General features: G+C 53.6%; 5 protein-coding genes across 6 annotated transcripts; 3 read left to right on the top strand and 2 right to left on the bottom strand.

Moving 5' to 3' along the window:
* Positions 1-1,399: 1,399 nt before the first annotated feature.
* Positions 1,400-13,922, bottom strand: VSTM2L (V-set and transmembrane domain containing 2 like). 2 transcript variants are annotated; one of them, XM_036395687.2, is made up of 4 exons: positions 13,711-13,922; positions 6,323-6,495; positions 5,172-5,222; positions 1,400-2,712 (listed from the first exon to the last, which is right to left on the bottom strand). In XM_036395687.2, the coding sequence occupies exons 1-4, from the start codon at positions 13,817-13,819 to the stop codon at positions 2,401-2,403; spliced, it is 645 nt and encodes a 214-aa protein (XP_036251580.1). In that variant the 5' UTR covers positions 13,820-13,922; the 3' UTR covers positions 1,400-2,400. The 2 variants fall into 2 exon arrangements, with proteins under 2 accessions (XP_036251580.1, XP_036251581.1); XM_036395688.2 differs by having other exon boundaries at positions 6,323-6,492; positions 13,711-13,921.
* An 8,492-nt stretch (positions 13,923-22,414) lies between these two features.
* CTNNBL1 (catenin beta like 1) lies at positions 22,415-69,767 on the bottom strand. Its single transcript, XM_036395808.2, has 16 exons — positions 69,654-69,767; positions 62,101-62,289; positions 59,835-59,941; positions 58,828-58,967; positions 55,063-55,160; positions 52,786-52,879; positions 51,968-52,059; positions 49,299-49,371; positions 48,968-49,026; positions 48,166-48,314; positions 43,456-43,637; positions 35,170-35,267; positions 34,045-34,125; positions 28,397-28,534; positions 27,732-27,804; positions 22,415-22,666 (listed from the first exon to the last, which is right to left on the bottom strand). The coding sequence occupies exons 1-16, from the start codon at positions 69,681-69,683 to the stop codon at positions 22,578-22,580; spliced, it is 1,692 nt and encodes a 563-aa protein (XP_036251701.1). The 5' UTR covers positions 69,684-69,767; the 3' UTR covers positions 22,415-22,577.
* Positions 69,768-83,651: 13,884 nt separating this feature from the next.
* LOC118694651 (WAP four-disulfide core domain protein 2-like) lies at positions 83,652-85,577 on the top strand. Its single transcript, XM_036395827.1, has 4 exons — positions 83,652-83,788; positions 84,050-84,184; positions 85,208-85,360; positions 85,444-85,577. The coding sequence occupies exons 1-3, from the start codon at positions 83,701-83,703 to the stop codon at positions 85,357-85,359; spliced, it is 375 nt and encodes a 124-aa protein (XP_036251720.1). The 5' UTR covers positions 83,652-83,700; the 3' UTR covers position 85,360; positions 85,444-85,577.
* A 1,445-nt stretch (positions 85,578-87,022) lies between these two features.
* Positions 87,023-88,937, top strand: WFDC3 (WAP four-disulfide core domain 3). Its single transcript, XM_036395878.1, is given in 7 exon segments — positions 87,023-87,063; positions 87,270-87,379; positions 87,526-87,669; positions 88,269-88,481; positions 88,643-88,726; positions 88,729-88,782; positions 88,927-88,937. Coding segments are annotated over 7 exon segments (657 nt in total).
* Positions 88,938-90,176: 1,239 nt separating this feature from the next.
* LOC118694693 (keratin-associated protein 10-4-like) lies at positions 90,177-95,050 on the top strand. The gene is made up of 13 exons (XM_036395877.1): positions 90,177-90,252; positions 91,247-91,396; positions 91,609-91,752; positions 92,005-92,145; positions 92,450-92,584; positions 92,683-92,826; positions 92,936-93,079; positions 93,275-93,424; positions 93,516-93,662; positions 93,745-93,864; positions 94,393-94,527; positions 94,613-94,747; positions 95,040-95,050. Exons 1-13 carry the CDS (start codon positions 90,177-90,179, stop codon positions 95,048-95,050), a joined length of 1,632 nt encoding a protein of 543 aa, XP_036251770.1.
* Positions 95,051-101,810: the final 6,760 nt, after the last annotated feature.

Genomic DNA, 101,810 nt, shown 5'->3' with positions numbered 1-101,810 from the left:
GTGTGGAAATGGCATTTTCATGAGGCTGGTTCCTCCCCAGCAGTGATTTGCATTTTAAGCTCAGCCCCTTCACAAGCCCCGGGCTTTCCCCTCCACCAAACAGCCCCCAACACTCTGGGGTGGGGAGCCCCAGCTCCCCCCACTCCAGCCACCCTCTCTGGGATCAGAGAGCAAAGAAAGGAGTGTCCAGCCTCCTCCTCCATGCACAAACCCAGCCAGGACCCTGGGGGACTGCCACACTGTGCTGGGGGCACAGTCCCACACACAGCCCCTGGCACCAGGCCCTGCAGAGCCACACGCACAGATCCAGCAGGGTCCACTCCTCAACTCCTGCTCCCAAGATTTCCTATAAACTCAGCAAAATTAATCTCTTCTAATAAAACCTGTTATTGTTAAAGCTCACCTCCAGGTTTTACAAATCACTGTGCTGCCCAGCAATTTGTTTATTCCCTGTTTGAGGTGATTTGCAGCCTCCTGCCCAACCTAGCGTGTCCCTGGGTCTTCCTTTTCCTCTGCTGTGTCCTGTGTTTTGCTGCACTGGTGACCAATGCATCCCAATCTCTCTTCTTCCCCCAGCAATCCCATTCCCTAACAGAGAATTTGAGCATAGCCCCAGCCCCACAGCTGTACCAGGGATTGCTAGGGCACAGCCACACTATTGGAAAAAACTTGCTGCAATGATTTACAGCTGCTGCCCTGCAGCTCCTGAATGTTTTTCTCCTGTACCCTTTGCTCCCCAGGACCACACAGTTCTCCAGGTGGCAGAGGTGACCAGAGACACCAGCCACCCCTGCCTGCTCCTGCCCCCAGCACAGGCTGACACCTCTGCTGGCAGAAGGAGCCACCAACTCTTTCTCCTCTCATCAGCACAGTGAGGGGTGAGCATGATGGAGGTCCAGGAAGTAACAAGCCTCAAAGGAGCTGCAGCACTCCAGGCAGCTGTGCCAGGCTGGGCATTGCTCTCCCACTGCAGAGGCAGAGCCAGGCCCAGGGGCAGCCAGCACCCTGCTCTGGGGACCCCACCTCCCACCGGGCTGGAAATCTGGGCTGGGGGCCGAGGTAGGTGTCAGAATTTCACCTGGCAGCCCACCCAGCCACCCCACAGCACCCAGCACTCCATGGCCACAGCATGGAGCATCCCCAGCTCACCTGGGACCTCGCTGTATCCTGCACCCCTCGGGGCAGCAGCTCCCAGGTGCACCTTTTAAAGCTCTGAGCCCTCAGCTGCAGGGGATGAAGTTGATGCCCACCCTCATCCTCATGCCCATCCCCAGCAGCCCCAGCAGCCCCAGCAGCCCCAGCAGCCCCAGCAGCCCCAGCTCTGCCCCTCTTTACCCGAGGCAGTTCCAAAGCCCCGTCCCTTGCCGTGCCACAGACAGAGAGCACTGACAGCAGAGGCTTCCTTTAAAGAGCTTTATTAGCTGCAGCAGGTCTGATGGTGGCAGGCTGGGGGGCAGCAGGGGAGCAGCACCCGGGGGGGAGGCTCGGGCCCCCCTCTCCCTCCCCACAGCCCCGGTCCCAGCGGCCTCGGTCACCCCTGGGGGCAGCAGGGACGGGCTCTGCTGTTTGCACTGCGGCACAAGAGCCCCTGGGCCAGACCCTGCCCGGGGCAGCGTGGTGCTGTGGCCTGGTGGGGAGGGATGCTTGGCCGGGAGGGGGCTGAGAGCCACGGCAGCACGGGCAGCGGGGTGGGGCCGGGCTGGACAGGTGAGCGCCCCATCCTGTGTGAGATGCGAGGGGAGGAGGAGCGATGGGTGCAAGGGGCCAGCGCCCATGGCACAGGAGGTGTCTGCCTTCCCGGGCACACACGGAGCACGGGCAGCTGCCTGGCTGAGCGATGCCCGAGGTGCCAGGAGGGTGCCAGCAATGTGCCGTGCCGTCCTTCCTCTGCTGAGCTCAGGCCTTGACGTGCTGGGGGCTGCGGGGCAGGGTGGGGGGATACACACGGGCTGTAGGATGGAGGCTGGAACTTAGACACGCACTGTGGGGCTGGAACCGAGCAACTAAACGGGGCAACCTACAGGAACAGGCGGCTGGGTCTGCGAAGCACGGGGGAGGGCAGGGAGGGTCCCGTGGGCAGCAGGGTCCCACTGGGCACAGAGCTGGGGCACAGCACAGCCCGCGGCACCGCCCGCACAGGCCGGGGGATGGGGACCCCACGCGTGGGCACATGCCCTGGCCCCGGGCACAGCCCCGGGATGCAGCCGTGGCACCGGCAGGTCCGGCTCCGCCCCGCGCCGAGCCCTGGCACCGCCGGGCCCCGGGGGACAGGGAGGGGGCGAGGGGGGCTGGACAAGACGGGGTGCGGGGCCAGTCTCTGGCAGGGGGTGCGGGACCCTCGATGGCCCCGCTGAGTCCGGGGCGGAGGGGGCGGCTCCGGCGTCCCCCCGCAGCGCCCACCTACAGCACGCAGGAGGTGTCTGCCGAGCGCTTCTTGAGCTCCCTCCCGGCTTTGTGCTGGTGCTGGTGGTGGTGTGCGTGCGCTGAGCCCGGCGCGGCGAGCTCTGCCAGCGGCGCCTCCCGCAGCTCGGTGTCCTGGGGGTGCCCCGGGCCCCCCGCCGCCTCCACCCGCAGGTACGCCTTCACCTTGTGGTGCCGTGCCTTGCCGTCGCTGGAGTCGATCACCCGGCACTCGTAGGTCCCCTCGTCCTCCAGCTTCACCCGCGACAGCCGCAGCTTGTGGGAGATGTTGCTGCCGACCACCTTCACCACCTGCCTTGGGGCAGACGGGCGGTCAGGGACCCCCGGACACCGTGCCAGCCCACCCCCGACCGTGTGCCACCACACCACGCCACCAGCGCCAGCAGGCCGGGCCATGGTAAAGGCTGCTGAGGTTGGTGTGGAGGGACCCAGCCCCAGCCTGGGCCCGCGGGATGATGGAAGCCCTGGCTCGCACCCGGCCACGCAGGGCTCGGAGATCGATGCGGAACCACGCTGGCTAATTAGCTTTTCTACCAAATTGATTCGCTCTCAGTATTTATCACCCAATGAAATTTAAGACTTACTCACTAGCCAGAGCCGCGGCTGCTCTGGGCTGGGTCAATAAATCAGATTTATAACCCACCCCGAGGCCCCTGGCTCTGTTCCCTATAATCACACTGGATGGCAAAGGCCGTTTTTCTACTCGCCACTGCATTTGTTAGCTGAGGATTTTATGGTGTTTGGAAACGGGGCTGGAGAGGGGCAAAACCCACCCCAAACAGCACAGAGGCAGCGTGGGGACCAGGACCCCTCAGTGTCCCCTCAGCCCCTCACTGTGGGGCATCCACTGCTGGAACATGAAGACGCCTGCCCACATCTGCACATACAAGCATGTACAAACAGACATGAGCACACACAGGCTGCTGCATCCAGCTGCCCTGCACACCACGGGCTGCTGAGAGGGAGCTGCTGCCACAGGTCACAGCCAGGGCCACCCCAAACAGCATCTCAGGGCTGCCCAGTGGCCATGTGCAGGGCCAGGAGGTGCCAGGCCCTGGCGCAAGTGTGCCCAGATGCTGAGACTGTCATGGGAAAGGAGCTTCAAAAAAACTCGTTGGGAGAGCCAGGAGTCACTGAAATTAATGGCTGGGAAATTTAGAACTAATAAAATAAAACCCCAATTTGCTGGTGCCACCAGTGGCCATGGAGCCGCTGCCCAGCAGGTCACTGAGCCTCAGGAGGGAAGATTTTATGATGGCACATAACTCCTGTGGCTCTGCCAGGACAGGCAGGGCAGGGACAGCCCTCAGTGCCCATGGGAATGGGGCAGAGCCCCTGGCACAGCCAGGATGGGCAGATTTGCTGTGTCCAGCCCTAACTCAGCCCTGTGCTGTGCCATTGGATTCAAAGGGGGAAAAAATAAATCCAAACCCATCATGTTTCACTGCTCTTCATCCCTGCAAAGCCTTTCCAGCACCAGGTGTGTTTGGTGGATAACACACAGCCAAGGGGTGCCTGGCACGGTGGCTCCTCTTTGGGATTTACATCCCCCCCTCACTGTTTGACCCTGCTGTTTGTTCCCAGTCCCTGCTGTTGTGGCTGTTCCTCACATTCCATCAGAACCACCCATGCTCATTTACCTCCTCCGTTCCATAAACACTTAATGATCAAGGACATTTGAAATAACAACAAACAAAAGAGGTTTGAAGCTCCAGCCTCTCCCTGCTGGCTGGATCTGGAGGAGGCAGCAGAGACCTCGAATGATTCAAAATAAATCCTGGTTACACTCGCACACCCATCAATTCCATCCCAGCGTGCAATTAACTGCCTAATTATGCTGAAACATGCACGGGTTGAGCTGAGAGGGAATGCTGGCCCCAGGATGGCTCCGTGCACCCTCTGTAGCCCCTCCTGCCCCTGGAGCAGGGCCTGGCTGGGATGCAGGGAGCAGCAGCCCCTGAGCTCAGCTGACAGGGTCTGGCAGAGCCCAGGCTCTGGCTGCTCCAGCTGCTTTGCTGCTTGTGGGGCAGGGAGCCACAGCACCCTGGGGAGGAACAGATCCTGGAGGAACCTGCTTAATTTTGGATATGGATTGTGGATGTCAATTAATCAAAGGGGACATGACCTCTGGAGGGGGGTTTATTACCATCAAGAGAACCATGCACTGTTCCTGCAGATGGGTGCTGAAAGGTGATGCTCTCCCTTGAGAAGGGTTCCCCAGGGATGAGAGACTGATCCTGGGTGTGGGGGGCACCCATCTGAGAAGCCATGGATGCCTGACCAACCCTATCCCCCCTTGCTCATTCAGTGAAGGAAAATGGGAGTGCCAGGAGAGGCTGCCAGGTGACAGTGGGAAGGTTTCCAGCACTGCTCTGTGTCTGTGGCACCTCCAAATGCAGAGCTCCCCAAGGCAGGGACAGCCAGGGGGGCACTCACCTGGCAGCAGAAGGCCAAGAGGGTTTTACTTTACTGATTAGTGGCTCCTCATTCTGCTCACATGAGCCTAAATGGCTTTGGGATGCTAATCCACTGAGTCAATTGGATTATTTTATCCCTGGCATTAATGTGTCACTCAGATGCTGGACGAGGCTCAGGGTCCAGGCTGTGCCTCTCGGTGCCAGGGAGAGCAGGGCAGCCACCCCTCACCCCAATCACCTCCAGGCAGACCCAGGTCTCCCAGCCTGGATTTTCCACTGGGACCAGCAGGATGTCCTGCTGAGCCCTCAACAAGAACCATCACCCAAACTCACGCTGATTTTTGTCGCCTCTTTCCCGGGCTCCTCTGGTGGTGATGATTTCAGCTGTGGAAAAAGCAGGGGAGGGGGAGACCAGAGAGGGAAGAGAAATGGTCAGCTCAGCCCACCAGACCCCTTCCCACTCCCAGGATGGCTGCCCGAAGGAGGAAGGAAGAGGGAGAAGGGGGAAGAGAGAAGAGACTGCCCAGTCTCAGCAAACTCAGGTACCCAGGCAGATGAAGCCACACTGGGCACCCAGGATGGGAGGCACCAGCAGCAGCAGCACAGCAGCCAGAGGGCATGGGGTGCTCACCCACAGGTCCCACTGCACCTCAGCTCCAGGTGCTCCCCACGATCCAGGAGTGGAGATGGAGCCCTGATCACTGTGGCATCACTGCTGTGGAACTCTGTCTGTCCCCATCACTGCCAGCCCCTGCCCCATTGCCACCACCCCTCCAGCAGCCCCTGGCTGTGCATTCCCAGTGCCTCCAACACCCTTGACCCTGCCCACCCTCGACCCCTGGCAGCTGTCCTCATCCTGGCAGCACTGCCCTGAGGCTTCTCAATTTATGGCAGCACCAGCAGCAGCCCTGCCAAAGACACTACAATAAAGGCTCATTAAAATCCCCAAAGCTGTTTCCCATTCTTTGGCCCTTATCTCTGTGTGAACAGAGAGGGAAATAAAGAGAGGCTGTTTGCTGGACCAGTACACAGGGAAACAGGGGACAAGGGTGGGATGGAGGGTGCAGGGCCAGGAGGGATGAGCTGGTGATGAGATAGGCAAAGGTACAAACACAAGCACAAAAACAAAGCCTCAGCCTGGGATGGGTCCTGGCAATGGGAAAGCCTGGGAAGGACGGCCAGGACAGCCCAGCCCCACTGTTCCTGGAGCATCCTCAGTGCAGCTGGACGCTGAGCAGCCCAAGCAGCCCATTAACTGCACCACAAGGCTGTTCTCTGTCAGAGCAGAGGGTGAAACCCTGCTCTGCAGCTCTGGTCAGCACCGAGGGTGCTGCCGTGGGCTGGGGTCCCACCAAAACCCAACAGGGGCTGCAAACAAAGCCCTTCCCCACGGGAAATGCAGGCAAGGGCTCTGCCTGAAGGGCTTTGCCTGAGGGGCTCTGCCTTTCCGTGCTGCCGTGGAGGAGGAGGACGAGGGGCATTACCTGACTGGAAGCCCACGTCTGTTTGTCCGTCCAGTCCTTGTGGTTGCGGACGTACCACCACTGGATCTCCAGGGAGTAGGAGGGGGAGCCGCTGCCGCGGAAGGAGCACGCCATCTCCACATCCTCCCCCGCCTGCGCCGTCATGTCGTGCGGGGTCTCGGTGAAGAGAGCTGCTGGAGACAGAGCCAGGGCTGTGGGGCCCGGGGGGCAGAGCACTGTCCTGGGGAAGGACAACGCCTCCAGCCACACGGGCAGAGCCGCCAGGAGCGCCTGGATCCTTCCCTGGCCCAACAGACCCAGCCCTGCAGCAGAGCAGACAGGTCCCAGCCATCCCCGGCTTCTTTCCCACCCCAGTGTCCCCTCACCACCCCCGGCAGAGGTGCCTGGCCCCCACCCCAGGCACTTTGCAAAGAGCAGTGGGGGGAAAGGGAGGGAGCAGGAGCCTGTGGCCCCCTGCTCCCACAGCATCCCTCGGACCCCTGCCCCAGAACGAGTGCAGGACCTGCCACACCTCTGAGGTGAAGGAAATAAATAGAGCATGATCGCATCTCACTCAGATCAGGACATAACTGCAAAACAAATCCTCACTCAATGCGGCCCCAAACAGGCTCCCACACGCCATATGGTTTGCTTTCCTCGCTCAAAACAAATATTGTTCAGAGATGTAATTAGAATTCTTTTCATCTCCTCTGGAGAGATTGTTGTTCCTCCGTACAGGCGGCCCCGGTGCGCAGGGCACCGGCAAGCGCTGCTGCCACCATCGGTGCAGTGGCTTCTCCGTGTCACGGCACGGGGACAGCCCTGCCAGCCCCCTGCACACCCCGGGCACTGCCGAGGCTGCCCTGTGCCTCCTGTCCTCACTCACCACCTCGGCTCACAGCCACAGTGCAGGTCCCACCGGAGCCAGGGGAGCCCTCTGGGACACACAGCCTGTCGGGAGCAACACTCCCTGCAGCCGTGATCCCTCTGAAAACCAATTATTACCAGCCCAGACAAAAAGTTAATACCTCTAATATCTCCCTGTCCCTCTGGACGCATGGAAATCCCATCCACTTATCGCTTTCCTTTAATCCATCTCAGCAGGGAACAGAGGAAAATACCCAGCGCTGGGGTTTACCAAGGCAGGGTGTCCTGGTGGGGTTCCAGTGCTGTTCCCACATCTGTTCATCCAGAACCTGGCACAACAGAACGTGGATTCTGTGCTGGGGAGTGGAGGGAGCCCCAAGGGAACAGCTCAGGTGACCGAGGGTTGTGGGAGGAGCAGGGGGGTCAAAAGGTCCCTCTGTGCTCCAAGTGGTGCTGAGGCTGTTGTGTCCAGTTATTTCCCAGCATTCACCCACCCATTCCCTGGCTGCAGCCAGGATCAGCTCTTGCCCCACAGAATTCCTGCGGGCAAGAGCAATGGCCAAAGCCAGTGGGTCCCAGCAGAGCCTGCACCACAGCTCCAGCAGTGCAGTGCAGGGATGGGGTGATGGCCTGAGGGCTCCAGCCAGGTCCAAATTGCTGTGAACACAATTAAAATCTGCTCCCACAGATGGGAATTTGGCAGATAAGCTGAGGAAAGGCTGGATTGAATCAAGCACCTTCTTTCTTTCTGACTTTAATTGGGAAACGTATGTACTAATTAACCCCAGAGCTCAGCCACCTCCAAGCACATCCAAAGGAGCATAAATCCTGCAGATGGATACCCAGGGTCATCACCTTTGCTGGGAACACATCTTTCAGATACGTCCTCCAGCAGCACCGTGTGCCCTCCCTGATGGATGCCGTGGATGTGGATCCCACCTGGACAGAGGTGACTCACTGCCCCCCAGCCCTGCCCCTCACAGGGACACCAGTGGGACCAGGGTCCCCTCAGGCAGCCCCCAGGATGGGCATGGACCCTGCACTGGGTCAGCCAGGCTGCCTGGCCACTGCTCCTGTGAACACTGCACAAGTCACCAACTCTGGCCACTGCCCTGTCCCCACAGTGTCCCAGTCCCTGCCCACCCCAGCCCCGTCCCTCTCCCCCCACTGACACTGGAGCCACGTCCCCACAGCGGGAGGGAGGGAGGGAGGGAGGGGGCCACTGCTCCGTGTGCTTTATGGGCTGCTACCTGTCATAAACTGAGAACACCAGGATCAATAAATCTTCCAGGAAATAAAAATCAGGGGAAATAAAATGAACTCAATGGGGAAACACAGATAAACAGAATTGAAAATGCCTGCTGGGACAGCTTGGTGCTCTCATAAACCAGAGACAGACCTCTGTGGGCACCATCCCTCACCTTGGTCACGCTCTGCACAGGGAGGGGGCTCCAGCAGCAGGGGATGGGGCTGTGCTGGAGCAAGAGCAGGTCGTGCATTGCCCCAAGGACCTGGAAATGACCTCAGGGCCCTGCTCCATCCCCCTGCCTCGTCCGTAGGCCCCACGCAGCACAGAAAACCGTGGCAGGACCGTGCCTGCTGCCTGCCATTCCTCAGCTGTGCCAGCTTCCACGGCCCCCACAAGGCACCAAGGACGACACCGGAGCAGCGTCACGGGCACCAACTCAGGCTAATTGTTGTGTAAAGATGTACCAAAGGACAATGAAATATGCATTGGACACTTCAAACGCCTGTTAATCACCCGGTCAGCGCGGGTTCCTGCTCCGGGAGGGATTTTTCCCCTGAGCCGGGAGTCAGAAGCCTCTTTCTCTACCCCAGCTCACTGAGCTGCAGCCGGGCTGGTGGGGTGACAAGTGCCAAGCAGGCGTCGGGGCTGGGGCTGGCTCCGTCCCACGCTGGGCAGGGGCAGGGGCTGGGGGAGCTGAAACCTCCCGCTGCTCACTGGAGTGACCATGCAGACCCTGCCCTGTGTCCCTGGTGCGGGGCCGGCTCTGACCCGCTGGGTTTGGGCTGCACCGCGGCAGCAAAAGCAAATGAGTCCAACAGAATCCACCACCATGGCACTGTCCCCAGGCACCCACAGCCCCTCCGACACTGTCCCCTCCCCAGACATCCATGACCTGCCCAGCGCCCTCCCCTTCCCAGGAGCCCGAGGCTCCTGTGGCCGCTGGACAGCGCCGGCCCCGGCTTCAGGGGCACCGTGTCCTGCCGGCAGCAAAGGCACCCGAGCACATCCCGGCACACGGACAGGGACACCCAGACACAGATGGACCCTTCTGGCCGCCACAGGACCCCCCAGCCCTTGGCACAGCCTGCCTGGGAAAGAGCCATCCCGGGGGATCGGGGTGGATCCAGAAGAGAGCTGGGCACTGCCCCAGTGCCCGGTGACCCACACTGTCCCCAGCGCGGGGACACTGGCTCTGCCAGAGGCTGCTGCACAGGCCGGGCTGCAGCCTCGCTGCCCTCCCCTTCCCACCGCCAGGAGCAGCTGTGCATCCTCTCCTCCTGACAAGGCTGCGAGCAGGGATGCTGACCCCGGGGCGCTGCGAACACATCGCGGTGCGAAGCGCTGCACAAACACGGCGTGACGGCCGCGTCACTGCTGGCAGAGGGCAGGCGGCTCCGGCCCCGGCATGAGCGGGCAGAGCACTTTGGCGCTGAGCATTGCTCTCCTCCTGCCACCTCCCTTCCCTCGGGACGCTCAGGCTGGAGCATCGCGGCCGTGGCTGGGGCCGGGAGGCTCCCACCACACGCTGGGGATGGCAGCGCCATTGCTCTGCCCCTCTTTGCTGTCATATGAGCAGCAGAAGGAGCTCAAATTTGCAGCATGTGAATTAAAAACAAAAAAAACCGCACCTAACTCGGTGAATGTGATCAGAGAAGCACTCACCTGACCAGAAAGCTGGAATTAACCTTGAAAACTGCAGATATTTCTAACAGCACTGGGCTGCCCCAGCTCCTGCCCCCAGCGCTTCCCACTCCCCTAATGTTTAACTCCCTCAGCAAGAGCGAGGTCAGTGGTGAATGTCTCCAGTCTGGCCCCAGGCACACAGAGCTTTGCTCATGCAAGGAGACTTGCTGCTCCCATCTGGTTCCTGGGGACTCACAGTTCTCAGAAAATTCCCTCCCAAGGGGCTCAAGGAAGAGCTGTTATTTGATAGTGTAAATAGCAAAGCCCTAAAACGGCCTTTTTCTGACAGCTCCCCGTGGGGCTCCAGGAGTGTGTGCAGCCAGCCTGCAGCCACCCCTCGCTCTGGTGCTGCTCTCTGCCGGGGGATGGTTCCCAGCAGAATCATTAGGAATCAGCTGGAATCACTAGGAATGGGATGGGGCAGACAGGATCAGCCCCCCTGGTCTCACACCCAGCACCCAAAACACGAACCACCAGAGTGGCAGCTGCTGCTGAGAGCTGCCCAAAGCACACACAGGGGCTGGTACCATCCCCAGAGCTGGCAGTGCCCAGTGCTCATGGACACAGCACCCTCCTGCCCTGCTCTGCCCACCCCATCACTGCTGAGCTCATCCCAACCCAGCTTCACACGGAGCACAAGTCAGGAATGCACCCGTCACAGCCGAGCCCAGCCAACATCCCCGGTGCTCAGTCGGGCACCCAGAGCTGCAGGGAGGGGACAGCCAGGCAGGAAAGGGCCCTGCAGGAGGGGAAACAGCCATGGAACAGAGCAGCTCAGAGAGAGCCTGAGCTGTCGAGGACAGGGCCAGGAAGGGCTGTCTGTCCCGAGGTGCACAATTCCCACTCAAACCATGAACCAAAATCCCAGAGGAGCCGCGAAGGGGAGAGGGCCCTGCAGGTGCCCTCCTGGGCGTCCATCTGGCCCCTGGAGCAGCCCCTGATGAAGGAGGCAGCAGTGCAGAGCCTCCAGCTCTCTGGGCCACTCCAAGACCTCACTCCAGCCCTGCCCACAGTCCCCAGACCTTGTGCAGCCGTGCTGGCTCTCGGTTGATTCCTGCCTCGCTCACAGGGAACGTTATGATTAAAATTAGCTGTCACTGTCCTAACGTAATAATTCCCAGTGTCTGGCCCGTCGTCTGTCAGCCGCTTCAAGGGAAGAGAAAGCCCAGGCGTTTGATGAGGAGAGGTGTCAGATGTAATTGCGTTGAATGACTGCACGAACAGCAGCAGGAAAAACACATCGCGTGGAGAATTCCCACCAGGAAGTGTGCAAAAATCCGGCAGAATGCAAAGTGTTTATGAAAGTAATTGATAGAATAATCACTGGGGTGTGCGGAACAGAGCAGGGCAGCGCCCTGGGGAGCCGGGGCACCGCTCCCTCCAGCCTCCAGCCGCGGCTCTGCTGAGGCGAGGCGATGTCGCCTGCACACGATGCCGGGAAGGAGCCGGGCTGCTCCTCCTCACGGCGCCGCTCCCCTGCCCCGCTCCAGAGCCAGCAGGCTGGGAAAGCGGCTGGAGCTTCCCAGCCAGCGCATGAGAAAGCCGATGGCAGCAACACAGCGTGCACAGGCTGCAATGGGGGGCATGAATAATTGAAGGCGCCAGCCTGAGGAGAGGAGAGAAGGGGGAGAGGCAACACTGTGGGTAGGGAAGGGATGGTGGGAAGAATCCTGCGGCTCAGATGCTCTCATGGGGCAGTTGGAGCCCATCCTGGCTCCATCCTGGCCAAAGGCAGAGCCTTTGCTGTGGCGGCAGGTAAAGGACTTTCTTTGATTGTGACTTTTCCCTCCCCAGAGCGTGGCTGCCCTGCGAGCAGAACCCCGCTGCCCACTGTGGGGTGGCAGGATGGGGGAGCCGCCCGCGCTCCAGGGATGCTCATGGCCGCTCGCCGATGCCTGCAGGGCACTCGCTGCTCCCGGTCAATTCCCTCGCTGCATCCGGCGTGGACAAGTTAAAAGGAAGAGCGAACACCTCCCGGGGCTGTGGCAGAGCCGTGGAGGCTCCTCCAGGCCTCCAGCACCGGGCAGAGATGGCGGCGAGCTCCGGGCGCTGCCTGCTGTGGGCAGAGCCCGGCAGGACCTGCCCGTGCCCGGCAGCCACGGCCGAACCCATCCCGCCGGCCACAGCCCCTCTCCCGCTCCACGTCTCCAACCTGCTGGACTCTCGTGGTGTGGAGGGAAAGCTGCACCAGCCAGTAATGAAATGATCAGTCTCCGATCTGCTAAACAGCGATTTATACAGGTTTTCAGCACACACAGCTTTTATCAAATTGGTATTCACCTACTGAACACAAATGGCTTATTATACATGACCCACTTATTCACTGCTTTTCAGTATCGTTAATAAAGGTTTCTGTTGTGATTAAGTGAGTTGCTGCAGAACTGCTCGAGTAGCAAGCTGTAATGTGGCTCCAAAGTGCACTCGCCCTCCCAGAATATTTCATCTCCTTGGCTCCCTGCTCCCTCGCAGCGACCATTTCACTATTTATTTGCCTATTGCTGAATTTCTGTGGGGAGCAGCGGTGGCTAATGGAGGCTCTTCACCCACCTTTCCATCTGGCATGCCAGCCTGGCAGGTCTGGAAACTCTCCTGCTGTGAGTCCCCAATGCAGAGGCTGATCATCCCTTCCCTGGTCAGGCAGGTGCGGGACACCACAAACTGCGGGACACCTCACACCTGCCACCCTGGCATGGCCCGAGGCATCGTGTGCCCGGAGGCTCCTCGGGGCAGAGAATCGGTCCCTCCACACACGGGAGGGCCCGGAGCCAGGCGGGGAAAAGAGCTGGGACCCGGGCACCCAGCGTGTCCCCGTGGTCACTGCTCGGGCTAAGATTGAGCGTGCCCGTGTCACTCCACAGAGAGCGAGGAGGGTCTCAGCAGCCTCCTCCGAGGAGGCTTGGTCCTCTGTCACCTTCTCGGTACCCGCGAGGGAGCTGCCCCTACGCCAGGTTCCTCACCAGAGGGTGCAGGATGCAGGAAGAGGTTCCCCTTCCCAACCCCGGCGGATCCCAGCGGGCTCGGCAGCATCGACCCGCCGAGCCACCGGCGCACCGGAGGGAGAGGAGGAGCGGGAGGCGGCGGGGAGCCCCGCTGCCGGGGCGTGGGGCACGGCACGGCGGGGCGGGCGGCGGCACCGGGAGGCGCACCGGGATGTTCACGGACGCGGGGTGCGGGTGGTGGCGGCGACACCGTGAGACACACGGAGACGGGGTGCGGACGGCGGCGGGCACCGGGAGGCGCACCGGGAGGTTCACGGACACGGGGTGCGGGTGGCTGCAGGCGCCGGGACGCACCGTGCAGAGCCCCCGATCCGGCAGCCCAGCGGCGAAGGCAGAGGCCGCTCCCCGGGCTCCGGAGACGGGAGCGGCGGAACCCAACCCCAGCTCGCCCCGGCTGCGCCCCGCTCCTCGAGCCGCCGGCGCGACGGACCGCGACACGGAGCTGCCCTCGGCGGCGGAGCCCGACCGGGATCCCCGATCCCCCGCACCCGTCCCGCTGCCCGGGCAGGAGCCGCCCCGACCCGCCGCCAGCCCCGCGGGGCACCGAGCCCCGGGAGCTCCCGCCGCTCAGCCGCCCCCTTCCCGAGCCCCGGCCGCCGCCGCCGCCTCACCGCTGCCCGCCGCCGGGGCGTCCCACGGGGGGTGCCGGGAGGCGGCGCCGAGCTGCAGGTAGAGCCCCAGGTAGTGGAAAATCCCCAGGGCCAGCGCCAGGGCGCCCATCTTGCCGCGGGCGCGTCCGTCCCGGGGGCGGCGGCGCCGCCGGGCCGAGCCCTGTCCCCGGGGCTGCGCCGCGGTCCCGGCGCCGCCGCGCTGCGGAGCTCTTCCCTCGCGCGGAGGGCGCCGCGCGCCGAGGCGGTGCCGCGGCTCGCCCGGAGCCTCCCCCGCCCGGCGGAGGGATCCCGGCCCGCGCGCACCCCCCAAGTTTTTTTCCCACGGTTCATCCCCAAACTGCGCGGGGCGGGGCCGCACCCGCCGCGCCCACCCGGGACCCCCGGACCCGCCGGGACCCCCCCGTGCTACCCCGCCGGGACCACCCGATACCGCCCCACCGGGACCCCCCCGTGCTGTCCCGCACCGCCGGGAGCCCCTCGTACCGCCGGGACCCCCCGATACCGCCCCGCCGGGACCCCCCCGTGCTGTCCCGCACCGCCGGGAACCCCGGACCCGCCGGGACCCCCCGATACCGCCCCGCCGGGACCCCCCCGTGCTGTCCCGCACCGCCGGGAACCCCGGACCCGCCGGGACCCCCCGATACCGCCCCGCCGGGACCCCCCCGTGCTGTCCCGCACCGCCGGGAGCCCCTCGTACCGCCGGGATTCCTCGCACCGCCCCACCCGGACCCCTCCGCGCCCACTCGGGACCCCTCGGCACCCCTGACGCCCCCCGTCCCGCCAGGACTCCCCCGCCTCGCTGGACCCTCCGCCCCGCACTGCCGGGACTGCCCGCACGGCCAGAGCCCCGCGGCACGCACGGGTCCCGCACAGGGAACGGTTTCTCCTTGGCATCCCCGGCGGCCCCCGCGCCCCGCGGGGAGAGACCCCGGGCACCGCCGGTCCGGCCGGGGAGGCTTCAGCACCCGGGACAGCGCCCGGCGCGGCTCCGCCCGACCAGCCCGGCACGGCTCGGTACGGCCCGGTACCGCCCAGCCCAGTGCCATCCAGTTGATCTCAGCGCGGCCCCAGCGGCTGCAGATGCAGTGACGGAGGGGCAGAGCCCGGCGGGTGAGGTGCCCGGTGCTCCGGCCTCACTTCAGTGCCAGGGCCCAGCTGGGGGCACTTGGAGGGGTTTTTGAAATGTTACAGGAAGAACAAGGACACGTGTCCCCCGTGTATCGCTGTCCCAGACTGTGCAAGACTTGTCTCAAAAGGAAAAACCTGCAGCTGGGGTGGGTTGTAAGCTCACATGCACCCTCAGAGCCCAGCTGGAGCGTGGCTGGCGGCACCAGAGAGAGCAGGAACAGCCACCCTGCTCCTGACACGAGCAGGATTTCATGGAATCGCTAGGATCCCCACGTTCCTTTGGGTGCATCAATCCTGAGGCCAAACCCACCTACACTTCCAGAGCTGCGCCTCACAGCAGGTCACAACCACAGCACCAGCACCTCTGCAATTCCTACACCTCTTCTGAAAAGATTAAAATTCACCAAGGGGCCCAGTGGTGCCATTTCACTGTCCTAAACCCTGGCCTCAGCACCAGGGGAGGCACAGAGCAGGTGTCACTCACATGAGAGTATCTGCATGCAACAGAGCAATCAAAAGGATATTATTTGCTCTCTAGATAAACAGAAAAAAATCAGATTATTTCAGGTGTTTTCTGCCATGAGATGACAGATGTTGGCTGCAAAAAGATTCTTTAAATTGGATTTGAAAATACTGACTGTATTTCCTCAGCCTTCCCTTGGCAGGGCTCCAGAAAGAGTGGGGGTATTCTTCCCATTCCCCTCCAGCAAGGCAGGTCCCTGGCCAGGAGCTGTGCTGCCTCCTACCTGCTTTACTAATCAATAATTAAAAAAAAAAAAAAAGTTGTACCTGCTGCAGCATTTGCTGCATGTCAGAATAAAGCCTGGCTCAGAGCAGAGCATTGATCTCTGCCCAAGTTCATTACTCCCTCTGGAGTTAAAAGCTGAGGGAAGGAGGGAGCAGCAGTGACAGACAAATGGGCGTCACGGCCGTGCATTCAGAAGTTTCCATGGCTGGTTGGGATCAGAGGGTCTCACTCTGGGATGGCAACAGCACCAGTGGCAAAGGACATCAGGTGTCCTGAGGTGAAGCTGCCTGGAGCTGCTGAGCAAACACAGCTCGGTCAGGGAGCAGCTCTGGGCTGGATCCTGACAAAGCAAAAGCATCAGATCTCCCAGAGGCATGTGTGGAGGCAAAACCCATGCACTGAAACAGGGATTCATGTGCCAAAGGATGGGGTTTGTGAAGCCCTGAAATAGGGGGTTCTTGCACTGAAAGAGAGAGTTCATGTACTGAAAGATGGACTTTGTGCACAGGGTCAAGTGCAACAGGAGAAGCAGCAAAGGCCAAGCACTCCTGTGCTCCACATTTTGGGTGATTTGCTGGCCCAGGGTCCATCCTCTGCCACTGGCCAGCAAGGGAATAAAACCAGGCCCAGACTGAGGTAGCAGCTACAAACTGTGCTCCCCCAGACCTGGCACCCTGCTTTGTGAAGCACCCACCCACAGGCAGCCAGAGCAGGAGCTGCAGATGGCACCCAGTGGTGACTGCACATTCCAGGCATGGGCAGGGGTTCCCAGCTCCTGCACCCCAACATGAGGGCAGCACAACCCCCACTGGAGGCCGAGGCCATGCAGCTGCACCTCAAGGGCTGAAACCTGCCTGTGCGCCATCTGAGATATTTAAATCATGTCAGGAGGAAGCAAAGAGCATAAATTCCTCCTGGAGCCAGGAACACCTCCAGAGGCAGTGCCTGAATTAAGTCCCATTTCCAGCAGATTTTCTACCATCACAGTAGATGAAAAACAGGTACTGGGGCTCTGCAGGACCCAGCAGACAGGGAAGTGGTAGTGCCTGAGTCTTAAGCACGCTGGGAATGTTTGGTTCTCCTCCTCAATTTTAATCCATTGGTAACGAGACCTCGGGCAGGTGCTGCTACTGCGGGTGCAGCCAGGGAGCCCCTGTGGTGTGACGGATGCGGGGGGAGGCCACTCGCACACAGAGGCGGGAGCAGAGCCTGCGGCTCCCGGAGCCGAGGCGGCACCGCTGCGGAGCGGGTCCCTTATCAGCTCTCTCGTTATTGCTCTGAACAGCCGGCACCTCCCTCACAGGGCTTCTCTTTCAGCAGAACGGGCCCAGGGACTCGCTCTCGAGGATGAAACACTCCTTATCTCTGCCAGTGCCAGGTTCCTGCCCACTGCTCAGCTCTGCTCGGGGGGGCCACTCGCCAGATGGAGGAAGCAGCGGGCACTTCCATGCAGTGAAACCACAGTGATCCCAGAGGCACCACATCCACCACGGTCACAGCTTGTGTGCCCGTGAGGTTTGCATGTGAATTCCCTGGGACACCTGTCCATCAGGAAAAGGCAGCCTACAAAGCTGGAGGGTGCAGTGGAGTTCAGAAGAGCTGGATGGGGTTGGAAGGGGATGGGGGCAGCCAGATCGGCAGCACCTCACGGGGCATCAGCCTCAGGGGGACACACAGACCCTGAGGGGCACAAAGAACATCCCTGGGGACACAGCTCTAATCTGGAGTTGCCCAAGGACACCCAGAATGAAAGCAAGAGCATTGGTCCTTCCTGCTGGCTCCCAAGTGCTGCTCGTGCTCATTCCAATGCCAGCTCCTCATGTTCCCTTTTGACAGCAAAAGCTGCGCAACAAATGGAAGAAAAAAACCTCAAACCCCAAACCCCAGAACTGCTGAGGCACTGGGGTCTGCCTCATGCATTATTTTGAAATTCACCTCTTTAAGGGTTCGTGCAGGGGCACCCCGAGGCTCAGCACTGAGCTCTCCTGAGGTCCAGGAGCCAACGCTGGAATTTGCGTCTGCCTGGGAGAGTGAATTGGGTTGTTCATCTCTCTGACGGGCAGAATAAACACCCTCCACATTGATACTGAGCTCATTTCTGATACTTGTTTAGGGACTTGACAATTCCTGTATAAAAGGATTTCCTTCCACAGCTGAAGTTTGACATTCCTGCATTATTAGATTATTTGCAAAGGTCTGCGTGCGCTGCAGGAAAACAATGCTCCCGCCAGGCAGCATTAGAGCCTGCTCCTGCACAAATCACCCTGGGCACAGCCAGCCATGGAGGCAGAGCCTGGCAGGATCCCCTCGTGCAGGGAGGGAGCAGCCAGGGAGGCAGTGAGTGGGAGCTCAGGTGAGCAAACACAACCCACCCACCCACACCACGACAGCCACAACAGCATCAAAAATAACAGACCCAGCAGGAGAGGGTTTTTGGGTAGAGGGAACCTTGCTCAAGACACCAGCACCACCATGGGCTCCTGGTGTCACTGCCAGCAGAGCCCTGCCCAGTGGCACGACCTGGCTGGGAGAGCAGTGGGAACATTTCTGGGCAGGGACATGAGGTGTTTTTGTTCCCCTGCCTGTTTTGGGATGGTCACAGCCCTGTGTCCCTGGCCCCCCACCCTGGGGAGCCCTGGGAGTCCCAGCACCATTTGGGAAAGGCAGCAGGAACCCCCTGCCCCAGCACATGGGGGCTTTGGGACTCAAAGACCTCTGCCCAGAGCAGCCCCTGCACAGGGAAGTCTCCAAAGCATAAAATTCAGAAGAAAATGACTTGAAAAGAATTATTTCTTCAGAGAACCCAAGCCCCTTTCCAGGCCATTAACTCCTTCCTCTGCAGAACCCACTGCCAGGTTCGTGATGGAGAGGAGCAATATCACAGGTGTCCATCACTGTGGAACAGTTCCCTCTTTCCAAACAATTAAGCACCAAAAAAATTAAATGTAAAAAAAAAAAAAAAACAAAGAAAAAATACCACAAAGCAACCAGCCTTTCCACCTCCAAATAATTTCCTGCCCCAAGAGAAAAGCTTTCCCTGAGAGCAAGGCCTTAAAAGAAAAAAAAATATTTTACAAAATCAATAGTGTAAGTGACTTATTTCGCAGCTGATGGTTTGTTCCCAGTGCTGCTAGCCTCTCGCTGTATTTAGCACAGCCTCAGTCCCTCCACTGGGATATCAGGAGATGTTCCTCAGCCATGATTTACACTCATTTCTCCCCGTTTAGGGAGGCTCAGCCGGGAGCGCAGCTGAAGATGGATTTGGACACACAGTGAGGATGGTTGGTGCCTGTCTCCTGTGGCCAGGGGGAAATGCCATCAGCTCCTGTCGCTCCCAGCAGGAGGAAACCAGTGCTCCCACCCTCCCTGATACTGCCAGCACTGGGGCTCCCACTGCATGGATGGTGTCACCATCCCTCTCCCTCCTCCTTCCCCAGGACTTGCCCCAGGATTTCCCCAGCCCCAGCCAAGCCCAACCTGGCCTCAGCCCAACCAAATCCCACCAGGGCAAGCACCTCCATGGAGCAGAGGAATCCACAGACTGAGGACAGCATCTCCCTCATCCTTTGCTGCTTCCCTGCCTTTAAATCCTGCACTGGTGCTCAGCAGCCTCATGTACCTGGTACCGAAGGCTGCTCAGCCCTGATCAGTGCCCTGGAAAAAGGGCATAAAGTCCAGATGTCGGGGTGACAGACTCATCCCTGCCTGCAGCAGCCATTGCCCACTGCTGGTCTCAGCCTGGGGCATCCCCAGGGGTCAGAGCTCCCACCACTGCATCCCAGGATCCTGCTGCACAGGGAAGCGTGAAGCACCACGGGTGCTCTGCTGAAGAACATTCTGCCAGCTCCTTTCTCCTGGAGGGCAAGATTCCTCCTTCCCATCACCAGAGCCCCATCCATCATGTTCCCTCTAATTACCTTCTCATTTACCTCTTTAGTCAAATCTGTTTACAATCAGAGATGATAAAGCACAGCCCAGGGAGGGGTACAATGGGGAGGGGTCTCTGTCCCTGCATGTTTTGCTGCCCTGTGCTGAGGCTGGCCCGGTACCCTGAGAGCAGAGTGGGCAGGGCAGTGTGGCTCAGCACAATGAGGGCTCACAGAGGAGCCAAGGCCACCAGGCTCCTGTCACCAGTCCCTGCCATCACTCCCAGCAGCCCAGAGTCCCACGGGTGCTGCCTGTGGGTTGTGCCAATCCCACACCCTCTCCCAAAACCCACACTTAGATCAAAAGCCAACAGTGATGCTGCTGTTCCAGGGCTACAGAACCAGCAGGGTTAAAGCAGGGCACAAATCCCCCTGTCTGCAGCCTATGGATGCTTCCTCAAGGAAATCTGTTATTAGCTCCACCTTTTAATCCTCCCTGAATTACAATAACGTCATTCTCCACAACTGCCAGGACTCGGGGTGCCCATCCTCACACCTCCAAGGCTTTTCTGTGCTGCTCAATATGACAGCACAAATGAGCTGGCTAGGAGCAGCACATTAAGCTGAATAATTACCTTAATTAATAACAGTGTGCCCAGGTGGGCCCCCAGCCTATCCCAAGGACCAAGGCAGAGGATCCAGTCTTTCCCAGCAGTGGAATGTGGGGCCAGAGTGTGGGTGCATGGCAGGGCCTGCTGTGATTACCAGGATCAAAATCGACTGGGCTCCTTTGGAGCAGTGGGGTTCCTCCCTCTGAAAGAGCTTGGAAATTAGAAGAGAATAATTTGTCATCCACCTTGTAAAAGCCTGATTTGCAGGAACCATCTCTGCACAAATTCCTCAGCAACATCTGGAGCATCCTCATCCATCACAGGGACAGTGGCTGGGCTGGGTGGGATGAGCACACTGCCATTCCCTAATCCCACAAATTCTTTCAGCTGGGGAAGACAATACTCATGGCAAGGCACTCCTGCTCCCCAGGGGCAGCACCACGGCCCTGAGAACAGTGAGGGACAGTGCAGGGGTGGCACCACGTCCCCAGCCCGGCAGAGGGAACACCACCTCACCTCACAGGATGCTGCTGAGCCCAGGCCCCACCACAGGCTGTGCCCATTCCTTCTCCTGATCCAGGACAGCACTGACTGCTGGCACTGGAGCAGTGCCAGGACCCTTTCCTGCTCCCCAGGGAACCCCCATACCACACCACCATGATTTTGGTTCCTCCAGCCCCTGTTCCTTGCTGCAAGAGCTTCCAATGTGAGTTCACTGGCACAACCCCCTGTGGCAGTGACTGACATTTCACTCCCAGCAGATGCTGCAGGAGGTTTTCCCCATCTGAGAGGAGCCAACTCAGAGCAGGGATCATGCACTGCACACCCACAGCAGCTCACCAGCTGTGCATGGAAATGATCACATGTATACACACACGTGCAGCAAACAGCAAAATCAGGTTTAAAATGGGCACTCAGACTTATAAACTTACCTTGCCCTTAGGTAAAGAGCACTGAAGTTTTCTCAAGACCTTCCCTGCCCTTTTCTCCCCCGATACATGGCCCCACTTCTCACCTGAAGCTGTTCCACATTCACTAAGTCCCCTTTCTGCCGTGCCTCAAACTCTCTGTCTAAGACCCCTCCCTTCCTCCTCAGCTCCTCCAACACAAGCACAGTGTGAGGGCACAGCCAGTTATCTTCCAGGGGAAACCAGAGACCAGCTCTGACCACAACTCTACTGGTGTGGAAAGGGAATAATACCCAGAATCAAGTAAAAACCTAAACACACCTGAAAACTAAAGGAAAAAACACCTCTAAGGAAGCAGATTGAAAACAGAAGAAAGAAATGAGGAATTTGACAAGTTCTGCACAAAAGAAATATATTTTTGCAGCTTTTTGTGGCTGCTGAAGCCACGACTTCCATGCTGATGCCCTGAACACCAGTGTTCAATAGCACCAGGCCAGCAGTGCCTGTGCAGTCAGGATTGAAGGAAGCCTTTAAGCTTGCCTGACAATGCATTTTTCTTGGAGATAAAAAATGAATGCTGCCAGCATGCAAATCTCTCTAAATTAGGCACGGCCCAGCTTGCAGGAGCCACGATGGCTTGTGATGACAGTCATTAACTTCAGCAGCAGAAAAGAGGATGCAGGAAAATATCCTCTGCTACTTCCCATCCCAGCTGGGAGTCCCGGCTCAGGGAAGCACTGGAGTCTGGCACAATGACACCCAAAACCACACTGTGGCTGATGAGAATGAGCTGTGGCCCCTTCCCCTGGGGCAGGCAGGGCTATCTCTCTGCTCTTGGGGACTTGCTGCTGCTCTAAGAGCCAAGCTCCCTGTCCAGGAACCCCAACACTGGTTTTCTACTGAACAAGCACAGCCAAGCCCCAAAGCTGACTGCAAAAGCAAGGCAATGGAATTCGGGCATGTCACTGCTTACCTCCCCTCACTCTTAGTTCTGGGTAAAACCCCAATGGACTCATTCCCTTTTTTCCCTCTTCAGGAGGGAACAGTGACCAGCCTGTGCCAGAACCTACTTTCAATTCCTACTCACCTTTGGGAAGATGTAACAGGAATAGATAATGTGGCCATTCCTGGATCTCGTGTGCTACTGAAGAAGGGACTGGACACACACCACCACCTCAGCCTCCCTGGTTCCCATCAGAGCAAGGGTTGTACATTTTCATTAATGGATCAGGCTGGAATAACCTGCCAACAGTCTCCCGAGCCAGACAGGATTCCTCTCTGCCCTCCCTGCCACACATACATTTGTATTGTTTCACACTGATCCTTGGCAGCTTGATTTAGGGGGAAAAAGATAAAAAAGATGAGAACCTCATGCTGGCTTTGTGCTGGGTATGCAGCTGCAGCCCCACTCACAGAACACTGCTCAAATAACAAACCAGCAACTAAAAAAAAAAGCAAACTATCTTTAATATCTCCCAAATCCCATTTAGAAGCAGTTTCATAGAAACATCACTTTGATCGTGCAATAGAGGCTGGAGGAGGGGCAGGAGGAGGGAGGACTGGCGCCAGGTCCTTGTGGGCAGACACAGAAGTGTCTCCCAGGGCCTCAGAAATTCTCCAGCAGGTCCAGGATCCGTTTCTGCTCGCTCTCCCGGAACTCCTGGTTCTTCCCGTCCCCGATGTTCTCTGCGTACTCTGCAGGGAGAGAGAGCACAGGGACACAGGCTTTGAGTGCCACAGCAACAAACAAAGGGCCACAACTCCTGCAGACACCACAGAGGAATCTACACCCACACTACTGCAAACAGCCACATGGGAATTAATGCAAGGAGCATTGATGGTTTTCCTGCCCATCCCCAGGGTTAAAGCTTTGCATAACAAACACCTGCTGACACTCAGTAAAGCTTTTGAGGCAGACAGACACAGAGAACTCCCTGCTCTGGCACAAGCAGACAGCAGCACCCAGGAGCACCCATTCCCTGGCATGGGAGTCATGGCGTTATGCCCAAGAAATGTCAACAGTACCATGAATCACTGCAAATCACTGGCTTCCCAGGTCCCTTTGGACACTGAGTGTCATCAGGGAAGGTCAGGCGTGGTCTGTGACAACTGTCAATCATTCTCAGTCCTGGGTTTAACCTGCCTGCTGTGCAAGCATCCTGAACGAGGATTTTTGCCTAGGAGACCCCAATTCCTCCATCTACCCAGTGCTTTTAACCACAAAGAAGAAAAGCCACCCGTTCAAATTTAACTACAAACCAAACCACTTGTCATCAGGCAGAGGACACCAGACCCTGACCATGATTTTGCCCATCCATGCACACCAAACACCACAGAACTAAACATTCCTTCTGTAGCTCTCCTCCCTGATATTCATTTGGAGCTGGCAGCTCTCATCCCCTACCAGCTCCCTCCTTCCTGCAACCAGAACCTGCATTTTCAAAGATGGTTTAAAAAGAAAATATGAAAAGCAGGTTCTGAGCTGCAGAAGCAAGGAGCTGAACAAATCTGAGGAATCAGGAGCAGGCTGATGGTTAAGACAGCACTTCCCTGCCTCCGCCTGCTTGCATTCTTTCCCTTCTTCCAAACAAACAGAACAGCTTGTATTCAGCACTGAATGGTAAGTTGCTGCAGAAAGTTTGCTTTAATATTTATACATTTAGCACAGCTACACGCTCTGAGCTCCATCAAAGCCTTTGTTACAGGAGCACTGAAAGCAGTGAGGACAGGCAGAAGTTAGCTGATGTGGGAGTCTTCCCTCCTGTGTGTACACACTCTCTCTCTCTCTTCCATGTAAAAAGCAGTAGAGTTCTTTACCAAGCCTCTGGGAAAAATATTTTTAATATTTATAAACCACTTTGGTACCTGTAACATGAGCAGGTGGTAACACTGAGTTTTGCTCCAGGTGAACCTGAGCTGCCCACTGTCCCAGCAAAGGGGCCAGATCAGGGCACCTTCTCTCAGTGTATGAGCTGCTCTCCACAGCTCTTAAAAGCAGCAGAAAGCTCCTGCAAGGAGGGATTCCTTGTAGCTCCCTGTGCATGGACTATTGCTGAGAGGCAGCTCAGCCCTGCCGTGCTGTGCGGGCCCTGGGCTGGGCTGGGCATCCAAACCTCAGGCACGAGATGATCCCAGTGCACAGGGATGGGGTCCCCTTCTTAGCTCAGGCTCCCCTGTCCCCTGAGGCAGTACCAGAGCCTGAGTACTGGGGCTGGTGGAGGAGCCAGCTCTGTCCCCAGCAGCCCCATCAGGGTAAGTGCCTCTGGACCATGGCAGTGGATGTGAGTGCTGGAGTTTATTGCAGTCCAAGGGCAACACTTCCCACCTGCAGTAGCCCCTCCAAGCCCAGGTGAGGGACAGCCATGGTTTCCAAGCCTGGCACAGCCAGCAGCTCTGCCCCCAGCTGTAAGGATGGCCAGACTGCTTGGACTGGAGCAGGGAGCCAGTGAGTGCCACTAATGACACTGCCCTTCCTTTGTACCAGGAGATCACCCAAACAAAAACAAGACACAAATTCTTCTTATCTTGTCCAAAAGCTCAGCATTTCTCCTTCTAAACATCTAGGCTTTGTAAGACTAAAACCGCTGTTAATCTAAGGCAGAATGTTTACTGGGTTATGACAGCTGCTAATGCTCATTTGAAGCATTAGCAGCTTGAAGACACCAGATAAAACCCCCAGAACCAGGCTTAAAAAAGTAAATCTCCAACTGAGATTTTATGTATTTACTTTTTTATTTAAAATTCCACCACTTCACTGAGACTGCTAAAAAAAAATCAAATGTAAGCTGCTCCTGCCAACAGTTAACCAGAGCTTACACACTGCTGTAGCTACACAAAGGGAAAGGGCCCAAGATTGGTTTCTGCTTCATTAGACAAAATACAATGGTTACAGAACAGTAAAAATCAATTGGGAAATACTGAGGCCTGTAATGGATATTGGAAGCTCTGGAGCCTGCACAGATGGATGCACCGTGAGCCAGACTGAGCTCCATCCTCAGAGCACACTGACCCTTCCTTTGTGTTTACCTGTGCTAACAGGTTTGGGCTGGAATGTGCAGCAGACATTCCACATGCCCAGCTCCCAGTGTGCCTGCTCACCTGACACCAGTGTGAGGGGGGGCCCCAGCAGGAGCAGCTCTGACAGAGCTCCTGAGGTAGCCAGGATCAATGGCTAGTCCCTCTGGATCAGTGAGGAACAGGGAGATTTGCCATTCCAGAGCCAAGTATCACTTCAGAGAAGCCTGTGCCTCACTCCATTCCCAATGACAGATGGAGACCAGGCACCTCCCCAAGATACAGACACTGCTGCCATCCCCAATCCAGCCGCCATCCCCGAAACATCTCCCTAGCCAAGGTACACACCACTCAGTTGTTTTCTTCCAAAGCATAAACTAACTGTCCTGTTGCAAGAAATGCTTGATCTTCTGGAAAAAGGAAGTGTGGGAGGACTGGTCAGCCTGCAGAAATGCATTAATGAGCCTCCCGTTATTCCCTGCCCACTCCTCCCCCTTGAAAGCTCTACCATAAGAAAACAGTCTCGCTTCCTTGCTTGCATCGTAAGTAATTCTGAGCCACCCCAAGGGATCCATCAGCTGTCAGGTTGCCAGAGAAACATGGAGAATATGTAGGCCATAAAAATCAAACTAAAAACTGAGCACCTAATTAGTATGCAAAAATAGAAAATAAAAACTGAACAAGAGCAAAACACTGAACGAAAAGTAAAAATAAACCAGTCCTCATCTGTCCTGAGAGCAAGTTGGGAAGTAGCCTGGAACATTCCAGCCAAGGCTCAAGCTCCTGAACTCTCAGTCACTTGCAACAGAGTCTTGTGCAGTTGACTCCAGTAAAGTTTTGGAAGCCCCTTGCTGCCCCCTGCATCCCAGCAGCACACTGCAGAGTACCACACCTAAATCCCTGTTCCAACCCCTTGGCTTCCCTGGGAAGCTGTGTCCAGGGAAGTGACTCCTTCAGAGAAGCAGGTGCATGTCCCTGGTGCTGCTGCTATTACAGGCTGGTGAATCTGTGCTGACTGTGCCTGTGGACACAGGTGTGTAACTACTGAAATGCTCAAATTTCAGAGCCCAGACTGCAGCTGAGCCCAGTGCTGCCTCCCAGGTCCCACTGCAGGACTTCACAAGCATCCACTAAGAAATTTATCACTGAGGTTTTGATTATTGTCTCTAGAAGTCTCTAAGACTGGCAAGTTTAAGAGTTGAGGAGAGCTGCAGTCAGAGCCCAAACTCTGTACCCATCCCTGCATTATAAAGAAGCCAACGTGCTCCTTCGGGCAGGGAACGTGCTGCTGCTGGGAGCACCCAAGCCAGCACGACCCTGAGCTTGCAACACCCGATACAAGCACGGAGAAAGTTTCACAATGCAAGTCACTGTCTGGGAAAGAAAGAATCAGATGAAATTTTAATGCAGCTGCCCTCCAATTCAGCTTGGTATGTAAGTCAACACCCCAGAGCCGTGACCATGAGATGTGCAAATCCAGCAAGGTGTGCAGACAACTCCCCCAGGGACACACGGCCCAGGGCAAGTGTGGGAATCTGAACAGGGACATGGCCATAGTCCACGTTGGAAAGGGGCAGTTTAGAGGCAGGAATTTTCAATTATCAGAATTAAAATCAGAAAAGACATCGTATGCAGCCCCCCTGCTCACCAGCAGGCATTAACTTGCACTTCATTGCTAAAGACAAGGGCCAAAGAGATTGCCTATAGCTGCAGGTAATTTCACACTGTCAGAAAATCACTCTTGATTTTGTCATACCAGCCAGTCCTCTGATTCCTTTTCTCCTGCATATGAGAAGGGAGAAAAACGACAGGTTTTGCAGGAAATAAGCTGCGTGTACCTGCCATTGTTGAAGTGGGGGCATGAAAAGCCCAGGAGAACATTGTTGCTCCCCAAGAAAGCAGAAACACTGAAATACAGCCCACTATCCCAGAAATGCTGTCAAGCTTCCCTTCCCTCCAGAAGAAAAATAGACTCTTCTCCTCACACTGAAAACAACACAGCCCCTTTGGAGCAGATACATTCCATAAGGAAGCATCTTCTCCAGGCAGCTCTGGTTCCCTGCTGCTCCCACTAAGCCTCTTAGCTCCAAGGGGCCATGGGAAGAGGCTGAGTCCTGCCCTTCTCTCCCCCAGTTCCACTGGCTGCTGCTGCTGAAGGAGAGCAGGCTGCAAAGGAGGGCTACAGCTCAAATAGGTATTGCTCTAATTCACCATGAGCATTAAAAATAACAAGCAGTACTTTAAAACTGGGATTGCAAATCACAACAGCTACATTTAAAAGCTATGGAGGATACTTTAATGCTATAATCCCTATTAATTTGACACTAAGAACAAGACAAATACACCACGGGTACTAATATGGTGCAGATGGTAAAAGTGCAAGGCCATGTTAATGAAAGATGAGACTCCACTATTCTTCCCTCTAGCAGGCATGTACACTTCCCTTAAATATTTACTCTCACGTTAATGTCAGCAGTGAATTCCAGCCAGGCTGGAGCTGATGGAAGCGTGCAGTGATGTGCTGCTCTCTGACAGCAGCTACAGCAAGTGTCCTAACTCGGAGGCAAAGCAAAGCACGCCACTAATCAGGGTGATTCCAGCCCTGCCAGGATCTCAGAACACTGCTCAGCTGCTGCCTGGAGATGCTCAAGAAGCCAGGGAGAATTGCATGTGAAGGCTCATCCTGCAAAGCCATGACCAAGCTGTCCCTGGTAGCGAGGAGACGCACAAAAATATCTCTACTCACCCTTCAGGATGTGTCGAACAATTTTAATGGAGCTGCCTCTCATGTTCAGGATCTGGTGGACTCTCTGACGAATCTGATGGGGAGTAGGACAGAGAAGAAAGAGATCTTCAAGACAAGTCCATACACAGCCCCACTTTTTCCCACCTTGAGGGATAAACAGAGACCTGAACACCACAAAAACCAACTCAGTCTTGGCAGCCCTCAGCATATGCTCAGGAACACCCAGGGAGGTACATAGCACAGAAATAAGAAGCCACAGAATGCATTCACAAACCCCAATGTATTCACAGAGGAGGCAGAGATGCAGTATTTTGCACACATCAAGAAAAGCTGTAGCTGTGCTTTTATGAGACCTCCAGAGAGCAGGTCCCTTCCCCCTGCTCCCCCAGCAATGGCATCAACATGGCCTTTCCATTTCAAACCCTGACCTTGCTCACACAGATTTTATGAATTTAGTGACAGCAATCAACTTCTGTCCCCACTAATGCCCTATCTGCTGCAACTTGATGGAGCTGTATGGAGACAAGTGCAATAAACAGGAGGTTTCCTCCCGAAAAGGAAATTAGAGAAACAATTACTCAACGCAGCATTTGCAAAGATTTAGAGCCTAGTCTGCACCATGAATGGAAACACAGATGATCTGCCAACCTTGTAGGCAGCTTTACCTGGGGAACGTTGGCATTACAGATCTCTGCCATGATGTAACAGATGAGCTGCAGCACAAAGAGCCCAGCATCCAGACGACGGAGATAGAATTCATCTTCCATGTCATCATCTATGATCTCTCCTCGACGCACCATGTCCTGTAAAGCCACACAAAGGAAAGGTGTGAGGATTCTCTCAGAGCACTTCCCATTAGGAGTGGCAAAATGTTGGTGGAATTTGTGGTTTCTTAAGAATTGTTTTGTTCCCCCAAACATTATCAGCCATATATTTCTCGACGATGTATTTTTAACAATTCGTTTAAATTCACAAAACATTTCATTCCCTTTTGAAGAAGTTTTGCCTTTGCTGGTCATGAAGTGTGTCGATCTGCAAGTCAAAATTTTAATTTAAACATACAAATCACATTTCTACATTGAGGGGTGAGAGTGTGTGACTATGGAACAGACCCATGTATCCGTGATTTACAAGTTCTTTCTCAGAATGGAACAAAACCTGCTCTTTTACTGGCCATCTGAGGGTGCTGTTCAGCAGTGCAGAACATGACTCCAGCACACTCTAAGAGCTATCAGGCTTCTAGCTTCATGATTGACTGATACATGAGAAAACATATCTGAAAATCCTGCACAAGGACAGATTTTCTATGCCCAGCCAGGCTCTTCCCACTGTTTCTAAGGGATGCTGCCAGGGCAGACCCAGGACAGGGTTTTTTAGCCAAAGACTCCCATGGGAATGATGACCATCCATCCTTCTTCTGTATACATGAGTTTCACCAGAGAGACCTGCCCAGAGGAAGGCCAGAGGAAGAATGAAAGAGGCCATTCCATTCCATTCTATCCCTCCATTCCATTCCATCCCTCATGCCCAGAGAGCTCATCTTCAAAACACTGCCAAGAGCCACCCAGCAGCAAGCTCAGAGCAGCCTCCTCTGAGCTGGCCCCAGGACGTGCCTGTGCTCCATCCTCATGGGGGCTGACAGGCCCAAACAACTGTGTCACATGTCACCTTCTGCATTTTGGGGTTTCTCTTCAGGATTTGTTCTTAAACAAAGGAAGCAGCTCTGTGATTTATTCTGCAGCCGTTGGCAGGTGGGCGCACACCACCAGAGCAATATTTCCTCATTAGAGCCATCACCTGCGAGCGCTGCGCACCCGCAATGCTCCGCAGGACGCGCCTCCTCGGGTGCATGCGCTCCAGGAACCCAGTCACCAGCACCAAAGCTGACTGAGGATGCCAAATTTTGCTGTTCTGTCAAGCCAAGCCCTTGCACCTAGTGGTGAGTTGAGGGGTTTAGGTGTAAGAAGGAAAATGAGCCCTGTGCAACTGTCCCCAGAGGGGGGGCAATGGATGCTCCCTGGATAGAAATATGATGGAGCGACTTAGACAGCTGTTTCTCACTTCTTCTTGAGAGGAAGAGGAAAGCTTAGGTAGTGAAATACTTCTCCTTTCCTCCTAGAAATCCAGTCTGCTAGTAAAAGAATAAGTTTAGAAGGCAGTGTCTTCTTAATCGTGTTGTGACATCAACTGCTTTGGCTACACTCAGATGTGACACTTTAGCATCAGATCCTGAAGACTCCAACACATGCATGACTGTCATTTACTCCAGGTTCTCAAAATCATAGGCACAGGCATGACTGGGCAAAGCCTGCATGTGAGCTCTTGCCAGTAAATAGAAAAATCTAATTTTGTGCAGAGAGTGACTTCCCTCACCCTAAATCCATGCCAAATGGCTCAAATCTGGTCTCTAAAGCTGAACAATGATGAGTCTGGCTAGTGAGAGAGCTGAACACTGACTGAATTATCTAAAAAAATACTCAAGAAAGACAACATACTCACTCCTGTACCACTGCTCATACTCCACACTGCACACAGGCTCATTGGCTGCTATGCTCAACAGTGCTAAATTCCTGAGCAGAAAAACATCCACAGGCCAGGACTCTGAATCTCCAGAGCAAGAAACAAAAGCCAGGTCTGCTCTGTATTCTGATCCGAGCACGGCGATCACAGGAGCTGGATCCAGGCAGCCGCAGTCTTGATTACACAGCAGAGGCGGCTCCAACAGCCCCTCTCAGCAGAGAAGATTATTTTGTGCCAGTAAATTAAGCAGATATGAATTAGAAAACAAGTACAGTTTTAAGGTGCCTTTTCACAGTCTTTTTTTTTTTTTAAAAGAAACCACAGCCACCTTTTCAGTGCTAGTCTGCCTCCAGTACAGTACCAAGCAGCCCCTTTCCCACTTGGACTCTCTTTCAAAGCTGTCAGTTGCTAACCTCCAAATGAGCGCTCAGGTGCCATTTCTAATCTGCCAGCAATATGTGCTGAGATGCCCCTTGCTGATGGGAGAAGACAGCAATAAGATGGGCTTCTGTGAAGCTAAAATGAGCTTCTCTCACACTAATGAGGCAGGACTGACAGGCCTCGAGGTGTCAAGTAGAGACTCCAAGCCGAAAGATGCGATGGATGTCCCAGTGCTGTACCAAAAATCACACTGCTCCACACAGGCACTGGAGGAGATTTCTGCATCCTCCTCCCTCCTCATCTATCACTCACCTTCCAGCACACACTGCACAGCTGGGCAGAGCAAAAGGATACTGATAAACAACAAAGAACACCTCCAGGATCCTGGTTTTACACCCTCACCACGTGGAACAGCAAGGCCAATCCAGGTGGACAGAAACGAGCATGTTCCTAATAGCCGTGCACCAGAACAACCACCACAACGTGACTTTCACTTTAAAGATGGATTTCTCCCCTTACTACTTTCAGTCTGTATTACTGGGGAGAGCTGAGGGATGCAAGACATGCTCAGGAAGGGCCTTCAGACTACAGGCTAAGAGCCACACTCACAGCCATCATGTCCTGCCCTCAGCACAGCTCCAAACAATTCAGTCTTTCTACACCAAACTGAAAGGATGGGTTGACACAAATCCCCACCTGTTATCCCCACCTGTGGATACCACACTCATCCTAGGAGTTCCACCTCTTCCTTTCAAGGATGGAGTGGCTGAGCTGTACCACAATTAGCATGTAATTTGTAAGTCATTATAGCACAAAGTGTCTGGTGAGAATATTTTATTGAATAAACCTGATGAGCATAATTTTCCGTGGAACTATAAAAATATTAAACTATCTCTTGTCATTTCCTACCATCTTTAGAGATCATCAAGGCTATTGCTGCCACCCATAATTATACCTCATTTTAGAGAGAGGTAAAGGCCACAGGATGTTGCACCATTTCCTACAGAAATAATTAAAGAAATTGAGAGGAGAACAAGATATTTTCATTAACTAAAAACTCTGGGAAAAGTGCTAAGATAGGCATCAGGTGTTGGAGACAATGCTCTCATGGACTTTGCTCCTGGGTTTCCCATGGCAATTAGGATAATCACCAGGTTATCACCTCTGAGCCTTTCTGAACAGATTCCACTGAAGCAAACAAGGGGGTAACACTAAGAAGAGGTTCAATGACCTTATCCTGTTTCACAGTCCAAATCAGGGTGCAGATTATTACAACTGTTCCTCCTCAAAACAGCTGGATTCAGAAACTCCTCCCCTCCCTCCCACCCTCAACTATTCCCCTACCATCACTGCCATGGGCTGAAAAGCAGGGCTATAAACCAAATCACTAAAATAAGCCAAGCTAAAAGAAATAAAAAGGAGAAGTACAAGAGCAGAAACTTCTTATGCCAGCTGCACTACTAAAGATAAAGCACTCAGTCATTCCTTGTGTAAGCAGCTTTTCGCTCCTTGTAATGCAAGACTTACACCAGGATACTCTGTCCATCAGACTCAGATCTCACTCTTGTCAGTGTAGGCTGAACCTGTAAAATCTCACCAAGTATCATTTTTCCATAGGGCAGGGAGAAAGGTGAGGATCTGTACCAGATTTTTGGGGTACTATGTCCTCTACTGCAAGGGAAAGGTCAAAAGCCCCCCTAGTGACAGAACACCATTTCTAAAGTGTTCATACAATCCACCTCAGTGATTCATGTGCCACAACAAGGAACACTAAAGTGTCCCATAAATCCTGTCACAGCCAGACAGTGCCATGATGTGACAGACAGAATGATGGCTTTTGCCTGTTTCTGTGAGGGGAAAACACTTGAGCAACTTCAGATCCCAGGAGACCATGTCCCACTGACCATCTGATGATGCTACAAAGTAAAACAAACGATAATTCTCCAAAAGTGTTCCAAGCTAGGAATGAACTTGAATATCACATTTTATACATGTTGTGGTCAATATGTTGCACCCATGAGATGCTTCTGCCAAATCCTATTATTAGTTCTAATAGAAGGTAAAGGATTGAGGTCCATTTATTTTGGATACAGGAGGAGAATTTGACATTCCTTAGTTTTACTTCTCTTATGTATTTAGTAGACATGAATGGGTTATTATTAATTGAAAAGCTTCCACAAAACCGTCTTCACACTCAAATTCCGTCACTCCTGCTTTGTGGTGGCTGTTTGATACAGATGTTAACGTTTGCAGGCTGCTCCAGGGTGTTCCTGGATAAAGGGCACATACCCTTACTCTGCATGTGGTATTTTAGGGCTCTGTACAAGCAGCTCCAACATATTACAAGCTTCAACTGAAAAAAATCCTATCTGGTTTTTGAGTTCTAAAACTCCCACCCCAACACCAAAACATAAAGAATAAATAATTTCTTGCCCTGTCCTGAGGAGGAAGCACAGAGTACGGAAGGAAAGCAGGAAAGGGTAAACGCTGTTTTCCTCCAGGCCACCGCTCAGTGGTGCCGCTGCTGCTGCCCATATGGAGCCTGAGTGCTGGCAGCAAAAGCAGCTCCATTCATCACTCACTCCCGTGCCTCTTTGAGCAGCAGCAGTGCCCCGATGCCCTCGGAATGTTTGGCAGTGCCTGGAGAAGCAGCCTTGGCAGTGGGCAGGCAGCTGTTTGTCGGGGCCTGGCGGGGAGCTGCTGCCCATGGCACGCAGAGCGCGGCGTGCGTGACGGCAGCTGCAGCCATTGCTCTCCGTCAGTGCTAATCAATCTCACACCCTCCCCAGCACTGATACAGATAATCTTGTGGGAAGCTGGCCAAGCTGGCTAACAGCTCTGCAAGCTGCTTCCTGACTCCAGCCGCTCGTTCCCTTTCAAAAGGTCTGTTCCAGCCTCAGTTCCAAGAAAGTGCTGTGCGGTACCAAGGCTCGTGTCACTCAAACGTTCACTGCTGGTGTGCAGAGAGCACACAGCCCTTTGGCTGCTCCTCAGCCAACTCATCAACACAGGCACTTTCTCATTGCTGATCACAACTCTGCAGACCAGGGTAGGAGGCCTCACACATTATCATGTAATTGTCTCTCTGCATTTCACCTGCTCTCCATCTGCCAAACCAAGTGGACTGCAGCCAGGTAAAAGTGAAGGCAAATTGAAGCACAGACAGACTTAGGTACTTCTAGTAAAATTCACTCTAAGAGACAGCCAGAAGCACTTGTAGAGAAATTCTTGGCCCACTTTATCTGAGGTTACCTGGAACTTGGAAAGTGAGGCAACAGGAATTAAGAGGAACAGCACAGGTATGAGGGCACACCTGAGAACAGTGACTGGCTGGGCCAGAAGTCCTGTACAGATGACATGGCTGTGCAGAGGTGTTACAGACATGACCTGGCAAAACTTAAGCAATACATACGTGTTTCTCCCCATCAATTTTCTTATCAGCTGCCTGCATTGCATCCAGGTATTTAAAATACAGTTCCATCAGCCGATCAACCTGCAAGGGCAGAAGAGAGAGACATAAGCAAGAAAAAAGAGCAATGCAATCATCTTTAATCCTTCCTGCAATTTTGTTTTCCTCTCAGCTTCAGCCTTCACAAAGCAACAGGCAGCTCTGTCCCTCCTGGGAAGGAACATGTTACAGAAGGAAGGTACAAGTGCTGGTTGGATGAGCACGCTGGGGCTGCAGGCTTTTGGATGTCATCCTATATGGGAACATGGTCCCATCAGTGCCAGATAAATGGCAGCAAACAGGCACGTGTCCCCAGCTCACTCTCTGTGCTGTGGTCCTCCAGGCTCCTGGTTTCCCCAGTGGACTTGTCTATCTGTGCTGGATGTTCCAGCTCTCCCACTCCCCTCTGAATTGTGTTAGGGCAGCTGAAATCCTGTCTAGTAATTATCTACAATTGGTAGAACAGGTTATGAAAAACACCTTTAAAACACACTAATGAGGAATGCTAAGGAACCAGTATTTTCCCAGTGGCAGAATTTACAAATCCCTTGGGATCCCTCATTTGCAAAAGCTATTTCTTTTCTGCAAAGCTTTGATCTATCCACCACCATGTAAATATTTTGGGAAGAATTTCCCAGAGCAAACACCGCTAAAATGAAACATTCTAGGAGAAGAGTGGAGAACGTTAAATGTGTACCATAGCAACTGCTAAACTCTCTGCAAAAGAGCTTCACCAGACACACTGGAACCTTTCCACACTGTCCTGATCTCAGAGCCAGCACAATGTAATACTGCAGATTGTCTTCTAGGGCCAGGTTCCAGCAGAGACACAACCCAGGACAGAATTGCTACTACCATAGGCAAGGGCACCAGAAAACAAGAGCACAGGGGACGTGGAGGCCATGCACTGAATGTCCAGTTTTGCAGTTTGTAGATACAATGTGAATGAGTACAAAGGTCTGTGACAGCAGAAGTCTCTGCAGGCAGGTACAAGGATGGTTTTGTGTAACTCAGCGAGCGCACCAGGCACCCTGGGCAAGAATCCTCCCAACCTGGCAGCCCAGAGACTGAGACACATTCAGCACTCACCTTCTCACTGTCATTCTCTGTGAATTTATTCAGTAACCGTGTCCTCTGCTGCCCTCTCAGGTTTCGCAGAAGGGAAGCCAGGATGGAACAGACATGTTCTAGAAATACAAAATGAAAATTGCAGGCTGAGATCAGGAAGAGGAGCTTATTTCCCTCTGTAACAAGCCATTAAATTCACACTCCAGCACGTAGCTGTTGATAAGCAGAACCCTGGTTCCTTCCCATCATGGTGAGAGGAGAGAGAGCAGCAGTGAGAGCCACAAGCCATGTCTGCAGGGAGCAGAGACAGCTCCTCATTCCAGCCCTTCCAGTGAGGTCTCCTCCTCCTCTGCCTCAGGCACCTAACGCACCTTACATAGTGCACAAGTTTCACTCTGGTTTTCTCCTCTTTTGTGCCTAAAGGAGCCCTGGCCAAAACCAGCACCCAAATGACCCTCAAGTCACGAAAGCAGGGACAGCTACTGAAATGAGAGCTGGAGAAAGGGAATAAGTGCACTCCTGCAGAGACTGAAGAGGTATGAGCTAGTGGAAAAATTCTCAAGCCAACCACTTTCATTTAAAGAAAGTCCCATCAATGAATATAAATGGGCCACAACAAACCAGAAACGACCAAATAAACATGTTTACAGCCTTCTCAATTGCACTTGGGGGTCATATTTTTCAGCACAAACCAAGGAGACAAGTAAAATTCAAGGCTGCAAGCCCACAGGGGACACCTGTGTCAATGTCTCACCACTCTGAGAGGAGACTGAGCCACTCTCCTCAAGCCCAAGCACAGCAGTGCAAAGCAAAGGAGAAGGGCTTGAATCTCTTTCCCTTTCCAAACCAGTCAGTACAACTCCCCATCTGCATGACTGCATTAAGCACAGACCTGCTGGTTTAGCCACCCCAGCTTTTCCAAGATGTCCTCACTGTAATCTTGCTGATTAAGACTAATGAAAATTAATGGCCATAAACACTTCCTCAGCCATGGTGGTAGGGAGCAATGAGGCCTCAAGATTTGACATTTTCAGAGGGGGAAACACAATGTGCAGAGGAGAGGGATCACCATCTCATTGCTGTCACCATGCATTTCCTCAGCACTGCCCAGCCCAGAGGCACAAGCAGCCCTGATTGATCAGTCCAGCACAAAGAACCAGTGTTTGCTGGGAGCTCCTGTTCCCAACTGCCTGGGCCCTGGAAGGTGAAGGCATGCAGGCTGCCTGGCCAGGGTGCCTGTGCTCCCTGCTGCATGGATTATCTGCATCCTGCACAAGGGCAGCAGCAGGAGAGGCTGCACAGGCACACCAACACCCCCCATTTCATTAGCTGCTTATAAATGGAGCTTCCTTTTCGAAACAGATTTCTGCCTGAGGTGGTGTCAATTTTTCATGTTCCAAGGAGATTGGGAGCGTGGCTGGCAGGAGGAGCAGGCAGATAACAGGTTTATCGGGCGGCCGCACCGTGTGGCTGCTCCGTCATTCCGACAGCCCCACGGGGCTGAACAATGGCTCCGGGGGTGTCAGAGCACGCTCCCACTGCACACAAACTGCTACTCCACAAAAAGCTACACCAAATTAACTGTTGACATTAAAAGCACTGTAAAAACCTTCAAGTCCTGGCAAGTTTTCATTTTCTTAAGGAGAAAGACATTCAAGAAAATGAAGGATTTTTTCCCCATATACGCCAACATATGCTCTGCTGGTTTAGGAATAAGTCAGCATTCCGTATGTCACACTACTTTTTCCCCCAACCTTCTTTTTTTGGAAGTGTTGATGCAGCATTTTAGTAGCAGTATTCTCACCAATGATCTATCTTCATTGCTTTTTTTCCAATATTCCTTTACTAGGAAATGTATTTTAGCCATCATTTTTGCTTTGGTGGTTGTATGCAGATATTTATCCATTTTATCAATAAAATCTTTAAAACTACTGACAAGTCTAAAGGAGCTGACACAGAGGTTTTGAGAACAAGGTTATTCTTTCAACATATCACTGCAGAAAATCCAGGAAATATTCAGTTGCCTAGTCAAAATGTTCAAAGAAATATTTTACAGAAATATTTCTGAACTATCTAAACTAGTTTTTTATCAGCTTCCTGAAAAATAACACACTAGCGTGTTTTATGTCACACCCCAAAATCAAGGTTATGCCTGATAACGCAAGTCCTGGCCCAATAAATACCAACATTCACAGGCAAGGACACTGGCCAAGATGAGGACAAAGCTTGATGGAATGAGAGGCTGAGTCCATGATTCAGTGGATTTAAGTGTTTGCACAGCCATGGGAAGGGAGAAACACTAACCTTGGGGTGCAGGTTCCCACAGATGGGGGTCTCACCATTTTACCATGGACTGATCCAATCTCCATCTCACATGGGCAACATTTTAAAAGCTGTAATCACAATATTTACTCAGGGTTGGATCTCCTTTGGGAAATGGTGAGTAGCTGATGCTGTTTTGAGTCCCCAGAACACAGAACCTGCAGCTGCCTGGCTTTGATCTCAGTGCAGACAGAGGCCATGAGCTGTGCATTGCCCCAGGGTGAAGCCACAGGCAGCCTCCCTGCTACAGAATATTCTGGGAGCTTCTCCATAGGAATGTAACACTCAGCCAAAGTCCACATCCCCTGCACAAAAGGCATCACTTCCAGGGAGGGCACAGACAAGGCCAGAGGCAGAGGTTGCAGAAGAGCCCTATTTCAAAGAATGAATAAATGTGATTCCTTTGAGAGACAAACACCAAACTAAGCTGTGCTGAAGCACCACAAAGGTGCCTCTACAGAAATAACAGGTGCCAGCTGGCAGCTACTACACATCAAGAACAACTTTTTTCATGCAAACATCCCAAAAATCCCCTAAATTCATGGATGGGGGAAGATGGAAGGCTTCTCTCTCACCAACCAGTAGCACTGCTGCTGCCCTATGGCTGGCTCACCTGCAAGCCCTGCCACTCCCCCATGATCCCAATCCTGCAGGGCACCATCCCAGACACACCCCTGGCTCCAGGAGATCATATTCCATGTGCTTCCTGCAGCAGCACCAGGGTCCTGCTTGGCCCAGCATCACCTCAAGCTCTTGGGAGCCTTTCCCTCTCCAGACAGGCACAGAGACTTCAGCATGCAAGCAGTGTTTAAAACACCCTAATTAGATCGATCTTGACTTCAGCTCGGCGTGTTGGAATACAGATTAATCTATTCCATGGCTGGCACTGGCAGCTGCAACAGCAGGAGGTCCTGTCAAATCAAGCTGTAACACTACACTCCTCTGCCTTTATTATCCCCACCCCCTGCTTTTTTTTTTTCTTTTTACATCTCATTATAATGGACATCTGCCTGGCAGGGGAGGAAGCTCAACAGTGAGGAAGAGGAGGCAAGCATCATCCTGCAGGAAGGGGACAGTGGGCAGATCTGGATGCCAGGGACAGCAGCCCATTGGAGGCTAAGCAGGATGATCTGGTGAACCCAGCAGAACACATTTAAGAGGCTTCTGTCTTGTAAAGAACACTTAAAATGTAGTGTCTAATTAGAAGCAGGAAAATACTAGAAAAAAGCAAGCCAGCTCTTTGAGATACTCCTACCCCTCCTAGGCACACAACTCTGTGGCTTCAGGGCTGCTTCAGGGAAACCTGGATGAACCCACTGGTCCATGCCAGCATTTCAGGTGGCACTGGGACATGCCATTCCAGTGGTGTAGCATCTGATAACCTGACTTGTTGCCACGTGCATTAATAATCTACCTTTCAGAAGAGTAACCCACTCAAGTATCACTGCATTTTGCCAAGAAAAATCTTATCTTAAAATACTGAAAACAAGCAAGAAACACCAATTTTACGGATGGGTGAAGGGGGGCCTGGGAGGGTTGGAAAAGCTCCACATGCAACAGCCCTGGTGAGCTGGATCCAGTCATCAAGCTGAATGTAAAAGAAAATTCTTTCTATTGACTGAGAAAGTTTATTTTTCTGATGTTCTTGCAACAGAGCACGCTCACTTTAATTGAGATAAATTTAACTCTGTTCTCAGCATCATGGCTCACTCAAATCACAGGTTCCTGTCGGAGGGTGATGGTGAAATAACAAATTGGCATAATAAAGTTCTGCTTAAACAGACTGATGCCTTCCCTGGGTGCTCACTCCTCAAGACCACCAAAAGAAAAACATTTTCTGCTGGCTGGCAGAGGGTGCTCAGTTAATACCAATAACTCCTTATCAGGCCATGTTTCTGCTGCTGCTTTTTCACTTCCCCACGCCCAGGGAACCTGGTTCTAAGGCAGACATTCATTCCAAGGGCTCTGCCTGCCTTTAGTGCATGTCACAAAGGACTAAGAGTATATTTAGTAAGAAATGGGTTTTGTTGTTGTTTTTAAAGGGAGGTGTAGCTGAGGATCTCCAAAAGAGGCTTTGTTATTGATAGAGGGCAAACAAGCAAAACACCCCAGCGATAGGAATTCTCCTTTGGAAACTGGCTGAACTAATTCTCAGGTTATCAAATTAAGCATTCCTAAGTAAAACCGACATCTAAGACAAGAGAAGGCTTTTAAATGAAGATGAATTGGACAAACATCCTTTTATAGTTCATTACACTCTCCAAGTGAGCAAAACTCGGCTGCAAATAACCATCCTGAGAAAGAGCAGGAGGATATACAGCCTGTCGAGCCAGCTATGATTGCTTCACTACAGACTCTCTAATTCAGGAGGAATTTGTGTGTTTTCTCCATTTTTAGCTCACTGAGACTGTTCAAGAATTTTAAACCAGCATCCAATGCTGTGACTCAACTGTGCTGAGAGCTGCTGCACCCTCATGGACAGGGGGACACCCCAACTCTCAGCTCTGCAGCAGGAAGGTTTTTGGAATGTAGATGCTTATATAGCAACTCCCACTTTTCAAAAGCCACAACACAAGTGTTATTTAAAATCTTACCCTCTATTTATGCCAAGAACCACCCAGAGGCAGATTTCTGTGCACTCCCTGCAATCACAGACATTAAAGGGACACTGCTGTTCAACCAGCTCACAATACACAACCACAACACCTCCTACACAGCCAGGCTGGTTCTCTTTGTGGCTGTCCAACCCAGCTGGGCACTCACATGAGTACTGCAAATCCACAGACACAGGAAAACTCTAAGCCATTTCTGTCTTCAGCTGCAAAATATTTCTGCTTTGAGTTGCTTCACTGCCTCAGAAAAAGGGAAATTGCTTCCAACGAGTTTTTCTCCCAAATCTAATATCCTAATATAATGATCTGTACAAACACAGGCAAAATTCAAGTGTAGATAATGTGCACTCAGTTAGACACCACAGGCCCAATCTTCAGGCTCAGATCATCCATAAAGATGGTTAAGAAATTTTCCCTTTCTTTTTTCCTAATTACATAGTGTACATAAAGCATAAATATGTGCAGTTTGGATTTAAATTGTTCACAGGCTCCCTAGAGTAAAATAATTTTTAAACACTGACAGTGTTTAAAATGTATCTAACCAGCACTGACACCTTTATGCTAGCATTTAGAAAGGAAGAAATACATTACAGAGAAGTTACTTTTATCAAATTTAATTTGGATTATAAATTTCTGCAATAAATAAAAGCTCAGCAAGTCACATTGAGATTTTTTTTCACTGGGGTATTTATTATTTTGTCACATTCAGAATACTGCCTTAGAGACAATAAAACAAACATGGTTTTATAGACTATCTCTTATGTAAATAGCAACACTAATATAAAATAAAGACAAGGGGATATTTTCCTACAACCATCAGACAGATGCAGAAGATTTGGTGCTCTGGAAGTTGAGCATTGGATGTCCTGGGAGAGGTGAAGTACCTGGAGCCACAGTGGGTGCCAGGAGCCCCAGCCTGGTGCCACTTCAGCCACTGCACACAAAGGGACAGAGGGACAGGCAGGACAAACCCTTCAGCAGAGCTGTTTGGTGCCTCACCCAGTGCTGGAGCATTTTAGCAAGACTGGCCTTTAGGCAGCTGTAATTAGGGCCCAGGTTTCAGAGCCCACTGAGGATTTTGTGCTTTACAGCACAGCCTGGGGTGCCCAGCCCAACACCATCCCAGCAGCAATGCAGAGAGGGCAAGCACAGCCCAGCTCCTGAGAGCTGCTTTAAAGAAATACTGATGCCACTGCTGCAAAGCCATTCCAAAGAATCCTTTAAAGGAATCTCTTCCTCCATTTGGCATGCACATGAAAGCTCTCCTAATACAACATTGCTCTAATTAATTTTTTAAAACAGATTGAACACAGGATAAAGTTTTTATAAGAAAAGATGCAGACTGAACATGAGAGTTCCTTTTGATCAATAAAAAAAAAAAAGAGATAAGCAAAAAGCAGCATGTTCCTAGGACCAGAACAGCACAGAGGGAACCAGTTCCATCGTGCCACACCTGCACCATTTCCCTTAAAGCCAGAGGCACCCAGGAGCCTGTGCCAGGGTCCCCCCAGGAGCAGCTAGAGCATGGCTGGGGCAACACTGAGCAGAGTAAAGCACACACTGTGCTGCTTACACCGTGTCAGGACAACGGCGTGACAGGCCCCAGGGAACCCTGCTGAACATCTCTATTACCTCCTGTCGTTAGAAATTCAGGAACTCACCTGCCCAGTGATGCAAAACAAAGAAAATTGGACTTACTACCACAGCCTTTTAGGGAGAGTTTATTTTAATAGAACTGATTTCTGGACTCATCTTAATGTTCTCCATTTCTTTAGCATGATAATGAGACGGAGATGTGATACAAAGCCTGTTTGCATGGATCACTTTATTCTCCTGAGGCCAGATTGCCTTTTCATGCTATCACAGAAATAGTCAGGAACTGACCCTGTCAGGGCTTTCCAGACTAATCCTCACAGCAGCCAGGACTGCCCACAGGTATCAACTGCAGTCTCCAGAAGAAGCAGATGAGACAGAGATTAGCTCACTTTCCAAAACTGAAAAATTAAGTCACTGGCATGAGCCACAGACTCAGACCTCTACCCAGAACCTCCCATTCCAGCTTTCTCTCAATAAGAAGAATTAAACAAACCTCACTTTCACACTGCAAATGAAAATTTCTAAACTTCTCCTAAATCCATTGAAGCATAACTGTGTATTTTATTACATAAACCTGCAATTTTATTACATAACCTACAGAAACCAAACCTAGCTCAGCAAGTCCGTTGAATAAACCCCAGACCACAATTTCCCCCTCACCATTATCCATCCAAGATGAGCAACACAAGGCAGATAAAGTGACCAGAGCTGTCAGCAGGTGTGTGAATTGCTCTGGGGTTGGGTGACAGGTGAGCCCCTGCCAGGAAAGCAGCCACTGCCACACATGTCCAGCCATGTCACTGCCTATTCCTTGTCCTCAGGAGGGAGAACAAGCAGCTGTGCCCAGCTCAGCAGCTCTGCCAGAGAAAGGAGCTGCTCAGTCCCAGCCAGGGCCTCAGAGAGCTCTGCAGGGACAGCACCTCCCTCCTGGCCTTGGGAGAACACCTGAGTCCCACCTGAGCTGCCAGGACAGTCCCAAAACAGGGAATTTGGGTTTCAAGCTCCCATGTTTTTGCAATTTCCTTCCACTTTCCCTTGGCTTGCTGCAGGAGTTCAGGATGGATCCTAGGCATATGTGAGAGCCACTCACACCTCTTCAGCTTTTGACAATATTCACCCTCTGTAGAACTGAGCTGAGCAATGAACTGGCACAAAACCTTAAGCATCACTGGCAGTATTTAAAGTTTCTTCCATAGTCTATTTTGTATCCCAACAAAATGGGAAAGGCAGTGTTACCAGGAGCAGGAGGGACTGACCATTCAGCTCAGTGTAAGGTCCCACAGTAATAGTAGCTTTATTCCACAGCAGATCTCTGTTAAAGCAGTTTTCCAGGGTAGAGAGTTAAAAATATAAAAAGGGAAAAAAAAGTAACTTCAAAAGCAATGCAGTTTATTTCTGCAATGCCTGATGTTCATCCAGTCACACTTCAGTGCTCAGAGCCATGAAAACACTGCTTTTGAGGTGACATTTGTAGTTGCCTCATTACTCTTTTCAAAAGAGTTTTGCATCAGAGTAAGAGCTTCAAACAACAGACTCTACAGGAGTAAAATAACTTATTAACAGCACATGAAATGGAATTGCCAGGAGCTGCTGATACCAAAACAAGCAGGACAAGTGTGCCCTCAACAGCCAGCTGTGACAGGAGCAGCAGGCTGGACACCCAGAGCTGAAAGCTGTGAAGATGAGTGCTGAGCCCTTCCCTCCTCCCTGCAGGTACTTTTCAGACACTGGCTGTCCATTCTCCATTGCAATAAGAAGGATCTGGAAGCACACCTACCTTCGTGTTCTTTTTCAGTTGTTCCAACTTTCTTTATCTTTTTGGGTGATTTCATGAAGAGAGGGAAGATGGTTCTCAGCCCAAGGATGTCCACAAACTTGTGACAGTTGTCTGTGCCCTCTGGTCCAATCATGGCATGGTCCAGCACCTTCAGGGCACTGCTGCGGGAAATCTTCTTCTCTCTGTGAAAAGAGGCAAATTAAATTGTACAGAGACATGAGGAGCTTTGGAACACCCTGCTTTAAAGAGAAAAGCAAAGGAACACGACAAGGACAAGATGAAGAGTCTGAACACAAGCTCTAAGCAAGATTTCTCTTCTAGGAGCCAAAACATTGTATCAATAGTACCTCTTTTCAAAACTGTGGCTGAGAATGTTGTCTTGGTTATTTCTTTTTTAATGTCTTTTATTTCTTTTTATTTTCTATTTTTATTTCATTTTATGTATTTTATTATCATGGTTTTATTTTCTTATTTCTTGGCTACTGAAGAAGGTATTTTTCTCACTCCTTTACAAACAGTGACACAAAACAGAAGGGGAGGCTGGGTTGGATACAAAAGGCAAATACTATCTCCAAAAAGATCAGGATTTCAATCTACTAACAGTTTAATTTAATAAAGGAGTAAGTTTGGTGAGCACAGCTGGGTCAGTTTCAATGAAATCCCATCACCAGGAGCCACACAATGGAAGGAGGCTGACAGACTCTGGGCTGTTCTGCTTTAATGTCAGTTCAGAATGTTGATGGTGGAAACTCACACCAGTAACACAGGGATGCCAAAAAAATGATCTCCAGCTGCCCTGTACCTCACAAACCAAACCAGAGGAATTTATAATCCATCCAGGGGAGAACTGAAACTGAACTGAAAAACTGCTCAATAATACAGCCCAGACCAAGTGAGTATCAGTAGGAGCTAACATGAGCTTGGTGAACATAAGCCACCAGTGTCCCCAAAGGCCAGCCTAGGAGGACATTCCCTCCAGGACAGGACAGTCACAAGGCTCACCACCTTTCACCCCAAGCACATGCCAATCTCCTGAGCCACCAGGACCCCATGTCCATCAGCAAGGGCTCCTCAAAGCTTCCAGAGAGCTGTGGAAAACAACTTCTCTGCAGAGACCCGACTTCATGAGCCCCCTAACAACAGGCAAACTAAAACACCTATATCTGAACACATCAGCCTGAAAGAAACTGACCCTGCCCAGTGCAGCCCCAGCACTTCTGACCCCGTGGTGGGAGGGCAGAGTGTGGAGCTGGACCCTGAGTTCCCCCAGCAATCAAGGGCTGTGCAGGAGGGTGGTTTGGCACCCCCTCATCCCCACTACAGAGAGCTAAAAATAAAGTACTCCTTAGGCCAGATGACACCAGAAATGTTTTCAGGGGAAGTAATTGCATATTGATCAGCATTTAGGAAGGCTGTGCAGGGCTGAGCTCTGGAATATTCATTGGGTTTAAGTTCAGGCTTTTAGAGATCAATAGCTGCTTGCCTGGACTGTCTGGAGTTGATTTTATTTGAAATATTTATTCTGCCAGAGGGCAAGCAGTTTATCTTAGTCTCATCTGTGCTCATTGAAGGAACTTTTAGCTGAACACTAATTCACAGGCAAGCAAACATGAGAATCACCATATATAGAGGGGCCTCAGTGCTCATGGAAACTCTGAATTACAACTTTATTCACTGACCATTGTTTTCCTCCTTTTAACACCTTTACATCTGAGACAATTCTTTTGATACTTTTTTTTTTAAAGAGGTGCTGACATTATTTGTACTTTACACATTAGCAGAACACAGCCTTTAACTTTCCAAAATACCAGTAAAAGCAGAACACTAGATTTCCTGGGAAAGTGTGCATAAAATGGTTCCATTTAATTAACCAGAAGATTTAGTAAAGAGACAGCTTATGTTTCCAGGGGCCATTAGGAACAGTAGGACAAGAAAACATAAAAATATTTTAATAATCATAAAAAAATCTAGCCTGAAATAGCTACAGAAAAGCTTTGGGGAGCCATAGGGAGTTGCCTGGTTTCACCTTGTTTTCTGTACAGGAGACAAAAGCTTTTATTGAGGGTCAAGAAAAGTCCCAGCATAGCTGCAGGACAGAACATTTTGTGGCCCAAGTGCTGCAGGTCCCCATGAGCTCCCTGGGCTCTATTTGTCTCTGTGCATATACATGCTCCTCAGTTCATAGCTGGGAAAGCCACACATCATTTTCCCTGAGCAACAGAGAATGTCCCTGACACATCCCCCGGGAGTGACACGGCTGCATCTCCTCAAACCCCACACAGCTCTACAGCCAAAGCAATAACTGCCTGTCAGTGCACCAGGAGCTGACAGGACAAGCCTGTTTTCCTCTCTTTTGGCTAAACTGCAGTTAAGTTTCTAAGGCAAGACTGAGGGAATGAGCACTAAGAAGTACTTTCTGAACTAAAAAGAAAATTTAATTTAATTCTAAGGGACATTTCTAAACTTTCTGCTGGTGGCTGCTGCCTTGATAAACCACCTTGTTTTTGATAAAGATGTGACATACAATAAACAAGCTTCCCTTGGTGCAAAGATGTAAATTAAATAATTATATATAGCCTTGCTCTCATTCTACTTCCAAATTTCCTCCTTCACTCCTGCTGTCACCAGCTTCATCCCTCTTTACCTTCTCTTCTCCCAGACCCTCTGCTCATGTCCCATGCACCTTCTTGGTGAAGCCCCAATTTCTTCAGGGCCAGCTGAAGTCCCAGACCACAGCACAAGTCCAGGACATGCACATAAGGCATATCAGCCACACTGGGCTCATTTTCAGGCATTACCGCTGACCCCTCATGAACCAGGAGAAGTTCACATGATACAACATTGCCTTTTGCTGTTGGCTGTACATTTCAAGGCTCAGTACAACAGAAACCATCCTGTTCTCATGACTATCTGTAGGAATATCATGAGCACATTAAATGCTCATTGAAAGCTGCTGCAGCTCTCTGCAGGTGTGTGTGCACAACCATCAATAATGGAACGACTTGGCTGGATGGATCGGGCAGCACCAGACACAGAATGCTGTGTTCCCTACAACAGTAATGGAGATTCAAGCCTGATATCTTTATTCTCACACAGCTTATCTATCTCACATCGTGTCAATACACTTTCAACTTTGCCTATTTGTCCTTTCATCTGCACAGGCTGTGGTACAGTGATTAACCACCTCCAAAGTAAAACCAAAAAATAACAGATCTCTGCCCCCGGCCTTCAGAGGACACCAACAGGAGAGAAAAATACTCTGCCTTGTTTGTGGGCAAGGTGGTCAATCACAACTGGAAGGCATGTCTGCTCTCTGCTGTTTATCATCAAGGTATCAAGAAGATACAGATGTACAGCTTGAGATCACAACTATCCACATTCACTCCCTATTTACAACGATAGATTGTGGTCACCTAAGTTGCTCTGTCCAAGAAAAACTGAGCAACTGTGAGAGCTTCTAAGCACTACAACTAGATTAGAAGAGTTTAAAAAATATAAAATAATCAGCTGTCAGTACAGTACATACCTGTGGACGGTAGTGACAGAAGCTTCTAGAACAAATTCTGTGAATTGTTAGTTTTTTTCCACTGTCACTTTACCAATCCCACCCAAACTGTAGAATCCACAGATTGAAGCCTTGGAAACTCTGTCTATCAGACTTTGTCCCTCCCAACCCCTTTGCAACTACTATGGGGGGCAAAATGCTGCCAAGGAGAAATTTTCCTCTTGTCATAATTTTCCAGCTGGAGTCCTGTGCAGAGAGTGGTAAACAGTAGAGTCAAAAAATGGGTAAAAAGCTCTTAAAAATCCAAATACTGAATCCCACCCACATGGCACAAGAACTCCAACTAATTAGTTCTGCAAGGCTGGTTTAGCAGCTTAGGACTCCAGGCAGAGGGAGGCCTCCCTCCCGTTCTTAGTTTTGGAGCTTTTCCTTAATTAGCCTCAAGAAAACCCAGTGTTCCTATTTGAATAATCCATGTTGGGTTATTTATTCAGTTCCCTGCTGCCACACATTCCCCAGCCCTGAGCTGCAGGAGCTCAGCATTCCTGGCTGGTGTTTGCTAACTCACCAGCACACAGCCTGGCACTCTGGGGACAGCCAGACAGAGCCTGCTGTGCCCTCCTGCAGCTCTGGGGAGCCAGACAGCCCAGCAGACACAACTCGGTGCCAGGCCAGCAAGGAAAAGTGGAGAGAGAGCAGAGAAGCCCCAGAGGTTCAGGGTGTGACAAAGCACAGCACAAGAAATGCAAACTTATGCCCCATTCACAAAAGTAATTTTTGTATCAGCATCCACAAAAATTCAGCAGCTCAGAGGCTACACAATACAGTGGAGCCTGAGCTGGGGAACAAAAGGAAAAATGTTTTCCCTGGAGACATCCAAAGGTCCTCTCCTGCCCTCACAGAGGTTGTTTAAATCCTCAGAGGGTTTACTTGACCTACAGCATTCTCTGTGGCAGACACCCAGATGAAAGATCTGCAACTTTCCAGCAGCCACTGTGGTAACCTCAGTTCTTAGGAAATAAAAACAAAGAGTGGAGATTCCATGTCTGAGAAAATCCAACTTACTTACCTGCTGGAAAAAACCAGAAAGAAAAGACAGACAAATATCCTAACACAAAAGTTTTAAAATAAAACCACAAATATCTAGCTGGAATATGTATTGGCACATCAAAAGCAGGAAGGAAATCACAAGGCTAATGAGGTACCTGAGCATCAGGTTCATCAGCTGCAGACCCTCACCCTTCAGGAAGCGATCACGGTTGGAGCTGAGCATTAGGCAGGAGCAAAGGGAGTCAAACAGGTTCTCCATCATTTCCTGTTCCTCTGCTGTACTTGGATTGTGTCGTTTAAACACCTGAAGGACAAAGAAAGCAAAATTACCCCCAGATGTTGGGCTGGGCTGTTGCAGAACACACATGAAGAATTTGCACCAAAAGCTCCAGCACCTGACAGGGGTCAGCCACGGACAGGTCACTGCTGCATCCTCTGCAGCTGCTGTCCTTTGCTGCCCTCACTGTGCACCCACAAATGTGCAACAGCCTGGTGCAGGATTTAAAGGATAATACACAAGGGGAAGGGCAAATTCACACTCAAGTATGTGAATAACCTGATTACCAGAGATTCCTACACAATTCATACCTGAGGGTGCTGCAGGCAGCACTGCCTGAAGAAACAGAGGTGAGCTAGCAACACACTGCCTTCAGCCAGCTCAAACATGGGCAGCCCTGTGCTTGGAGTGGAGCATGCTGAGGATGGACCAATTCCTGCCTACCTCCAACTCTCCATGAAACTATACTGTAATAATTTAACTTCCATGCACCTCAGCATTAACATCTTTACAAAAGGGATTTATTTATCTCACTGACCATGGATGACACACCACATGAAAGGCATTTGGGGACCATGCCTCACCAAATACTGCTAGGACAGCACCCCAGACATTTTCCACTCCTCCCACCCAGCCCAGCAGTCTCCTGATGGAAGAGAAGGCATGTGGGAATTACTCACAGATAACTGCTGAAGCAGCACATCGATCCCATCCAGCTCCCCAAGCAATTCTCTGTTGTCTAGACGGAGGTGGGGGGAAGGGGGAAAAGAGAGAGAAAAATGAAGCTAAGTGTCAGATTTTACAGCCATCTAACACTGATACATCAGCAAACAAAATCAATACAGCTTGACAGAGCACAAAAGCTGCAGAGAAAGAGAGGGTGGAGATGAGGGAGCACATGGGGGAGAGTTAAGGCAGCAAAGGAGAGCTGGAGGCAGAAAAGGGTTGCTGTGATCTGAGAGAAGCCTGGATTCTGCCCTCACTGACAGAGATATGGCAGGCATGGCTCACCATCATTATTCTGGAGCAGAATCGCCAGCACCTCACTGCAGTACAGCTTGTTGGCATCAAAAGGCATCTTAGCCTGTGGGGGAAGAACAAGAGACCCATCAGAGCACGGCCCTCAGCATCTCATTGATTTGAAGAACACATTAATCAAATCACCAAATGTATGAGCAGCACATAAAATAAAACACATCTGCAGTAATTCTGCAGCTTTCCTCAGTGACAGAACAGTAACAATTCTGATTCAGAGGTGATAGAAGGTACATGTGGGTTCATGCACACATGTAGAAGGTCCAATGTGATTCTTCACATGGTCCTACATCAGTAGGTTGGGCCAAGTTGGCTCAAAACCCCTAAGAACAGTCTCCAGTTGTTTGCCACACAGAATCTCTTTCCTGTGATATATTTTCCACAATGTTAAGTGGGTGCATGGCACTCATCTCTGTTCTGGAAGTCAGTGCCTGTCAGCAAAACCAGAATTTCAGAACATACATCCCAATAACATCATATAGTAACTGCCAGAGTTTCCTGTGAGGATCAGAGTGTCACAGTCAGAAGAACATGAGATGGGTTTTGTCTGCACAATCACATAACTTCCATTTCAGATATTCCCTCCATCTTCAAATATGCTAAAAAAGTCATAATGAAATGAAAATGCTGAATTTGAACCCCCAAAAAAATCCCTAGAGTAGATTCTGAACTGGATCCAATGTTTTTGCATACTGCCAAAGCTGCTTCATCTACAGAAACAGACTGAACATTAACCAATTAGATAATAATGCAACCTGTTTTACTGAGAGATTCATAAAATAAAACAAATTTAAAAATCATCAGTTACCAGCTATTTATACTCCACTGTTCAAGAAGGGAAAAAGCAGAAGTCCTAGGCTTAAAACATAGCAAAAATTAAAAACTCACCCAGTTCTTTCCCCAAACACACAACTCCCTGCAGCATGGTGGACAGTCCTGCCTATGCAGGGCTGCTGGGCCAATCATCCACCCTTCTGCCATGGAACAAAGCATGGTGTGCAAGCACTAGGCAACACATGGAAACATGTAAAGCAGGAAGATCCCAAACACCACCAAGTATTGACTTTATTTAAAGCTTTTCATTCCAAATGATCCCCAACCACTCTGCAGAATGATCCCCAACCACTGTGCAGAGGATGGCATTTACAGCAGCCAGGTGACACCTCCAGGCAGACCATGAGGGAGAGGGGAAGGTGCTCAGTGCTGTACAGCCCTGCCAGCTTCTGCCATGGGCTGACCAACTGCTGACCTGCAAATCCTGGGAAACAACATTCTGATCTCCTAAGACTGCACACATCATCAAACTCTGCTTGTGTTTGCAGAAGTGAGCTATGGGCTCTCCACCTGAGCTTTCTGATGCAGCTCTGACAGTCACAATACAATTACAAGACCTGAAATACTGTCAGGAAACAGAAAGTCATGCTCTGTGCTGTGTGCCAGATGTCCTCATCACTGCTCAGACAGAACCCTGATCTTAAAACTTATCTCAGAGACATTCCACAGCAACTCTACCCAGCTGCTGAGATCCTGGGTTAATCCCAAACACATCTGTCAGGGAGAGAGATTCAAGACCAAGCACTGCCAAGAGCCAAAGCACCTGGAGAGGGGTTTGTTAGCTACCCACAACCCTGTACAGGCAAGATCCTACATCCCAAATCCAGGGATAACACAGCCAGGGAACACATCAGACACACCCTACATAAGCTTGGAATGCCATTGAGCATTCATGTTCTGTGGCACCAAGCAGAGGAATCCTAGCTGGGATTATTTTGCTTTCCCAAGTTTTTCAGTCTTTCAGCTGCCACAGCAATTCCAAGGCAGGCAGCAGTACCTACCAGCCAAGACTAAAATTAACTTCACTTTTTATTTTTAAGCAAAGAACATAATTATGTTACTACCTGTAGTGAGAAATTACAGATTACTTCTGCTAACAAGGATGTGAAGTGCACAGAGGGGTACCTGCACTTACACAGCTAATGGAGAATTTCTGCAACTCAGAGGCTTTCTAATCATGCACACATTTAAGCATGGAAGTGCTAATGCCTTACTGACAGGTTAGAGAACAGCCAGAATTTCTTTGCTATATTTCCTTTACTATTGCTATGAGAGGGCTGAACTATCCATTCTTTTTCTACAGCATTTTTCAGTGAATGTTTAGGCATTTTTTCACACAAGACAGAGTTAAAGTGTGTAACTCGCTGTCAAAGGATGCAGAGTATGAAAAGCAGCTTTTAATTTAAAAGGCAATTAGCTGAGTTCAAAGCAAAAGCCGCTCCCAGCAGGACTTAAACACAGACATCACTTAAAACTCAGAAATTGTTAGAAATGTGGGAAGCAAAGGCCAGAAAACGGTTAATATTAGTGTCCCCTCTCACTGGTCAGCTTTCATAGTCCTACAGATCTCACACATGGAAATTCAACATATAAGAATCACATGAAAAGATAAAAGAGACAATTTCTACTGCAAGACATTTATAAAGACAAAACCTAAGTGTGTCTCTTTAAACTAAAACTGCTGAGGACATTGACCCTGAACCATGACTTTTTGTCCTTAACTGGGCTTCTACAACACACACAAGCACAGCTGGCTTTTCTTAACCTAGTTTTTGTGCTAACTGGTCTGTAGAAGTGAGAAACCAGCTCACCTTCAGCCTCTTGAGCAGCCACTGCATGAGGCCCTGCTGTGCAGCCTCCGTGCACATCTCCGGCCTGAACTCTGCCATGTTCTCCACGATTCCTGGCAAGAAAGACACAGAAAACAGATGGTTCTCCCCAGCAAAAATTACAAATCTCATGTTTCCAGTCTCTCTCATTTTTCCAGTCCTGGGAGATTACAATCTCAAAGGAGTGCAAGAAGTGGGGTGATGGTGTGACTGCCAACAGTGGGACCACCCTGCAATGGTTCTGTGCTGTGCAAAGATCAGGCAGCAGAGGGCCACTTATGTCCTTCCATGAATTGCAAATGTTTTACTACCTGAAAGTTAAATATATTGTTAAAACAGAAACAAAGTATAGCTCACAGATATGTTCATAATAAATACATGGACAGTGGAGCACTTTCCTGGAGGTTTTTAAAAGCTGTGTAGATGTGGCACTTTGGGACATGGTTTCGTGGTGGCATGGCTGTGCTGGGTTAAGAGCTGGACTCAGTGATCTTAGAGAGCTTTACCAACCCAAACAGTTCTGTGATTTCCTCTGGTGCAGTGCAGTGATCCATGTATCTGCACTTCCCAACACAGCTGGTTTGGGAAGAGACACCTTTCATGCAGCCATGGGACAAAAGACAAACTCTGGCTCCAGGGACGAGTGATTCCCAGCTGTGCCTGAAGAAAAGCTGTACCAGATCCTGTATTGCAGTGCTGGCAGTCCAAGAGAAAAAGAGGAGGGGGGAAAGGAAGGGGTAACTCACACCCCTTGGTACAAACCACAGAAAGAAGCATTGGGCTGTGCAGCAGCCACTTACCCAGGGTGTTGTGGACACCATCAGCCTCCTCCTTCACACTTTCATCCAGGCGCTCTAAATTCTGCACCAACAAGGCCACGACCTGGCCCTCCACCTAAATCCCCAGGGTCATGGAAAAGATAAAGAGATAAGAAACAAGAATGAAGAGAAGAAGACAAAGGAATTCCCTGCCAGACATGACCAGAAGACAAGAACAACCCTGCTGTAAAATCTCAGAGGAAGCAAAGGAATCATCATGTAAATCTGTCACTATGTGTTCCCTAATAAATGAAACAACTTCTGTGTTTCAGATTAAACAGAAAACCATCACGAGGGAAACATGCACCTTGTCACAGTCTTATTTCCTGAACCAGCCTGATTAATAATCCCTCAGAATTCTGAAGCATGAGGCTCACAAACCAATGTGGATAGGAGAACTGTCAGCTCTGCAAGCAGCTGGTCAGCTGGTCACTGCTGCCTGCCTACAGTGCTGCTGGACCTTCTACCTAAGAGGTACAAAAAGCTGATAGAACAATGCTCACACACAGGTCCAAACCCAAGAGTTGAACTGTCACCAGCTGAAGTCCTGCAGTTAAATCCTCTCAAGATGAATGCACCAAGTTGACTTCAGTGCGTTAAGGAAAACTAGAGAGGGCAGGGGGGAGCCCTGAATCACAGAGCTCCCACCTGAAATAAGTCTTTAAAACTGGAATTGGAAAGAGTTCCAGCTTGACTCTGGCAAACTTTCCATTGTGGATGTGAGCTTGGAACTGTTAAACAAAGTAACATTACCAATTCAAACAGTCTTAACCAGCTTTGGGCCCAGCAAATATGTGGACAAAACACATATATGGGCTGCTGTAGAAAACAATGCAACAATCTTCAGATAGCCTCCAACCTTTTACCTACTTTCTTTAAAAAAAAAAAGTAATCTAAAAAGCAGATATCTAAACATTTCTCCCAAGATAGGCCTGACCTGTTTCTTTCAAGCAGGACAATGAAACCTCTAAACATGGCTATTATCAGTGAGCTGGTGACAATGAAAACAGAAAGAACTTCACTTGATTTACTACCTCTCCACATATTTTATAGAAAACATCTTCTCTAGCAGCTCCTCTCTCCCATTTCCTTCACCCAGCAATCTCCCCACGGAGGCAGAGTAATTAACAACAGCCCAGAGGCCAGCTGGAGGAACTGGGCTCTGGGCACTGTCATTAACCTCTGGAAGGTAACATTCTAGTGACTGGACAAGGATTGTAGGAGAAAACAGAGCAGCCAAACAAAGCAAACAAAAGAAAAACTCTAATTTCCTGTCTTCCAAATTCAACACAATAGTTACAGAACCAGACACAGACACAGCCATAGCAATGCTCAAAGGCAGCAATTCACCAGCTCCAAGGGAGGACAGAGCTGTAAAACTCATGTTTGGCTGGGCATCACCTCTCTGGGGGGTTTGTATTCCCCTTCTGCAGCTGGGGAGCAGGAGGCATCGAGCAGAAACAGCAGGAAAAGGGGAAATCCACCCCCAGAGAGGCCGAGAGGCACTCAGAGGGCTAAGTGTGCAAGGAACACTTAACACCAACCAACGCATCTGCCATCCACCTAAGTAATTTTCGGGGTTGGTTAACTCTCTGTGCCAAAAGGGATCCTTACCTCTGTACCCTCCTCCACCCTTAAAGTTCATTTGCTCTGCTACATGAAAACTTTCAAGTTTTTACTTCTTGTTAAAAAAAAATCCCACCGTCAACAACAGATACTGCAGTTCAAGCCCAGAGTTTTAGGCTTAAAACAAGAGTTACTGGGCAGAAGACAACCAGTCTCCTGTGCAAGAGGTGAGACTGAAAGATCACAGGGGCATCACTGTCCTTTGGGTAACAAACTTCAGTTCTCCATTAGTGAACCCAGGTCACCTTTTCACAGGAGAGAAGGGAAATGCAAACAAAGCTCCTGTTTTCAATGGGGCACTGTCCAAGTCACAAATATTATTACTTCATTCTCCTTCCCTGCACCAAAAAATCCCCTAGCCTACACAAGTTTTGCAATATGACAGTGCTTCTTCCAAAAAAGTGGTGCAACAATGTGCAAATGGTGCAACTACCCACTCCCCAAACTCTAGCATTTCATCAAAAACAGCCATCATGGTCTCAGGTTCAGAACAGGCTTCTCCTGGCTATCTCCATCGCAATGTTGGCAGCAAAGACACCCAGACACAGCTGCCAACTGCAGGATGGGTCAGTGTTCATTGCTGGGCTGAGGCAGATGTTGAGGCACTGAAATAATCTGGGGTTTCCTACTTACAAGAGCATCTATGAGGACTTCAGCTCCTTCTTCACTCTCATGGAGAGTATCAATATCAGTCAGCTCTTGCAGCAAGTCAACCACAGCTATGGAAACATGTACTGGGTGTTAAGGACAACCAACAGGGAGGCAAATGCATTTAGTATCAATAGCAGATGGCTCTTAGGCCAATGTGTTCATGACATGACCCCAAAGCAACTGGCAATACATTACCAGGGAGGTGATAAAATGCATTACAATCACAGCAGCAGGGCACAGGGTACCAGACACAAGAGCACACAGACTACTGCAGCAGACCTTCACCAGAAGTGCTAAACTTAGGGAATCTGAACAATTAGGAATGATAAATACAAATGTGATTCAGGCAATTTACTGTTTCTTCATGGTAGTTACTTATTTTTTTCAAACATGCTGGAGTTGGTCTAAGGAGGCACCATCTTGCATTGTCAAGACTGAACACATGCAAAGAGAAATGAGTTATAATAATGTGATTTGGGTATTGTGCTCTCAGTGATAGCCCTGCTAACCTGATACACACACACACCTAACGAGGGCAGCGCCAGCAGCAGGAGCATCACCCCCCTCTGCCCAGCCCAATTACGGCAGCACACTCCTCAAACCACAGCCCTCACAGGAACAGCAGAGCTTCTGCCAGCCCAATTTTCACTCATTAACTCTGGGCTGCATAACACACAGCTCCCCTGCCTGCTGCACAGCTCCCTTGTACGACAAGACGTATTCCAGCTCATTAGACCCACTTCCCTATTCTCTCAGACACACTGATCAATCCTGCCTGCGTCCCAAGGGCAGAGCAGGAGACGTGGTTGTCTCAATGTCCTAAATAACCACTCTGTGATGGATCTCTCTCAAGTGCCCAGGCTGACAAAGCTGCTCCCAGGTCTCCCATTTGTGCATTTGTTCAGAAACACAAGCAGCAACAGGAAAAGTATTTTCATCTGTATTTTCTTAGTGAGGTTCAGCCGTGTGCTGGGGCTGGCTGGAGAGGTAAACTCTGCAAGAGAGAGCCTGGACCTTCTGCTGGACAAGCTGCAGGAGAGTCACCAGCATGTCACTTGAGGCAAGTGTCACCTCAGCAGAGTGTCACTCCAGTGACAAAGGCTAATCACACACTACATGCACCAGCAAGAGCAAAACCAGCAAGTCAACAGAAGGAATTCTTATCTTCTGCTTGGCGCTCATGGAGCAACTTGCAGAATATTTTGTTCAGCTTTGGGCTCTCCCAATAAAAGAGAGGCTTTGACATACTGTGCTTGGGAGAGCAGAGGACCACTGAGGTGGTCTGGGGGTTAATACAGGATGGATGAGGACAAATTGAGGGAATGGGGTTTCATCAGCTCGTGGGAGGGGAAGCTCAGGGAGGAATCAGTTGAAGATTTCTGCTGTCTCCTGGGTGCTACAAAGATAACTGAACCAAGTTCTTTTGAGAGTGCACAGCAAAGAATTCAGCAGAGTTCATCATGCAGGGCATTCCTGCATGATGAGCAGAATACCCAAATCACATTATTATAACTCATTTCTCTTTGCATGTCTGGGAAGTTTCTGTTGGGGCTTGCAGTGAGAGTATCAGCTGTCCCATAAAATTTAGGAGATAGTAAAGTAAAGCCTTGCTTGAAGCTTTCATGTCTTTCATTAATAAAATCTTGTTGGTGATCATCTTTCATTCACATGTTTTGTGTAAAACTGTATGAATCATTCAGCAGGTTATTTGCTCCCCCTGGACATTGTTTTTGTTTCCTTGCATTAGTCACTCAAGACACCACAATTAAATCACATCTGAAGAGCCATTTGTTTAGTTCTCTCCTTGCAGAACTCATTTTATAAAATATTTTCCCATTTGTTTTAACAAAACATCATTCGAAAACCTGAGCTGTATCAATCCAGTTTTATGTCTAGATGCTTCATTTCAATAGTGCTTCTACCCTGTATGTGAGCAGCAGCCTCTGCTTCCAATGGAGCTCAAAACACTTCAGCAGTTTTGTAACACAAAATATATCTTTCCCAAAATTGCAGTTCTCAGGCCAAATTCCTACTCATAAATTCATTGACAGGCAAGTTGCAAACCAAATAAAAAGAGTTCACACTGGAAACCCTGACAAATCTTTGACAGCAGCAGTGATCCCAGCACAAAGCTTTCCATGGCAGACAGGATAAAGCAAGCTATACTCTGGTGCACTTCATCTGGAAAACAGCTCTGCTATCCCAGTCAACATTCCCACTGTTCCTTTTTTCCCTATGAATGAGAAATTCAGTATAAAAGCATATAGTACAAACAAGTCTGTGGCGTCTGGTATAAAATAAATAATTAAACTACAGTAACCACGAAATTGGATTTGCATGGGAGGAGCTTCCCCCTGTACAACATAAATTGTTAACAGTTATTTGAGAGCCATTTCCTTGCAGATCTTGGATAAGGGAAGCTGTGGGGTTTACTGTGTTGCAGGGACCAGCATTCACCACATCAAGGTTCCACCTGATGCAAGTCAAAATACCCAAACACAGTGCTCGCTAATATAAACTGGCATGCAATAAAATATTTATGTTTTGGTTTTAGCTTCTGATCACTGCACCCACTTAGAAAGAATGAATTATGAATTCTCAATAGATGGTGCTATAAAGAAAAGTGCTAAAAAAGAAAACCAAGATCTGTGCATCAGACCACAACATGCAGCACTAACAGGCCTTTTCACATTGTATATTCCAAAACACCTCAGGAAAGCTGGTAAGTGTTATCTCCTGCTTTACACATAAAGAAGCAAAGAATAAATTACCTTCCTAAGGCCATGGATCAATAAAAATGGGAAAAGGACTGCCTGAGTCCCAAATCGACATGCAGTGCCCTTTCCACAGGGCTTCACTGCTCCCTCCACCCACAGATATTTTCAGGACACAGACATGCAATCTCCCAAGTCATGTAACAATTTTTCAGCTTAATCTGCTGTAGAATATTTTACAAGCAAAGAGGTGTGAGGTCTGCTTTTACAGACTGCACAGTGGTGAGCTGGGCATAGTGCCAGTTCCCAGCTGACAGCTAAGCATCAAGGCACCAGGATACTCAAAAAATGGCATTGGTTTTGATCAACACTACATAAATAGGAAGCTCCTTCTCAGATGCCCTCAGAGCTCCAGAGGTACAAGAGCCAGGTGCACAGAGGGATCAGAGTCAGTGACATTGGACCTCAGTGAGCATGGAAATGGAATTGTCTCTGGATATGTATTTAACTAGAGGGGTCACCCACAGCCTCGAGGTCTGTGCACACCAAACTAAAGGTATGGGCACATGAAGAGGGCATATTTACAAACTAAGGTGAAGCATGTGGTGAGCTAGTCCATGACAAACAGCTGACAGCCTGACAGCTCAGTTCTCAGCAAGAAGGGGTAAAACAGTTTAATTTTCACTGGGGCTATTCCAAAGTTTGCAGTCTGAGATTATTGCTGCTAAGCCCAGGCCTTCACTTCTCCTGTGCTGCTCATCTGCTCACACTCTTAACACTGCCACTCAAAACTAGATGAAAGGGTCATAAAACAAGAAAGGAGAATAACAGCACTGAAAAAAATTCAGAATCAATATTATTTGAACAAAGACGGCTTTCACTGGGAAAAAAATGAAAAACCAACACATAAATTCAGTGTGGTGGGAAGAGGAGAAAAACATCAACAGGAGCCTGAGAAAGAGGATATGAGAGATTACAGAAAAGTCTGTAGAAAGTCTCTCCCATGAGAGCTGCTTTAACAACTGAAGGATATCGGTGTTGTCATGTCCCAGCAGCCCAAGCAGAGACTGCACAGCGTTCAGCTCCACCAGCAGGTGATACAGGCCGGGCATCGTCGCAATCACGTGCATTTCCTGAATGATGTCATTTAAATCCAGCTCTGACTCCATAAACCTGAGGCAAGACAAAAAAAGGTAACAAAAAGGCAAGAGGAGGCCACTACCTTCCAGGAGACACCACATAGGACTTGTCACCCCAGGTGCACATGGCACCAGCATTTCTATCCTCCCTGTCCTACACCTGCCCCTTGAAGTTTAATCCTGCAGCAGCATAAACATTTCTACTGTATAATTTACATAGAGTAAATAAGCAGATTTGTTCCAACTTTGTAAATCAGTTCTAGAATTTCAAGAAGAAATTAAAATCAAGATGCTGCAGCCACACATGAGAAAACTTGCTTTTAAAATAAATTCTGCAGAGCGCTGCACTTTCCCTAGCTAGCACATATTAGTATGTGGGTTGTATGAGTCTGAAGTCCATAAATATAATCTGGGTAAGGGAAAGGACAGCAAACTGGACAAAAAATAATGGCACTGAACTGTAGGAAGAAATCCCTGTAATGTGAATAACAGAACATCTAGAAGGGAGGAAGAGGCTTCAAGGACACAAACACACATCTGGGTCTCGGAGCCCATCCAGCTGTTCTGCTCACCACAGCACTGGGTAACATGAAATTATTTCCTCCCCACACAGACCTCTGGCTGGTATGCAAGCACACACCTTCACATCAGATGATGGAATGAAATCTTTAATTATTGCTGATGATGGTTTTTGTGCTGCCAGCCATATATTGGCCGCACCAGAGTCTCAACAAAGCCATTTTTAATTAACAAAGTCAGTTTCAAATAATATTTAGAAAAACTACAAGACAATAACTGCTGTTACATAAGCCTTATGTAACTGAAAACATCTCTATATTCCAGCAATTGATTTAGGCTTATACCTAAAATCAAAGGAGAAAAAAGTTAAGTACAGTCTTACTTCTCTGGATTATCAGGAAACTTGATCCGCAGCTCCTGGTTTTTGTAGGATCTCTTCTCAAAGGTAAGAATCATCTTCTTCACTGAACTTTCATCCAAAGGTTCCTCCTGACCAAATCAGAAAAGGCAGAAAAATGAGCTTTGGATGGCTGGAGAAATATCAGCAATGTGGTGGGACTGCAGCCAGGCCCAGAGCCCTGGGAATTCCAGCCAGCTCTGGAATCTCCCTGCAGAGAGCTGCCAAACACCTCACATGCCATCACTACTGACTCCAGCTCAGACCTCGAGCTGCTCTTTCACACCTGTTATAACCTGGCACCACCAGTTCATATCGAGGTTTTTTTGCTTCTGACATAGAGCAAACCTGCACTCACAGCCTGTGCCCACAGAGAGCTTCTCCACGGAAGTCCCTTGTTGTGCTATTGTTTTTTTGAAGTCTACATTTAACTGCCCTGAAGTTATGTTCTTCCACATTTTCCTCACTTGGATAAGCTTTCACTGTTATCTTAAAGCCTTTTCCTAAAGAAAAAAATAAATCAATATTCTACTCTAGTATTTTCTCTTTATTTTGTAAATGCTCCTAAGGTGTTTCTCAGCTGGAGTTGTATATTTACTGTACAGCAGCAATACAACCTCGGCTGCCTCCCTGACACCTACAAACATTTTCCTTTGTTTATGGCTTTAATGCACTTCTTTTATTAAAAAATTGATGATATAGATTTCCCTGTGTAACCTCTTCCCTCTCCTCTGACTGTGTTACAACCACTATTTAAGAGAAGCTCTTAAAACAAAAACCAAACCAGACACCCTCCCATCTCAGCCAAGTGCCCTTCAGGATTAAATCAAGAGCTGCTGCTGGTGTTGCAGATTCTTTGGTCAGTGACTCTAAGCAGCAATCTGGTATGAGACAGAAAACCTCCATTTCTTCAGCAAACTCCATTACAATAACAACACCAGCCCCAGCCTTCAGTTATGATTGGATTTCCTCCGTTCCTTTGCCCAACCTGTCTCATTGCCATCCTCCTCATGTCATCACCCCATTCAGCCAATCAATACTACAGTGCCCAAAGCACATTCTTCTTGCACTGGGATTTCAACCCACACATGCTGACACTGCTTCCTTCTGTTCCCTTTGATTCTTTGCTTCCTCTAACACATATCACTATGATATCTCCATTAGGATCTGCTTTATATCTTGTATTGAATTTGCATTCAGTATTGCAGTGTCCTACAGATTAGCTTCTTCACATCAAATTTACTGGGACAAAGCACATTTCAATGGCACTTATATTAACTGCAGTCCAAAGTAATAAACAAGAGATTTGAGTTCTAAAGCCTGGACTTTCAGCCTTTAAAATGTCTGGCTGGAAGGACTCCACTTGACAAAGATGAGGGACTGGCACACTGCAGGAATCCACAAGACTCCAGCCAGTCAGGAGGACTCCTCTTTTCTCAATCCATCCTCCCTGGAGCTGAAATGCTACAGAAATCCTGCATTATCTTTCTCTGCTATCAGGAACAACTGTCATGGCAATAGCTCAACATCAAAAAAAGAGGGAGATTCTTAAAGACGGATGCTGGCAATGCTGTATACAAAGGACAATGATATTTTACAAAGCTACACGATTCTGCAGTGGTGAATATCACTTGTTTTTTTATCAAACAGGACACAGGCAGCAGGAAGCAAATATCTTCTAGATTTATACCAATCCATGTGTCACATTTATAAAGTGATCTTTTCCCTGGCCCTTGGCAGAAAGGCCAATGCAGCATTGGATTTCTGTCTCCAAGGCTTGAAATCATTTACCCTTGACAGCTGCCACCCCCCTCCTCTGACCCAAGACCTTTCTTGTACAGAAGAATGTTTGTTTATTTGCTGCTGCTGCTGCACAGCTATAAAGAGTGGGAGAAGCTGCATGGTTGGGGGTACTGATGAGAACAATAGTCGGGAAATTGGTTAGAACACAGAAACTGTTTCCTAAAAATATACTTTAGAAGGTGATCTGGGTATTCTCAGACCAAACAGAGATTAGACTTGAAAGCCTTCTCCCTTTTGTCCCCACTTTAAATCCTCAGCTGATATATTTGAGAAATTTGAAATTAATGAACACTCCGCAGGGCAGGAAAGCAAACCCACAACCTGAAGCTGTACGAGCACAGAAAAATCACGTTAAGCCTCACCACCTACATGGCAAGAAATGGGAATCACAGAGAAGGGATTTAGCGTTTGGTTATTTCCACTGCCTCTCCTTTCCCAGAGGACTTACTTCCTCATCTTCCTCTTCTCCATCCCTCTCAATTATCTGAAGGAGTTTCTTCTTCTCATCATCAGTTTCTTCCAGGGCAGCAGACTCCTCTTCCCTGTGACGGCCATGCTCTCGGGCACTGGCTTGTTTCCGACGTGCTTTGATTTCCTCTTCCTCTTCATCACGGGGTCTTTTTGTCCCTCTGTTAGGCTGAAGTCACAGAAATAAAAGGTGAATGAATGTAAGTGTTTAGTGACCCTTGCAAACCAGAATACCAATATTACAAACCATACTGAGGAAATTCTTACAAGTTTAAAAGATTTGCTTACACGACACTTAACAACTCTGAAAACTGGAAAGGAAATTAATTTAGTGAAGTGGAACATCACATGAGTAGATGAATGCCTCTGCCAAGAGCTGTGTCAACATCCTACTTTCTTTGATCTATGAACACAATTCATGGGAAAATATCTTCATAGACAGCAAGGACAAGGAGTGCACAGACAAGGAGTGGCCAAGCAGCCCTGCTCAGTGGGGCACAGCTGCCCATCAAGGAACCCCAATCTGCTGACTCAGCTCAGACAACCCCACATTTCACAGCCAGCAGACTGATATGCTCAGCAGACAGCAGGGAATGATAATTTTTTACCCACAATGTATACAAGACTATATTGAATTCCTGTGTGCCTCCCAGTTCACCCCCATCCTTCAGTCTGAAGTTTGCTGACAAGTAAAAGCAGAATCAGCCCAACTCAGAGTAGGTAGGACAAGGAGGACTGCTGCTTGTTGCAGCTCTGCACGGGCTTGGCACTGGTTAAACAGTGCCCAAACCATCATGGTTTGCTTGGAACAACCTATTATTTTATTCCACTATTTCTAGTTGATTGTCAAAATTAAAGGTAATTTGCCAAGGACAAGAAGAAGTCCATTAATCCTAATCCCATGTTTTCATTCAGGCAGAAAGGGATAAAAGCATTTACAACAGAAGAAAAAACTTTCCCTTCAAAAGCTACAAGGACATTAAATTTGGTCTCTCACATTTTTGAAGGACAACCAAGCTGGAACAGGAGTACTCTATGCTCTATAACTACAGCAAAACAAAGCTTAATTCTTTACTATTTAAGAGGAGTGTATGTTGCAAGAAAAATAAAATAATAACAAAAATACTTTTACTCTACATCACTGCTCAAGTCCCCTGGTAGTTGATTTTGTAACCTCATTAGGTCTAACACATGTCCATCTTAATTTATAAAACATCACCTGGCAGGCAGCCCCTGCTCTTCTGCTCTGTGTGACCCTTTGTCTAAAATGGCAAAAGTCACACCAGGCTTCCATGAACACAGGCCCTGCTTTCATGTGGGACTGAGATCCTTCTCATGTTTGATCCAAAGAAAGGTGCAGATGAAATATGCGACAGCGTCATTCTCCTGCCAGGTCTGGCACTAGTGTGAGCATCAAGATGGAATTTCCAGCTTCCTGGCAGGTTGGGAACTTTTGGGCTGCAGAAGGTAATAAACCTTCCAGGCTCCCAAGGGAATCCAGCTGTGGTTCCAGTTCTGCCACACACTGCACCAGTGGCACAGTCCAATGACAAGCTGGTAAATCATCTGCTCTGGAGAAAATGCTGCTTTCAGGAGACATAAAAAAATACCCCACCCCCCCCCAGCCAGCCCCAAAAAGCACATGAGGAGTTAATTATAGTTAAGAAGCAGGCCAGACAGCAGCCTAGCTGGGATCACCTTTTTACAGGGTTACCACCTTGTCACCACTTCAGGGAAGACGCAGAATCAAGTTTCCCAGACAACACATTAGCACAAATCAGAGCTGTATCTGCTCGCTCCCAGGCAAACCTGTTCAAGCTCTGTTATCTGTCTCCTTTCTCTCTATATCTTCTCTGCCATTTCCATTACAGATGGTACATTCCCGACTTAAAACCCTTCTAAAGTGCCTCCATGCACTTTTAAAGCAGTTACTCAGCTCATAATTCAATAGCCATGACGTGGAAGCATACCCAGAGATTCTGTGAGATGAAAAATTTATTTGCTTGGAGGGTTTTGTGGATTGGGGTTTTTTTTAAGCAGATTCCTATTACTTATCTTCTAGGTACATTAAAATATAATTTCACATAGATCCATTTGGAAACAAATGTGTCATTGACAACAACTAATAATTCAAACGCTCCCAGAGCAACCAGCAAACCCATAAAAAGAATAAGGAAAAGGTGCTCTTCTAAATGACATCATCCAAGGAAAAAATTTCAGTAAATGCATACTCTTACTCAATGTCCTTGATGTCACAAGGGGCCCTGCCCTTCCTATGTCCTTCCACTCACTCCTTGGTAACACCATCCTAAACCATCTTTGCCAGATTAATGTCATAAACACAAATACAGCAACTAGTGACATAAATCCCAAAATTTACATCTAAATTTCAACAAGATTTGCCATAGGATCTTCCTAATTTGGAATGGGAATCTCAAACCTCACTCTCATTTCAAAACATTAAAAAGGACCAAAGCCCCTGGCAAGCCTGAGGTGTAATGAGAGGCTGAGGGAGCAGGGGGTCTATCAGATGCAAAGTCATGTGCCATAGGAAGGGATTGCATCCCAAAACAAAACCTAAACCAAAACTCCATCATGAAACCATCCCCATTTCCTCTGAGTACACAATCCTCAAAATCAGAATTTACACTCTTGCTTCCATCTCAATTATTTTACCCTTTTTGGTATTTATGCATTGCTGGGGGAGGCTCTGTACCACGGAGCAGAATCATAGCAGAATCATTATGATAAATCAGGGAAGTGCCCCGTGTGTGATCATTAACGCTGCCAGAGCCTGGCAATAGGCAGTAATTGAATTCGGGCAAACGCTATTAAGCAGGCATTAAGGCTTTGCCTCTCCTTATTGATGTTATGCAAAAACCTCGCTAAGAACATTGCTGTTCCCAACCAGCACTTATTAAAGCCAAGAAACCAAGGCCTGAGTGGAACACCTGGGTCCTGCTCATTCCACAAGAGATGCACAGTCATGAACAACTGATTTAAGGCAGGCATTACTTTCTGTTCATTGATTTTCATCTAGGGTTTGCATTTGTGTTTTGCAAAGGACTCTTACCAACTAGCAAGAATTAAGCTCATAGGTTGCTGCACCGAGCCTGGTGCATTTCGCTCAGCAAACACACAGATTATGTCCAAACACATTTATTTAACCAATTCCACAGCTTCACAGACATCATGCACAAGTTCTGCCTTTCTGGTAGAAAAGAGAAAGTTAATCATTTGATAAACAAAATGTGGGGTTTTTTACTTAGCCGTGCTAAGGTGAATCTGGTAAGAAGTTAGAATTCATTTGAAAATGCACAAGAAAAGCATTTTTCAATTGCTATGTTAGCTAAGCTTAATTCTGTTCCTGATGAATGCAGGCATTCACAGTAATTTATTCAGCAGGCATTTTCATTTAAATCTAACACTGATAGCACCACACAAAAACCAATGAATACAAAAGGGTTTAAAAAAAGCTACTGTTTATAAAATATGATAAAGTAAACAGAAGCTGGTAATTGGGAACAGGAGGATTATCTTTCTCTTGTCCTCCTGTACTGGTTCTGTCTGTTAGCTGACAGACACTCCCTGGGGCCCAGCCTTTGGTACAGACTTTCCCCTGACACACCTGACACAGGTCCTGGTCTGGGGTAAGGCCAAGCCTGACCTCAGTGTGGGCAGCAGGAGCAGCATCAGCCACATGTCACATGAGGAACAGGGAAACAATGTCCTAAATCAAAGCACAATAATCTGCCAGCGCCCCTGGGCTCCCTCCAAGCAGTGATTGCACATTAATATCAGGGTTAAGTACACCACAAAATCAGAACACACATTTCTCAGAATCCTGATTGCTTCAGCCTTTGCCAAACATAAGGAAGGTTTAGAGAGGTCTCAGTAGTTTCATATTACTCAGGAAATACTCAGGAGTTTCATATTACTAAGGTATCTGTTTTGTAAGTAACGTCATTACGGTGAAGCTCAGAAATTTTTTGTTAATAAAATCTGAAATAAATCTTCATAAATGATGCAGCTTCTATGCCCACATCCCAGGCTGCTCCAAAGAGCCACTCAGAAAGCAGCACAGCAGCTGTCAGTTTGGGATCATAATCTCCAGAGGAATCTTCAATGACTTCCTAATTTTGTTTCCAATGTTTGTGATAAACCAGGCTACGATCAATCTCACTTTCCCATGCTTTTTCTTCCTGAGGCATGACACACAGCACTTCTAAATGGTGCAGGATCTGAGTGCTAAAATCTGGAAGAACTGGTACCCCAGGAAAATCAGAAATCTCAAAGACCCAAGAGCTCCAAAATCACACAATTTGAGGCAAATGCAATGACAGGTGCACACTGTACCCACATGAATACAGATTATTAATTTCAGAGGGAATGAACCCCTGTGCCCTCCAGCCTCCCTTGTGAGGCTCTAAACCACCCAAGGAACACATCAGGGAAGCGCAGGACAGGGATCTTTCTTGACACCCCCTGGTTTGGTGGTCAAAGACAATACACTGAGAAGTAAACTAGAGCTTCACTTGCCAACCTTGTGAGAGCACCAAGACAGCTCTGGCAGCATGGGGCTGCACTCCCAGGAGCAGACCCAAGGGATGAGGCAGACAGCTGAGCTAACGTCAGCTCCTTGTTTTAACTGCCAGCAGCAGAGGAACTACTGGGGTAATAATGCTGTGAGTCGCCAACACCCAGCTCAGCTGAGCTGCCCCTACCATCAGATGCATCCATTACATTGCAAATTGACAGCAAATTATCCATACCAGCAGCAGAAATGATGATACACAGAGATCCATCCCTGTACACCCTGCACTGAACCCTGACAGACCCCGGGGAGATCAGCCAGTGTGCTGAAGGCAGATCTCACCCCAGCAGTTACTGCTTCCTCTGCTACTTGATCTTACTGACAATCAGTGCTTTGCAATGATCACTCACACCGATGAAATCTGCCGTTAATGAGAATTCAAATAACCTCCCTTATTCCTTCCCAAGACAACTGAAAGAAGACTCTGAATAGCCCCGGAGTTGGCATTGTCCTCTTAATTACCCTCTGTAATCAGAGACCAAACACGGAGGATCTGGGCAAACAGCAGCAATATTTAATCATCACTTTAGACCATCTGCAACTGTTTTGCAGCAACACGTAAAGTTTATGGATTCCTGAGCTTTGGATAAACGGCCAGGTGCTGTTTAATTGTATTTTTTTGTTGCAAGAGGTTTCTTTTCTCGTTCTGGCAGACACTTGGTGCTGAATTGGTGGCACGGTGCCTGCAGTCTTCCACGCCAAGTTTGGCTCTGAGGGAGAATATCTTCTTGCCGAAGCAAGGGCACAGATTACACATTTAGAGGAGAAAATTCAAAACAGTGTAAGAGGAAAGCCATTATTTTGGGTTGTGCTGAGGGAGGTTAAGAAGACCAACTCATTTGCAGCAAGAGATTAAAATCAGAGAGCTGAGGCATCACACCACCTCCCTGCCAGCCGGTACCATCCCTGCAATGAGGACAGCCAAGGAGACCTTGAGCCAGCCCACAGCCCAGCCCAGAGCAAGGAAGCTCCCAAATCCAGGGCTGGAGCAGGCCAGGAGCTGCTGGGGGAGTTGCCAAACCACCCTCCCCTGGCCATCTTCTTCAAGCCACCCTCCCCAAAGGCAGAGCCTGACCCACAGGACGGGAGGCAGTGAAATCTGCTGCTTCCAACTATTTTTCCCCAGCTCCCAGGAAATGCCCTCACAGAAGGGAATCTCATTTTCTCAGAACCAGAGCTATTTGCCTGCTTGCTGCTCCTCCACTTTTTTCACCTGTACCCACCATTGTACCCAGTTCTGGAGGTCTGAACTCAGCACCACTGATTTCCAATGCTCACTAAAGCATCACCCCAGCCGGTGACACAAGAACCACCTGCATTCAGCTGAGAGCCCAGGAGAGCACAGAGCCAGGACAAATCCTTCAGGAACTATTTCAGCAGTTGGCTGAAAGCTGCAGAATGCTTTTCCCCACAGCTAAGAACAATTTTAGCAGCAAGAAATGGAATTAAAATTTAGATACCCTGCAGCTAAGCAGCACTTCTTTACCTTGACAGAATAGAGCCCCCCACCGTCACAAGCAATCACCCCCTGCCCGTGCTGAAAGCTCATCCAAGGGAAAGCTGCACAAAATCCAAGCGAGCCAAGCAAAGTGGATGGACACTTCCTTCCAGAGTGAAGGGAATCCTAGGGAGTTCACATTCTGAGAGCAAGAGAAAAACCACCTAACAAAACCCCAAACTGGAACTTGCTTAAAAAATTACAAAGGTCATTTGAGTTTACCTCTCTGTGTCTTAACCTGCATGCCAGACATGTAAGGGATGACATTGCTAAGCCCTAGATGGGGTGGAGAAAGCCAAAGAATCATAGGAACGTAAGAAATGAGAATTGTAATTTGATGTTGAGAAATCACATTTGAAAAAGATAGAGAAATACAGAGGCAGAGTGGATCTCAGAGCAGCAGGGCTGTGCTGTTGGATGCAGCAGGATGTGAAGGGATGTTTGAGACAGAGCAATCCACAGAAGGAAACATCCTGGAGATTATCAAGGAAGAATCCAGTGGAGCTCTCAAAGACAGACTGCCCCAGAAACTTCAATACCATTGGGAAAACTGCTGAGAAACTTCTCAAACCCAACAGCAACTTCCCCTTTTCCCCCAAGCATCTCCAAACACCACATTCCCAAAGCACAAGCATGGAGTGATCAGCAAGACACTCCCTTCACCTCTGTGCCCCACGGACTCAGGAACACCAGGAGGGCACCGAGTTCCACCAGGAATTCTGTGCTCTCAGCTCGGAGCAGACCTGGCCACACCTACACGGCTGAAAATGCCTCGGGGTGTTTTCCTCACCCATGGAAACCCCACGGCTGCAGCCGGGCTGAGAAGTGAAACAAAGCCCGGCTATATCCCAGACAAAGTGTCAAAATGTTACTGCAGGTCATGCCCTCATTCCCTGTTTCACAGGAACACCTGAAATCTGCTCCGGGACTATAAACCACTCAATACCTGCACACAACGAGCCATCAGTGACCGCAGGGCAAGGGAAGAAAATGCTCTGAGTAAAGGAAAACTTTTATAAGGAAAACTTTTTAAAACATATTTTGATAAAAAATGAAATTAAATAGGTTTTGTCATAAAACAGGGAGAAAAAGACACGCTAGAACAGCCACGGAAGAGGCTCAGGCTCCGCTCCAGCTCAGGCGGGCACAATCTGCCCATCTGTGGCCGAACCGACACCGGCAAAGCCGCGGAGCCCCCGGTAATCGGCTCCTACCGGGCAGCGCCGCTCCGAAGAAGGGGAGAGACCCCCAAAACTTAGCGGCAATTTAACCAGTCCCCGTGCGAGTGCGGCCGGTGAGGCCCCGCACGGCGGCCGCCCCAGGCCCGCGGCCGCACCGGAGCTGGAGCAGCACCGCTGCCGCCGCAGCGTGGCCACGGACGAGGTCACCTCCGCACAGGGGGCCGCGACACCCCCAGCACGGCCCAACCTCCCCAGCTCACCTGGTAGCTGAGCAGCTCCCCCACGTCCATCGCACCCACCGGGCCCCGCCACCGGGAACCTGTCGCAAACCACCGGGGGCGTGCGACACCTGCCGTAAGGCAGCAGCGCAGGCCGGGTGGCGGGGCGCCACACTGCCGGAAAGCGAGGCGGGGTGGGCCGTGCCGGAAAGGGAGAGGCGGGAGGCGCCACACCGCCGTAAAGCAGCGCGGGGCCGTCGCGAACGGGTGCGAGGCCGCCGGGGCCACCCCCGCCCCTCACGGGTCCCGAGGCTGGGCTCGGGGACCTCCCGCCTGTCCCCCGGTGCCCCATGGCACAGGGCAGGGAGAGAATGAAACCCCGATGTACCCCGGAGACAGGAGGGCCCGCCCTGCCCCGAGCAGCCGGTGCCACGGCGGGCCCGTCCCCGCTGTGCCCCGGGGGCAGCGACACCCGGCAGAGCCCCCGAGCGCTGCCCCCGGGCCAGCGGGAATCAGCGTTTTACGGGCCACGTTTTCCATAACCTTGCAAAGGCGCTGCCAGCGGTTATTGACAACACATTTCTATTTATACCCGGCGTCATTAACCGCTGTCACCTTGAAAACACGCCAATAACCGGGCCCTGAGCGCGGCAGCAGCGGCGTGACGGCCCCTCTGCTTGCTGAGGTCGTGACAAATCGCTCTGTAATTCCACAAGATGCAGAAACCCAGATTGAGGCATTTCTCAATTTAACAAATAAGAATAATTAGGAAAGCGTCAACTCAGCCAAAATCATACTGAATTTATTTCAACTGTGCTTTAAAAAACAGTTTTGAGCTAAAATAATTTTTCATCATGATCACAACTATTATGCAGTTATCTCAGCAGGAGTCTGGTTTGAGAAATCTCAGAAAATTAAAAAAATATATAATGTTTTTGAAGGAGTCCCTCGCATCCCCCATTGTTTCAAGAAAATATAGGAGATCGGTCATGGCGAAATTAACTCAACAAATCTGCATGTTAAAGATGAGATAAATAGAAGATAATTATTAGCTCGTCTGGCTTTGGGGTATTGAGCATTCAGATAATTCCCCAGCTGTGAAACCTCCACATTTGGAGACACTGGAGGGGTACTGGCACATACTGGGAATGGGATTCAGCTACCGGGAAGCCTGACTCCCACCCAGGGATAAGCACAACAAGTAGGGATAAGAACTGACCATCCATAGACACAGAGAATATGATGAGCTGCTCCTGCCCCGAGGCTTCCCCTCCACCTCATTCCCAGTGAGTGGAACAGCTCTGGGAGGAGCTGGGGGAAGGCAAAAACCACCAGTGACAAGAAAAGCCCCAACCTGAGCACAGCGAGCGAGGACGGCACCTTTGCCTCGAGCTTCTTGTTAAAAAATGGGATAGAAAATGTTCAATTCACCTCCCTGACAGGATTCAAAGGCCAGGAGCAACACTCAAAAAAAAAAAAAAAAACAAACACAAGATCAGGAATTTGAAGAACCCAGGCACCACATTGCTGCCTGGGAAGCCAAATTCTCATCCAGTCCTACAGGGCACGATGCAATAACAGAATTTTTATCCAATAAGGTGAGTTGGAGCACAGGGACAAAATACTGAATTAAAAAGCAAAACCAGGAGCAAAATCAAAGTATTTAAAAAGCTCTCAAGGAAATAAATGAAGGACGGAGATGAGCAACTTCTCCAGGTGGTGGGTGCTGCATGGCGCTGGCACCAGCCTCTCCCAGGCGGAACATGCAGCTGCATAAGGGGCTGAACGCTCTGGATGGGCTGGAGCAAACCTTGGGACTTGGCTTGGTCAGGAGAACAAGGACTCCTGGCTTCCTCTTCCCAGGCACCCACCTTCCACAGGGGATGGGGTACCACCCTCAGGACTGACCATGACCCCAGGCCTGTCCTGACACTTTTCCCTGGATAGGCACAGCCAGCAGCAGCTGCCGATGGGGCTTATGCAATGGTCTCAGCATGGAACACCAGATCCCATCCCAGCAAAGCAGGGCTGCAGGGGATGCTCAGAACCATGGATGGGAGCAGAGGTGGGAGGAGGAGGAGGAGGAGGAGAATCCTGGTTTAATTTTATTCCGAGTTCAGGTTTCAACCCAGATGCCTCGAGATCTAATTCTGAATAAATAATTGTACTGAGTAACCCAGGTCCCCCAGTGATTAACTAAACACACTGAGGCTCGCTGAAATTGAATTAGTGGTGTGCACTCAGCCGTTATTACCCTCCCCACGTCATGAATATTAATGAGGGGTTATTAAGAAATGTAAATGATGCCTCAGGGGGTTGGGAGCACCGGGGGTGCAGGGCCGTGTGGGCTGATATGACAAACCATTAGGAAAACAGCCTGATTGAAGCCACTTTTTAATTATGTCAGATCTCGCTCTTTGGCGGGTGCAGCCGCGTTTCCGGATGCTTTCGTCTTTATTAAAATGAGAAAAAGGGAACAAGTCAGAGCTGGAATGGGAAATGAGCCTTTGCATGGGGGAAGATTCAGCCACCCAACAGCCTGGCACGTGGGGATAACTGGGTCCTGCACCCCACAGGGTCCCCCCTGGCTCAGCTCTGGCCAGTACGCCTCCATGCTGACAGAGGGGGACATTGGCACCCCCACAGCACCTGCACCCCATCCCTCGACCCCCACAGTCCCCAGCTCCCCACCACAGCCCTGCTGCCTGCAGCCCCTTGCCTCGGTTCAGCCTGGCTGGGCAGTGGAGCGACTGCCACAGGCTCATGCATTTTAACAGGCTCTCACAGGGCTCCCCGCACCGGAATGGGAGCTGACAGGGCCAGCTGAGTTAATCAGAGTGGATAATGGAGGGAAAGAGAGAAATCTCAGCCCAAATTGCTGCAGAAATCACGAGCCAGGACTCAAAACCATCGAATTAAGCTGGGATGATGCTTAAAGGGGAAGGCAGCAGTTCTCCCAGCCTGCTGTCCCACTGAAGCAGGGAAGGAGGATGGCCACAGAGCCCCTGTCCTCCCACAGAGGGTAGGGGCCACCAAACATTGAGGACCCCCTAGAGATGTGCCACTGGCACTGGGACAGACATTGTGGTCCATCCAGCTCTGCTCCGTCAGGGGGTCACACACTAAACAAAGCAGGCCAGGGGCTGTTCTTTGGAGGGCACCATCAGATCAGATGCTTTGTTGTAGTGACGAGCATGGTGCAAGCCTGGACCTGCTCTACCATCCCAACACTCACTCCCCCTCCATGTGCTCACCCTCTGAGAGTACCAAACCCAGGTGCCTGGACAGGGCTGAGCCAACAGCAAGGGGACAATGGGCATGAGATGGAATCACAGCCCATCTCTGCGAGCCGCTGGCATCGCGGCAGTGTCACGGCAGACAGATGGAGCAGTCTGGGACAGGCACGCACACAGGATCGTTGGGATTCAGGTCTCTCCGCCCTGATAGCTTCATAACACCAGGCTGCTGCTTAATTGCACCCGTAAGTGTTGGAATTACTGAAGGGTAAAATGCAAATGGTGTAACCTTTCCTGAGCTCACCCGGCACTGCTGTGCCGGCTCCGTGCCGAAGGGAGCTGCCTGAATCCCTTCCCACTTCTTAATTGCTCCAGAGCTGCTGGGAGATGCCCTCCCCAGGCCCCAGGAGGGAGAGGACAGGCCCCTTATCAGGGTTGTGTCCTGATTCCCCGGAGGTGCTGGGGAAGCCCTGGGAGCTGCCACCTCCCCAGTCTGACCATGACACCCATTCCAGCCCCACAGCACCGTGACTAGCTGAGCTGGGGCTGTGAAGGTGTAAGCACGGAGCAAAACACAGCCTGTGCCCTCCCTCTCCAGTGCCACCTTCCCACCCTGAAAGGCTGGCACAGCTCCTGACCAGGATCCCTGCGTGCTTGGTCCTGGGTTCCCGTGGTGCTGGATGCCAGGGCACAGCACTGGCTGAGCCCATAGCACGGCAGGAGCTGGAGGGCTCCAGTGCCAGCACGGGAACCCAGCTGTGGTCTCATGGTTAATGAGATTTTCATGAACCTGCGAATCATTTGGTGGGAGGGGTGGGGACAGGCCCGGGTAATTAAAGGTTGCTGACCTGTGAAATCAGGCTGTGAGAAGCCAGGCACTGAGCTGAGGGTAGATGGGGCTGGAGGGGGAGGGAAGAGGAAGGTGCAAGGGGAGAGGGTGCCTGTGGTCAGACTGTCTCTGCTCCCCACCTGTGGCAATGCCACTCACTATCCTGGTACAGTTGGAGGCTGGGTGGTGAAGCAGCACCTTATTTATGGCTCTGCTTCCCTGAGATAAACTCCACAAAGTGTGACAATCAAAATTAAAGATTTCTCCAGAAAGGCAGCCTAGGGGAAATCACTGCTGCGGCCAGTGGAGATTTCCCAACGGTGACTTTTAAATTAAAGGAGAAAAAAATTTCTTTAATTTGGCAGCATGCATGGGATGCAGCTCACTGGGCACGTTATTATCCAGCTCAGCAAATGCTCCCAGAATTCACTCGTGCTCCAAATTACCAATCTATCTGTGAGGCTGCACATCCCCACCTGTGCCAGCATCAACCTGCACTGGGGGGCTGCATCCCAGCGGGGACTGGGTGTGCCCTGACACCCCAGAGCTAAGTCCTGGCAGCTGCCCCCTCCCCACACAACCCAGTCTTTCTGGCTGAGCTGGAGCAGCTGCTGCATGTCCCCAGTGCAGGAGCTGCCCAAGGCCATGGGGAATGGTGGTGCAGAGGGTGCAGGCAGCTGTGGCCCTGCCTGCCCTGGCACAGCTCTTCCCCTCCCTCTCCCCCGCCCCTTCAGGATGAAGCAATGAAATTATTTTTCTACTTGAGTAGTTTTCAATTTAGATTAAGAAAAATCTGCGCTCCGTTAGCGACGCCACAGTAAATCACGCGCGGGCGGCGCGGCGCGGCCGCAACCCCATTGCTTATCGCCTGCAAACCTTTTTTCACGTTGACAGGCTCTGAGTGTGACATTGAGCAGGGCAACAGCAGCCTGGCAGGGACACTGCAAAGGGTGGGGGATCCCCACCTGGCACTCTGTCTGGGATAGCAACCAGAGCAGGCAGGCACCCTGGGAAGGATCAGGCTCGCCACCATCCCATCCAATCCCTGCCAACGCGGCATGGCTTGACAGCACACTGGGGGCACACTAAGTGCCTGCTGCCAGCATCACTCAGTACTCCAGCAGCTCACCAAGCCCTTGCTCTTGCCCATCACCCAACACAGCTGTGACAGCGCCATCACTGCCTGCCCTGCAGCCACACCACGAGCAGGTCCCATCCTCACGCTCATCTCAGCACTGCCACCATCATCATGCCAGCACCATCAAAAGGAGCGTTTGACAGAAAACAAACCTTTTTTTTCCCCTCTGGTTCTTGCAGCTCGTTTATCGCTGGCGCGGGGCAGGCGGAGCTGTCAGCGCCTGAACCTCACTCATCCGTTTAACCTTGGGGGAAGAAACACATTTGTGCCGGATAACGTGCATCAGATGGTGGCACCAGGAGCGCCTGTAGCTGCTGCGCCTGATGGATGGGCTACAGGGGCCTCGCCTGACCTGTGCTTGTATGTTATCTGCATTGCTGCGGGAGGCTTTTCATCACGCCGACAGCTCCGGCAGCACCAGCCTGGCAGGAGCAGCTCACCTCACCAGGAATGGCTGAGGGCACTGCAGCCACAGGCACCCGGCCCCACGGCTGTACTGGCATCATGGCACTGTGGCAGCGAGCCACCATGCCAGAGGACACGTGTCAGGCTGTGCCCTGCCAGATGCCTGGCTGCAGTGGGGCTGCAGGGACAGGGAGAGTTGGTGCCTGCCCTGCCAAGGGGACAAAGGACACCCTCACTGCTGGCAGTGCCAACCACGCCAGCTGAAAGGAGAGGCCAAGCTGCTGCACTTGTTCTTTAGGTGACATTTTGCCAACAAGGGGTCCTGTGACAGTGACAGAGAGGTCATGGTGCTGGGCAGCCTGGAGCCCCGGTGACGGATGAGCGCTGCCAAGTGCCGACACAAAAGCCATTTGGTGTAGGGAAATGATAGATGCTAACACTAATTTTAAGCACAGGCAGCCGAATTCCTCCAGACAGTCTCGGCACTCAGGATTTAGGGCACAGCTGCTGGGTTCAGATAAGGTGTGAAATCAGCCCAGCGTGCAGGGTGTTACTTGGTAATGAATGGCCAGTGATGGATGGGGGTGGCTCAGTGCTATAACCTCCACATTTGGAGCCTTTCAAATCTCTTGCCATCAATCCTGGTTGCTGCCAGGCACCAGGAGGAGGAGCCAGGAACTGGCAATGGGCACACACCATGCCAGATGAGCACCACAGTTTGGAATCTCCCTGCACCACTGGCAGGAATACCGGGGGGGTCTGGGAACAGATCCTGCCCAAGCTGGAGCAGTTACAGCTGGTTTCACCAGCAGCATGACCACACACATCACCTCTCTTTTCTCTCACCATGGAGCATCACTAGCTGCTTCCATGTGCTGGCAGCAGCCCTGGTGAGGAAGGGGATGGTGAGTGATCCTGGCCTCCATCCCTGCTCACCCAGCACTGCCATGGTGAGCAGCCTCAGACCCACGTGGACAGCGCAGGGACAGCTCCAGCCCAAAATATTTATGGTGAAAGTGATGCTGGAAATGGCAAGTGCTGTGCTTGTCTGTAGCGTTTAATCTTTCCTCTGACCTTATAAAAAAAATCTATTTGTGTTGAGATTTTAAATTCACTTCCTAAATCATCCACTACAGGCTTCAGGCTTCACACAGTATTAATTCCTCCTCAAGCAAATGAGTTTGGTATTTGTTCTTTTCCGGTACTGCCAAAGCCAGAGTGCTGGAAGGATGAATGCCATGCTCCCCTCAGAAATAATGCCTGTGCCCCAGCCAGCACTCTGTGCTCCTTGCACCCCAGTGAGCAATGTCACCCTGTGTGCACACTCACCCCCACACACAGCACCTTTGAAGTAATCCCATCTCTTCCAGCTCACAGGAGAGCTCTGAGCAGGATCGTTACCTCTGTCACCTCCCAGAAGGAAGAATCAGAGGTGGGAGTGAAGGCCAGGGTCTGCACAGAGCAGCAGACCCCAGGCACCCTCCTGCCTCACAGGTCAGGGACTGCCTTGTGCCAGGGGACATGTGGCCCTGCTGCAGCTGGGACAGATCTTCCAGAGGAGCACACCAACACACAGCCATCAGTCCAGAGCCACTGTCTGCCAGGATGAGACACGGGCGGTCCTGGTATTGAGCAAATCACTGGGAATGCAAACCAGGTGCACCTGGGGAAATACATCAAAGAATTACTGCTGCTGAGGGTTACAGGGTGTTCCCTGCTCACACACTGCACCTGGGCCCCTCTTCTCCCAGGATCTAAGGGGAGGGGTTAATGATAAACCATGAGGTTTATCAGTCCCTGTGCAATGGGCATGAGCAGGGTGAGTGGACAACCTGCTCCTGATTTATTGTCCTGGAAACATTTTATATAGGCAATGTATTTAAAGGAACTAATTAGAATTGTATTAATATTTATGGACCATATGGAGAAGCTGATAACTGCTATTGGAGGGTATTAGCTGTTATCTTACACTGGGCAGGACTGTGATGTTTGGAGGCAACTTTAATTGTGGTAAGAGCAGCCAAGATCTCACCAGCAGCCAGTGACAGCAGCCCACCTGTCACTGCAGGGGCAAACTATGCTGGAATTAACAACTCTGCTCACATGGTTCCCCTGAGCAGCAGAGCATCCCTCCAGGCATCCCTCCACAGGGATGGCAGCCCCTGCTCTCCCAACCGCTGAAGCAGCAGCACGGTCTCCATGCTGGACACGATGCTCCCAGCCCTGTCTCTGCCAGTGCTCCCATCCATCCAGCCTGGAGCAGGGGGCCGGGAGGGGCCCTAGGGACAGGCAGCCCCAGCAGTCCCTGGCTCATCCATAACCAGCTCCCTGCCCGCGCCCGACCTCTCGCTATAGCAAAGTTCACATCAATTTTCCTTCCCCTCATTTGTCTGTAAACCATGAAGAAAAATCACCGCCGTCCGCCCGCATCAGGCGCTGCTGTGATGTATGGCTGTAATAAAATCCCCATTTTGGGAGGCCGCCTTCCTGCGCCGCCAGCCAGGCACCACGCGCGGCCGTGCCACCAGCCGGGTGCCACGCGTGGCACAGAGCCGTGAGCACCAGCCCAGCCTAGACCCTTGCGTCTTGTCTTGGCTTCACTGCATTATGGATAGGGGCTATTAGAGCTGCTGTTGAGCAGCAGTCCCTGCGAGTGTTCAGGCAGCCAGTGCTGTTTAACCCCCAGATTGTGAGGGACAGCTCAAGGCAGGGCTGAGCGGGGCTGCAGTGGGCAGAACCCTGCCTGTGCTGGGCACCCTGCTCACCCTGAGCCTGCCTGATGTCCCTCAGCCCCCCAGCTCTAGGAACAGTGTCACATACAGGAACTTTCATGTCAGCACCCAGCAGCAGCCATGGTGCCAGCTCGGGGCCAAGCAGTCCAAGAGCACGTGGGCAGGGACACCTTCCACTGGACCAGGTTGCTGCAACTCCTATCCAGCTTGGGCCTTGAACACTTCCAGGGATGAGATGGCCACAGCTTCTCTGGACAGCCTGTTCCAGCTCCTCACTGCCCTCACTGGGAAAAATTCCTTCCTAATCTCTAATCTAACCCTGTCCTCTGTCAGTGGGAAGTCATTCCACCTTGTTCTGTCACTCCATGCCCTTGTCCAAAGTCCCTCTCCAGCTCCCTTGGGGCCTTTTTAGGCACTGGAAGGTGCCATAACTCCTAGGCTCCATAACAGAGCCTTCTCTTCTCCAGGCTGAACATTCCCAGCTCTCCCAGCCTGGCTCCAGAGCAGAGGTGCCCCAGCCCTTGGAGCATCTCCGTGGCCTTCTCCGGGCCCGCTCCATCAGCTCCACATTCTTCTCATGCTGGGTCGCCCCCGGGGATGGGGACGGGGACGGGGGGCGCTGCCGGAGCCCGGCAGAGTCCGGTCCGCTCCCGGTCCATTCCGGCGGAGCAACAGCCTCCTCTGCCGGCCACCGCGAGGGATCGGCGCCGGGACCAGGACGGAACCGGCCCCCGAGCCGCCACACACGGCGGGACGGGACGGGGGGAGCCGCCGGAGGCACCGGCACCGGCTGGAAGGAGCTGCAGGAGGGAAGGGGGTGCAGGTGGGGAGGGGGGTGCCCAGCCCAGGGGGTCCGTGCCCCACAGCCCGGTGGCGGAGGGCACGCCAGGCTCACACTGCCGTGTGCCTCCATCGCTGATGCCGCTCCACGCTGTGACACACAGGGGCACAGAGCAGCCGGGCAGGAAGAGTGCAAGGCCCCCCCCAGCACCAGCCAAAGGGCCAGGACTGCTCGGAAGAGGCAGGTGACCCCCACATCGCCACCACTGCACTGTGGCACGTGCCACACTGGGGCAAAGGTGTCACGCAAAGGGACCCCATGCATGTGACCAGGCTGTTCTCAAAGCCCCTTGTTCCTGCTCATGTTTCCTTTTGATTTAGACACAGAGTTCTGCCAGCAACAAATGCATTTGGCTGCTCGGAGCAGGGATGACGCACACAGGAATTTCCAAGGGGGAAAGTATGATCGTTGAGCTGTAAAAGCCTGGGTGAGGTCACAGAGGTCACATTGGCTTCAGCACAGATTCCTGCATCCTGGCAGGCTGGCCTTGTCACAACTTCCCAGACAGGGCGTGTCCCTGGTGTCCCCCCACACACTGGGACCCCGACTGGGGCCATTCTCCAGCTCCAGCACAGGACAAGTCTCTTCCACCAGCCCCTCAAAAGGCCTGGTTCTGTCCCTCTCCACCCAGTGCAGCTGCTGCCCCTGTGCTTTGCTACAGCCCTGCCAGACCCCTGCCCTGTCCCCCAAGTCAGATTGCCTCTGCCCAACTTGCTGGCAGCACCTTCAGGTGCCCTTTGCCATTCATTGAGGCACAGAGAGCTGTGCCTGCATGGCCACAGCTCAACAATGAGAGAAGCCACCGAACAGCCCCCCGGCAGGGCTGCAGTCCCTTGACCATGCCCCTGTCTGCATGGAACGGGATGCAGGAAGCAGAGGTCCTGCTCAGCAGGGCTCAGACACAGCAGTGGCAGCACAGCAGGGTCCCAAGAGCAGGGAGCACACCTCACCTTTGGCATGGTCACCCTTCACATGCTCAGCTGGGCTCCCTGTGACCCCCCACACCTTTGACCTTGGGCATCCCAGGGTCACCTCTCACCAGTGTGGGAGCATGGGGAGGTGAGAGGCAGTGCTGACCCCGCCACAGCACCCATCTGCTGGGACATGTCTGCAGCCAGTGACATGTCGGCACTGAGCCACCAGCCTGTCCCCACGGAGGAATGGTGCTCAGCAACGGGTGCACCCAGCCTTGTGTCTCATGGAGGCTTCCCACGCTCTGCTCCCCCTGAGGCCATGCTTGCCCGCGGGGACCCAGCCCGTTGTCCCCTGAGGCTCCACCAGCGGACATGGCATGATGCAGGCACCAGGCCAGGACTGGGACAGGCAGGTGCTGGGTCTATGGGATGGGCACAGCCCAGCAGCCCACAGCCCTGTGTCACCCTAGTAACACACTGCCAGGACAGCAGCCCCCAGGGGAACATCTCCCTGAGCAGCCCCCTCTGGGTTCCTATCCCACAAATTCATCTAATGATTTGTCACAGCTGGGTAGTTCTGGGCTCCCCATGGCTGTAGGGTGACCCCAGCCCATGGCCTCATCTCCCTTTCCCCATGAGAGTGCTGAGGGTCCTTTACCCTGCTGCAGCCAGGTTGCCAGGGCTGGACAAGGCCAGGTAAATAATTTCTCAGGCCGTCATTGCCTCGGGCACAACTGTGACACACAGCAGCAGTGAGTGTTTTGGCACACGAAGGTTATGTGCATGGCCCCTCCCCAGCTCCACACAGATATAAACCCCATCAACCTGCGCTCCTCATCCATACCTTTGGCATTCACCAACATGAAGACCACCATTGTTCTGCTCCTGGGCATCCTGGCCCTGTGTGCCCAGCTGCATGCAGCCCCTACGGCTGATGAGGAGAAAGGTGAGTGCTGGGGGGCTTGGGGTGGGTGCCTTGTGATAGCCCCTGGAGCACTGCTGGGCTGATTGGGGCAGGGGTCCCACATGGAAAGAGCAGGTAGGGGCCATCCCAGAGCACAGAGCCAGGCATATGCCAGGCTCCAGAGCATCCATGCACCACTGAAGCTGTGGCCATGCCAGCAGGGCCACCGAGCTCTGCGCCACAGGGACAGCGTGGGCAAGGGGGCTCGGCTGTGGCAGGATGGGGCAGTGTGGCAGGAGCCCTCAGCAGGTGCACAGCTGGACCTGAGGGGCCATGCACCAGTCCATGCCCATGGTGAGAGGACCCTGTGCTGCTGACTGAGGGGCACTGGTGTCTCCAGAGATGGGGTGTCCCTCTGTATCCCTGTCCTTGCTATCCCTGCTCTGTGCCAGCAGCGGGAGGCTGGCTCACTGCTCAGGGGCACCTCAGTGTGCCCCTTTTAATCATTGACCACTCAGCAGTCAGGTGATGTGACTCCAGCACTTCCCTGCTGCCATGGAGGAGCCACGGTCACCCACAAGGCTTGGGTGCAGCCACTGTGACCAGGCTCAGTGCTGGTGGGCACAGCTCCCGAGGGATGCAGCAGAACCAAGCCTTTGGGGCCTGGTTTGGGGCTGCTGATCCCAGGTGCTCAGCCAGGATCCTCCCTGGCCATGGGGACAGCTGGCAGACCCCTGTGCTCCCCACAGCCATCCTCAGCCTCTGCTAAAGAAGCACCTGGCAGAGGCAGGGTGGGGACATCAATATCCTGGATGCCATACACTGGGGACAGGAGCCAAAGCATTCCTGTCTCCCAGAAGGCGATGCCAACTGCGTGGGCTGGAGCTGCTGGCCCTGCTGCCAGCTTGCTTGGTCCCTCTCCAGGTGCTCCAGCTGGCTGGGGGCAGCTTCAGCTGGATTGTCCCTTCAGCAACCAGCTGGGCACCTTGGAGCTAGGGCACAAGTGTGGGCAAAACCACTGGTGCCCACACAGCTCCCACCAGCTCTCTGTTTCCCCTGTGGTTTTCCCCTCATTTCCTTCCATGAGCCTTCCATTTCTGGGCTCCCATCTACTGTCATCCAGCTGCTCTTGTTGCTGGCATCCTCCCTCAGAGCCTCCCAGTGCTCGCTGCTCACTGCCAGCACCAAGGTCACCCCATGCTGGGGTCACCTCAGCTTGGGCAGAGTTGTCACAGGGTCAGACCAGGGCAATGATGCTTAAAGAGAGCACCAGCACAGGGCCACAGCAAGTCACAGTGGGACACCAGTGACCCCAGTGACCAGTGACACAGGTGGGTGTGGGACTGGCAGCAGTGCTGCTGCTCTAGAGAAGCTGCTGCTGGGTCCAGGTGGGCTCTGTCCCTGTGCAGCACAGGTAGAGATGGTGCAGGTCCCTCCTCTCCATCCTGGTGGGCAGTGTGCTCACCTCCAAGCTGTTACCACCCCCATCCCCCCTGGCCGACACAGCACTGTGCTCTGGCCCTGCTGCAGGGGCCACTGGGCTGCAAGATGGTTGCTTTCATTCCTGGCATCCCGATGCTGGCCCTGGGTCTGCTGTGGGAGCATCCCAGCCAGCCTGAGCATGGCCAGGTCCCTGCAGTTCCTCAGCAGGTCCCCATCCGGGAGGGCACAGGGAAAACGGCTGCCTTGATGATCTCCCTGCCACCCCGGGCCTCTGCCCATGTGTCACTCCCACTGCCGTCAGCGGTGACATGAGGTGCGGCAGTGGGGCAGGCGGCTGAGCGCCGGCTTCTGTTCCTGCATAAACACCCGGCAGGGAGGGGACCACAGGCAAAGGCAAACAGTTACTGATTTACTGCCACGCCGCTGTGCCACATTGTTGACTGTGGGGTTAAATTACCTGGAGACAGACCCCGGCAGAGCAGACGCCAACTCGTGACTCAGGCAGGGATCATGTCCCGGCCCCATGCACCCTTGGCCCATGCAAGTTTACAAGATACCTGGAGCTGGGGCTGCCTCCACCAGCAGCAAGAGCACATCACCAGGAACAGGGCAGGTTTCATCCTCCTGCAGGAGGATGGGTGCTGGCAGAGTGGCAAATGCTGATGTGAGCAGGGTGGCCATACCAGGTGGGCGAGCCGGGCCCATTCAAACCATCCCCAGCTTGATATTGCCAGGGGCAGTTAAGTGTCCTGAGCCACCAGATGTGGCATTGGGAAAGGTATCCCGGACAGGCTGAAGGGACTGGGGTCGTACAGCCCCAGCACCACAATGCCCTGGAGCACTGGGAGTGCATGTCAGTGACATTCCCTGACAGCCCCTTGCATAAATGGTGGTCAGATGGTCCATCTGCATCCCCAGTGCTGTGGGAGGCTGTGAGGATGGCAGGGTGCATAGGACAGGGCTGGAGCTGGGCAGGAGCTCCTGTAGCTGTGGGAACAGCCATGTGCAGAGCAGCCCCAGGGCAGGCACCTGCCCAAGGTACAGGGAGCCTGGAGCACCCTTCACTTGAGGAGCAAGAGCTGGAGGAGAACAGTGACTGGAACAGGCGCAGGAGCTGGGTGAGCAGCAGCAGAGCTGAGCCATAACCCCGTGTGCACTGCTGGCTCCTCCCGGCCTCGGGCCATCAGCGCCCCAGGCCAGGGGCTCCATTCAAGCTCATGCCCGTGGCCGGGGCGGTGCAGGGTGAGCTGAGCAGGGACGGGTCATGCCCCGCTCCGGGCCAGCGGTACCACTTCATCCCCAGGGCCGATCCCTGAGGGCAGGGCCATGGCGACCCAGCGGCCCGGCGGGCTCGGCGCGGGGCTGCCTGCCTGGGGTCCGGCGTGCGGGGGCCGTGGCCAGGGGTGCTTGGCTGCTGTTCCTGCCGGGCGAGTTCTCAGCATGGCCGCCCAGTCTCCTCGAGGCTCCCCCTCCCTGGTCGGCAGCCAGCAGCAGCAGATACCTGATACTCGGGTTGTGCAAGCGCGAAGGGGGAGCCTGGCCCTGCCCGGCCCTTGGGAGCCACCCGGAAGGCCGAGCCCGCCGGCCCCACCTGTGGAGGAGCTTAAAGGCCGGCCGGGCGGCCACAGCGCAGCCGGTTCCTGCACCATGCCCGCGGCCCGCAGCGTCCTCATCTTGGCGGGGCTCCTGGCTCTGTGGGCAGAGCTGTCGGCAGCATCCGCCCAGAATGACACCAGTGAGTATGAGCGCATGGCCCAGCACGGCTCGTCACGGCACGCCCGGCGAGCGGCCAGCATCCATCCCTCCCTCGCAGCCCCAGGGCAGCCGGCGTGGGGGCCGCGGCGAGCACCGGCCCGTGTCCGGCGCGGTTGGGCTCGGCAGCATCCCTGGACCCAGCCCTGGGGCCGGGGCAGCATCTCCCGGAAAGGGACGCAGCCCTCGCCCTGCCCGGCGCCGGCCGCCCCCGCCTGCCCACGGCCCCACCTTTGCCTTGCAGCCAAAGCCGGCGTGTGCCCCAGCCCGGCGACGGATGCGGTGAACTGCACGGTGGGGTGCCAGTCGGATGGCGACTGCGAGAGCACCCTCAAGTGCTGCCCGGCAGCCTGCGGCAAGGCCTGCCAGAAGCCTGACGGTAACACTGCCTCCTACTCCTGGCCGTGCTGCCCAGGGTCGCTGCCGCTGCCACGAGCCAGCAGCCCGTCCCAGCCAGCAGCACGGGTGCTCCAGGGCGCAGCGGTGGCCACAGGCCTGGGTGCCCGATGTGTGTTCAGCTGCAGGACTGGGGGCTGTATGGAAGCCCAGCAGACTCGGGGTGTGCTCCTGCTGGGCCACACTCACACCTTCCTCCTCTCAGCGATGCAGGGGCTGAGTGGACAGCCCTAAATGATGCTGGGGCTTGGGTGGAGGGTGGGGTCTGAGCCATTCCCCATTGCAGCCCTTGTTGCCTGCTCAGCCTTGTGGGCAGCTGCCAGCCCAGGATGTGGGGGCACCGTTCTTTGCTCACCACAACAGTCCTGGACAGCAACCCAAGGAGATGGGTGCAAGAGCTGGAATCCACAGGTGCAGACAGATGGATGTGACCTGGAGGCTCCAGTGCCTCCATGGCTGCCTGCAGGACAGTGCTGGCTTGGCTGCACCACAGTGGAGTGCAGCAGCATGGTGCAGAGCCAGAGCTCAGTGCCAGTGGCAGGCAGTGGGACAGTGGGGCAGGGGCCCCACACTGCTTGGGCAAAGGCTGTTTGGGGGGCCCGTGATCCTGGCTGAGGCCTAGGCTGCGCCCCCATGCTATGAACAAACAGCCTGGGCCATCCATGGCAGTTGTAGAGGACAGCAGGGCCAAGGCCTCCATCATGTCTGCATGCTGCAGCTGTGCATCCTGTGCCAGCCCTGTGTCCCTGAGAGGGAACACTGGGCACAGGGACTGTTGGGGACCACTATGCTGTGTGGCCTCCCTGACCTGTCCCCATCAGGTCCAGCTGGCGAGGAGTGCCAACAAGCGGATCTGTGGGATGGGGGAAATGCTGGGTACCGTGGTGGTCCCTCCTCCATGGCAGATAGGGGCCAGCACCATGCCCACAGCTTTGGGAGCTGCAGGGTAGGTCCTGCCCCTCATGCCAGGGCCAGCAGGTCTCAGCCATGTTCTTTTGCCTTTCAGAGAAGCCTGGCACCTGCCCACCCGTCAACCCGGGCATCCCCATGCTGGGCGTCTGCTCCAACCAGTGCAAGACCGATGCCAACTGCTCCGGGATCCAGAAGTGTTGCAGGAATGGCTGTGGCAAGGTCTCCTGTGTGACACCCATCCAGTGAGGTCAGTTGGGTGCATTCCAGCCCCAGGGATCCCACAGTGATGCCTATGCACCCATCCTGCTCACAGCCTCTGCTCCTTTGCAGGTGCAGCCACCTCCTGCCAGCCCAGCCACAGGGAAGCTGCTGCCTGATGCCCATCCCTCATGCCCTGGCCGTGGCCCTGCACCACCCCCCCGGCTTGGAGCCTTCAGCCTCAATTTTCTCCCTGGGGTTCTCTGCTCAGGGCAAGACCCCTGCACTCTCACCAATAAAGCAGCTTCTCCCTTACACGCTGTGGTTGCCTCTCCATCCCACACTGTGGCCACCTCTTTGTTCCATGCTGTGGCCACCTCTCCATCACAAGCCATGGCTGCCTCTCCATCCCATGCCAGGGATGCCTGGAAGGGCTTCACACAAGCAGCAGCATTGATTGACTCTGTCATGCCTCCAAGGGTCCTGTGCCCTGCCTGGGGCTGTCCCATGGGTCCATGGCCCCAGCTGCCCCTGCACACTGGCTCCTCCACCTTGGGTCCTCCACCATGCTCAGAGCACTGTCAAGGTGCAGCTCTGTCTGTGTCCCATCAGAGCAGAGCTGCTCTTTGCTCCCTGCAATGGCCAGGGGACAAACAGGCTGCAGTGTGTGCTCATACAGGAGCATCACCCAGACTCCTCCTTATCTCTGCCCTCCCAGCCTGGCCATGGCACCTTGCCCACAGCGGAAGCCTGAAGGAGCTTTTGGCAGTGCAACCCACATGCCACAGTCCCATGCCTGCCCCTGCCACATCCCTCCCCACCTGCTCGAATCTGGGGGGCTCCTGTTCCTGTCCTGCTTTCCCCTGGCATTTCCTGCTCTCCACAGGTCTCCAGGGGCCCTGTTTCTTCCATACCTGCCTGCTCCTGCTCTCAGCCCCTGGGATCAGAGCATGTCCCTCCTGCCTGGGAGGGGCTGGCACCCCCAAAGCCCCTGCCCTTGGCAGAGCCATCCCCTGGGACTGAGTGAGCCCCACACCTTGCCCAGCACTGTCCAGGGTCTGGTGCTGGTTCCCCTCTCTGTGCGGTGCAGGTGCAGGCTGTGCCAGCACCACAGCTCCACAGCAGCTCTCCCTGCTCCATGTGGGCCAGGAGGGAGCCAGTGGACACTGAAGACTGGGACAGGACACTGCTCCTGTGTCCCACCCATGCTCTCAATGGTGTGGCTCTGGGAGTGCTGGTCAGCCCTTGGCACAGCTGCTCACAGGTCACCAGTGACCTGGAAAGGGAGCTGCAGATGTGTCAGCCATGGGCCACGAGCCCAGCACTGCGCCAGGAGTCTCCCCCAAGCTGAATTGTTTATGCCCAGCACTCCCACAGTCCTGTAACTGTGCTGCCATGAGAAGGAGCAGCTTGGCTTGGCCAGCCCCCACTCCAGCAGGGTTTAAATCCCAGCCCATTGCCCAGAAGCACATTGACTGCAGCGCAATGCTGGGCCACCGCACCCTTCTGGTGCTCCTGGCACTGCTCACCCTGGCCCAGCAGCACAGCCCCAGGGACCAGGGCACTGCCCTCACCCTCACTGCGTCCCCACACCGGGCCCTGCAGGAACGCTGGACCCCCACTGCCCCTCCTGCCCCCCCCAAAGAGGGTAAGTGCCCGCCGGGGGCGAGCGGAGCCCCCTGGCCCCCCAGGCTGTACTGCCTCTCCGACCATGGCTGCCCTGGTGCTGAGAAGTGCTGCCAGATCGGGAAGGTCTGGACCTGCCTCCTGCCCACCACAGGTACTGCTGCTCACTCCGAGGGATGGCAGTGTGAGGATCGGGCAATGGGTGGGATGTGGGCTGGTGCCTGTGCCTGGTGCTCCTTGGTGCCCCTGGAGCAAGCCCTGCTCCCTGGGACATGGCTGCATGGAGCATCTCCCTCTGCAGAGAGCCCGGGATACTGCCCCCGTGCTGGCAGTGCCATCGGGCCAAGCTGTGGGACAAGATGTCACAACGACACCACATGCCACTCGGGGGAGAAGTGCTGCACCCGCGGCTGCTGCACCCGCTGCGTGCTGGCTGAGCCAGGTGAGCTGTCCTGGAGATCCCCCCCATGCCAGGCTGAGAATGCCCTGGGGCAGCCCCAGGGGTCTGCAGCCCCCATTGCACTGTAGAGGAGTTGTGGGCAGTGGGGGCAGGCTGGCTGCAGGCCAAACCCTGAGCCTTCCCTCCAGCCAAACCTGGGCTCTGCCCACGGAAGCGTGCCCAGAGCAGAGCTGCTGCCTGCCCCAACCGCTGCACCGATGACCGGGACTGCCCTGGGGAGCACAAGTGCTGCTTCTCTGGCTGTGGGCTGGCCTGTACCCCTCCAGACACAGGTACAGCTCTGCCAGCCCTCTCTGATCCCCACGTCCAGCCCACCACTGCACTGGTGCTAGCCCAGCTCCCCCCTGGCAGAGCCCAGCGTGTGCCCAGCCCTATTGTGGACAAGGTACAGCGGCTGTGCCTGGCCAGGTGTGCAGCTGGTGGCACCCATCCAGGCCCCAGGGAGTGTGTGCCACTGGCTGCAGCTCCCAGTGCCACACGCCTGCCCTGGGCACAGCCCCAGCCCTCAGAGCTGCCCCTCAGGGTGCTGTGGGAAGGGATCCCCATGCCCAGCTCCTCTGTGATGGGTGGGAGATGGCTCTGAGTGTGTGAAAGGCTGAACCCCCTCCTCACCCTCCCTCCTGCACCCTTCTCAGACTGCAACCAGAGCAAGGGTTGTCCTTCACCACTCCAGTCACCAGCTGGGATCCCATACTGAGCTGTGACTGGTCTCACTGGGTCAGACTGGTACGGGTGTGAGGCTGGTGACTGAGGTCATCATGGTGCTTGGGGAAGGAAGATGGAGGACAGGGACAGGATGGAGACCAAGGCCATGCCAGGAGTGGGACTGGGGACAGAATCCCGGCACAGCTGCACTCTTCCCTGTCACCAGGGAGCCACCATGCCACAGCAAAGCCTGGCGTGTGCCCCACGGTGCTGCGGGGCTCTTTGGGGCCCTGCCTGGAGCTGTGTGACACTGACAGTGACTGCACTGGGGACAACAAGTGCTGCACCACTGGCTGTGGCCACATCTGCAAACCACCCACCAAGGGTAAGCCACCGGCACCCTGTGGGGACGAGACCCCTGTGCCCCCTGCCTACCTGACACCGTGACCCTCGGGGGGCAATGGGAAGCTGGGGACTGAGCTGCTGTCCAATGGGGCAGGAGCTCAGTGAGGAGCTCACCCCTGCAGGCAGGGCAGCTCCCCCACCCTGGAGGGGTGCCCTGAGCCCCTCACCCCTTTCTCTCTCCACATGTGCCAGCATGGCCAGGTCTCTGTCCTCCTGCAGCAGAGGGTGCTCAGGCAGCCAAGTGCCTCCTCCTGTGCCTGCAGGACAGGGACTGTCCCCCTGTCCCCCCTGCTGCCTGCAGGGCTGCAGCTGGGTCTGCATCCACCCACTGTGGGGTACAGTCCCGTCCAGCCTGCTGCCTCCTGGCTCCAGCCTGGAGGGGACAGAGGGGGCCAGGGCAGGAGCACCACAGGGCGTCCCATCCCTCAGAGAAGGAGCACTGAGGCATCCTCACTGACCACCTCATTTCCCTCTTCCAGGTACAGCGTAGCCATGTCCAGGAAGGGCTGCACCAGGAGCTGCCATTTCAGGGTCATCCTCCACCCCACTGCCACTGCACCCATGGGCTGAGCAGAGGTGCTGGTGCACCCACACCTCTCCCTGTGCTGGACCCTGTTCCCTGGCAGGATGGCACCAGCAGTGACTCTGATGCTTCCGGTCATGGTCCCTGGCACCCCCAGCTGTGCCATTAAGGGCTGCATGCTGCCTGCACCACCCACAGCCAAGAATCCTAGCAACCCTGCATGAGGCAAAACCCTGCACCCACAATGGCCCCTCTGCCCCACAGCACTGAGACACAATAAACCATCCCACAGGCACCTCTGCTCTGGGTCACCATCCCTGTTCTGTGCTCTGGTTCCCACAGGTGCTGGCAGCCTGGGCTTCGTGCAGGCAGGGAGGTGCAGGCAGCCATCCCTGCATGCAGGCACTGCTTGAGGGCAGGGAGAGGGTCCCAGTTCCATGCAGGTGATTTCCAGGCATGATCATTCCATGGTAACCATCCTGCTGGGCCTGGGGGCTGCATAATGTCCCCTCAGCAGTCATGGGCTGGAAAACCAGTTCCCTCAGATTCCTTGTGCCAAGGAAGGGCTCATTTGCATCCCAGAGTGTCAAAACCTGGTGGGAAAAGCAGTCACGGGTCAGGCCAGATGGAGCACCCAGACAAGGAGGGGGCAGGGAGCATCACTCGTGTGCCAGGGGCCATGGCAGGACCTGCTTACTCATGGTGCTGGATGCCAAGCAGTCCCTGCATGGAAGCTGCCCTTGGCTGAAGAGCAGCACCATGGCAGCAGAGCTGTTAGAAGCCCTCATGCTGCTCCCACAGCCATTCCAGGACCAAGCCATGGAGTCTATCCACAGCCCCCACTCCAGGGAGCAGAGGGGTGAGTGGGGCTGGAAAGAAACCCAGAGAGGGAGTGACAGCCAGCTCCAGCAAGGATGGTGTGGTGCAACATGAGGGGCAGAAGTGCCTGACCCCATCTGGCCTTCCCAGCCCCCCAGGTCACCATGACCCCAAAGCAGGGCTTGGGCAGAGATAAGCGGGGTGGCTGGCAGGGCGCCGGTGGGTTCTGGGAACTGCCCCTCCTCCTGCCCCTCCTGCCCATAGCACAACAGCCTGCCACAGCAGGCAGCTCAACTTCAGCTGCCCTGCCACTTCAGGCGCCCTGACACAGACTTTAAACCAAGCCCCAGCTCAGCTCCAGACATGCACAGCATCCCCAGCCACAGCATGAGCCCAGGAGTTTTCCTCCTCTTGGGCCTCCTCATCCTCAGGGCAGAGCCGAGTGTAACACCAGAGAAGGGTGGTGAGTACCAGGAGTCAAACCCAGCAGCTGCCAGGCACAGGCAACCTGGGAGCAGCTCCTTGCATCCCAGCCCCCGTGTCCCTGCCGTGTCCCCTCTGGGACCACGTCCCAGCTGGCTGCAGCCCCTGCACTGGAGCCCTGCTGCCTGGGGGACCCGGCCCCCACCCCAGGGTGCAGGTGTGCATGCCCTCAGCCCCGTGGGCACCCCCTGCACCCCACGGGCACAGCAACTATTGGCTCCCAGCAGTGCCACGTGCAGCAGGGTCTCTGCTGCATCCCGGGCACAGACCCTTGCTGCCACCCCCCCGCCGTGGGACAGTGCCCGGGGCGGTGGTGCCAGCTGTGGTGTGGCTCTGCCCACACCGAGGCACGGCCGGTGCCTCTTTGTTTGAAGCGAGCAGCTGCTGTTTGCAGTGAAACTCCAGCAGCGTCTGTTTGCAGCCCAAACACCCGGACAGGCTGATGGCAGAGGCGGCTCCGCCACAGCCCCGGCTGGCAGCGGGAGCCGGGCACGGGCGCCAGCTGGAGCTCGCCTGTACCAGAGGCAGGGCTGCCCCACGTTTCCCAACATGGCCAAGAGGAGCACAGGGTGCCAAGAGGAGGAGGAGGAGAAGGAAGAGGAGGAGACGGCAGCAGTGATGAGCGTGCTGCTTGCAGTGAGGATGTCCGCGGCAGCAGGATGCTCAGGAATAGATCCTGACCTCCAGCTGGTGCTGGCTTCACCCTGACAGGGCCAGTGACCCTCCTTGTGGCACTTGTGAGGGCACACACGGGCCGTGCCACCCCGCACCATGACATGCCATGCTACACCGTGCCACACTGTGCTGTGCCATGCAGGTCTCGGTGTGGGGGTCCAGCAGCCCTGGGCCATGATGCAGAGAAGCTCCAGCCCCTGGGCTGCAGTCCCTCCCTGCAGAGAAATCCACATCCTGCTTCCCCAGGGATGGAGGATGAGGGGCTCTGGCACTGTCCTGACATTGCCATCCCAACGCAGGGGACTCCCAGAAACCGGGGCGGTGTCCACGGGACTTCATGCGCTGCTTGCGCCTGGAGTCCCCGCTCTGTGCCAATGACTCCAGCTGCCCCGCTGGGCTCAAGTGCTGCCTCTGGGAGTGCCGGCTCCGCTGCATCCCCCCGGCAGAAGGTACGGCACCGCGCGACAGCCGCTGACACACCTCTGTCCCGGGGCAGCTGGCACCCCTCTCCCTGTCCCATTCCCTGTGCGCTGCCAGCAGCCTCCTGAGCGCCGCTGGGATGTGTGGATGGGAGGCACAGGGGTCTGGCAGGGGCAGGTTTCCTGGTGCTGCCCTAGGACACTGCAGTGCCGCCTCACCTCTCGGCCCCTCGGCGCTGCAGAGAAGCCCGGTGCCTGCCCGGCAGCAGCCCCCGAGGGGCTCATTGCCCCCTGCTCCTTCCCCTGCCTGGAGGACAAGGACTGCCTGGGAGCGCAGAAGTGCTGCCCGCTGGGCTGCGGCTCTGCCTGCCTGGAGCCGGCGCAGGGTAAGGACCCGGCGGGGCCGGCTGGGTGCCCTGGCTCACCCCAGGGACCCTGTGTGCCATGGTTGTCTCCCGGACGCCCTGGCCCCTGGGGCAGCACACGGTGCTTTCCCTGCCCCGGCAGCTGCCGGGAAAACCCAACACCGGGACGTGGCCGCAGGCGCCAGGAATGTGCGGGTGATGACAGGAACCAGGGACCCCCGGGGCAGGCAGGGCGGCCAGTGCTGAATCGTCACAGCCCTTCTGCCCTGTCAGCCCAGCCCAAGCTCAGCCAGGGCCCCACGGTGCAGCCAGGACCATTCCGGGAGCGGTGCCGAGGTGACAGCGACTGCCCCGACGCGCAGAAATGCTGCAACAGCAGCTGCGGCCACCAGTGCCTGCCGGGAGTGCCGGCCGGTGAGGCAGGACGGGACAGCATGGGACACCTGGGACAGCATGGGACAGCATGGGACAGGATGGGCAGCGAGGGCGGGGACACGGCTCAGAGACCGGGAATGACGCCGTGGGGCAGCAGCCACCATAGCACAGAGCTGTGGCACAAACGGGACCCCTCACCCCATGCTTGCCAGGGTGGGCTCTGCCAGGTCTGGGGTGGGGACACACTGCACAGCCCCCAGGTGGGCCCTGGAGTGGGGAGGGGACAGTGCAACCAAACTCTGGTGAGGCCACCATCGTGCTCTCATCCTGCTCCACGCTGCAGAGGACACCAGCCCTGCCCCAGTGACCCAAAGGCCACTGCAGCACCAGTGGGGATGCCTCAAGGACGAGGACTGTCCCCCTTTCCACGTGTGCTGTCACCAGCTGTGCACCAGGCACTGTGGGGCAAGCAGCCAAGGTGAGGGGGCTGTGAGCCGCCCCAAAGGCTCCACAGCCCCACGTGCCCTGGTCCCCACGGCTGTGTCTCCAAGCAGCCACCCCACTCCATGCCTGCAGGGAAGGATGGATTCTGCCCGGTCCGTGCCGGGCTGTTCCCCACTTACAACTGCAGAGCCTGGTGCCGGCACGATGACGAGTGCCCCCGAGAGGAGAAGTGCTGCCTCCGTGGCTGCGACTCCGTCTGCCTACCCCCATCCCCAGGTGCCAGATACGGGCAGGGGTGTCCCCCAGCTCCAGGGACTGTGACACTGGGTGGGGAAGACCCGCTGTTTCTGCCTGCACTCCCAGCCCCGCTGCCTCCTGCCCGCAGAGAAACCAGGAATCTGCCCGCTGGCTGGGGAGGCTCCGCTGGCCCCGTGTGGCACCGCCTGCACCAAGGACTGGCAGTGCCCGGGGGCTCAGAAGTGCTGCAGCAGCAGCAGATGTGGCTCCGTGTGCTCAGCCCCTGAACCAGGTGAGGAGACGGTCACTAGAGCAGTGATTCCACCGAGAATGGTGGGATCAAAGCTCCTGGGCACAGGATGTGGGACGGCGCTGCCACAGGGCAGGCACTCAGAGCCCCGGGCCAGGACAGCCCAGGCGGCACAAAAGGAGGTGCCTGCAATACAGGGTGGTCCCTCCTCCTGCTGTCTCTTTCTGCCCCTCTCAGAAAAACCCGGTGAGTGTCCAAAGGTGAGGCCACAACACGCATCGGAGCCGTGCACGGAGATGGACTCCTGCAGCCACGACAGGGACTGCTCCCGGCAGGAGAAGTGCTGCTTCTCCGGCTGCGCCATGCGCTGCACCCGCCCTGCCCAAGGTGAGCGCGGCTGCCCGGCCACCAGCACAGGGAAGCGATGTGACAGCGGGGCTAGGACCTCTGCCCTCACCCGCATGCCCTCCTCGGGCAGAGCACCCCGGGGAGTGCCCGCGGGCAGGGCCGTGCTGGGAGCTGCGGGGCCGGCGCGGGAGGCAGTGCCTGGATGACAGCGTCTGCCGGCGAGAGGAGAAGTGCTGTGACACCGGCTGCGGCCGGGAGTGCGTGCCCGTGCCCAGAGGTAGAAGGCACAGCTTGTTCGGGGGGAGCTGGCCCCAGCCCCCCAAGGGCAGCCAGGTGACAGCACGGTGGTGTCCCTGCAGACAGCGGGGACAAAGCTGATGGCCGGTGTGTGGAGGAGTGCCAGGCTGATTCTCAGTGTCCCCGGGGGCAGCGGTGCACTAGCATCGGCTGTGGCCACGTCTGCATGGACATCCCTGGAGGTGAGAACCAGCCAGGCCCTCTGGGAGAGGTGCGGCTGCCCTGGAGTGCCCCGTGGTGAGGTGGCCCAGGCCAGATGTGCCCCAGCTGGGTGATTACCTTGCAGGCAGAGTGGGAGTGTGCCCCATCCCCAGGGAGGGGGGCACATGCCTGGACCTGTGTGACTTCGACGAGCAGTGTCCCTGGGGCCACAAGTGCTGCAGTAACGGCTGCGGCCACATCTGCACACCAGCCTCTCTGCAAGGTCAGCCCCTCACACTGCCCAGCCCAGCAGGGACAGAGCCCAGGGCCCCTTGGCACCCACCCCAGGGCATCCTGGCCCTTCATCCCCAATGAGGACCCCTCACCATGACCACACTGGAACCCTGAGCTGGCTCTGCCAAGGCAGCTGTACCTGTGGGGGTCTCACACCCTCCACAGATACGATCTGCCCCCATCCTTCTTTCCATGCCTCCCCCTCTTTCTGTGCGAGTGATGAGCACACACAGCCTCAGCTTAGTCACCAGGTGACCATGCTGCCCTGCCCACAGAGCAGGACACTGTGGCTGTGCCCCAGCCCAGTGCTGAGCGCTGCTCAGATGAGTGTGAGGCCGACTCTCAGTGTCCCTGGGGACAGCGGTGCACTCGCACCTCCTGCGGCCGCGTCTGCCTGGACACTCCTGGAGGTGAGGAACAGCAGACCCAGTGCTGCCCCAGGAGACGTGGGGTGTCTCAGCCAGGTGGTCCATGGCAGGGTGTTCTGCCCTGCAGGCAGAGCTGGAGCGTGCCCCAGGCCTGGGGGTGGTGGGACCTGCCTGGACCTGTGCAGCCTGGATGAGGAATGTCCCTGGGGCCACAAGTGCTGCAGCAACGGCTGCGGCCATGTCTGCATGCGGGTGTCTGGTGGTAAGGAGGCCTGTGGCCATCATAGACCCCCCAGGGCTAACCCCCAGGGTGCCAGCTGACCTGTTTGAAGGGCACAGCCCTCAGCATGCTCCCAGCTCAGCATCACTGTGAGGCCAGTTCCCACTGCAGCCCCATTGCTTTGCTCCCAGCAGATGCATTTGCAGGGCGAGGGGATCTGAAGTGATGCAGAGTGGGATGGAGCTCTCATGGAGCTCTCATGGCTGCAATTGTGGCCACTGGTCCCTCACTCCTGCAGCCTCATTGCTCCCTAAAAGCACATCCTCCTTTTCAGATGCTGTGTGATGGGAGAGCAGCTCCTCTGCAGCAGGAAATTAGGGGACATGGGACAGTCATGAGCCCCAGCTGGCCTGTCCCCTCCCCACCACCTCCAGCAATAAAGTGTGTGCTTGATTTTCCCCAGCTGCCCCGTGTGGTCCTGGAGTGGCCTTGAAATCACCTGAAGCCTCCAGGGCCAGGAGGTCCAGCCAGAGTTGGTGCCACAGGATCAGTGAAGCAGTGCAGACACAGACCAGGGTCAGGGCAGGGCAGGCACAGGCACCACCCCAGGCATCCATCGAGGCAGGAGCTGTTCCTCCTCTGTCATTCAGTGGCTTCAGCTCCCAGTCAGGTCATGTCAGCAGCTGGAAGGCTGGGCTGGGAGCCCTGTCTGTGGCAATGGGAGCTGCAGGGTGGTGGCTGGGTGAGCCCTGCCGTGCCATGCTGCTGGAGGCACCCACCACCCCATGCCCACGAGGGAGGAGTGCCCAGAGGGACGGGCACTGTCTGCTCCTGCCAGCACAGGCAGGAAGGACCAGACCCAGACGTGCTCATCCAGGGACCTGTCCTTGTATTGTCAGAGTCCAAGGGGAGGGACAGGCTCCTCAGCTCAGGCACCAGGCATAGGAGGGGGCATCCGTGCTGGAATGGACACAGATCCCTGTCCTTAGGCCAGTGAGCCTCCCAGGCAAGCCACAGCCCCCAGCATGGCCACCCAGGCCCACAGCCCTCATTGCCCCCCATGGTCTCCCTGTAGGGTCAGGGATGTGGCCACCAGCAGTAGCTTCCCCCAGGCAGGGGCTGTGCAGAAGCCACCACTTCCCAGGCCAGCACTGCCAGGCACCTGGAACTGAGAGCTGGGGCATCAGGAGAGGGGCCAGGAGCAGCTGCCACCTGTGGCCCATGGCCCACAGCACAGTGCTAGTTACTGACATGGGAACAGGCCTGGAAGCACTCGCCCTTGGTCTCAAAGTTGTTCCTGTTGCCGCCGCAGCCGCCATAGATGAACTCCTCACACTGCTGGCTGGAGGCGTTGAAGAAGAAGCGGCGGAACAGAGCCTTGCAGTTCCCACAGACTGAGGGCAGGTAGCAGAAGTCTGCAGGATCCAAAGGGGACAGGCTGAGCTAGGGCAGGGGGGACACATCACCACACCCAGCGCTCTCATGCCCTCAGACAGCCCTGCACAGTTCTGGTTCCCTTTTACTGCCATACCCTTGGTGCCCAGAGCACACAGCTCTGCACACACCTGCCCCCAGCCCCACACACCAGCAGGTTCCCCATAGCACAGTGTGGTGACCCCCAGGGTCTGCAAGACCTATCAGGAGCTCAGGAACACCCAGGAACATCCCAGGGACCTCCCTTCCCAGTTTGCTACCCCATGTCAGCCAACACCCCTCCTGTCACCCACCCCTGTGAGTGCCACGCTGCCACTCCAGAGCCCCAACCACCACTGAGTCCTCACCCAGCACTGGCTCCTGGCATGTGTGGCCACACTTGCTGGGACAGCACTTGGTGACTCCGTGGCAGTCGGCATCGCTGGTGCAGCGCGAGCAGGAGGAACCCATGTGGCAGGAGCCACAGTCCTTGTCCAGCAGGTCCTCCACCTCTGGGATGTGGTAGCAGTAGCCAGGCTTTGCTGCAGGACACAGTGGCTAGGAGGCTGCTGAGAGGCACACAGCAGGGGCCACAGCAGCCCCCAGTGCCCCAGGCTCCCACAGTCCCTCACTTGTGGGCACCTGGCAGCAGATGGGGCAGCGGGAAGCACTGGGCAGCAGTGGCACCCCAGAGCTCCCCTATTCCCGGGCCATGACCCAGCCACACTCACCCATCCCCAGCTCCTCTCGTCCCGCTGTGTGCGGGGCCGGGCTGGAGCGCCTGGCCAGGGGGAGCAGGGCAGCAAGGAGGAGAAGACAGCCAGGTGGCAGCTCCATGGTGCCCTGGATGGCCGGGTCTGGGCCCGGGTGTGGTGGGCTGGGATTTAAGGTGAGCAGGAGGGGCGGAGGGAGCAGGGCTGGTGCCTAAACCAAGCTCATACCTGCCATGCAGGTAATGAGCCACACCTAGGCAGGGCCTGGTCTCCCTGGTGGCATCCTGGCCACAGCCCTGGAGCTGGGGGGACCGGTAGGACAGGACAGCTGTCCCGGCACAGCCCTCAGGGAGCCCAGCTGGGTGGCAGCAGCACAGCCAGGCTGGGCTGCGGACAGCACCAGCAGCTGCTTGGGGACAAGCCTGTGTTGGGGACAGGACACGGGAAGGTTGGCACTGGCCTCTCCATTGCCAGGGATCGTGACAGTGCCGTGCCAGGGCATGGAAAGCTGCCAGCTCTGGAGCGGCCATCAGGCAGGGAAGGGCTGGGGCACAGCACGCTGCAGCACCGCTCTCCCCGTGCTCCCTGTGGTGCAGGTCCTGGGGAAAGGCTGTGCCAGAGGTGAATCCCTTATGGCTTTCCCCCATGCTCCCTCCCGTCTGACAGAGAGCATCCCGGGCAGGACGGGCCCATGCTCAGGGCTGAGCCTGTGGGTACCACCTCGCTGCCTACCATCGTGCCTGTGGAAGGCAGCTCCCGCTGATGCTCCCATCCATCCCCATCCTGTCCCTTTGTCACCTCCTTCATCACCCTCTCTCGGTTTGGGGCCGTCCCCTTCACCCGCGGCCTCCCGCGGAACAGCAGAGCGGGGCCGTGCCCTGTGCCCGCCGGCAGACCCCTGCTCCTGGCAGCAGGGTGGGGGTCCAGGGGCTGCATCGTGCCTTGGTGGCCCCCGGGGCTGGGACACGGCTCGCAGCCGGCCCCGGGCGCTGAGCTGGGAGGCTCCCGCCGGTAGCCGTGGGTGGGCGTGGGGTGAAACCCGCCAAAGGAGGCAGAAACACATCAAGATGTTCCCATTCAGCAAGAATAATTGTTATCCTAATTACTGCCGTAATTATTGTCCCAAGGGGGAAGCGGAGGGCGAGGAAAGCTCCCGTGGGGAGGGGCCAGGAAAGTCGGAGTCGGGTGGGGTTGGGAGGGCGGTGCCGCCCCCCGCCCACCGCAGCTTTTCCTGCCCGTCCTGCGAAGCCCCAGGATGAGGTCGTGGCAGTGTCCCCGGCTCGGGACACGGTGACGTGACCAGCCCTGAGCAGGGATAGGGAGCAAAGCCGGAGGGACGTGCCGGAGGTGCAGAGTCAGGGGGGGCAGTGGGAAAGACGCCCCTGCACAGGGACTCGGCGACCACCCTCGGCGGCCACAGCGCCAAAATCCACCGGGGCTGAATTTTTCCTGCTGTCTCCCCGGGGAATCGCAGCGGCCAGGTGATCATGGACGAACGGATTGGGTCTTCCAGAGCAGCCCCTCCGGTCCCTGCACCGGCAGTGGCAGCATGGCCAGGCTGGAGGGATGGATCCACACCACGGTGGATGCAGGGACGGTGCCAGAGATGAGGGGGGGCTGCTCCCAGGTAGATGCTGAGGTTTCACATGACAGAAAACCACTTCCAGAGCAGGACCTGTGCCGTACCCCCTTGTCCTGCCCCGACACCAGGGACCCACAGGGTAAGTGATGGGTGCAGCCAGGAGGGCAGAGCCACCAGCCAGACCTCCTCTATGGGAAAGCAGTGACGGGGTACCCAGGGAACACCCAGGAATGCGGCACCTCCCAGGAATGCGGCACCCAGCAGGGACAGGGACAGGGACAGGGGCAGCCTGTGCCACCGGGATGATGTTCCTGGCCAGGCGAGAGTGGAACTGAGGGGCCGAGCAGGAGCACAGGGAGCCCAGGGGCTGAGCAGGAGCACACGTGTCCACACCTGGCTGCCACGTGTGCACACACACTCACACACGTGCAGAGTGCACCCTCCTGCCTCTCCCAGGGACGGGCACTCCCGGAAGGCTCTGTCAGGGAAAGCCCCGGCAGCTCCGGTGCTGTCCTTGCCACACCTCGCAGCGTCCATTGAGGCCATGGAAGGGGCAGAGGCAGCCTGAGCCCCGTGTGACGGGAATCTGAGCACCCGGACCCGCTGCTGCAGCCCCGCAGTGCCCATGCAGAGCCCCCATCCCTGTCCCCAGCAGCAGGAGCCGGTGGCCCTGGAGCTTTCCCTGTGCCCAGGTGTTGGGCCAGCTGGGCAGTGCCTGGCCAGGAGATGCAGGGCTCAGGGGCCGGTGGCAGCGTGGGGCTGTGGACCGTGTCCGATCACAGGACGTCCCTCGGGAACCAGCGATTGTTCCCGGAGGCAGAACAATGCCCGGAGAGCTGCCAGGGCACCACGGGCTGCTCCACAGCGCCCGGCCCGGGGAGCTCCTGCACTGTTTCAGCGGGCCAGCCCCGAGCAGGGTCCCCCGGCCCTTTGCTGCTGCCTGCCCCCCTCCTGTCTCCTGCAAGCGGAGTGGCACTGGCTGCTCTTGCCTTGTGGCACAGCGGGGCTCACCTGGGGCTGCACGGAGCCCAGCACAGGCAGCAGCACCTTCCTGCCTCCCCCGAGGCTCGTCCAGCCCAGCTGCCCGCGGGAGGGAGGCGGGGGACGGGAGGGTTCACGCTCGGATGGAGCGTGTCAGGTGCTGGAGCATGGGCCAGGTCATGGGCACCAACCTTGTGCCCCAGGAGGATTTAAACCCCTGCCTGTGCCCAGGGAGGCAGCCCCCTACACTGCCCATCCACGCCATGAGGCTGCTGTCCCTGCTCCTGCTCCTGGGGCTCTGCTGCCTCTGGGCCCGGCTGGTCTCCCCAGGTGAGCACAGGGGGGCACAGGGGGGCATAGGTGGGCACAGGTGGATGCAGGAGCCAGTGGAACCACTTGGCTGCAGGAGGATGTGCAGCCAAGGGCACAGAGACCACTGTGACCATGGCTGGGAGTGCAGCATCCCACCTGTGCTGTCTCCCCTATATCTTTGCATGCTGCAGAAATGATCACCAAACCCCCCACAGCTCCCTGAGAGAGCTGTCTGGGGTCTCTGGAGCCCTCACCCTCAGGGTCCCACTGTGGGGCTGACAGATGTGCCCAGTCATGCTGCACAGTGAGGGCCTGAACACGGATTCTTGTCTTTCCCAGAATTCACCTAGCCCCCACCTGGACCCGGACCAAGGACCCAGTCTGTGCAGCCAACCCACACCAGACAGCCAGACAACAGCTGGACAGCGGGACAGCCAGCCATGGAGGGCTCCATCAGCTGCTGGATAATCACCCAGCCTCCCAATCCCACCTCAGCACCCTCAGCTCTGTGCTTGCCATAGGGGTCTCTGTGCCCCCTACCCCAGTAAACCCCGTCTGTGATGAACAATGTCTGGCTCCTGCTGCATCTGTCTCCTGGTGAGCCTCCACCAGCTTCTGAGAGACCTTCAGTCCCTGTGGGAGGGATGGGGTCCCTGCTCAAGCTTTGGGAGGATGCTTGGGGAGCCTCAGGGAGCCACAGATCCTATGGGGAGGTTTCCTCTAGTCCAGAGATGCTCTGTGGGTCCTGGGTGGGAGCGTGCCTGGGGCTGTCTCTGGGGGTCTCACACAGGGAACAGAAGCATTTTGCTGTGTAGAGGGCCCTGCTGAGCCCACCCTGGGCAGGAGCAGCACCAGAGGGTCCCTGTGCAGGAACAGGGCTGGGGCAGCCACAAGGACCTGGCTGTGCCAGGCACTGACCAAGAACAGCTTGTTACACCCAGCCAGTGGCCACTGATAAATCCACTGTGGGGGATTTATCAGGAAAGAGAAGGTCCTGCCCAAAACACCACTGGTGCCCAGGACCAGCCCTGGTAGAGTGAGGCAGAGGAAGAGGCCTCTGCACCCACACTCTGTGGGCTCTCCTCACCTCACATGTTCCTTGTAACCTTCTGGCATCAGTCAACAAGAGTAATCACTGTCACCAGCACCATCACTGTAACCATCATCAGTGTTAAAGAAAGTCTTGACACCAGGCTCTCATCTCCGTCAGATAGATTTATTGGCACAGATCAATCATGAAATCTGGTAGCTGGAGCTGCAGCCTCAAAAGGAGGACCCCCAACAAAGAAATCTCTGGGTAATTATACCCTTAGAGTGTAAACTCCCCATCCCTCACATGACAGTCCAGATCAAGAGTCTCGTTAGGCTCTGGGGTCTTCTCACTCTTCATTATCTCACTGTTTTGTTATCAAAACAGGTCAGTTTTGGTGGGGGTTTCACTCAGATCTGTGGTCCATGTTACAATGTGGTTGTTACAGTTCATACACCATGATCTATGGGCTGCCCACTCCAGCTATTCTATTTTAAGTCATATTTAAGCTCCAGCTTCATCTATTCTAGTATAATGTTCAGATTGTCAGCCCTGGGTTTCACTACTCTCTTTTACCTACACAACATACCCACTATGGTTCAGATAAAGTTCAACTTGCACCTGACAGGTCCAGCTCCTCATATCAAACAAGCACTCAGCTACTTTCAAATAATAGAAAATTTTCAGCAGTCGTGATCACCACGGTCATCATCACTGTTTTCATCATCATCATTGCCGTCATCTGCCTCCCTGTCAGGTCCATGGTCAGATCCAGGATTCTTTCCCTCCTCAGGCTTCTCCCCCAGCAGATCTCTCCCAGATGCCTCCAGCTTCCCACCAGCCTCCAGCTTTGCTACAACCTTTAGCTTTTCCCTAGTCACAGTCTTCCCTCACATTCTGGGGTTTCTTTCCCTTAATTTGGTTTCTTGCCAGGGGAATTACTATAAACAATTAGCAAAGGTTTACACTCCAGTGGGAGTTTGTTAAAGGTATATTGTCCCTTCTCAAGGAAATGCCAATTTTTGTTTCCTCCTCTAATAAGGGGGCTACAAAGGACACATTTTTCATATCCAG

This window comes from Molothrus ater, chromosome 17 (genome assembly GCF_012460135.2).
Source record: "Molothrus ater isolate BHLD 08-10-18 breed brown headed cowbird chromosome 17, BPBGC_Mater_1.1, whole genome shotgun sequence".
NCBI lineage: Eukaryota > Metazoa > Chordata > Aves > Passeriformes > Icteridae > Molothrus > Molothrus ater.
This window is presented reverse-complemented; position numbering and strand designations above follow the sequence as displayed.

Bases quoted from the DNA above. Each gene is read 5' to 3' on its own strand.
- VSTM2L (XM_036395687.2), bottom strand. From the start codon at position 13,819: ATGGGCGCCCTGGCGCTGGCCCTGGGGATTTTCCACTACCTGGGGCTC. The intron at 6,496-13,710 runs GTGAGGCGGCGG...CTCTGTCTCCAG, and splicing joins CGCCCCGGCGGCGGGCAGCG to CAGCTCTCTTCACCGAGACC. The intron at 5,223-6,322 runs GTAATGCCCCTC...CTTTTTCCACAG, and splicing joins AGACGTGGGCTTCCAGTCAG to CTGAAATCATCACCACCAGA.
- CTNNBL1 (XM_036395808.2), bottom strand. From the start codon at position 69,683: ATGGACGTGGGGGAGCTGCTCAGCTACCAG. The intron at 58,968-59,834 runs GTAAGACTGTAC...GTCTTGCCTCAG, and splicing joins TTTCCTGATAATCCAGAGAA to GTTTATGGAGTCAGAGCTGG. The intron at 34,126-35,169 runs GTGAGTGCTGAA...CTGCCCTTGCAG, and splicing joins CAGAGAATGACAGTGAGAAG to GTTGATCGGCTGATGGAACT.
- LOC118694651 (XM_036395827.1), top strand. From the start codon at position 83,701: ATGCCCGCGGCCCGCAGCGTCCTCATCTTGGCGGGGCTCCTGGCTCTG. The intron at 83,789-84,049 runs GTGAGTATGAGC...TTTGCCTTGCAG, and splicing joins ATCCGCCCAGAATGACACCA to CCAAAGCCGGCGTGTGCCCC. The intron at 84,185-85,207 runs GTAACACTGCCT...TTTGCCTTTCAG, and splicing joins GGCCTGCCAGAAGCCTGACG to AGAAGCCTGGCACCTGCCCA.
- LOC118694693 (XM_036395877.1), top strand. From the start codon at position 90,177: ATGAGCCCAGGAGTTTTCCTCCTCTTGGGCCTCCTCATCCTCAGGGCA. The intron at 92,146-92,449 runs GTGAGGCAGGAC...TCCACGCTGCAG, and splicing joins CCTGCCGGGAGTGCCGGCCG to AGGACACCAGCCCTGCCCCA. The intron at 93,080-93,274 runs GTGAGGAGACGG...TGCCCCTCTCAG, and splicing joins GTGCTCAGCCCCTGAACCAG to AAAAACCCGGTGAGTGTCCA.